The sequence below is a fragment of the Amblyomma maculatum genome, chromosome 1 (assembly GCF_055883805.1).
Source record: "Amblyomma maculatum isolate TAMU_Amacu chromosome 1, ASM5588380v1, whole genome shotgun sequence".
NCBI lineage: Eukaryota > Metazoa > Arthropoda > Arachnida > Ixodida > Ixodidae > Amblyomma > Amblyomma maculatum.
In genome coordinates this window covers 28,827,429-28,971,607 of record NC_139344.1, presented here as the reverse complement: position 1 = coordinate 28,971,607, position 144,179 = coordinate 28,827,429, and the positions used below count along the sequence as shown (strand labels likewise).

At 43.7% G+C, this 144,179-nt stretch overlaps 3 protein-coding genes across 6 annotated transcripts in view; 2 read left to right on the top strand and 1 right to left on the bottom strand.

The window, feature by feature from the left end:
- Nucleotides 1-45,699: 45,699 nt before the first annotated feature.
- Nucleotides 45,700-65,420, top strand: LOC146202009 (stearoyl-CoA desaturase 5-like). Its single transcript, XM_084587906.1, has 5 exons — nucleotides 45,700-46,087; nucleotides 46,856-47,030; nucleotides 49,842-49,972; nucleotides 50,872-51,077; nucleotides 63,411-65,420. Exons 2-5 carry the CDS (start codon nucleotides 46,865-46,867, stop codon nucleotides 63,859-63,861), a joined length of 954 nt encoding a protein of 317 aa, XP_084444032.1. The 5' UTR covers nucleotides 45,700-46,087; nucleotides 46,856-46,864; the 3' UTR covers nucleotides 63,862-65,420.
- A 4,967-nt stretch (nucleotides 65,421-70,387) lies between these two features.
- Nucleotides 70,388-128,509, top strand: LOC146202008 (ras-specific guanine nucleotide-releasing factor RalGPS1-like). Of its 2 annotated transcripts, none has more exons than XM_084587905.1 (13): nucleotides 70,388-70,862; nucleotides 71,623-71,729; nucleotides 78,295-78,345; nucleotides 79,869-79,952; nucleotides 84,493-84,678; nucleotides 85,831-86,007; nucleotides 90,914-91,077; nucleotides 94,949-95,095; nucleotides 99,443-99,475; nucleotides 108,256-108,390; nucleotides 110,589-110,676; nucleotides 125,849-125,941; nucleotides 128,244-128,509. In XM_084587905.1, the coding sequence occupies exons 1-13, from the start codon at nucleotides 70,790-70,792 to the stop codon at nucleotides 128,427-128,429; spliced, it is 1,524 nt and encodes a 507-aa protein (XP_084444031.1). In that variant the 5' UTR covers nucleotides 70,388-70,789; the 3' UTR covers nucleotides 128,430-128,509. The 2 variants fall into 2 exon arrangements, with proteins under 2 accessions (XP_084444031.1, XP_084444030.1); XM_084587904.1 differs by having other exon boundaries at nucleotides 70,391-70,858; nucleotides 71,619-71,729.
- A 14,968-nt stretch (nucleotides 128,510-143,477) lies between these two features.
- The window catches only part of LOC146202007 (retinoic acid receptor RXR-alpha-B-like), a 21,924-nt gene continuing 21,222 nt past the window's right edge, over nucleotides 143,478-144,179 (bottom strand). For all 3 annotated transcript variants that reach the window (XM_084587902.1, XM_084587899.1, XM_084587900.1), the window contains one exon: nucleotides 143,478-144,179. This exon is cut by the window's right edge. The gene's annotated coding sequence lies outside the window, so the exon portion shown is untranslated.

Genomic DNA, 144,179 nt, shown 5'->3' with positions numbered 1-144,179 from the left:
AAGTAATAGTTGTCGGCGCCGCATGTCAGAAATAAGGAGGACTGTATAAAAATCCGTGTCATGGTAATTTGTCTTCCTACTGATTGATAATTGATTGGTGTTTCATAGGCAACGACGAGCTATGAAATCAATGTGATTAATCGAATAAATAAGGGAATAAGCAAAATTGGAAAATGGGTGCTTCAAATCAACGCTCAGAATGAATTCTAATTTGAGGATGCTAACTTAGAAAATGTAGTCTAATTTTCCACTTAATTAGTTGAAATAACTGAAAAATGAAAACGTGTGTGTCCTATTATCTAAATGAAAAGCTAGTTTTAGATAGTGTTGTTTGTGAAAATTTAGAATATTATAATTAAATTGAAGAACAAACCCTAATTAGAAAAATGGGGCCTCAGAGGTGTCAAAATTGTCACAATAAAAAGCCAATTCTTGATCATGTGAATTGAGAAAATTTTGTTTGTTAATGATCAAATAAATTTTTATCAATTGAAAAAGTGAGAAATTGAAAAAAACTTGCTTCTAAGGTGCTCAAATTCTGAGACCAAAAAGGCAGTGCTCAATGATTATAAGAAAGAAAACTTGGAGTCTGTAACTGATCAATTAGGTAATTGCGGTATTTCAAAAATGAATAAGAAAAAGGGAGTTGAAAGGTGTCAAAATGCTCGGAATGAAAGGTCAACGCATGTATATACTAATTAAGAAATTTTAAAGTCTGTAATTGGTTAATTACCTGAAATAATTGAGAAAGTAAAAATAAAAGGGGGTTCAAAGGCGTCAAAATGCCCGGGTGCGAATACTCAATGCTAGACGGTGCTAAATAAGAAAATTTATAGTGTAATTGATCAAATAGTTGAAATCATTGAAAATTATGTGTTATAGAAAATACTGTTCAATGGTGCCAAAATCAGTTTAACATCATTAGATCAACTCTTTCATTTCATGCAATCATTGAAAATTTTAGTTTGTTACAATTTTTTCTGTATCATCATCAAGCATTTATCTTTCATTGTGTTATTTGACCCCTCTTCATTATTTTTCAGTTTTTCCTTTGTTTCGAATAAATAATTGGTCAGTTTCACCGCCTAAATTATCTTGATTATTTATAGTATGCCAAGCATTGACTTTTCGTTCTATGCGATTCCGCACCTTTGAACCCCATTTTTTTCTTTCCTTTTATTTCAATTTTTTGATCAATTACACACTTTAAATTTTCTTTGTTAGATAATTAAGCATTGGCTTTTCATTTGAGCATTTTGAACCCTTTTAAACCTCTTTTTCTAATTTCTAATTTTTCAATTAGTTCATTTAATTGATCAGTTACTTAATCTTAATTTTCTATTAGCATCATCATGCATCAGCTTTTCATTCTGAACATTTCGACAGCGTTGAACCACCATTTATCCAATTTATTCATTTTTATTTTATTTAATTGAACGATTAATTTCGACAATTTTATTACATCACCATCGCCTATCACACACTAATTAAACATCAATCACCAGAACCACAAATTACCATGATACGATTTTTTTACGAAGCCCTCGATTATTTCCGACAAGCTCGCCACAACTGAACGAGGCTATTGGTAAAAACAAATTAAGGCCCTTATAACACTTACTTTGCATGTAACAGTCACTGTAAATTTGTGAAATAATGACAAAGAATTTTTCTCGGCAGTGAGGGGCGCGTTAGTTTTCTGTGGAGCGGAGATTTCAATAGTGCCGTCGCATGTGCGCGCGCTGACCAGCCGACAGCCGACTACAACTAACATGGCGGTGGTGCAACTTCTGGAAAACCGGCGCATGCGCAGATCGGTCGGTGGGATCGGTCTATTACACGTATTGTGAGAATCCGCATCACAAAGGACACGGCACCCACCATTAAACAGAGGGAAGGAGAAAAAGAAATATCTTCATGCAAATAGACCTCTTAGAGAAATCGAAAGACGCCATATTCCCCATCGCCATTTCTATCAGCCATCACAGAGCGTAAAGTTAATTGAATAGCGATTTCTCTTTTTCCTTCGAAAGTGGTCACTTGTGCACGGGAAGGGCGGCTCGGAACCAACTTTCTGCTCACCGGCTCCTCCTAATTTATCTGGAGGAGACCGGCCTCAACTCTATTCTGTAGGCATGCATGGGCCTATAGTGCTTCGTAAGGAAATGGCGGCGGCGTCAGCTACCTTCCCCTAATTACAACTTCCCCATCTGCATTCTCATATTGCTACCTGCGCGTCTTTTCCTCTGCTCATCTGCATACAGCCTTTGTGGGGTAGCAGATGTGTGGTGGCTGACCAGTGCGCAATGAAGCACAATGGGTCATTGAACTGTAGGTGCTCAAAAGAAAGGCTTGGTCAAGTTGGAGTTTCCATGTTAGCGTTTGAGCCCTCAGTGACAGCTTACTGCTTTTTTATAAAGAACTTCACTGTTGTTCACCCGGCATACCTTGGTCCCGCATGCACGTGTGCGAAAAAGAAAGCAAGGGAAAGCAGAGGTTCGGAATGCAGTGAGTTCAGTGCCGTTCTTATGTTTGCTTAGGACCTCTCCTTTCCCAAGTGTTGTTTATATTAATATCCTTTCCCCAGTCTTTGATTGGTGAGAAAAGTTGCCTGACTGCTTATTGGTTGCTGTCCACGCCAAGGGTGGAGACAGATTGCTTAAAAGTAAGCGCTCTGGATTAAACCAGGGCTGATTTCGTCCGACCAGCGGGTCAGTCATGTAAATAGTTTTCTCCTTGCTTGTGTCTTCTTGTTTTTTTCATGTGTAAATAAATAGTTATTTCTGTCGTGCCATTAAGTAACGTGATTGTTGCGAGTCTGAATCTTCAATTTATTAAGAACATCGATATCTTCAAATGTTTCCTCACCTGGCCACCTGAAGGGAAAACTCAACTCCATTCATTCATCTGAACGGCGTCGGCAGAGCTCAGAAATATTCCGCGCTTCTCCATAACTTGAGGCAGCCTTCATATCTCCACAGCCCTCGTTGTCGTCGCTCCCTGAAGGAATGCAGCGCAGTAAGCTGGCCGACCAACCAGCCAGCGCATGCGTGCGCGAGCCTGCACGAGGGCTCACGCCATGCAAGACAGCAGCAAGCAGGTCACCCATGCGCGTGCCTCTGATCGATGCTGGCCGTCATATTTTTTCGCGACATTTTTTTATGCCAAATGCTACGCACATCGGCTATGGCGAGACCACTCTCTCGGGAGTGAAATCCAGCACTGTAAAACCACAGCACACCACGACCGGCGCAGGATACCTGCACACGCGGTGCGCATCAAGAACACACGTAAATACAGTGACAGGTTTTTATTGAAAAGGCCGACCACTCAGAATTCCGCAACAAGGGTCCCACACCTTTACACTTGCATACATTTCCCAGAACTATCGACGGGGATGGTCATCTTCATCCGTGTCGGATTCACCCGGATTTGCGAGCCCTGTTCCGAAGTCTCCGAGTGGCACGTCGTACTCTTCATCATCGGAGTCCGACGTCGCCCATTCATTTGAGGTCTATTCCAGAACACCACCGGGCGTTTCCTCATCAGCACGTGTGATGGCGTTGACGTGGACGCTGGCGGCTGCCGATGTGGTGGCAGCCGTTGGCATTGCCCTATTGGTCGAAGGACTTATCTGGATCTCATGGTCACCGGCTTTTCTTTCCCCTCTATGTCCAACGGCTTCCTCCGCTGCTGCGGCTGAATGCTTGGTAATGTTGCAAGTAGATACTCGGGGGATGTGGGTAGGAACACGACGCCTCCATGGAACCGACCGGCCCTCCATGGCCTGCGCCGAAGGTCCCTGCGGCGACGTCGCCGGAGACATCGCAGGCTCACGCTCTTGAGAGTTGCCTCCTGACAGTCGGCTGGCCTGCATCATAAGCGTTGTCAAACGTGAGCCTCGAAGATTCTGCACTCTGGGGCAAGCCGCTGCGCGAATTCGCTTCTCCAGGGTCCGCGCTATGCGCGTGGCGCTGCGCGTGGTAGGGCGCCCGAGAGCGATAGCGCGTGGGAGATATGAAGCGCCGCCGAAAGCCGGCAAAGAATTCAAGCCACGTGCCTCGGCGTAAAACATACCTACGAGAAACAAGCTTAACGTTCGAGATCTCCGGCTAGGAATTAAGCCTTCTCTATTGAAAAATCTGATCCAGTTTATTTAAACCGGCTCGAAAAATGTACCTGATGCAGCTAGCCTATATGGTTTTGTCTCCGTATCACTCGGCGGCACTTGGTTGTGGCAAAGGAAAACAAAGAAGTCGGGAAGTTCAGAGCTATATAATATCACGGATACAGAAAAATTAGAACGCTTAAGCTTCGCCCGAAGAGCAGCTAGGCGCGAGAGCGCCTCAAGCACCGCCTTTTCATTCCGCCATTTTTCTTCGTTCGTTCGGATTTTGGAGAAATTAAGGCGCAGTATCTGTCTCACTTCTCGGTGGGCACTTATACTTACAATTAACAGCATAGCATTGGAGGTACGTATGCGGTCAATTAGAAATTCCTATTGCAAAGTAGCCTCCAACTCGAGAGGCAGACGTCACCTAAATGGGAAGCGAAATGGAATACCACTCTGAACGCAGCACGAAAATAGGTGGCCTCTCAAGTTTCTTACGAAATCACGTGCGTATTTTTCCGACACTTCTTTTTTAATTTTGGGTTAACGCTGCGGCGACGTCTTTCGACCGAAAGATGTGTGTAGGCTTCGCCTAAAAGTCTGGGCGCACTTAACCTCCGAATTTCATGGTATTAGGCCACAACATTAATGACTCTTATCATTCGGATCCCCTTGTGGGACCTCGTAAGCATGCTTTGGTACTCTAGTAATCACTAATCCTTTAATTGTTGCCTCTAATATCTTATGCATTGAATTAGCATACAGTCGCAAGCTGCCAGATTACATAAAACACCACCCAAGATTGATATTGCCTCTCTTCAATAATCGTCCCGACGCACAACAGGCCTCCATGGCGTGTTTGTGCATGTTGACTTTCATTAAAAAAATTATTGCGGCAGCTGGTCCAATGTATGTTTGTGCTTGCATCTGTAGATCTGCTCTATATTATTTTAATTCATCCTAAAGCCAGCCAAAAGACACAACACTGAGAAGAGAAGAGAACTAGACGGAGGCTGGAATTATTCAAGGGAATACGACAACGAAGGAGATGCTCTCCAACCCTACAAATCACATCGGTTGTCCAAAGGCAATAGTTAGTAAATTAGAAAAATTATCTTAATTACTAATAAGTAATTTGCAAACAAAATATTGCCTATAGTGCGCCAGATGGCTGGCAGCTCTATACAGGTGGTTTCTCCAGCCTTTCTCAAATGTTTCATTTTTAACCTTGGCTAAAGTTAGCATGGAAACCCTGTATATATAGATGCGCGTGCACAATATTCAAAGATGAGTTTTAAGATGAAGCAATACAGACTCGCCGAGTCATTACCATTCATTTTATTGCACCAGATATTTTGTCTAAATCAATTGACAGTGACCTAGTTCCAGAAACCTGCTCGGAAAACAAAGAAAATTAAAACACAATAAGCTAAATGGGACCAGATGCGAAAAGGACCAACAACCGTTTTTCTTCTCTTTGTTGTTTTTTTTTTCTTTCCTTGCAGCATTCTTTCCGTTTTTCGTTAGCATTCAATTTCATGGCTTTTATTTTTAGTTGTTCCAGATTAGGAGTGAGCAACGTGTGAACACTTTTTGGGTTCGATACACGAACTTCACTGAGCGGCCTTGTTATCTGCGAGCAGCAGCAGCATCCTCGATGGCAGCCGACCCCGCGCACCTGACTTTGTTTGATCACGGGTAAACTGTTTTTGTCATACGCGTAAATTGGTTTCCGTTTAGAAATACGGTGCGTGTCCTGGCACTGCCTAGGTCCCTCATTTTGCGTCCGTGCTGAACCATGCAGACCTTTGTACGGCTCGTCTTCATGAAGCAACCTTTGTCGCGGTGTAGCAATCGATCGACACATTGCCAGCGCCGCGCAACCAATGGTACAACTTGGGGAAGGACGCTTACGGCTTCCGGGTGTCTAGCTATCCATGTTGTCCTTCTTTCCCAACTTGGAAAGTTTAGCAGTGCTTAAAAATAAAATGCCACAGGGTGAAAAAATGATTTCTCTCAATCAATATTTTCGCGAAGCTGACACGCTGTAGGCGAAATAAAAAGGCCACGGGTTACGCATTCTGCTCCGATTCGCGAGAAAATATGCAAAAAAAGACGCCACAAGATAACAAAATATGTCTTGGAGCGGCAGTCTTTTAGTGAGCGTAAACAAATCCGTAATTCCTCTCGCGCATAGAAAATTGAGATAGACAGAGAAGGGAAGGGAGAGAGGGAGATAGAAACGTATAGGGAGAGAGAGATACAGAGGCGGAGAGAGAAAAAAGAGAAAGCTAAGGAAACGGTATTTATGCTTTGAATGCACAGAAAACTGCGCCTACGCAGCGGGCTTTCCGTATCAGAGTGACAAAGTTATATCTGGTTGGGACTCTTTCCCTTCGCTTTTTTTTTTTTGGGGGGGGGGGAGGGCTATGTAAACAAGATATCAATAGACCGATCCCACCGGCCAGTATCACGACGCCACCGCTCTCTCGGTGCATGCTGGTACATGTAGTCAACCGGCCGCTCCAGCCGCCCGGTGAGCCTGCGCGCCGAGTTTCGGAACGATTTTTGCTCGTGTGTATGCTGTAGTGCATTGGGAAAATTCACCTGTCTCGTTCTTGGGTACTATAACAGCCCATGGTACATATATTACTCTAGTTTTATGTATTCAGGCAATAGCTTAGACAGCCCGTTCGGCCAAAAAGCCGTCGGCGTTGTTGTAGTAGAGCTTCGGGGATATACGGCGGTTTGGTTGTAGTAGTAGAAGTAATAGTTGTCGGCGCCGCATGTCAGAAATAAGGAGGACTGTATAAAAATCCGTGTCATGGTAATTTGTCTTCCTACTGATTGATAATTGATTGGTGTTTCATAGGCAACGACGAGCTATGAAATCAATGTGATTAATCGAATAAATAAGGGAATAAGCAAAATTGGAAAATGGGTGCTTCAAATCAACGCTCAGAATGAATTCTAATTTGAGGATGCTAACTTAGAAAATGTAGTCTAATTTTCCACTTAATTAGTTGAAATAACTGAAAAATGAAAACGTGTGTGTCCTATTATCTAAATGAAAAGCTAGTTTTAGATTGTGTTGTTTGTGAAAATTTAGAATATTATAATTAAATTGAAGAACAAACCCTAATTAGAAAAATGGGGCCTCAGAGGTGTCAAAATTGTCACAATAAAAAGCCAATTCTTGATCATGTGAATTGAGAAAATTTTGTTTGTTAATGATCAAATAAATTTTTATCAATTGAAAAAGTGAGAAATTGAAAAAAACTTGCTTCTAAGGTGCTCAAATTCTGAGACCAAAAAGGCAGTGCTCAATGATTATAAGAAAGAAAACTTGGAGTCTGTAACTGATCAATTAGGTAATTGCGGTATTTCAAAAATGAATAAGAAAAAGGGAGTTGAAAGGTGTCAAAATGCTCGGAATGAAAGGTCAACGCATGTATATACTAATTAAGAAATTTTAAAGTCTGTAATTGGTTAATTACCTGAAATAATTGAGAAAGTAAAAATAAAAGGGGGTTCAAAGGCGTCAAAATGCCCGGGTGCGAATACTCAATGCTAGACGGTGCTAAATAAGAAAATTTATAGTGTAATTGATCAAATAGTTGAAATCATTGAAAATTATGTGTTATAGAAAATACTGTTCAATGGTGCCAAAATCAGTTTAACATCATTAGATCAACTCTTTCATTTCATGCAATCATTGAAAATTTTAGTTTGTTACAATTTTTTCTGTATCATCATCAAGCATTTATCTTTCATTGTGTTATTTGACCCCTCTTCATTATTTTTCAGTTTTTCCTTTGTTTCGAATAAATAATTGGTCAGTTTCACCGCCTAAATTATCTTGATTATTTATAGTATGCCAAGCATTGACTTTTCGTTCTATGCGATTCCGCACCTTTGAACCCCATTTTTTTCTTTCCTTTTATTTCAATTTTTTGATCAATTACACACTTTAAATTTTCTTTGTTAGATAATTAAGCATTGGCTTTTCATTTGAGCATTTTGAACCCTTTTAAACCTCTTTTTCTAATTTCTAATTTTTCAATTAGTTCATTTATTTGATCAGTTACTTAATCTTAATTTTCTATTAGCATCATCATGCATCAGCTTTTCATTCTGAACATTTCGACAGCGTTGAACCACCATTTATCCAATTTATTCATTTTTATTTTATTTAATTGAACGATTAATTTCGACAATTTTATTACATCACCATCGCCTATCACACACTAATTAAACATCAATCACCAGAACCACAAATTACCATGATACGATTTTTTTACGAAGCCCTCGATTATTTCCGACAAGCTCGCCACAACTGAACGAGGCTATTGGTAAAAACAAATTAAGGCCCTTATAACACTAACTTTGCATGTAACAGTCACTGTAAATTTGTGAAATAATGACAAAGAATTTTTCTCGGCAGTGAGGGGCGCGTTAGTTTTCTGTGGAGCGGAGATTTCAATAGTGCCGTCGCATGTGCGCGCGCTGACCAGCCGACAGCCGACTACAACTAACATGGCGGTGGTGCAACTTCTGGAAAACCGGCGCATGCGCAGATCGGTCGGTGGGATCGGTCTATTACACGTATTGTGAGAATCCGCATCACAAAGGACACGGCACCCACCATTAAACAGAGGGAAGGAGAAAAAGAAATATCTTCATGCAAATAGACCTCTTAGAGAAATCGAAAGACGCCATATTCCCCATCGCCATTTCTATCAGCCATCACAGAGCGTAAAGTTAATTGAATAGCGATTTCTCTTTTTCCTTCGAAAGTGGTCACTTGTGCACGGGAAGGGCGGCTCGGAACCAACTTTCTGCTCACCGGCTCCTCCTAATTTATCTGGAGGAGACCGGCCTCAACTCTATTCTGTAGGCATGCATGGGCCTATAGTGCTTCGTAAGGAAATGGCGGCGGCGTCAGCTACCTTCCCCTAATTACAACTTCCCCATCTGCATTCTCATATTGCTACCTGCGCGTCTTTTCCTCTGCTCATCTGCATACAGCCTTTGTGGGGTAGCAGATGTGTGGTGGCTGACCAGTGCGCAATGAAGCACAATGGGTCATTGAACTGTAGGTGCTCAAAAGAAAGGCTTGGTCAAGTTGGAGTTTCCATGTTAGCGTTTGAGCCCTCAGTGACAGCTTACTGCTTTTTTATAAAGAACTTCACTGTTGTTCACCCGGCATACCTTGGTCCCGCATGCACGTGTGCGAAAAAGAAAGCAAGGGAAAGCAGAGGTTCGGAATGCAGTGAGTTCAGTGCCGTTCTTATGTTTGCTTAGGACCTCTCCTTTCCCAAGTGTTGTTTATATTAATATCCTTTCCCCAGTCTTTGATTGGTGAGAAAAGTTGCCTGACTGCTTATTGGTTGCTGTCCACGCCAAGGGTGGAGACAGATTGCTTAAAAGTAAGCGCTCTGGATTAAACCAGGGCTGATTTCGTCCGACCAGCGGGTCAGTCATGTAAATAGTTTTCTCCTTGCTTGTGTCTTCTTGTTTTTTTCATGTGTAAATAAATAGTTATTTCTGTCGTGCCATTAAGTAACGTGATTGTTGCGAGTCTGAATCTTCAATTTATTAAGAACATCGATATCTTCAAATGTTTCCTCACCTGGCCACCTGAAGGGAAAACTCAACTCCATTCATTCATCTGAACGGCGTCGGCAGAGCTCAGAAATATTCCGCGCTTCTCCATAACTTGAGGCAGCCTTCATATCTCCACAGCCCTCGTTGTCGTCGCTCCCTGAAGGAATGCAGCGCAGTAAGCTGGCCGACCAACCAGCCAGCGCATGCGTGCGCGAGCCTGCACGAGGGCTCACGCCATGCAAGACAGCAGCAAGCAGGTCACCCATGCGCGTGCCTCTGATCGATGCTGGCCGTCATATTTTTTCGCGACATTTTTTTATGCCAAATGCTACGCACATCGGCTATGGCGAGACCACTCTCTCGGGAGTGAAATCCAGCACTGTAAAACCACAGCACACCACGACCGGCGCAGGATACCTGCACACGCGGTGCGCATCAAGAACACACGTAAATACAGTGACAGGTTTTTATTGAAAAGGCCGACCACTCAGAATTCCGCAACAAGGGTCCCACACCTTTACACTTGCATACATTTCCCAGAACTATCGACGGGGATGGTCATCTTCATCCGTGTCGGATTCACCCGGATTTGCGAGCCCTGTTCCGAAGTCTCCGAGTGGCACGTCGTACTCTTCATCATCGGAGTCCGACGTCGCCCATTCATTTGAGGTCTATTCCAGAACACCACCGGGCGTTTCCTCATCAGCACGTGTGATGGCGTTGACGTGGACGCTGGCGGCTGCCGATGTGGTGGCAGCCGTTGGCATTGCCCTATTGGTCGAAGGACTTATCTGGATCTCATGGTCACCGGCTTTTCTTTCCCCTCTATGTCCAACGGCTTCCTCCGCTGCTGCGGCTGAATGCTTGGTAATGTTGCAAGTAGATACTCGGGGGATGTGGGTAGGAACACGACGCCTCCATGGAACCGACCGGCCCTCCATGGCCTGCGCCGAAGGTCCCTGCGGCGACGTCGCCGGAGACATCGCAGGCTCACGCTCTTGAGAGTTGCCTCCTGACAGTCGGCTGGCCTGCATCATAAGCGTTGTCAAACGTGAGCCTCGAAGATTCTGCACTCTGGGGCAAGCCGCTGCGCGAATTCGCTTCTCCAGGGTCCGCGCTATGCGCGTGGCGCTGCGCGTGGTAGGGCGCCCGAGAGCGATAGCGCGTGGGAGATATGAAGCGCCGCCGAAAGCCGGCAAAGAATTCAAGCCACGTGCCTCGGCGTAAAACATACCTACGAGAAACAAGCTTAACGTTCGAGATCTCCGGCTAGGAATTAAGCCTTCTCTATTGAAAAATCTGATCCAGTTTATTTAAACCGGCTCGAAAAATGTACCTGATGCAGCTAGCCTATATGGTTTTGTCTCCGTATCACTCGGCGGCACTTGGTTGTGGCAAAGGAAAACAAAGAAGTCGGGAAGTTCAGAGCTATATAATATCACGGATACAGAAAAATTAGAACGCTTAAGCTTCGCCCGAAGAGCAGCTAGGCGCGAGAGCGCCTCAAGCACCGCCTTTTCATTCCGCCATTTTTCTTCGTTCGTTCGGATTTTGGAGAAATTAAGGCGCAGTATCTGTCTCACTTCTCGGTGGGCACTTATACTTACAATTAACAGCATAGCATTGGAGGTACGTATGCGGTCAATTAGAAATTCCTATTGCAAAGTAGCCTCCAACTCGAGAGGCAGACGTCACCTAAATGGGAAGCGAAATGGAATACCACTCTGAACGCAGCACGAAAATAGGTGGCCTCTCAAGTTTCTTACGAAATCACGTGCGTATTTTTCCGACACTTCTTTTTTAATTTTGGGTTAACGCTGCGGCGACGTCTTTCGACCGAAAGATGTGTGTAGGCTTCGCCTAAAAGTCTGGGCGCACTTAACCTCCGAATTTCATGGTATTAGGCCACAACATTAATGACTCTTATCATTCGGATCCCCTTGTGGGACCTCGTAAGCATGCTTTGGTACTCTAGTAATCACTAATCCTTTAATTGTTGCCTCTAATATCTTATGCATTGAATTAGCATACAGTCGCAAGCTGCCAGATTACATAAAACACCACCCAAGATTGATATTGCCTCTCTTCAATAATCGTCCCGACGCACAACAGGCCTCCATGGCGTGTTTGTGCATGTTGACTTTCATTAAAAAAATTATTGCGGCAGCTGGTCCAATGTATGTTTGTGCTTGCATCTGTAGATCTGCTCTATATTATTTTAATTCATCCTAAAGCCAGCCAAAAGACACAACACTGAGAAGAGAAGAGAACTAGACGGAGGCTGGAATTATTCAAGGGAATACGACAACGAAGGAGATGCTCTCCAACCCTACAAATCACATCGGTTGTCCAAAGGCAATAGTTAGTAAATTAGAAAAATTATCTTAATTACTAATAAGTAATTTGCAAACAAAATATTGCCTATAGTGCGCCAGATGGCTGGCAGCTCTATACAGGTGGTTTCTCCAGCCTTTCTCAAATGTTTCATTTTTAACCTTGGCTAAAGTTAGCATGGAAACCCTGTATATATAGATGCGCGTGCACAATATTCAAAGATGAGTTTTAAGATGAAGCAATACAGACTCGCCGAGTCATTACCATTCATTTTATTGCACCAGATATTTTGTCTAAATCAATTGACAGTGACCTAGTTCCAGAAACCTGCTCGGAAAACAAAGAAAATTAAAACACAATAAGCTAAATGGGACCAGATGCGAAAAGGACCAACAACCGTTTTTCTTCTCTTTGTTGTTTTTTTTTTCTTTCCTTGCAGCATTCTTTCCGTTTTTCGTTAGCATTCAATTTCATGGCTTTTATTTTTAGTTGTTCCAGATTAGGAGTGAGCAACGTGTGAACACTTTTTGGGTTCGATACACGAACTTCACTGAGCGGCCTTGTTATCTGCGAGCAGCAGCAGCATCCTCGATGGCAGCCGACCCCGCGCACCTGACTTTGTTTGATCACGGGTAAACTGTTTTTGTCATACGCGTAAATTGGTTTCCGTTTAGAAATACGGTGCGTGTCCTGGCACTGCCTAGGTCCCTCATTTTGCGTCCGTGCTGAACCATGCAGACCTTTGTACGGCTCGTCTTCATGAAGCAACCTTTGTCGCGGTGTAGCAATCGATCGACACATTGCCAGCGCCGCGCAACCAATGGTACAACTTGGGGAAGGACGCTTACGGCTTCCGGGTGTCTAGCTATCCATGTTGTCCTTCTTTCCCAACTTGGAAAGTTTAGCAGTGCTTAAAAATAAAATGCCACAGGGTGAAAAAATGATTTCTCTCAATCAATATTTTCGCGAAGCTGACACGCTGTAGGCGAAATAAAAAGGCCACGGGTTACGCATTCTGCTCCGATTCGCGAGAAAATATGCAAAAAAAGACGCCACAAGATAACAAAATATGTCTTGGAGCGGCAGTCTTTTAGTGAGCGTAAACAAATCCGTAATTCCTCTCGCGCATAGAAAATTGAGATAGACAGAGAAGGGAAGGGAGAGAGGGAGATAGAAACGTATAGGGAGAGAGAGATACAGAGGCGGAGAGAGAAAAAAGAGAAAGCTAAGGAAACGGTATTTATGCTTTGAATGCACAGAAAACTGCGCCTACGCAGCGGGCTTTCCGTATCAGAGTGACAAAGTTATATCTGGTTGGGACTCTTTCCCTTCGCTTTTTTTTTTTTGGGGGGGGGGGAGGGCTATGTAAACAAGATATCAATAGACCGATCCCACCGGCCAGTATCACGACGCCACCGCTCTCTCGGTGCATGCTGGTACATGTAGTCAACCGGCCGCTCCAGCCGCCCGGTGAGCCTGCGCGCCGAGTTTCGGAACGATTTTTGCTCGTGTGTATGCTGTAGTGCATTGGGAAAATTCACCTGTCTCGTTCTTGGGTACTATAACAGCCCATGGTACATATATTACTCTAGTTTTATGTATTCAGGCAATAGCTTAGACAGCCCGTTCGGCCAAAAAGCCGTCGGCGTTGTTGTAGTAGAGCTTCGGGGATATACGGCGGTTTGGTTGTAGTAGTAGAAGTAATAGTTGTCGGCGCCGCATGTCAGAAATAAGGAGGACTGTATAAAAATCCGTGTCATGGTAATTTGTCTTCCTACTGATTGATAATTGATTGGTGTTTCATAGGCAACGACGAGCTATGAAATCAATGTGATTAATCGAATAAATAAGGGAATAAGCAAAATTGGAAAATGGGTGCTTCAAATCAACGCTCAGAATGAATTCTAATTTGAGGATGCTAACTTAGAAAATGTAGTCTAATTTTCCACTTAATTAGTTGAAATAACTGAAAAATGAAAACGTGTGTGTCCTATTATCTAAATGAAAAGCTAGTTTTAGATTGTGTTGTTTGTGAAAATTTAGAATATTATAATTAAATTGAAGAACAAACCCTAATTAGAAAAATGGGGCCTCAGAGGTGTCAAAATTGTCACAATAAAAAGCCAATTCTTGATCATGTGAATTGAGAAAATTTTGTTTGTTAATGATCAAATAAATTTTTATCAATTGAAAAAGTGAGAAATTGAAAAAAACTTGCTTCTAAGGTGCTCAAATTCTGAGACCAAAAAGGCAGTGCTCAATGATTATAAGAAAGAAAACTTGGAGTCTGTAACTGATCAATTAGGTAATTGCGGTATTTCAAAAATGAATAAGAAAAAGGGAGTTGAAAGGTGTCAAAATGCTCGGAATGAAAGGTCAACGCATGTATATACTAATTAAGAAATTTTAAAGTCTGTAATTGGTTAATTACCTGAAATAATTGAGAAAGTAAAAATAAAAGGGGGTTCAAAGGCGTCAAAATGCCCGGGTGCGAATACTCAATGCTAGACGGTGCTAAATAAGAAAATTTATAGTGTAATTGATCAAATAGTTGAAATCATTGAAAATTATGTGTTATAGAAAATACTGTTCAATGGTGCCAAAATCAGTTTAACATCATTAGATCAACTCTTTCATTTCATGCAATCATTGAAAATTTTAGTTTGTTACAATTTTTTCTGTATCATCATCAAGCATTTATCTTTCATTGTGTTATTTGACCCCTCTTCATTATTTTTCAGTTTTTCCTTTGTTTCGAATAAATAATTGGTCAGTTTCACCGCCTAAATTATCTTGATTATTTATAGTATGCCAAGCATTGACTTTTCGTTCTATGCGATTCCGCACCTTTGAACCCCATTTTTTTCTTTCCTTTTATTTCAATTTTTTGATCAATTACACACTTTAAATTTTCTTTGTTAGATAATTAAGCATTGGCTTTTCATTTGAGCATTTTGAACCCTTTTAAACCTCTTTTTCTAATTTCTAATTTTTCAATTAGTTCATTTATTTGATCAGTTACTTAATCTTAATTTTCTATTAGCATCATCATGCATCAGCTTTTCATTCTGAACATTTCGACAGCGTTGAACCACCATTTATCCAATTTATTCATTTTTATTTTATTTAATTGAACGATTAATTTCGACAATTTTATTACATCACCATCGCCTATCACACACTAATTAAACATCAATCACCAGAACCACAAATTACCATGATACGATTTTTTTACGAAGCCCTCGATTATTTCCGACAAGCTCGCCACAACTGAACGAGGCTATTGGTAAAAACAAATTAAGGCCCTTATAACACTAACTTTGCATGTAACAGTCACTGTAAATTTGTGAAATAATGACAAAGAATTTTTCTCGGCAGTGAGGGGCGCGTTAGTTTTCTGTGGAGCGGAGATTTCAATAGTGCCGTCGCATGTGCGCGCGCTGACCAGCCGACAGCCGACTACAACTAACATGGCGGTGGTGCAACTTCTGGAAAACCGGCGCATGCGCAGATCGGTCGGTGGGATCGGTCTATTACACGTATTGTGAGAATCCGCATCACAAAGGACACGGCACCCACCATTAAACAGAGGGAAGGAGAAAAAGAAATATCTTCATGCAAATAGACCTCTTAGAGAAATCGAAAGACGCCATATTCCCCATCGCCATTTCTATCAGCCATCACAGAGCGTAAAGTTAATTGAATAGCGATTTCTCTTTTTCCTTCGAAAGTGGTCACTTGTGCACGGGAAGGGCGGCTCGGAACCAACTTTCTGCTCACCGGCTCCTCCTAATTTATCTGGAGGAGACCGGCCTCAACTCTATTCTGTAGGCATGCATGGGCCTATAGTGCTTCGTAAGGAAATGGCGGCGGCGTCAGCTACCTTCCCCTAATTACAACTTCCCCATCTGCATTCTCATATTGCTACCTGCGCGTCTTTTCCTCTGCTCATCTGCATACAGCCTTTGTGGGGTAGCAGATGTGTGGTGGCTGACCAGTGCGCAATGAAGCACAATGGGTCATTGAACTGTAGGTGCTCAAAAGAAAGGCTTGGTCAAGTTGGAGTTTCCATGTTAGCGTTTGAGCCCTCAGTGACAGCTTACTGCTTTTTTATAAAGAACTTCACTGTTGTTCACCCGGCATACCTTGGTCCCGCATGCACGTGTGCGAAAAAGAAAGCAAGGGAAAGCAGAGGTTCGGAATGCAGTGAGTTCAGTGCCGTTCTTATGTTTGCTTAGGACCTCTCCTTTCCCAAGTGTTGTTTATATTAATATCCTTTCCCCAGTCTTTGATTGGTGAGAAAAGTTGCCTGACTGCTTATTGGTTGCTGTCCACGCCAAGGGTGGAGACAGATTGCTTAAAAGTAAGCGCTCTGGATTAAACCAGGGCTGATTTCGTCCGACCAGCGGGTCAGTCATGTAAATAGTTTTCTCCTTGCTTGTGTCTTCTTGTTTTTTTCATGTGTAAATAAATAGTTATTTCTGTCGTGCCATTAAGTAACGTGATTGTTGCGAGTCTGAATCTTCAATTTATTAAGAACATCGATATCTTCAAATGTTTCCTCACCTGGCCACCTGAAGGGAAAACTCAACTCCATTCATTCATCTGAACGGCGTCGGCAGAGCTCAGAAATATTCCGCGCTTCTCCATAACTTGAGGCAGCCTTCATATCTCCACAGCCCTCGTTGTCGTCGCTCCCTGAAGGAATGCAGCGCAGTAAGCTGGCCGACCAACCAGCCAGCGCATGCGTGCGCGAGCCTGCACGAGGGCTCACGCCATGCAAGACAGCAGCAAGCAGGTCACCCATGCGCGTGCCTCTGATCGATGCTGGCCGTCATATTTTTTCGCGACATTTTTTTATGCCAAATGCTACGCACATCGGCTATGGCGAGACCACTCTCTCGGGAGTGAAATCCAGCACTGTAAAACCACAGCACACCACGACCGGCGCAGGATACCTGCACACGCGGTGCGCATCAAGAACACACGTAAATACAGTGACAGGTTTTTATTGAAAAGGCCGACCACTCAGAATTCCGCAACAAGGGTCCCACACCTTTACACTTGCATACATTTCCCAGAACTATCGACGGGGATGGTCATCTTCATCCGTGTCGGATTCACCCGGATTTGCGAGCCCTGTTCCGAAGTCTCCGAGTGGCACGTCGTACTCTTCATCATCGGAGTCCGACGTCGCCCATTCATTTGAGGTCTATTCCAGAACACCACCGGGCGTTTCCTCATCAGCACGTGTGATGGCGTTGACGTGGACGCTGGCGGCTGCCGATGTGGTGGCAGCCGTTGGCATTGCCCTATTGGTCGAAGGACTTATCTGGATCTCATGGTCACCGGCTTTTCTTTCCCCTCTATGTCCAACGGCTTCCTCCGCTGCTGCGGCTGAATGCTTGGTAATGTTGCAAGTAGATACTCGGGGGATGTGGGTAGGAACACGACGCCTCCATGGAACCGACCGGCCCTCCATGGCCTGCGCCGAAGGTCCCTGCGGCGACGTCGCCGGAGACATCGCAGGCTCACGCTCTTGAGAGTTGCCTCCTGACAGTCGGCTGGCCTGCATCATAAGAGTTGTCAAACGTGAGCCTCGAAGATTCTGCACTCTGGGGCAAGCCGCTGCGCGAATTCGCTTCTCCAGGGTCCGCGCTATGCGCGTGGCGCTGCGCGTGGTAGGGCGCCCGAGAGCGATAGCGCGTGGGAGATATGAAGCGCCGCCGAAAGCCGGCAAAGAATTCAAGCCACGTGCCTCGGCGTAAAACATACCTACGAGAAACAAGCTTAACGTTCGAGATCTCCGGCTAGGAATTAAGCCTTCTCTATTGAAAAATCTGATCCAGTTTATTTAAACCGGCTCGAAAAATGTACCTGATGCAGCTAGCCTATATGGTTTTGTCTCCGTATCACTCGGCGGCACTTGGTTGTGGCAAAGGAAAACAAAGAAGTCGGGAAGTTCAGAGCTATATAATATCACGGATACAGAAAAATTAGAACGCTTAAGCTTCGCCCGAAGAGCAGCTAGGCGCGAGAGCGCCTCAAGCACCGCCTTTTCATTCCGCCATTTTTCTTCGTTCGTTCGGATTTTGGAGAAATTAAGGCGCAGTATCTGTCTCACTTCTCGGTGGGCACTTATACTTACAATTAACAGCATAGCATTGGAGGTACGTATGCGGTCAATTAGAAATTCCTATTGCAAAGTAGCCTCCAACTCGAGAGGCAGACGTCACCTAAATGGGAAGCGAAATGGAATACCACTCTGAACGCAGCACGAAAATAGGTGGCCTCTCAAGTTTCTTACGAAATCACGTGCGTATTTTTCCGACACTTCTTTTTTAATTTTGGGTTAACGCTGCGGCGACGTCTTTCGACCGAAAGATGTGTGTAGGCTTCGCCTAAAAGTCTGGGCGCACTTAACCTCCGAATTTCATGGTATTAGGCCACAACATTAATGACTCTTATCATTCGGATCCCCTTGTGGGACCTCGTAAGCATGCTTTGGTACTCTAGTAATCACTAATCCTTTAATTGTTGCCTCTAATATCTTATGCATTGAATTAGCATACAGTCGCAAGCTGCCAGATTACATAAAACACCACCCAAGATTGATATTGCCTCTCTTCAATAATCGTCCCGACGCACAACAGGCCTCCATGGCGTGTTTGTGCATGTTGACTTTCATTAAAAAAATTATTGCGGCAGCTGGTCCAATGTATGTTTGTGCTTGCATCTGTAGATCTGCTCTATATTATTTTAATTCATCCTAAAGCCAGCCAAAAGACACAACACTGAGAAGAGAAGAGAACTAGACGGAGGCTGGAATTATTCAAGGGAATACGACAACGAAGGAGATGCTCTCCAACCCTACAAATCACATCGGTTGTCCAAAGGCAATAGTTAGTAAATTAGAAAAATTATCTTAATTACTAATAAGTAATTTGCAAACAAAATATTGCCTATAGTGCGCCAGATGGCTGGCAGCTCTATACAGGTGGTTTCTCCAGCCTTTCTCAAATGTTTCATTTTTAACCTTGGCTAAAGTTAGCATGGAAACCCTGTATATATAGATGCGCGTGCACAATATTCAAAGATGAGTTTTAAGATGAAGCAATACAGACTCGCCGAGTCATTACCATTCATTTTATTGCACCAGATATTTTGTCTAAATCAATTGACAGTGACCTAGTTCCAGAAACCTGCTCGGAAAACAAAGAAAATTAAAACACAATAAGCTAAATGGGACCAGATGCGAAAAGGACCAACAACCGTTTTTCTTCTCTTTGTTGTTTTTTTTTTTCTTTCCTTGCAGCATTCTTTCCGTTTTTCGTTAGCATTCAATTTCATGGCTTTTATTTTTAGTTGTTCCAGATTAGGAGTGAGCAACGTGTGAACACTTTTTGGGTTCGATACACGAACTTCACTGAGCGGCCTTGTTATCTGCGAGCAGCAGCAGCATCCTCGATGGCAGCCGACCCCGCGCACCTGACTTTGTTTGATCACGGGTAAACTGTTTTTGTCATACGCGTAAATTGGTTTCCGTTTAGAAATACGGTGCGTGTCCTGGCACTGCCTAGGTCCCTCATTTTGCGTCCGTGCTGAACCATGCAGACCTTTGTACGGCTCGTCTTCATGAAGCAACCTTTGTCGCGGTGTAGCAATCGATCGACACATTGCCAGCGCCGCGCAACCAATGGTACAACTTGGGGAAGGACGCTTACGGCTTCCGGGTGTCTAGCTATCCATGTTGTCCTTCTTTCCCAACTTGGAAAGTTTAGCAGTGCTTAAAAATAAAATGCCACAGGGTGAAAAAATGATTTCTCTCAATCAATATTTTCGCGAAGCTGACACGCTGTAGGCGAAATAAAAAGGCCACGGGTTACGCATTCTGCTCCGATTCGCGAGAAAATATGCAAAAAAAGACGCCACAAGATAACAAAATATGTCTTGGAGCGGCAGTCTTTTAGTGAGCGTAAACAAATCCGTAATTCCTCTCGCGCATAGAAAATTGAGATAGACAGAGAAGGGAAGGGAGAGAGGGAGATAGAAACGTATAGGGAGAGAGAGATACAGAGGCGGAGAGAGAAAAAAGAGAAAGCTAAGGAAACGGTATTTATGCTTTGAATGCACAGAAAACTGCGCCTACGCAGCGGGCTTTCCGTATCAGAGTGACAAAGTTATATCTGGTTGGGACTCTTTCCCTTCGCTTTTTTTTTTTTTTTTTTTGGGGGGGGAGGGCTATGTAAACAAGATATCAATAGACCGATCCCACCGGCCAGTATCACGACGCCACCGCTCTCTCGGTGCATGCTGGTACATGTAGTCAACCGGCCGCTCCAGCCGCCCGGTGAGCCTGCGCGCCGAGTTTCGGAACGATTTTTGCTCGTGTGTATGCTGTAGTGCATTGGGAAAATTCACCTGTCTCGTTCTTGGGTACTATAACAGCCCATGGTACATATATTACTCTAGTTTTATGTATTCAGGCAATAGCTTAGACAGCCCGTTCGGCCAAAAAGCCGTCGGCGTTGTTGTAGTAGAGCTTCGGGGATATACGGCGGTTTGGTTGTAGTAGTAGAAGTAATAGTTGTCGGCGCCGCATGTCAGAAATAAGGAGGACTGTATAAAAATCCGTGTCATGGTAATTTGTCTTCCTACTGATTGATAATTGATTGGTGTTTCATAGGCAACGACGAGCTATGAAATCAATGTGATTAATCGAATAAATAAGGGAATAAGCAAAATTGGAAAATGGGTGCTTCAAATCAACGCTCAGAATGAATTCTAATTTGAGGATGCTAACTTAGAAAATGTAGTCTAATTTTCCACTTAATTAGTTGAAATAACTGAAAAATGAAAACGTGTGTGTCCTATTATCTAAATGAAAAGCTAGTTTTAGATAGTGTTGTTTGTGAAAATTTAGAATATTATAATTAAATTGAAGAACAAACCCTAATTAGAAAAATGGGGCCTCAGAGGTGTCAAAATTGTCACAATAAAAAGCCAATTCTTGATCATGTGAATTGAGAAAATTTTGTTTGTTAATGATCAAATAAATTTTTATCAATTGAAAAAGTGAGAAATTGAAAAAAACTTGCTTCTAAGGTGCTCAAATTCTGAGACCAAAAAGGCAGTGCTCAATGATTATAAGAAAGAAAACTTGGAGTCTGTAACTGATCAATTAGGTAATTGCGGTATTTCAAAAATGAATAAGAAAAAGGGAGTTGAAAGGTGTCAAAATGCTCGGAATGAAAGGTCAACGCATGTATATACTAATTAAGAAATTTTAAAGTCTGTAATTGGTTAATTACCTGAAATAATTGAGAAAGTAAAAATAAAAGGGGGTTCAAAGGCGTCAAAATGCCCGGGTACGAATACTCAATGCTAGACGGTGCTAAATAAGAAAATTTATAGTGTAATTGATCAAATAGTTGAAATCATTGAAAATTATGTGTTATAGAAAATACTGTTCAATGGTGCCAAAATCAGTTTAACATCATTAGATCAACTCTTTCATTTCATGCAATCATTGAAAATTTTAGTTTGTTACAATTTTTTCTGTATCATCATCAAGCATTTATCTTTCATTGTGTTATTTGACCCCTCTTCATTATTTTTCAGTTTTTCCTTTGTTTCGAATAAATAATTGGTCAGTTTCACCGCCTAAATTATCTTGATTATTTATAGTATGTCAAGCATTGACTTTTCGTTCTATGCGATTCCGCACCTTTGAACCCCATTTTTTTCTTTCCTTTTATTTCAATTTTTTGATCAATTACACACTTTAAATTTTCTTTGTTAGATAATTAAGCATTGGTTTTTCATTTGAGCATTTTGAACCCTTTTAACCTCTTTTTCTAATTTCTAATTTTTCAATTAGTTCATTTAATTGATCAGTTACTTAATCTTAATTTTCTATTAGCATCATCATGCATCAGCTTTTCATTCTGAACATTTCGACAGCGTTGAACCACCATTTATCCAATTTATTCATTTTTATTTTATTTAATTGAACGATTAATTTCAACAATTTTATTACATCACCATCGCCTATCACACACTAATTAAACATCAATCACCAGAACCACAAATTACCATGATACGATTTTTTTACGCAGCCCTCGATTATTTCCGACAAGCTCGCCACAACTGAACGAGGCTATTGGTAAAAACAAATTAAGGCCCTTATAACACTTACTTTGCATGTAACAGTCACTGTAAATTTGTGAAATAATGACAAAGAATTTTTCTCGGCAGTGAGGGGCGCGTTAGTTTTCTGTGGAGCGGAGATTTCAATAGTGCAGTCGCATGTGCGCGCGCTGACCAGCCGACAGCCGACTACAACGAACATGGCGGTGGTGCAACTTCCGGAAAACCGGCGCATGCGCAGATCGGTCGGTGGGATCGGTCTATTACACGTATTGTGAGAATCCGCATCACAAAGGACACGGCACCCACCATTAAACAGAGGGAAGGAGAAAAAGAAATATCTTCATGCAAATAGACCTCTTAGAGAAATCGAAAGACGCCATCTTCCCCATCGCCATTTCTATCAGCCATCACAGAGCGTAAAGTTAATTGAATAGCGTTTTCTCTTTTTTCTTCGAAAGTGGTCACTTGTGCACGGGAAGGGCGGCTCGGAACCAACTTTCTGCTCACCGGCTCCTCCTCATTTATCTGGAGGAGACCGGCCTCAACTCTATTCTGTAGGCATGCATGGGCCTATAGTGCTTCGTAAGGAAATGGCGGCGGCGTCAGCTACCTTCCCCTAATTACAACTTCCCCATCTGCATTCTCATATTGCTACCTGCGCGTCTTTTCCTCTGCTCATCTGCATACAGCCTTTGTGTGGTAGCAGATGTGTGGTGGCTGACCAGTGCGCAATGAAGCACAATGGGTCATTGAACTGTAGGTGCTCAAAAGAAAGGCTTGGTCAAGTTGGAGTTTCCATGTTAGCGTTTGAGCCCTCAGTGACAGCTTACTGCTTTTTTATAAAGAACTTCACTGTTGTTCACCCGGCATACCTTGGTCCCGCATGCACGTGTGCGAAAAAGAAAGCAAGGGAAAGCAGAGGTTCGGAATGCAGTGAGTTCAGTGCCGTTCTTATGTTTGCTTAGGACCTCTCCTTTCCCAAGTGTTGTTTATATTAATATCCTTGCCCCAGTCTTTGATTGGTGAGAAAAGTTGCCTGACTGCTTATTGGTTGCTGTCCACGCCAAGGGTGGAGACAGATTGCTTAAAAGTAAGCGCTCTGGATTAAACCAGGGCTGATTTCGTCCGACCAGCGGGTCAGTCATGTAAATAGTTTTCTCCTTGCTTGTGTCTTCTTGTTTTGTTCATGTGTAAATAAATAGTTATTTCTGTCGTGCCATTAAGTAACGTGATTGTTGCGAGTCTGAAAATTCAATTTATTAAGAACATCGATATCTTCAAATGTTTCCTCACCTGGCCACCTGAAGGGAAAACTCAACTCCATTCATTCATCTGAACGGCGTCGGCAGAGCTCAGAAATATTCCGCGCTTCTCCATAACTTGAGGCAGCCTTCATATCTCCACAGCCCTCGTTGTTGTCGCTCCCTGAAGGAATGCAGCGCAGTAAGCTGGCCGACCAACCAGCCAGCGCATGCATGCGCGAGCCTGCACGAGGGCTCACGCCATGCAAGACGGCAGCAAGCAGGTCACCCATGCGCGTGCCTCTGATCGATGCTGGCCGTCATATTTTTTCGCGACATTTTTTTTATGCCAAATGCTACGCACATCGGCTATGGCGAGACCACTCTCTCGGGAGTGAAATCCAGCGCTGTAAAACCACAGCACACCACGAGCGGTGCAGGATACCTGCACGCGCGGTGCGCATCAAGAACACACATAAATACAGTGACAGGTTTTTATTGAAAAGGCCGACCACTCAGAATTCCGAAACAAGGGCCCCACACCTTTACGCTTGCATACATTTCCCAGAACTATCGACGGGGATGGTCATCTTCATCCGTGTCGGATTCACCCGGATTTGCGAGCCCTGTTCCGAAGTCTCCGAGTGGCACGTCGTAGTCTTCATCATCGGAGTCCGACGCCGCCCATTCATTCGAGGTCTATTCCAGAACACCACCGGGCGTTTCCTCATCAGCACGTGTGATGGCGTTGACGTGGACGCTGGCGGCTGCCGATGTGGTGGCAGCCGTTGGCATTGCCCTACTGGTCGAAGGACTTATCTGGATCTCATGGTCACCGGCTTTTCTTTCCCCTCTATGTCCAACGGCTTCCTCCGCTGCTGCGGCTGAATGCTTGGTAATGTTGCAAGTAGATACTCGGGGGATGTAGGTAGGAACACGACGCCTCCATGGAACCGACCGGCCCTGCATGGCCTGCGCCGAAGGTCCCTGCGGCGACGTCGCCGGAGACATCGCAGGCTCACGCTCTTGAGAGTTGCCTCCTGACAGTCGGCTGGCCTGCATCATAAGCGTTGTCAAACGTGAGCCTCGAAGATTCTGCACTCTGGGGCAAGCCGCTGCGCGAATACGCTTCTCCAGGGTCCGCGCTATGCGCGTGGCGCTGCGCGTGGTAGGGCGCCCGAGAGCGATAGCGCGTGGGAGATATGAAGCGCCGCCGAAAGCCGGCAAAGAATTCAAGCCTCGTGCCTCGGCGTAAAACATACCTACGAGAAACAAGCTTAACGTTCGAGATCTCCGGCTAGGAATTAAGCCTTTTCTATTGAAAAACCTGATCCAGTTTATTTAAACCGGCACGAAAAATGTACCTGATGCAGCTAGCCTATATGGTTTTGTCTCCGTATCACTCGGCGGCACTTGGTTGTGGCAAAGGAAAACAAAGAAGTCGGGAAGTTCAGAGCTATATAATATCACGGATACAGAAAAATTAGAACGCTTAAGCTTCGCCCGAAGAGCAGCTGGGCGCGAGAGCGCCTCAAACACCGCCTTTTCATTCCGCCATTTTTCTTCGTTCGTTCGGATTTTGGAGAAATTAAGGCGCAGTATCTGTCTCATTTCTCGGTGGGCACCTATACTTACAATTAACAGCATAGAATAGGAAGTACGTATACGGTCAATTCGAATGCCCATTGCAAATTAGCCTCTAGCTCGAGAGGCAGGCGTCGCCTAAATGAGAAGCGAAATGGAATACCACTCTGAACGCAGCACGAAAATAGGTGGCCTGTCAAGTTTCTTACGTAATGACGTGCGTATTTTTCCGACACCTTTTTTTTTCTTAATTCTGAGTTAAGGCGGCGGCGACTGTCTTTCGACCGAAAGAACTGTGTAGGCTTCGCCTAAAAGTATGGGTGCACTTAATCTCCAAATTTTATGGTATTAGACGACAGCATTAATGGCTCTTACCTTTCGGTTCCCCTTGTGGGACCTCGTAAGCGTGATTTGGTACTCGAGTAATCAATAATCGTTTATTTATTGCCTCTAATATCTGGTGCATTGAATTAGCATACAGTCGAAAGCTACCGGATAACATAAAACACCATCCAAGATTGATATTGCCTCTCTTCAAAACCGTCCCGACGCAGAACAGGCCTGCATGGTGTGTTTGTTCATGTTGACTTTCATTAAAAAAAAAAAAAAAAAAAAAAACTTATTACGGCAACTGGACCAATGTAATTTTTTTTTTCTAAATATCTCAATATTACCTGCAGTTGGTAACTGTTAAGAGACCGAACGGTTTTGTTAGGCGTACAGCCAACGTTCCAATGGTCTATCCGTCATGCGGCGTCCGTAGCCGCCGCGGCAAGCAGACACAGTGCCATCGTCGAGGCAAATATATATACGCAACGACGGGCGAGCGACCTGTTACAGCGAGGGCTTTGAATTGATACACCACGTGACCACGTCCGAAAGGTGTTGGAACACTTGTATAGATACCATCTGAAGCAGTTGTAGATTTTCTAAGCGGTCAGGGAGTCAATTCACATAAAATCGATTAGAATCATGCAGCATGTACGCGTAAGCGTCATTTTTCGGTACATGATGCTATTCGATGGTGTTATCGCGTATGCAAACATATGACAGAGATTAATACTCAATTCTGAATAACTCTTTGCTCTGTAACAATTTCCTTTCAGGTGACTTATGCCACATGGGAAATTCCCAGTAGCCTTGGACTTTTCTTTCAGGTGAAGGTTTAGAGCTCAGTGGGGTTGCCTTAGCCTTGTCGTCAGAGCCCTGACACCTCTTTTAGATGCATGCTTTCGGTTTATGGTTTATCGGGGATGCCAGACTTCGAACGAGGGGTGCAAGGCTCCCGTCGTATTCGATTTTCTTCTCACGCTTTCGAATGAAAGGGTTGACGACCCGCCAACCAATAACACGTCGGGGGTCTTCTATGAGTGAAAGGGAAACAGCACCGGTATGCCACTGCGCATCCGGCCTATCAGTGCCTATGTATATCACCTGCCAACCTCTACCTGCCAGGTGCATACTCAACCTTTTTCGAGGCTGCCAGGCTTTACATGACCAGAGCACCCAACTGCGACAACGCCGTAGGAAATATTTTTCGACATGAGGATGCAAACGCTTTCGTGACAAAAAGTCGCTTCTTACGCACTTCCCGTACATCAATTACTATCAAGGCCAACTAGCCGGTCAGAAAGCTTCAACAAAATAGCATGCTACGTGGAAAACAGAGACATTTCTTTTTCTCAAAGTGACTAATGAAATATCTTTTTTCTCTGTACATATATCTTACGCGGTAATATGGGACGGCCTTGCCCTCAGTCATATTTGCATGTAATAATCAAATGAGCTCTCCATAGATATGCTAAATTATATCATTGAGATGATTTGGCATATAATTTCTAATATTTAAACTTGCGAGTATTTGAACACATATTTTTTTTTTTTCGTTTGGAACGTGATAAATAATTATGCGAATGTACCATGTACTCGCGCTTTATAACGACCAAAAGCTGATCGGTTTTGTACGCACGGACATACATTTTCGAAGACCCCGTCGTACGAGCCGCTTTCGCACTGACCCCAGGCCTCGAATTAGCGTTAGCGTCATTTGTGCATCTTTTAACTGCTGTACAAAATGCCGTATTTAGCTGTATGGAGGAAAAAAAAAAACGATTTGTTAACTTGAGAACAAAAGTGAAAAAGAGTATAGTTTGCTAGCTTTTTTCTGGCTACCGTCTCCTCTAATCATTCTGTGGTTACACCGGAATGCTGAATCGTATAACCTGATCTGAAGCATAAAGTTTTATCGTACGCCAGTTAACGCGCCCAAGTTTTACCTGCCGGTATAAAAGTGCGAAGAAGGGGTACTTGTTCGTGAATCGCTGGAGCCATCAGCGTTCGGTAAAAAGACCGGTTGCATTTCACTTCGAATGACCTGTTATACGCTTCCTTAGACCGCCAGCACTACATCGCTATCGTAGCAAGGAAGTACAGCTTTGGGCTGCATGGCTTTTCCTCCTTCAAAAATTGCAACATTTCTCTTTATACTTTCTTTATACTTTATACTTTATACTTTATACTTTATACTTTATACTTTATACTTTATACTTTATACTTGGCGCAATCTGGGAGGCATCGAGGAGGCTGTGTAGCGAGCGGTTTCTACCTGCTTATGATCTGTCCTCTTTTTTTTTTTTTTTTTTTTTTTTTTTTCTGTTGGGAAAGTTCATCTTCAGTGCGTGAACTTCTAGCGAAAAAGTCTGCTTCTGCCTATGGCTGAACGTGACCGCCTTGGACGATACAATCAAGCCGCTACCGTGAGCTGAGCTGGTGCTCTCTGGCTATAGGCTTATTTCTTCTGATCAACGTGACTTCCAAACCAGAATTAAATTGTGGCACCTAACAGGTCGCTTCCCAACATCACGGTCGTAGTCCTGTTCGGTGCGACTGAAGCGTTCGTTTTAAACACCTGTTGCGATATCCCTGCCAGGTGCTGCAGAAGTCACCCACTACGAGCATTGGCTTTTTCAGCCATGTTTTTTATGCCCTGTCACTCTTCTACCAACTAAAACGTGCATCATTCCTAATGTTCTACCAGCCGTTTGCGAGCAGTATAGACAAAGAGACGAGAGCCGCCGCACACCGACGGCCCAATACTCTATAGAGTATAACTGTCATACTCTAGAGTCATAAGAGCGATGTGACAAGCTAGTCGGCATATTGCATATCTGTAAACGAGTCGGCGTATTGCATATCTGTAACAGGACACGCGAGGAAAGAGCGCCCGTATGTATGTCTCTTTCCTCGTGTGTCCGGTTAACTGCGCTGCTCGTTTACAGATATCTATAGTCATACTCTATAAGCGTCAAATTTCATCTCTACAGAGTATTGGGTCGTCGGTGCGCGGCGGCTCTCGCCTCTTTAGCGCGAGAAGCTGTTTCGAACCCTCAACCAAACTGCCTTCACGAACGAGTGTCAAATTCCATCTCTACGCTCGAGTATGCTTGCCTTTATTCTTATTTAGAATAATACGGGGAGTCATGACGTATGGCAGTAAATCGACGTACCAGCCTGGTTTATTGAGAGTGGCACCCCAAGGTCGTCGATCACCCAGAATTTCAGTGCGTTATCTCCGCAAAAGATCGACCACAGGCCCATGCTAATTCATCGTAAACGACGAGTCGTCGCCCAAACGGGGCGCGTAATAATGGTTCTGCAAATGAGTGGAAAAATAACTGAAAAAAAAAAAAAAAGCGTCTTTCTTGCCAGGGCCACCCATCGAAAAAAATCTGTAAAAGAAAGTACTGCTGTTAGTTACGAGAATTCAGATTCACTATCCGGCACACAACACTCAAGGGACTACAAACTTAAACGCATAATCACAGAACGGGCGCTGTCTGTAGGAAGCAATGGGCCACACAAATCAACTGCAGGTCTGTGGAAGAGACCTGAGCCTCTCCTGATGAGCCACGACAGGTGATCATTCCAATAAAGTCGTCCTTTCTCTCTGTCCCATTGCACACATACGCCGAAACAGGTGAGCCGAGACATGCCGGGTTGCAATAATTCAATAATAACGCGAGTTGGAGCCAGCTGAAAAAGAAAAAGGGTTTAAAGTTTAGGATGACTGCCTGGCTCAAATCCATTACAGAGCGCCGAGCGTAAAAACAGCCGACTTCTATACATAATCACAGGACGGTCGAGCGCTGACAGAAGTACTCGCCGCCAGCTAGTTCTCCGAAAAGTAAATTTGAAGCACATTACCGATTCGCGGCGCTTATTTGCACAGGTAGAGAAGTTACTGTAATATTTGGCTGCGCGGAAGGTATGAGCACCACCAGTTGGTAATGTCAGCGTATGTCCGTATACATGAGCCGAGCGTGATAAACAACATCCCGTCGAGAGTGAAGAGGCAAAATGAAGTGATCCTCTAAGCCAGTGGGCGTCAGAGGTAAAGTGCTATATCAGAAGATCACTCCAGCGAGCACGCGTCGTTGGCTGATATTTCGAGGCTCATCAAATAAAACGAAGTTATACGTATAATACGACTACTGAAGCGCAAAAATCCACCAGCTGGCCATAAAGCCAGCTAAAATAAACTGAGTTGTAAATGCAGCCAAGGTAAAGCAAAATTAAACGGCACGCCTTTCAGACAGTGGGATATGGCAGAAGGAAAAAGCAGCGAATAAAGAACCGCCATTCTAAAAGAGCATTTTGTTAGCGCATTGCGTCGTATCAGGCCATCTGAGCGTCTGTAAATTTTTGTTTTTTTCTTCTACTTCTGTGGAAACCCCGTTATTCTGCCTTATACTGCACTTATTCTCAACAAACAACCCCAAACCTGCATAAACCAGAATTTGGATAAATTGCGGCCAAACGGGGCGCGCAATAAGAATTCCGAAAATGGGTGAAAAAAAAAAATGCGTCTTTCGTGCCAGGGCCGCCGATCGAAAAAATGTGCTGCTGTTACGAGGATTCATATTCACTATCCGGCTCACAATACTCAAGGGACTACAAACTTAAACGCATAATCACAGAACGGGAGGTTCTGACCGACGCAACGAATACCTTCGAAGGTAAATGTTACATAACGCAGTAGGATAAGCAGGTAAAATAGGCACACTTCTATAGAATTCAAGGTTTCCAGTCACTCTGGACTAAAGCATTTTCAAAGTGGTGAATGAGCAATGTGAATGCGCGATGTTTGTCACCGCTACTCTTATTTTCGCAATGCCTGGCGCGCAGGTAAAAGTGACTAAATCTGCGCTGCAAGATCTCCGGTTTCGTCTTTTAAAAAATCGTATTCACGTCTTGTTCTACGGAAAGTTTAGTTGTGCGCTGTTTCGAAATACGGAACGGTTCTTCTTTCGTTTCAGGTCCAGTTCCATGATGGGGAAAAAATGTGATTCGGTTCGGTTCATTTTACGGGCTCATAACGGTTCCGCTTCGACCCACCCTGCTCTCACTTTCACCGCTTCAGTCAATTCTGATGGTTTTCATTAATCTGAGACAGTATTCTACATAGGAGCGATTTGAAAATGATATCCGTTTTCTGTTTGGTTCCGAGTGGCGTCAACGTAACGGCAGCATCGTACGAAGGCAGTAAGCGACCAACCACGGAAATTACAAGACAGCGAGCTCCCACGCAGAAGATAACCTAAGCCACTCATAGCACACACCATTTAACCAATTGTGTGCCGTATTCAGCCAATGACGAGGTCCGGCCGATTCTCACGGAAGCCTTAAAGCCCCAGTTACGCCACTGAACAACAGTGACCAATGGCAGTGACCTGACCTTTCCATTGTTTTTCAACTTTCTTTTTTTATATGTGCTGTGCGTTTTTTGTAATTAACCTCTTTTGCATCGATGCCTTCAAGAAAATATTGTTCGAACTGCCGAATGAACACACACGTTAGCGCTTCGCGTCTACCTCGGGCCTTGCTGGGCCACCGTCAAACAGCGGAGGACCGCGGTAAGGCCTTTCCCTATAGAGGCTTTGGGTGATGACACCTAGGTATCCACTCCCTCTGCTCTGATGACACCTAGGTATCCACTCATCCACTCCCTCTGCTCCCCCCCCCCCCCCCGCTTAAATTGTCACCAATGGCAGTCAGAGGGCCAAATGGAACCGAATTAAACAGGGGATAATTAACTGATGCTCTTAGAATATGGCTACTAGTTGTCAAGCAAGCATGAATAGACCTCACTGAGGTATACAAGGGTGTGTACTCGATGGCACGCAATGCCAACAGTGTGTGCGGTAGCGCTTAATGTCCACTAGTTTTAGTCTTATTTTTAGTGCGACTTAGTATTTGTCGAACCCTGCCGCGTTGGTGCAATAGTTAGGGGGCTTGACTACTGTGCTCATCGAATCCTGGCCGCGGTGGCTGTTTTTCGATGGAGACGAAAAGCGAGGTGGCCACGCGCTTTGCGATGTCAGTGCACGTAAAAGGACTCCACGTGGTCTAACTTTCCGGAGCCCTCCACTATACATCGTCACTCATAGCCAGAGTTGCTTTGGGTCGTTAAATCTCGCAAAACGAGTCAACCGGCATTTGGCGAGCCGGACGGCCAAGTGCTAATCAATGTCCGGTGAGACAACATACATATATGTTGTAGGCTGTTCAGTGCTTGAGATTTTAGACGATATTACACGGGCCTCATTTCCTACACACAGCTGCCAGACCCGACAGAGCAGACAGGGCCCAGTCAGTTAACTCAAGGTATATCTAGCCCGGAACCGAGAAATATTTTAACACCTCGACCAGCGGAGCCCGTACAGCTCCGCGACAGTAGGGCGGAAGAACCACAGGATGTGGAAAACTTGTGTCCTGTTGTGGGCATATCTTCTGACTATAAAGCATACCTTTGCAATTGTCGAATGGCGATGAATTCGCAGAAGGAAGAAGCAAGCGAACGAAAAAAAAAAAACATGCCTAGTAATGCTCGTATGCGAGCACAGCGGCTAAAACAAACAGCGAGCCTATCAGCTATTTAAGCTTGCAAGGCGAATGATGCGTGATTAACAACAAAGCGTGATTACGCAGTAGCAATACGACATGGAAATCTCGTTAACCTCAACCTCTTGGTGCTTACGTGGAACTATTACGCGTAACCAAACTGTCGAAGAGCAGATGCAAATTACTTGGCACGTTGTACACGTAGCAAGAAGGACGGGACGCGAACGTAAGTAGGCTGATAGGCCTTTCTGAACCTGATAACGCAGCGGGACCACCTTCTGTTTCTGACGCACAGTCGAAGGACCCGGAAAGGAAGGGGTGCGTGCGCGGAGACGTTCTGTGGCGTTTCGCTTTCGTAAGAAGCAATAATTGCGCTGCTGACGGTGGTCGCTTCAAAAAGGGGAAAAAAAAAAAAAAAAAAAAAAAGAAAAAAAGAGAACACCGCAGGATATTTTCAATACGTCAGTTAATTATTTAGAAAAATTGCATTTTTGAGCGTGGGGGTGGCCGTAAATTTTGTTCGAAGTTGTAGCAGTGACCACGTATTCAAGGAAATTGCGCAAGAAAAAATGAGTCTTCTCTAACGCAGCACTGCAGAGGACGCGACATCGAAATTAAAACACAATTTAAAAGTTGGAAAAAGAAACTCGCATAGCATGCTGTATACAGGCAGGTTTATTTTTTTTTTTTGGGGGGGGGGGGGGGGTCATCAATTTGTCAACGTGGCAATCTGAAATTATAACGTAATCATAGAAATAATAATTCGAAAGTAAAAAACAACCACATGCCGCCGGTGGAATCCGAGCCCATGACCTCCGAATTTCGCATCCGGTGCTCTAGACACGGAACTGCGTTGATGACTGTTCAAGGTTCTAATTTCTTGGGTATTTATGCTGCGTGTAACCTATCCTTGAGCGTGTTCGCCAGCGCCACCACCATCCATAGCGGCGGACGTCGGACAAACTGTGTTATGTCGAGTATCACGTGAGACGTGATCCAATGGGGCGGATGGAAGCTGTGTTATAACCCTCTTTTTCTTTTTTATTGAGCATACTGTAAGCCTTGCTAGGCTCTTACAGGAGTGGGCGAACTAATGAGACCGTTATACAAAATGCAAAACATCAGAAACACACAAAAAATGGGAAACATGCGCACTGCAGCACTATAATAGACATTAATTTGTCGCATATGAAGCACAGAAAAGAACCGCGAAGCGACACAATAAAAGAGCACGTTAGACAATAGGTACTCATAAGATAAAATCTTAAACTGAACATTCGCTGTGAATAAAGAAAGACATTTTAGGAACAATTTTTTGTTTACACCATTTGCTTGGCATCAAGGTTGTTATATTCGAGGTCATAGTAAATCCAATCAGCAAACCAATGTAGGCAAAATGATGGGCTTGTTATAGGATACATACAAAGGGAGTCAACGGCCGCTGACACCAAAGAAAACATAGCGGAGTTCTGTTTTTATTTGTTGTTGATCAATTTGAGAATATAGCGCAATATGAAAAAAAAATGGGCAAAAAGTAAAAGAAAACCAACCATATGCCTCCGGTGGGATGCGAACCAGCGCTTTTCGAATTTCGCACGCGATGCGAGCAAACAAGGGCAGGGGATTGAGGGGCTCATTAAGGCGCATATTCAAAGGAAGCCAACAATGATATGAAAAGGAATATCAAACTTCGGTACTAATGTCCTATGACTCGGGTCATTCGGCGATAACTGAAACAGTGGCATGTGCTATCCCGGCTTAGAAGACGAGTTTGAAAACGCCCATAAAAAATACTCCCCCCCCCCCCCCCAAAAAAAAAAAAAAGTACGCAATGGAGTAGGCCGGGTTCTTTGCAGGGAAGAGTGTGAATGATCACTAATGCAGGGATCTTAGCGCTTCTGCATTTTCGAGATGATCTAGCATAACCTGAATGCTCACCTCTATTCAAAACGCGGTCCTTTCAAACTCTGGCGCCTTGTCGTAAACTGCCAAACTAACTCGCCCAGCACAATATGTATTAAGCTCACATTCTGCATTGCCCAATTGTAACACGGCATTACAGCGTGCACATTCAGAATTCCATGCTTTAGAAATAGCAGGGTATTGACGCAAATTACCTTGTCTTGCTGTTCTCTTCACCTTGAGTTGTTATCGCCTGTTCACCTCTTGAGAACCAAGTAGCCCCGCCTGGGTGGGTTAAGATGTCCGACGATTGTGCCCGGGTTCGACCCCGACCGCTGGCTGCTGCGTTTCGATGGAGGCTAAACGGAGTGGCGTCCATGTGCTGTACGATGTCAGTGCACGTTACACAACCCCAGGGGGTCGAGATTTCCGGAGCCCTCCACAACGGCGTCCTACGTAGCCTGAGTCACTTTGGGGCTTTAAACCCTAGAAACCAAACCGACAAATCTTGTGAGACAAGTGGTAGGCATTTAGTGAACACTCGTTTAGTACGCAGCCCCGAGCCCGGCCCAGACCCGTCGGGGCACAAGCCAAAGCCCAGCCCGAGCACGCCATCAAAACCCCAGGTCCGCAAAAAAACTGCTGTACTTGGCCCGAGAGCTTGCTCGGGCCCGTGCTTTCGGGTAAGCACAAGCCCGTGTAGCGCTCCAATGCAGGATGCCTCAATAATCTTCGATTTGCTGATGATATTGCCTTGCTGAGTAGGGACGAATTGCAGAGGGTGGTCAATGACCTAGAGAGGCAAAGCTAAACAGAAGGTAATATATATATATATATATATATATATATATATATATATATATATATATATATATATATATATATATATATATATATATATATATATATATATATATATATGCACAAAACTGAAGTAATGTTCCAAAGCCGCAGAAGGGAATAATTACAAAACATAAAACTGAGCAGGAGACAAGAGACAGGAGAGAAGCAAACGGGGTGAGCTGTTAGTCTGAGCTCGTCCCGTTTGCTTCTCTCCTGTGTCTTGCCCCTGCTCAGTTTTTGTTTTGTAATCATCTCATACCAACTAGTCCCTCATGGTTCACTATTGAAAGGGCAGTTTACGATAGGTAGCCAGACGCTGAAAGTGGTTTGGAAATACGTCTGCTTAATGGCGATTTCTACTGGTCGATTGGAGCTGGGCGCCCGAATCGGAGCAAAGTGACCTAAACGCCTACAGAGCGAATCGGCCAGGAATCCACCTCGATCGACCAGCGAAACATGCAGAACGCACGCTGGAAGGAATGTTAAACCAGTTCCGGAAGTTTAAATCGCATCCCAGCGCCAAAATGTGTTGCATAATAATAATAATAATAATAATAATAATAATAATAATAATAATAATAATAATAATAATAATAATAATAATAATAATAATAATAATAATAATAAAGTTTATTTTACATCACCGCACATGATGGCGAGGGTCTGAAGTAAAAGCTGCCTTTTGGCAGCTTGACAGAGCCTCAGACCGCCACTTTGGCAAGCGCACAAAATACCATGTAGCATAAAAACTACAACATGTGCGCATATATGCGCGCAAAAACAAAAAACAAGCAAAAATGGCGATGCCCAGTGTACCCTGCCGATGTTTCTGAAATCACTAACAGGAACCAAAGAAATCACGCAATCTCCGGAAGTGACGGCATTGCCGACTAGAACCCTAGAATTTTCGGCGGGATCCAGCTCCGGTCGGCGGATCGAGTTAGAGTGCTCCGATTTGCTCCAGGCAACCAGTGGAATACGCGCGACCTACCTTCGTCGACCAGTGGAATTCGAAATCGTCATTCCAGAGCAAGAAAACCTGCCCCGGCGCGACCAGTGGAAGTTGCCAAAAGGCAGTGACCGTAGATCCGGACTACCAGAGTGGAACAAGTGGAAAGATAATATTGACATGGAGTGCATGTGGCAAGAATACTTAGGTTATGAATGGCAGTTTACCAGTATCCCTCAAGAAGAACGTATACAGCCGTATCTTACCGGCACTCGCCTGCTGTAGAGGAAAGTGGCTGCTGAAGAAAAGGGTTCGACTTAAAAAGACAACGCAGAGGCTATGGAAAAAGGTGATGGGTGCAACTAGGAGCATAAACACCAAATTTTGGTGTCATTTATATTCTTAATATTGGTGCGTGAGACGTTGCTGTCCTATGCACCACTCATTTTTCTCTGCTTTGCCTTATGTTTATTTTGGTCGTTGAAGATTCAAACTTCAGACAATGAAATTAATCAATGGTTTACCCTCTCTACATTGTCTTCTCCTACGACCACGAAATAATTTATCATTGAATTTTTTTTTGCTCACCTGTTTCGGTTTTGGTTTCAGCAACCGAACGATTGCTGTGACGTGAAAGTCAAATCTATGTCATGCGAGTGGTGAAAAAACTTCGATATAATTGCTAATTATTCACTTTCTGCCATTCCTGTTATTGAGGAAGGGTGGCTTCAACTTTGTGATGAATTGAAACGAGAAGAACGATTATTTTTTAATCTCTCACGTGACCTGAACTTTACTTTGACGTCATAGCCAATGCTCAGCCAGCTCAACTATTAAAACCGAAACCAAAATAGATGAGCAAAGAAATTCGATTATAAACTGTTTAGCGATCGTAGGCGGGTATCGTGTGATGATCCGTGTACACTGACGTCTTAAGCATGAATTCAGAGAACAAAATACGAACCCCAAAATTAGGTGTCTGTACTTCTTTTTTACGGAAAGTAAATACGCAGAGTGGGCCGGGGGCATACGCGAATTACTGATATGCGAGTCGAAAAAAAAAACAGTTGTCATAGGCATAGCATGTAGTGCGAAGTCAAGATAACCGATGGGCTCTAAGGGTAACGTCCGGAAACCAAGATAAGGCGAACGTAACAGGGGTAGGCAGACAGTTAGATGGGCGGATGAAATTAGGAAGCCTGCGGGGATTATGAGGTACACAGGGCACATAACCGTTTCATTTGCACTTGCAGTGGATGTAGTCAGGCTGCTGCTGATAGTGATTGTGCCACTTACCTCATCTCCATCCGTTAACGCACATGTGCAGCTGGTGCCGACGACCCAGGGGTATGCCGACTGCGGGTGCATCATAGGGCTGCCGCTATGGCCAGCCGCTATGGGCGCATGTTCTGTGCTGCAGTAGCATTGGCGGTGTCCATATACTGAAACTATTATAAGCCCCTCCCGAACTAGCGGGAAACGCACTGCGTGAATGGCGCCGTCGTCCCTCAGTTCTACAGAATGATGCCCACACCACCTACGTTTATCACTGCATTAGTCACGTGACATCCCCAGTGCCCACGTACCATGCTCATGATATGGTGTCTACTCATGCTCCATCGCTTCCCGCGAGCGCGAGGGTACTGCGCAGCCGGCGCCCCTACGTATATACCGAGCGCTGTGGCTTCCCATTGGCTATCTTTCGATGTGGAACAGAAGAAGTCCCTGAAGCAATATAACCTTCTTGTTCTGGACCCATCGTTCTTGTAACGTCAAACCAGCCGTCTACGAGCAAGGAAAAAAAAAAAAAAAACGGTTGTTGCGGGAAGCGGCATGCGGAAAGCGTTGTGCGTTGTGCGTTTTTCCGCTATATACTGTGATCGTTCCTTTGGAGATTCAGCACAACGCATTTCGCTATTTCGCTACCGTGGTTCATTTACGCAGGGACCTATAACTGCACTTGTACATTTGCACTGGCCCTGAGGGCTCTCGGTGGCGTGCATGCACAGATGACGCCCGCAGAAACGGACCTTGGCAGCGGGTCACGAATGCTTTGTACTAAAAATCGGATTGCCAACAACCGCATATACAGTAACAGTAGTGTGCAAGTGGCAAAATGTGGAGGTGTAGGACTTTCTGTGCACGAATGCGTACCTGGCGTCAGTAGTAGATTTAGCTCGATACGAAGGAAAATGCCAGTTCGGAGTGCTCCCTGGACTACTAATGCTTGGAATGTGTCGGCCCATGAAGTTCCCCACGAGTGGTCCTCGAGGTCTCACTTTGAGTTCCCGGATGCCTTGGCGACAACCTGTGTATTCAGTTTTGTGGACATATGGTGCCACTTCTGAACGTGGTCTAAAGGAGCACCGAGTCACTGTGGGGAAATCCCCATGGCACTGTGCTCATGTTTGCCACAGCATTTGTTGAACGAGAATCTTCAACTGCCTCTATTTTCGCCTTGGGAGTAGAGGTGTAACCATTAATCCTACGTCGTAATGACCGCGGAGTAGACTTTAGCGTTTCACATGAACCGCCTACTGACAGGGAGTACCCCTGACCATTGAGTACATTATTTCATCCCAGAGGGTTACATCCGTTAGGAGAGGTACACACTGGACAAGCCTTCCTTAGATGTCCTCCTGGATGATCCTAGTCTTCCGAGGCACTCATGGCGCTCAGACTCGCTTCCGCGGACTGTAATATCTAAGCAATAGAACAGAGAGGAGGAACAGCGCGGAATGAAGACACATGAGGAGTGATGGCACGGACATGCGCTGCACAGCCCAGCATCAGTCCATGTACTTCCTATATTATAGTGTGCGGCCCTGATAGCACTGCTCATCGCGACCCAATCAGTAGATAACGAGCAGAGCAGTCGTGACCACACACTGAATGGTTTGGAGCGCAGTCCCTTGCATTTGCGGAAAACTTGGCATCTGCGGCAAAAACACGGTCCCTGATGCTGGGGCACTTGAAGGGGAGTTGCTATTTCTCACGGTGTCTACACGCATTTCTCTGTATAAATAAGCAGCACTGTGGCTGAGGCTTTGATCCCATCTGTGAAAGTCTCAATCTTCACCGTTCAACTGCGCCGCTCCCTCGGCGGCGTACTAAAATGAGGCCATTGAAGCGACCCTTGAAAAAGTCTTGCCAGGTCGGGGGGGGGGGGGGGGGGGGGGGCCATGTAATGAATATTTCGAACGCTGAATCCTTTCTCTGTATACAGACACGTTGCTTGCTTGCTCTGCACAAGTGGTGTCAGCGTTCATTTGCTAGACCAGCTGTCCACGTTTTAGTAATGGATCACTTTTCACTTTTCAGAAAACATTTCAGGTAATGGGGCTGCAGATAGACTCACCTTTGAGGCACATCACTATCAACTAGGTCAAGAGTGAGAGCGCTTGAGATACTATCGCCACTAAAGACAAGCCGTGAACCAATTTCGCCTCCTATAAGCTCATCCGCAAGAGAAGAGTTGTGCGTGATCAACGGTCACACTATAACGGAAGGCACCCTGCTGCAGTGTCACGTCTTGACCGACGACAGGCAGGAAGCCGTGTACTCACCGCCCGTCGCGCAGTCTCTTTCCGAAGCAAACATCGCCGGCAAGCGGGGTCACCGGAGTCATGGTCGAGAGCTGCTCCGAGGGGGGGGTCAAGGGCCGATGGCCGCAGAACGTTCTTACGTGTCAGTGGCACCAAGGACAAAGGCCATTGGCCAGCGCCGACGGGCCGGAAAACGGGTTGAAGTGGGAGAAGAGGCCCGCGGGCCAGCTTTCGCCCAGCGCTCGAGGCGGCATATCGACCTAGACCCGCCTCCGAAGATCACGCAATCCAGCTGCGTCGTCTACCATCCGCCTCTGCAGGACAGCATAGCGGATAGTCGGATAATAACGCCGTCAGTCCAGACTCAGAGTGTTCTAGGAGAAGTATATCTCAAACAAATAATTATAATTAGCGACTGCACTGGAAAGGTCTCATGTAAGGACACTGGATCAGTATAAGTTTTTCGTAAACTATAGATAGACGTATAAAGCTGTATAAGCTTTCTTTTCTAACCACAATGTTACGCTACTGATTAATATTTTTGTATTTATATGATGACGCCGCGGTCTAATCAAACGTGTGTATTGCGGTATAAAAACGAAGATTTTGCGCTCTAATCTCATTCAGATCACATTGAGCGGTTAACTTAAGAACCAGAAGAACCAGTGAATCATCATCGGACTCTGAAAACCCGGTAAAGTGATGCTCGGCCTCATTACACGCTCTTAATAAATACTAAATGCCACGACGTGCACCGGAATCGCTACCATATGTATAATTGAGGCCTGCAGTTTTCGTCTAAACCCCGATTGCATCCTGTTCTTCTACCTCCAGCAGATTTAATATATGTCGGGCTAAACCCGATTTCTACGTGGAAATGCACAGACAGGGCAGTGGAGTTCGCCGCGTACAGATCTGAAGGCATCGCACGGAAACTAGCGGGTACCTTGCATTTATATCCTACAACGCGTTTTTCGGCTGACTGCATGCTAGTAATTTTAAACTCTTTGAACGCCCCGCTTATGCCATTAGTAGGTCCGAAAAATACGTTTAAGGAGCCTGAAGCTAGAACAAAAGTGATTACACGATGTATCAACTGCATCCCCGTGGTGTGCGATGTCAGTGCATGTTAAAGGTCTCAGGTGGTCGATATTGTTCTGTAGCCCTCAACTGTGGCGCATGTTGCTATCTTTCTTTCACTACAACCTTCCTCCTTTTCTTTACGGCGCGGTTCAGGTGTCAAGGAATGAGGCAGATACTGCACCGTTCCTTTCCTATAAACTCATTTATTATTATTATTATTATTATTATTATTATTATTATTATTATTATTATTATTATTATTATTATTATTATTATTATTATTATTATTATTATTATTATTATTATTATTATTATTATTATTATTATTATTATTATTATTATTATTATTATTATTATTATTATTATTATTATTATTACTACTACTACTACTACTACTACTACTAATACAAAACCAAAAAGTGCTGTTCATCGACTTCTTGCTCTAAGTTGGCTGCGGTAATGCTATTTGCGCTCTATAAGAAGGCAGCCAGGCCTGACACAGATGCCGAAGTGCTACGTGCAAGGATGGCTAATCTACGGTATAAAATAATTTCAATATATTAGAAAAATGTTCATGTGACATGGCTAGCAGTTTCTCTGCGTAAGCTGTCATTTGTCATGTATTTACAAAACGCATTTCACGTTACGTACGAAAGCAAATAATTGACTTGTAGCCCATTTTTTGCGCTATTGGTGCGCTATTCCATCCAGATCCAAGACTCCACTGGCATGATGCGTCGACGTTAAACACGACATCTACTGATTGCCCCCCTTCCCCTCCCCCCCTAGCACACTCACAAGAAAGAAGTAACTATTGAGCAATTTTCAATTCAAACTAAGCATCCCGGATGTGTAATATATTAGGACATTGAACGTTTATGGTAGCCCTACATGCAGCGCAGAACACTCGAGTACAGTTGCGCCAAACCAGCAGGCAGGCAGCTGTACAGACACCTGATATAGTCTTCGCTCCAGCAATACCGCTCAAGAAAGGTGTCTCCATACGAGCCGGGGAAAACCGTCGACTTGAAATGTTTCTCAAATTAATTTTCTGGCCATTTATGCATTCTGGGAGAAATACAGTTGAACAGGTTCGCGTATACCGTTTTACTGAAGATCGTCGTGGTTCTCTCCTAAGAGAAGCAGCTATTTTTTTTTTTTTTTTTACATAAGTAGCCCGCGCATGTTAAAATATACCGAGTGGTCGTCCTATATGTATTTGCTACATATATTAGACAGCTAACGGTTAATTAATGCGCTCACTCCTTTTGTACATTCTATTGTTTAGCGGATCAGGAAAGGTTATGGTAAAAAAATTTAAACGGCTTAATAGTTCTTGAAAAATGTATTTTCCAGCCAGCTTGCAAAGGAGATCTATAGGGTGTCTTTTCAAGTTTACACAGAAAATTACGCAGAAAAATCTTCTACACCTCCTAGAAATAATGTTTTATGACTGTAATTTGGCTGGTGAACTGACAGGTAAGTTGTTAACGGCTCTCTAAAATAGTTAGATGCGAAAGGAATGTCCAGATCACTGTAATAAACAAGTCTATCAGATGACACATTCATAACGTTCAACAGGTGTCATTTTATATTTTGGTCATTTGTATACGCCCAATCAATATTTCTATTTGCTGAGCGTTGCACAAGTGCTGTTACGCGCTCGTTTATATTGACGCATGCAGACAATGATGAGAATACAGTCAAAACGGGCAATAGAGCGTATACTTTGATTTCCACAGTATAGCCCTGTGCCGCTCTACATAAATTTAATCTCGATTGAGAAAATCTGTCATACAGTGCACAGCTTTTGACCTATCCTCAGCGTACATAAAGCAGCACCAGCTTTTTCAGGTAAAGCAACTACTAAAGTTTAATGGTAACCCTTTCTTTTTTTCTTCTTGCGGTAATAAGGTGACCTCCGCGGGCGGACGTCGGAAAAAAGGCGACTCATGCTAACTACTCAGAAGGTTAACTAAAGCCTAATAAATAAGTTTTTAGCTAGCACAGATAGGCACCTGATGCGATTTATAGACTCGTAGCTGAGGATTAGTTAGCCGCAGCGCTGTGGCTCACATAATTTCTGTAATTTCCCTGAGCGTGCACATTGCGTGCCTGCGATGAGTGCAGTGCGACGCTCAGCGCACAAGCCGCGTGTCCGATTCTCTGCCCCGCCTCGGCCGAAGAAGTGGCCAGCTTGGGCGGGACCGAGGTAGTCACGTGACACGTGCGCCATTTGGAAAATGTGGGCATGCATCGCTCTTCGAATTGTGCCCGAAATTGTAGTAATTCGTTAAGCCACGGCGCCGAAAGAAACCACGCTTTCAAAACACTAATAACTAGTAGCTACCCCTCCAGTTGTCTGTAGGTAACCAGCTGAATAGTCTGCATGGTCCACCTATTTTCTGACATCCACCAGAACTGATGCGACTGAAACCGCCAAAAGTCTATTTAAAAACACACACACACACACACACACACACACACACACACACACACACACACACACACACACACACACACACACACACACACACACACACGCACACACGCACACACGCACACACACACACGCACACACACACATAGTAGTGGGACCTCCCAATATGCGGCTATAGAACTGACAGTGCACGATAGACAAATTACGTATTCGCTTTTTGAAAAAGCATAATATAGCGACCGAGCTGTCACGAAAATTTAAGCGCACACCCAGACGAGGACGGCGGAGAAGGACGGGGGACACACGAAAGGTCGCGTGTCTCCAGTCCTTATCCTCCGTCCTCGTCATGGGTGTGGGCTTAAACTTTTATGACATGTCGTACCAACAAGATCAAACTTCCTCGTTACTGTCCGAACTCTTTTTTCAGATCGCGGCTGGCTGCTATACTTACTCATGCACTCAAAGGAAATTTTTCGCTTCAGAAACGTTCGCCACTAATGTAACAGCGCTTTAATTGCCACCGCAAGCTCATCTTCTTTCTTTAATAGTTTCTGTATGAACCTACATAATCTGTACGAAAGCACTCGTAAATGCGACGAAGTTGGGTCAGAGTGGAGCAAACCTGTGTCTAAAGCAAATGCATGCTTTTTAGATATGCGTCCCGAAATCTGCTCCTGTTCTCTGCTCCAGCCTTCTTCAGCGTACATGTATAGTTTTAGGCAGCGCTCAGCATCGCGTGCCTTACCATTTTGCTTTCGTTGTAATAAAGTTTAGTCGCTATAACTCCAGGTTTTTCGAAGCCATCATCGAGTCGCAAGTACCGAAAGAGAATCGCTGCTTTCCTGCCTTTTTTTCTTCTTCTTCTATCCATAAGGCGCTCATACAGAGAGAGAGAGAGAGAGAGAGAGAACTTTTTACTGAAAAGCCACAAAAAGTGAAAAGGGTGAGGAAGGGAGAACTTTTTATTGAAAAACCACAAAATGTGAAAAGGGTGAATTAAGGAGCCTCATTCCAGGACCTTTGGCGGCTTCTTTGACCGGTCTCACCATTTGAAGCTGCAGTGCAAAATGGTTATGCCAGGAAATGAGCCTAACTGTCTCGTATTCATCTAGGCCACCGTGATCAAGGCGCCACCTGAGCATGAGCCATCGTATATGTGTGGTGGTGGTGGCGATGTTGAGGAGCAGATGGAATAGGTCCCAGGTTAATATGTCAGCATTTACCCAACCTGTATTTCACAGCCAGAAAGAAGTATGTTTCATTTTACCACTGGCGCCACCGCCGACTCTACTGAGCGTTGCGTCGCTCACGGAAAGAAAAAAATCGCTTGTTCTGGTTCAAATCTCGCACAATATATTAACTCTAAGTTTCGCACTGTTTCGCATTGGAGGTCAGTATTGTTTTAAGGGAAGTTCGGTTCGGGTACTTGCCAAATCGTTGAGAACTAATCGGGTCTGCATCGTATGCGACGATGCCGGACCAAACCAAACAAGTTTCTCGGCAGCTGCAGCAGCTGCCTCATCTCTCGCTTCCAAAAGACTAGCAAGCGCTTGTCGTTTCGCGTCTCGCACTCGCCTGCATGCTTTCGTCAGTCGTCCGCCGACACAGCTGGCGCTGCCACTAGAGTTGTTTCCAAGCGGTCTTTTTTTGCTCCGACACTGCCGCATACGAAGCGTACATTCGATTAATTCTCACTGATTTAGGTAATTACCAGACCCGGATCTTTCATAAAACAAAACAAAAAAAAAAATAGCCAAATACCACCGCTTTGCGTAATTTTAGCTAGAACAAGCAAGCAGTTTAGTCGGAAGAATTGTTCTTTGAGCAACCAATGCTCAGAATAGTTCTCATCCCGGATGCGTGGTACAAGGCATGCAGGGACGAAGAACACGTGTCGCATGGACAGGCGGTGATGTCGCCCAATCCACACCGTACGTTTCCTTCGCTCCTGCTTGTTGTGTCGTGCAGTCGAAACGAGCATATAGATCGACTAATCCGAACCGAACTTCTGATCAGACGTTCGTACTACCCAGGCCTCTCAGTTTGTGGATATTTAGGTGACACAACGTGAACGATGCTTATCCAGCTGCAGATATCACCTTCTCGTGATGCGCAGCTGCCAGCTGTGCCTCGCACCCATCACGAAAACACGGGCACACTGGGAGAAAGTGCTGGGCATAAAACATTATACTGAGCGCAAGCATCACCGCTCTATATAGAATGCACGAATGGCTTCGAGGATTTCGAGCGCGATATTCTGGCGCAAGCTGCAGCCTCCACTCCTGTACCGACAATTTATGAGACAGCTGTACAAGTGCGCTAGGACGTTAGGATTCTTTTTATTTGTTTCAGCCATTCCATTCACATTTCAACGCGTTTGCCTTCTTGAGAGGAGACGAGGGGAAAGGGTAAGTGCGCACCTTCCCTTTTCAATGCCTCCCATGTGTTTTCCCACAAGTTGAAGTTAAGATGTGGGATATAAATGTAAAAGAGGCGGAAGTGAAGAGACGCGGTGATCATGGTGGTCATCAGTATAGAAAGAAAATCGTTCGTTAAGAATTAGTGCTTCTAAAAAACAAGGGGTCTATGGAAATGATTTATGTTTTGTATTCGTTTTGCATGTTGAACTTTATGTATTGCATAAAGAAACACCACCTGTTTGAACAAGCGGCGTTTAAACGAATGGAAAGTCGTAAAAATATCATTTAAGCCATTCGAGCAAACTGGAAGCCACAGCTCGATGAAAAAGCTCGCGAACATAAAGGACGTCTAAGTTAAGACGCCGCGATTATGTAAACTGCTAGCGTGTGTCAGATCCGTTGCTTTTCCTTTTTCAAAAGACGCGCTCCTTGCCTTCTCCCCCTGATCGCGAAGCGCGGAAGAAGAAAGCGAGCACGGCGCACGGGGAGAGAGCGCGCATCATCTGATCGGCTCACGCCACTGGCATCACGCCACCCTTTGCTGCCAACCGGCATCCAACACAGCAGTCGGGCGAGACTACACGAGAATGGGAGATGGGGGATAGAAGTAATTTCTTCCGAGCGCTAGAAAATTTTCGGAACTTTGAGGAGGCTTACATCGCCGAGACGTTTGTAACGAGAAGTATTTATTGAACTGCAGACATCGAGCACCGGCCGACCGGCCACCCAGCAACGTCGTCTGCAGCGTGCTACGTCGCTTCCGGCGCAGCTCATCCAATCGAAAAGCCGGGAGGCTTTTTCACGTGACACCTGGTTTCCTCTCCGCTGTGTTGCCGGTCGGTCTATGGGCGAGTGATCTTAATCCATTCTTTCAAGATCGCCGGCGCCGGCCTTCGCACGTCTCTCGTGGAACTGCCGCGGCAGCGCCTTGGGAGCTGTCACATTGGATACTGCCCACCGCCCGAAATAACCACAGGCAAGTACTACTTCGTATTTGACGTTTGGCTGGAATGTTCTTGCAAGCCAGCAGTATTCACGGGGCTTAGCACCACAGTAGCAATTAAGCCCAACGGGTTTATGTGGATGCGGTGGTGCCGGCGCAGCCGGAGTTACTGGCCTAACCGGTGATCAGAGTTTTTCGTTTCGATATTTCGGCTAGCATATGATAACGTTCATTTCTGCAACGTTCTCTTAGCTTCAGAAATTGCAGATGCGGCTTGCTAGCATGGTTTCCGGTTGCCGGCATTCGCGTCTTTCAGGCCTTTAGGACGACGGAGATCCATAATTTCGCTAACATGATCGTCGGTGGCGGTTAATGCCGATCTTTTTTCGCAATTACGCCGATATTATACTACTTCAGGAAACCAAAGTGACCGCCAGATACAGCGTTTTTCTAGCTTCTGCAATATCGCACGGCCATTTACCCCGCTGGTACTAACGGGTCACCCGAAGCGTACAGTGTTGCGTGCAATGTTCATACTTGTGAGCTGTCTGTGTGGGCTTTCCCGCAATACGTCTGGGTTCGGCAAGGCAGCGCAAACTTTTCGCGAATAATATTGTGCCCGCGGACGCGGTTTCATCAGCCAGGTGCAGCGCCTGCGATGGGCTTGCGAACTGGGTTGAGCTTATGAGCTCTCCGCAGTCGAAATGCCTTGCGCAAGTACAGTTAGGGATCCCCGTTGCCCGCAGTCCGCCATCGATGATGCGCCTATTTCAGTAACAAGTTCCATTTGAATGTTTGCAGAGGCGAGCCATGTCTACCGTGACGGAGACTGTGACGGAGGAGCGGCCGGCCTCCAAGCCGTACAAGATGGAGATAGTGTGGCGCAATGTGATTCTCATGGGAAGCCTGCACCTTGTCTCCCTCTACGGATTCTACCTGGTGTTTTTCGCTGCGCAATGGAAGACCGTACTCGCCGGTGAGAATGGCGTCCCATGACTGGCGTTGTGCTGCTCATTCATTCGCAGCAGCCGCCGCAAGCTCGCGCGTGCTGCAGCGCATCGCTGGCTGCGCAGCATCACGGGCCTGGAGGCGCTGGCCAGCCCGATCATCTTTTTGTTTTGTTTTGTATCGTTTCTGGTCCGGATATGTCTGCCGGTGCCGCCTTGAAGGTTGCCGTCCGCTTGCAGGTGGTTTTGTTTAAAATGCATGCAAGTTTGCCTGCTAAGCTCTCTTTAATAATATGGTAACGCACATCAAGATATATGCCAAGTACAAAAAAGGAAAAGTAAGCGTCTTAACTGACGAGGTCATTTTGACACTGCTGAACTTTCTTCACGTGAACATGGTGGCAGAAAAACTGGTGGAACAGGACGCGTTCACAAGGAGTACGTAGGACGATGCTCCTGTGTACTTCTTGTGAACACGTCCCTTTCCGCTGCTTTTTCCTGCTGCCATGCACTAACAGGCCCGACGAAAGCTGCGCTTTAATATGCTTCATTGAACGACCGCCTCGTACCTCGTAGCGTGCTGCCGATATTGGTGAGCCGAGAAAACTGCTACCGAAGAAAGCTTTTTTTTTTTTTTTTTTTCATCATCAATAGCTTATAAACTGTGCCCATTAAAAAAAAATTGTCCGATTGGGACATTTCAATCTGAAGCGATTGAATTTTTCATTTGGAAATTGGGATCTAATCCAATTTGACCAAAGCCACTAGATTCCAAATGGAACATTTGAACTGCTTGTCCTGGCTTTTGCCAGCATTCTTTTTGCAAGGGAATTGAAATTATGAGAATGGGGGGTTTTTGTGCAATTCGGTCCAAACAAATATGCATCGCATATATAAGCTCAATATTATATCTGCCTAACACTCTATTGTTCATACTTGTATGCTCTGTTTGCGGTATCCTCCTGCTTGAAGCCAGTGGCTAGCAAAAAGCATGTATCGAGTGAAGTTATTTCGTTTATTCTTGCCTGCAGTGATGCTAGAAATAATCAAAACAGTTCAGCAGATTAGCCTGCGACTACTTATAGTTAAAATAATCCGGAACTTCATTGTTCTGTATTTGTGTAGATAAATTTGAAGATAAATTCAAGGCGATTATTGTCTTTCAATTAAACTTTCCAGCTGGAATATTTGGGACTCCAGATCGAAATACAAATTCTAAATGATAATAACTTAAAGTATGGTGTATTGACCAATTGGATTTGAGGCTTCAATTGGAAATGTACGTAAGGGGGCAAAGCTGTCATATTTGTCTCATTGGGTAAAAGCTGTTGCTACTACTGATATGCTTGTTGGTTGGTTGATTTTTATGTGCCAAAGCAACATTGTGGATTCGCCTTAGTGGAGTGTTCTGAATTAAATGCAACCTGTTCAGGCCTGGTATATATGATATCTCTATATGCAAAAGTTTTACAATCCACATGCTTCTAAATGTGGTTGTTGTGGCTAGGATCACACGAGCACAAATCAAGCCTTCATGATGTGAGCATCAGAATCATGTTCACTGTTTAAAAGGAGGAAGGGGGGTTATGGCTTGTGTAGCTCCTTCCTCCTCTAGTATTCAGCTTAGCAATAGTTTCCTGAATTATTTGAAGTATATAAGTATTTAACTGGAATTCAGTTTCTATGTGCTGTCTGAGGAGATTCAAGGGCAGCTGCAGCTGAGGACACTGCATTGCTGTGCTTAAATTCTGGCACAAGCAGACTGATTGTCAGAATCCAGAAAAAGATCCTGAGTTTATTTTATTTTGAGGGTTTAAAAATGCACTTATGCCTTTTTAGTGATAGTAGCTAATATGCAGAGGCAAAGGCAATCAGATGCCTTTAATTAAGGATAATGACGAGCATGGCGCTCGCCATTTTTATGGCTCACATGAGTGTGGAGAGAGTCGGTGCATTGTGATTTTGCGACTCTGTATTGCTCCATCTCAAAAATGAGAACTGAATGACAGTGTGTGGCTACTTTGTCCCTTCAAATATATATTATATATATATATATATATATATATATATATATATATATATATATATATATATATATTTTTAATTTTTTTTTTTTAATAGGTGAACGTGTATTGTTTTGATTTTGCATGCAGACATTCCTAATTGTGCATAATGGGCATAATGGGTTTATGTCTTAAGACTTGATAATTATCATTGGCTTTTAAGGATCATGAGCTTATGCCTACTGGGAAAGTAGAGTAGTATCTTAAGAGCAGTAGCAATGTGAGGTCAAAAACAATTCACAGAAGATAGGCAAAATGTGTTCACCTGTTCATGTTATGTATGTATACATGTATCTAGTGTATATATGCTGGGGACTGCTTCAACTACTTTCTTCCAGCTCTGTACTATGACTAAGTCTGTTCTGAATGACTATAATACCTGTACTAAACCAATCTATGTATGGGCCATCATGTATTGCCATCGTCTATGTCACTGCATAAAGCAGAAAGTGGGCAAAGCAAAAGGAGGGCATGTGAAAATGGGTCGAAAATTGGCACAAGTTATATTACAGCTGCTAGCAAATGACACCGTGGGGTTGGACGGAAGGTCACTCCTTAAAAATGTTTAGATGACTGCTTATCAGTTACATCACTTGATGTTTATCAATATATCCTTAAATAGAATTTTCTGCAGGTTCCTTCTTTTGTCGGCAGTTTTGGGTAAAGTAAATAGACGGTCTTACTGGATTACTGCACTAGCAGGTATCTACTTCTGACGGGATTGAAAAGGGAAGTGGAGTTTAATGTAATGACATGCCTTTTTTTTTTTCTTTTCAGCGTACGTCTTCTACACAATTTCTGGCATTGGAGTAACAGCTGGCTCTCACCGTCTGTGGTCACACCGGTCATACAAGGCTAAATTGCCTTATCGTATCATGCTGATGATTTTCCAGACCATGGCATTCCAGGTGAGTGAAAAGCTTTTGCAAGCGTCAAAATAAGTAGCAAATAGCCGCCAAGCAAAGATGCATTCTAAAAATTAGAAACAGAACTAATTTATCTGGCATTTGGTGGTGTTTTTAATTCCTTTGCCTTTTAACTGTCAATGTGCAGATTGTTCAGGTGTCACAGGTTCAAGTGTCGCACCGTCAAATTTTGACATACAAAACCCTTGGCATGCAGTTTAAAGACAAGCCCATCATTCGGCTTTCGTTAGCAACAGCAAAATGATTTCCATTTCTGACTTCAACCAAACATATTTTTCTTGCTATAGTGTTAAGCCCTCGTTGTCCAGAAAGCCAGGTTCAGCGTTGGGAGCAAAAAATAATGGGCATGCCTGTGCGAGGGGTAGTTGGTTGGTGACATGGCCAGGTGCTGATTGGTTGGCGGACTGTGTGATGTCACGAGACCACATGACTTGGCAGGCGCTGCCAACTCTGGCTTCTCCTTTAAAACTGGAAGGTTGATGGAATTCGAACCTTTCATTGCTCTTGGGCAAGGAGCATAATTGCATAATTGCTTCAGTGGAAGTGAGCTGCGTAATCAAGGTACAGTCTTCATCAAAAGTTCAAAGCCCGGGGGGTTTGCTTCTGAGCCACACCGTGCACCTCGTAATGCATTCTTTGTGTTCCAAATCTCCTGACTTCTGTGAAGGCTAAAAGTGCCTAATCGGCTACACAGCTTAGAAGCAGACACCCCCAGCTCTAAACAGGTTACACCTAAAACAGCACCTTGCAGTGATGAGAAATGATCAGCTTAAGTGGAGTAAGGAGCAAGGGGCTGCTGAGAATCGATTGGATTGCTATGCTTAAACCATTTGAAAAAAAAAAGCAAACTGCTCTAGGTGATGTTTCACGATTTCTTTCAGAATGACATCTATGACTGGGCCAGAGATCATAGGATGCACCACAAGTTCTCGGAAACAACTGCTGATCCACATGATGCGACACGGGGCTTTTTCTTCTCACACGTGGGCTGGCTTCTCGTGCGCAAGCATCCGGATGTACGCAACAAGGGAAAATCGATCGACCTGAGTGATGTTCTGGCTGACCCAGTTGTCCGCTTCCAAAGAAGGTATGTAGGACATGGGAGGACGGTAGCTTGTGAGGTGTGGCATGGTATTTTCTAAAATCTTCAGCTTCTTTTGAGAAAAAAATATTTTAGACCTGTATTCATGTTGTATTGGTGAAATTGTAGGCATGTCGTCGCATACTATTAGGAATATTATGCTAATGTAAAGATAAAAAATATTAAAATTTGTATCGCAATGCTTTGAGAAAGGTAAAATTGGGCGAAAGTGGTGTACAACATGCAACCAGCGAGAAAACTGCATTTCAACGCCATTAAGCAAAGGCTACCTAGGATCACACGGTCTTTCCAGGTGTGATGTATGGATGCGAGAGTTGGACTGTGAAGAAGGTTGACCGCTGAAGAATTGACGCGTTTGAATTGTGGTGCTGGCAGAGACTCTTGAGAGTTCCTTAGACTGCTAGAAGATCAAATCAGTCGATATTGTCGACCATAAACCCTGACTGCTCATTGGAGGGTCAAATTTTAAAGTTAAAGCTCAGCTACTTTGGTCATCTGATGAGAAGAGAGGAGTCGCTGGAGAAAGATTTGATGTTGGGAAAGGTTGAGGGTCGCCGGAGAAGGGGTAGGCAGCAAACACGTTGGTTAGATGGCATCCTCGAGGCGCTGCAGATGAAGTTATGTGATGTTAGGAAGATAGTGAGAGACAGGAAAGCGTGGCGTGACATGGTCCATAGGGTCACGAAGAGTCTGACATGACTGAACTGAACTGACCTAGGATCACTGAAGTCGTGACAATGCTCCATGTTATTAACATGCATGTGTTGCTGTACTGACTCTGCCGCTGTCGCTATATGGCATTTAGATGCAGTTTTCTGGAGCTCCACCACTGGCTGCCTGCTGTATACCATTTTTGCTCACGACTGTACATTTATGCAGTAACTGTTGCTACCAAACGAATGAAAATTTACCCTAATCTTTAATTGTATAATATTGGCAGAGTTTGAATAATTGCTCATGCCCATTTCTTTCATGAAAAAAAAAAAAAAAAAAAACATACATTAAGTTCATTTTAGCTTTTCAGTGATATAAATATAGAAAAAAAATATATCATGGTTTCTCTAGTGGAGTAGATGCAGTGGACATATGTTCGAGTGTCCTTAAGGTTTTATTTGATTTTTCATAATGGTTGAGAAAATAGTCCTAGTAAGCACCAAACAGTATTTTCTAAGAATTTTATTTCAAATTCTTTTTTTTTTTTTTTCAACACTTTAACGCACCTGAGGCATATTCTTTTCCTCAATATTGCTCACTACCTTGTTGAATGAAACCTTTCCGCTTGCATGCTTGTACTTTCCTTCTTTATTTTGATTAAGCCAAGGAAGATCTCCTTTGGCTACCCTAGGAGTTTCCACCCCTAAGGTTAAGGGCTGCACTGCAGAATACCAGTGGTGCCTAGGGCCTCAAAAACTCTGTTCCTTGCTTTAGTTTCACCATTTTAGTAGCTGACTGCATCATATATGGCAAACTTAACTAGGCGAGCCTCTAACTTGCAAAGCCAGCTCATGCCGGATGTAAATAGACGGCGTTGCGAACATGACATGTAATGCTCGCTAAAATAGCTTGGGAAGCATGTTCCGAAGCACTTGAAGGTGAACTTGCTTGCAAAATTAAGAACTGTGCAAGATAAAAACATTTCAGGAAAAAAAACGGTTTCATCTCTTTTACGTGCCATTAACATACCTGCCAACTTTCAGTTTTTTTCGCATAAACTGTGTGAATTTTGGTCAGTCTTACAATTTTTCAAATCTTGCCTCAAATCATACTGCGAATATAATTTGAGAGAAAAAAAATGAAATCTATTACCGTTTGAACTCGCTGGCCGCACTTTACTTCCGCGGGTTTCACTAAGTGCGCGTAGGGGTTGCCATTTTTCTGTTAAAATTTTCTGACTGAAGCGCAGGCCCGATTATGCATCCTTTTTCTTTTTTTTTTCTTTTTTTTTATGTGGTGACGCGCATATTATGATGAATTGTTGCAAGCGCGGCGAATTCGTCGAATACGTGACTCATTGAAAGTATGGGTGGTATGCGGTGTCTGACCACACGATTAGCACTCGTAGTAAAAGAGGCTACTGGCGGTTAATATCCTTCTTAAGGTGTATTCATACGGCGGACCTAATCGCGAAGCGCACTCGCGATCCGGCGGAATGTGACCGTACGTCAGTGACTTCCATCACTCCGTTTCAGTCCGCGAGCAGCGATTTGCGATATGGCCACGAGACCTTTTCACAGTGCGGATCTTTCACGTACAACACTTAATTTTTGTTTTTGTTTGTCTCGCAGAAAGCTTTCCAGCCATACTTCTGGTGCCCGAGCACACACAACGTAACATTTATATTGCACTAAAATGCTGGAGCAAAGTGAGAAACAGCTTTAAGGGACTGACATGTACATTCATCCGCTTGTATTGTATTGTATTGTATTGTATTGTATTGTATTGTATTGTATTGTATTGTGCTCAGTGATGTCTGTTATTCACATTCACATAATAAGCAGGAGCTCATTATTACCGTGCGAAAGTAGTTTCTATTTTGGAGTCGAACTAGTCCGTAATTTAAAGCCACGTTTTTTCCTTCGTGCAGTCTTTCCGTTCGCTGTACATAGTTTTCACAGGAATTACCGTGGCAGCCTCTTGCAACTGCACGCCACCAAATGCATGAGCTCTGTGGCTGTACAGGGCAGTGGCTTGAATATATTCATCGCTTTCCTCTAGCGTTTTAGCACACATACAGTTAAGCTGCATATAAGCTTTGGCTTTTGGCACATACCGGGAACACAGGGGCAGCAGTCCGAATGGTCTTCTTCTAAGGGTTGAAAGCAGCATGTTTGTGCAGCTCTCGTAGAGTAATCGCGATCGCTTGCACTGCAGAAAACTGCCTGCATACTATATCACATTAATCGAAACAGTCAGCACTGAAATACTGTGCCGTAACTGTGCAGCAGCAGTAGTTGCAGGCCTGCCACAGGCTGCCGGGCATCCATAACATAGGCTACCCTGGACAACAGCGCGCGGCTCTCCTTTTGCACAGTGCTCTGGGCGGACGGGCAGACCATGGATTAGAGGTCATGTGACCAATTTCACTCCGTGATTCGGTCTGTAATGTGAATACACCTTAAGGTCCGGTGCTTGTGACAGTTTGGCTGACTTTCTGTAGCGGCACTCCACACACGAGACCCACCGTTGTTGATGTGGTGTGGCCTTCTTCGGCTGCATTATCGCACGCATTGCTGTCAAAGTCTCGCAAAGTTCAATTATATGTTCATTTTAAAGGGGAGGGTATTTGTCTGATGGTAAACTAATAACAAGGTTACGTGCACCTTGCGACGCAGGAAAGTTACGACACACGTTAAGCCTATTGCCGCTGGCGTCCGAGCTCGGTGGGCAGTGCGTCACCGCAAGAAAACGCACCGCTCGCGTTTCCTTGCATGGTGAGGTTCATCCAACACAATTTCTGGTTTTTGTGGAACATAACGCTTGGTCCTTTGTGGTGGAAATGCCGAGCATGCAAGATGAGTTATCGTCACCGACGGCCCATGTGTTTGGTGTTCGTATGAGTCTGGGGTTCGGTCGTAATGTCTTTTACGTGCCCAGAATTCGGTGCACATGAAAATTTTACATTTTGTATACTGGTCTTGTTGCGCTGAAAAGTTGTCACCATACCCCGATTTGAGAGAGAGCACTCAAAGATAAGTCAAATTTCTGTCAGCGCAAACGTTTGAGTGACGCCACTTTGCAATGTGGCTGCCACCGGAGCTGCAGACCTGATACGTGTTTAGAAGGGGGCTTGTGCGAGTGGAACAAGAACAAGAGAAATACGCAGGATGAGCGCTAACTTGCAACTAAAAAAAAAAAAGCAGAGGCACAGCGACAGTAGGGGTGGAAGTGCTGCTCCATTTGCTCCATTCTTCTCCAAACTGCTTTCCCTGCTCCATCCTGCTACAAAAGGCAATATTGCTCCAAAACTGCTCCAAACTGGCTGCCTCCACGTTCTGTCATCAAATTTAGCAGAACGCGGGAACATTTCACCGCATCGTGGGCAAAGATATCGCTCATCTTGCACTGGGTTTAATAGAAATAAAAGTTTTGTAAGGAAGGGAAGCATAGAGCATAATAAATTTTTAGTTCACAAGTAAATTCAATATGAGCCACAATTGAGTGAAGGGAATTAATTGTGAAAAAAATGCACTGTGCATGCGGCATATAGCACCTCCTCCCAGCCTTTTGAATCGCTGGTGAAGAGAGAAGCAAGAGCAGCAAACGAAGCAGACAGCGTAAACTACTGTGAGCCATTAGGAAACTTGTCCGACTGCAAAAACAGCAAGAGGTAATCTAATGCTTTCAAAGTGAAAACAAGCAAGTACTTCACCATTGAGCCTCTCTCAGTGGCAAGCATGTTAGGCCTGCGGCAGACAAAATCATACTTGAAGCGTAATGGGTTGGTACGTCAAAGGTGTCAATCATTAGGGAGCTACCCAAGAGTGTTGGAAAGCCACACAGGGCCAGTCACCAAGATGTTGGAAATAAGCTATAGCATTGCTCAAGCAAAATAATGAACTATTGGCAGGAGGCACTGAGGTAGAGGCTGAAGGATGAAAAGGCTAACTTTCAATGCCATCTATCTTTCCTGAACGCACCACTGACTATTTCTCAGGAATTTATCATCACAGGCATAGGATGAAAAAGGATATATATTAGATAAGAAAGCAGAAATGTGCCCATTAATCTGAACTCAAATTTGTGAATCTGTTTGAGGGTATCAAATTGGTAGACTAGACAGATTTCTTGACATTTAAATATATCAAGCCAAAATAGGCAAACGGTTTAGGTTAGGCAGCTAGTCTGTTCCAAGTTGTTGCAGGTCAACCTGTGTTATACATCTTCACATGCTTTGTGAAGGTGGAAAAACATCTAACTTGCATAAAAAGGAATCTGGTTAGGAATTGTGTATGTCAGGAAGAGAAACCCGCAATAATCAGAGGCATTTGACCGTAGTAATGTGCTCCAAAACATCATTCAGATGCTCCAAAGCTCTAGTTTCGTTGCTCCAAAGCTGCTCCAAAAAGCCTGAGCCTGCTTCCACCCCTGGACATGCTCGAAGAAACAAATGCGCATGCGCAGCTGTGTTTGTCAAGGTCGAGTCGAAACAGGCGCCAAAAAAAGTAAGACACCTTGTAAAGAGTGTATATGATTGATTAGTGAGTAGTGATCGATGATTAGTAGATGAAATTAGCGTGGTGTAGACAAAACACGCGTCATCTGGTACTAGTGCGGTAACGTCGTCTGACATTGTACCAGATGCTTGTAATAATGTGGGGGCTTTGTTTGAGGATTTGTTGTTGTGATGGTAGTGCCCGACGACCAGGAAGAATTCGTAAGGCGGGTGCCGAGAACAAGAACGCTCAGTATCAATACACGGTTGAAGCGAAGAAGGGATGCCGAGGTGCGAGCATTGGAAACAGATGCGAAGCGCCGTAAATCTGCGGAGGAAGCCGAGCAGGAACCTCAGCAAGCTGTTGTAGATAGCAAACGCAAGGCTAGTCTAGTACATAAAGCGAAAGACGTCGAATTGAAATGTCAGCATCACCAGGAAGATGCCAACGGTCATAAACGCAGGCCTGAAGCTGAGTTGGTTTGTAATGCCAATGATGTCGAGTTGAAACGCCGTTTATTAACTGTCAACGAAGAGGGTGTGATGAGAGTAGCATCAGAATAGCAACAAGTGAGGCAGTGAGTGTGCATTCTATCACGTCTACTCTTTGAAGAACTGTAGACACCAAATTTTGGTGGCATTTTTCTTCTTGTTAATGGTGCGCAAGTCATTTTTGTATATCAGTCTGCACGCAGTTTTAGCCTACGACCACTAAATAATCTATAATTGAATTTTCTTTTCTCACCAGTTTCGGTTTCGACAACTGAGAGATGGCTGTGAGGTCACAATCGTGTCCTGATGCGCGACATTAAAAAAAAAAAGCGATATAATCGTTCATTCTTCACTTGTAGTGATTCCTGTTCTTGAGGTAGGCTGGCTTTATCATTGTAATAAATTCAAATAACACAGCAATGATTATATTGCTGTATTTTCATCTCCCGCGTGACCTAGATTTGACTGTGACATCACAGCCATCGCTCGGCTGTTGAAACCGAAACAGGTGAGAAAAGGAATTCGATTATAAATTATTCTGCAATCATAGGGAAATGTGATGTGGTGATCCGTGTGCAGTAATGTCCTAAGTATTATTACAAATGATAAAACACGAACCCAAAAATTAGGTGTTTATAGTCCTTTAAGGCAAAGCTTAAGCATCATCCAAATTTTTCTCTTCTTTTTTTTTTCTTTTTCATATTACCCGCTGCGCTATAAGAAACGAAGGCTAAACACGTAATGAACAGGAAAAGCGCTTGTCCTGTTCATTAAGTGTTTAGTCTGTCTTTTGTAGCACAGTGCGTTATTTCAACAATGTCTCTGTACCAATTCGCCCAACTTTCTACCTTGCCATACTACCCGGCACCAAGTTGGCGAAGTATAGCTTGTTTCTTTATTTCCCCGTTTGTTTTGTTTTTTGTTTTCTTCAGTTTGCCAGGTGCGCACAAATTAAACCAAACAAACCGTGCTTTGAACCAGGCCTGGTGTTTTGTTGCAAAGACGGTAGATATGATTGGCAGGTCTTTCCAACCACTTCTGGTACTCATTTTAGCCCATGATTCCAGGCATATTTTCTTAAAATGTGTTAGGTATTTCTTATTGCGGAATTTTTAGAGCCAGTTCTTGCAGCATGAAGCTGTATCTCTTATGGTTTTAGGGGACCTCCTAAGACAAACAGTGAAGCCACGAAATGGAGCCATAGCAAAAATAGAAAAAACAATCCTCTCGCCAACTATACCAGTGTAGCAGGAAGGAAGTTTATTTTACCGATTTTGCCTACCGTTCCCCTAAATGTACCTTGTGCTGATTGCGTGGTAACGAAAATTTCGTTTCCACGTGACGTGGCAGTATTTTATGACAGATTCCATAAAATGGCCAAGTAACATGAGGCGCTGCATGCTTGAGAGGTGATTCATGAAAGCACAGGTGCAGGACTTAGCCTGCTTCTGCAAGTGCTTGTCTGAGGATTCAGCTTATAAATTCAGAGGATTAATTCTGCTGAGATATAACTGTGGCCAGGGCACCTACACCAAGTAAGGTACCTTTGTTTGAAAATTGCATTCTGGCACATACACAACAGAGCTGAAAAAATGTACCTTGGGTACAATGAAAAAGTACCGTAGAAAATTTTTAATCTTATACTGATATTTTTGTACCTGCGAAGCCAGCAACCGTCCAAAGAGACCTCCTTGCACCTCTGTACAAGTAGCACCCCCCTTCAAACAGCAATTTTTGTTACAAAAACTTGAGATAAGTCACACCGGTGTATAAGACACACCCGTTCACGTGGTAGGAAACTCATTGAGGATCAAGTAGTGAGAAAGACGAAAGTATGTACTTGCGGCGGCCGCCGCGTATGCCCATATCCCCTGATATACAGTGCCTGTAATAACTGATTCCCTTCGTTTATTCTATAACAAAGCAAGGAACCAATACAACTTTTTTAAGAAGGAGCTAGAGCTCGGAAAGACACATGCTCAGTGATGGGGCTCCCTGTTCATTCTGACCGCATTAGTTTTCCTTCCGGTCAGAGGGGGTCCGCGGTCCACTCGCCTCGGCCTTGGCCCTTCTCCCACGGCTTTCCACTGAGGATTGCCCAGGGAGGAGCTGTCGCCGGCCATAAATAACTGAAAAGCGCCTGTTTAGTGTCAGGCGAAACATTTTTACACACAGGGAGAGTACACGTGTCAAGGGTACAAATAAAGGAGAAAAACGCAAGTTTCAACAGTGCCCACACACAGGTCTGTGTAGCGTCCAAAGTCTGAGCAGTAGTTCTTCAAGAATGTTCCATTTTGGTACATACAGATGGTGTATGCACTTACATACGGCGTTTAGGCAAAACCAACTGAGAGAAAAGAGGGGAGCAGGAAGGGGGCCGAAGCAGCAAGGGAAAATTTGCAATGTCAATTAAGCAGTTGCATGGCCTTCGTGGCAGACTTCATTGTCCGGAGCATACTAGCGGCTTTGCACCAGTCCCGGATAATTTTTCGCTAACCGCATACTACCTTCCTCCAGCCTGGTACCCATACTCTTTGGCAGATTCAACTGCACGTCATACCTTTTTGCCTCGTGGGCAACGCCATGGTTAGCAAGAAATACACGATTCGGCAGGTGTGAAGTATGCATGGTGGTGGTTGGTGGTGAAAACCTTTTATTGGTATGGAGACCAAAAGTAAAAAAAATTGCAGCAATGCTTGCGGGTAGCCTTCTGGGTGTCAGTTGCGGCATCCAGGTTGTGAAGCCGCTAGAGCGATCAGTCTAATAGATGGCGTGGCGGATAGAAATGGCGCGAACGGGAGCGGCTCAAAAATTAAAACTTGTTACTGGCAAGCTTTCATTTTTTTACTGAATAACATATTTTACTGAATAACATATTTTCCTCCCTCAGAATTAAACTGTGTATACAAACGTATGAGCTGCATTTTGTTTTTGCGAGACAGTTTGATCTTAATTTTGAGTTATTTTTAAATGCTGTTACTGTGCACGCATGACGATAGCGCGCAGTTATGGCGAGTAATTTTTCGAGTCGGGCGCCCACCCATATTTTGTCATGTAAAAATTGTAGATTGTTGGGTTTAACGTCTCGAAGTGACATATGGGCTATGAGCAGCGACATAGTTCTGGGCTCCGGAATAATTTCAATGGCCAGGGTCTCTTCACATGTGCTGACATTGCGTAGCGCACACACTTTCGGGCGCGGATCAGGCTTGGTCGTCACGGCCCATATTTCTTCCATACATCAGTCGCACCAGTGGATAAGATGCACTGACGAAATTTTCAGAAAAAAATGCGACATAGACCAGAAAATATAATAGTTTGTTTCAGTTCTGTTAAATTTGCCATTTGGTCACTGCCATTTGGTCACTGCCATTTGGAGTGCGCATCGACCAGTCGTGCCGTTTCAGACACTGCTACCCTGTAGTTTTATTTTGGGATGGCGTCACGGCGTTCTAATGCCTGCACATGTTTATCTGTTGCATGCACCTGCTTCCTTCACTCTTCGAGTACGCTTAACTGCTGCAGTTTGATGATGCTTCTTCACCACATACTCAGCAGACCGCGGGGTGAACCATCCTCAAAACAACACAAGGCCATTTATGGAGAGGTACCAGTGCAGAAAGGGGCGCAGAGACACTTGAGGTTTTGAAGCAGTTCTTCGGCACACTGTAAATTAACCCTTTCGCTGTCACAAACTTATTGGTACGTTTTCGCGCTTTCCCTCCACAGTGGCAAGGGGGAACAGCACAAGCTACACACTGACAAAAAGGGGGGGGGAGGACGAGACATTTTATTTTTGTCCGTGTGTAGCTTGCGCTGGTTCCCCCTTGCGATGAACCAACTAGCCCGCAACGTTTTGTTCATCTCCACAGTGGCACTGACATACCGGTACATTCTCTATCGTGCGTTTAAAGGCGCACTTGGACAGGTTGTGCCATCTATAATATCATTCTACAAGTTCCTATTTTCGCCCCGCATTGCATTGGTGTGTATATACTGAAGATTATGGAGCAACCGCGCCCACCCCCGCCACCTTCTTTGCTTGAGGGGGTGCGGTCGCTCTGCGCGCGCTACTCTATCGCGCTAAGCGATCATGTGGTGCGCACGTTTCGCGGTGCGTGCGTGAGTTCAATGGTTGGTCTGCCATCTGCCGCAGGTTTGCAGGTTTTTATTTTTATTCTGTTGGCATGTCTACGATGCGTCACGTTCAGGGGTTCGCGCCATTGCCTCTCCAATAGGTCAACACGACTCGATAGCTGCTTTCGCTCTCTTGCTGCGCCCTTACTTGCGGCTAACAGCAGCAAAGGAGGTTGTTTTAGCCTCTTTCCACCTTCCTCCGTCATCACAATTTCCCAACGTGTCATTTCTCCACTGTGCGGGCCACCGGATGTGCGCCCTCCGTGCACGCGGTTACTTTCGGATGGCTGTCTGCACGAGACCTTCGATTGTGGACTGGAGCATGGCTCTTTTCAGTATAAATATGAGCAGAGCTCGGAATTTGACTCTCAACAAGTATCTAGAAATTTTTTTCATATATTATATATCCTCATTTATGTAATTTGTAATCAGGCTGATGATGATGATGATGTTAATTAACAATACCTGCAGAACACTGAAATGTGCATATTCCGATGACTGTTATTTGTATAGCAACCATATTCAAAAATAAATCACTATGCTCGTTCCCTGATACACTCGTTCCCTGAACCCAAGCCGACACTGGGGGTGCGTCACGGCCAGAAACGTCAGACAGCAAAAGTGTTAAAGAGAAATTTTATTACTACTATGTATAATGATTTCTCAAACTGTCTTCAGTGCCTCTTTTTCTCAACAACATGCTCTGTCATTTAGCCGCCTTGAAAAAGCTTGAAGAAAAAACAGACCACACTATTCTGAATATAATGTAAGAATGCTTTCCGAAGCACTGTTTGATGTCTTCTGCAGAGTTTCATGGATTATTTGTCCTCAGTCCAGGGAATTTAGTATTTTCTGCTGCAGAAAGTAAAGGACTATAGACACCAAATTTTGTTGGCATTTTATTTTTGTCATTGATGCTAAGACATTCCTGTGTAAGGATCACCACATGGTTTTTGCCTACGACCGCTAAGTAATTTTTAATTGAATTTTCTTTTCTCGCCAGTTTCGGTTTCAGCAGCCGAGAAATGGCTGTGACGTCACAATCAAGTCTAGGTCACGCGCAGCATGAAAAAACAGTGATATGAACGCTGACTCTACCCCTTTTGTAATTCCTGTTCTTGAGGCTTAGTGTTTTGGTGAATTTAAACGACACAGGAACTATTAATCGCTGTATTATTCGCTCTCACTTGACCTAGACTTGACTTTGACATCACAGCCATCTCTCGACCTTGAAAGCGAAACCGAAACTGATGAGAAAAGAAATTTGATTACAAATTATTCAGCGGCCATAGGCAAATATCGCGAGGTGATCTATGTACAGTGATGTCTTACGCATCATTACAGAAAATAAAGCACGAACCCAAAAATGAAATGTCTGTACTCTTTTAAGGGCTTGGTTAAACTATATATCATGTCCTTGGTGTCGCAGTTTGCAGAGGCTGTCTACCGTTGAGGAAGCGAAACTATCTTATAAAAAAAATTAATTTTAAACTGTTTTGCTGTGTTTCTCAGTGTCATTTGGGAAATGAGCTTTAGATTTAGACACAAGAAATAAATTGTCGAAAAAGTCAGTGGGCTATGCCTTTAAATGTCCCTTTAATTTTTATGCCTGCCTTCCTTAAGCACCGCTGAACAATGCTATTCCTTAAAAAAGCATTCCTCTAACTCAAAGCGTATAGTATTTAAAAATTGCTGACAAGACTTGGGTAAGATAACACTCTTATCAAAATCGTGGGCCACAGCCATATGCGCAAAGAACTGCATATAATACAAGAACAAACAAAAAATTGATCGCAAAGTTTGTTCAAGAAACTTTGAGTATGCTGGTTGCAGCTGGGCGGCACGTGGTTTCTCCTGAATATCTGGGGCGTGTGCCAGCATTATTATGATCGAAGAAAAAGGTAAGGGGCTGTGCGCAGCTCCTGGAACCTAGCAGGCGACGGCCACCGTGGCCTGGTCTTGGTGCGCATGTGACAACTCTGCGGGTTTGCCGGTTCGTTCCGTCCTAGGGCGCTGATCAAGTGAACGGTCGACGTTCGAGTGATACCGTTAAAAAATTGGGTGGGTGTGCTTCTATGCAATTCTACTTCAATTTTATTTGCAGATACCATGTGAAGTTTGAAATAAAAAAGATGAGCAATGTTTGCAGATTTTTTTTTTTTTTCCTTTTTTTTTTCTATATTCGTATTCAATTCATATTTGAAAATTTCAGTATTTGCACACCTCTACATTTATACAATATGTGATGCAATTCTTTTGTAAGGAGCTTTAAGACTTTAAGGGCTTGCCAAAATGTGTGCCAAAGGTTCCTCTTGGCTTCAAGGAATGCAGTAAGAGTAGAATTAGTATAATCTTTCTTATCGTAGAATTTAGGTTATAGAGTCTCTAGTTGCCACTTCCGAAATAGGAAGGAAAAGTTTGCTTTTCTGTTTTCGAGGTAGCAGCTTCAAAACCCTATAACTCAACTTCTATATATGCCGGATGATTTAATTTGCTCGCACTGAAAACTCTGCTTTGAACATCCTTTTTTTCCACAGGTACTACCTGCCTCTGATGGTGACCATTTGCTTCATCCTTCCCGCGCTGCTGCCCTGGTGGCTGTGGGGCGAGACTCTGTGGAACTCGTTCTTAGTCTGCTCCCTGACACGCTACTGCTTTACGCTCAACATGACCTGGCTGGTGAACAGCGCGGCACACATCTGGGGCAACCGACCCTACGACCGGCACATTAGCCCTCGGCAGAACCTGGTGACGATTGTTGGGGCACACGGCGAAGGCTTCCACAATTACCACCACACGTTTCCCTATGACTACCGCACCAGCGAGCTTGGCTGCCGCATCAACACGACCACTTGGTTCATCGACTTCTTTGCTTGGCTTGGTCAGGTGTACGACCGCAAGGAGGTGCCCACAAGTGTGGTGGAGCGGCGCATGGAGCGCACCGGCGATGGCTCCCGGGGTCTGACAGCTGGCACACGCAGCTGGTGATGGCAGACACTCTGCTGCCATGGTCACCTGTCTCTTTTTTCCTTTTCTGTTCCTCTTCCTCTTCTAGGTGGACGTGATCTGACAAAAAAAAAAAAAAAACCACCTTCACCCTTTTCTGTCTTGTGGGACTTGTTATTTATAGTTGATGTCACAGTGTAAATTAATGTCAGTTGGCTGATGCAGGCTTGGTAAAAATCAGGACGTGTGTAAAGAGCTCTTGCATTGTCGTGATGCCAAGAAGGGCAGCCCGGCTGTCAGCCTTGTTGCATGGACTGTTGAGCATCTTCAACTGGACGTCGCCTCGTTCAGACCCGGTGAGAGTCATGGCCAACACTGTACCCCTCAATGTCAAAACACCACTGGAATAGGCAGTGAAATAAAAAGACCCTATTAGAGTCCATTGGGAACTAGCTGTTTAATTGTCTTTTTTGTTCTCTCTCCTTATACCGTCAAAATTTGGCTTTGACTGAGGCATGTCAGTTGTGAGTGGTTTGAGAAAAGGTTCCTGCCAAAGCAGACTGGTGCCAAACTTGATGTGCGCCTCACTTGCTGAATGCATTGTACTTCATGCATACTGCTTCATTGTGAACACAAGCATAAACAAAGAGAAGAGCCAAGATTTAATAATGTTGTCTTTGCAGATAGGCTATAGGTGTGTGTTTATGTTGAGGGCAAAAATGCTTGCATGCCTATTTGGCAGAAAAAATCTTCGGAGGTAAATTTCTCTATCGGCGTTTGCTGAAGACTTTTTTTTGTTTTTTTTTCTGGAACACAGTACACACTGGTAGTCAATGGAAAAAGCTATGTTAGGAGTGTCATTAGCTTAACATTCTGAAACTTGCATCGCATACAGCCTGTGATAGCTGTTCATATTGTTTGTGTTTGTGTGCAGTGAGACTAGTGCACCCCTTACTAATCAGCAGCAGGTTGTCAGTTTACTACATGCCATATACTCGAGTGCTTTATCATAAAATGTGATACAGGGTGCATTGGCCCACTAAGTTCCACGCTAGAATTGGAGCCTGCCAAGGCAGAATTACTTATTGGCATGAAACATTTGGTTCTTGTGTGTTTGCTCCCAAAATGATTGTAAGCTGTGTAGCTGGTGTCAAGCTACACATGCTCAATGCAACATTAGTAGCGATGTCACTGAATTTATTGTCGACGCAATGTAGTGGTTATCAGCAGTGGTAGCCAGGCATTTAGCAAACAAAGGCATTTGCAAGCATAGCGAGAGTTCTGTAGGCATTTGTGGTTTGGTGCGACAAGTTTTGTTTAAATGTCTGTGCCATGTATTTATTTTCGGCAGCTTTGCCTTGTTGTTCAGGCACCTTTTATGTTCGAGCCTCGACATCATATGCAAGGACATTTGTGCGGAAGTTCTAAACTAGAATTACTGACACGGTGCAAAATGCATTGTCTAGTGGCTAACTTCTTCCGGTTCAAATATTTAATAGGCCATGAAAAAAATGTGAAATAAAATTTCTTCACAACTTTCATTTCATATTCTGAAGGACATTGGTACCTTTCAAGTTATTAAATTTGACGTTCAAGCACTACATGGTTTCTAAAGCACTCAATTTCTTCAGATGCTTATTGTAAGGACCAGACATTGTATTTGCAAATTTACATGTTACAGCTGTAGTTTAGTAGTTTTATACAGTATTGTGCGTTTTTATTGTGAAGACTTTAAAAAATTCCACAAACTCAACCTCTTGTTCATTTACAGTGAAACTACGCACGGAGCTTCCACATTGCGGTAACTTTTGTCTTGTAAGTTTGACAATGGTAGTTACCTGGTTTGACCGCGCATTATGCCTACATGTAACCTGTGCCGAAGTAAGGGAACCAAAACGTGTGAAAACAGGGTCTCCACCAAAGGGCAGCGAGTACACCATCTACCCTCTGCAGGGGACTCGAAAGCTAAGCATTGCTCACCTCGGCACCTTTCTTGTCCTAGTGCATTTCTTTGCAAACAACAGGTGGCCCCACCGCCGCTCTTTGGTGGCAGCCTGGTATTGGCGACTTTTGGCTGTTCTATTTTGATGCAGACTATAACGCATTTGCATCACTCGTTGCCAGAACAAGTACCATAGTCAAACTTGTGATAAGACAGCAGCTTCCACGATGTGCAAATTTTGCACGCAGTTCTTCACAATGAAAGTGTACAATACTGTGTATGTTGTACATCCATATATAAGCGCAGGTTATTGGTAGCAACAATGTATGTATCTTGAGTTCCGGTGAAAGATTACACCCTCTGTACACCTTTTCATTGGTGACTAAGAAAGGGGGGCACAGAGTGTAAAATTTACAAGTGAAGTCTTCACCTGTGTATGTCCATATCATTATGTGTGTGTAGATCACACTGTCCCGCATTCTGTGCACTGCTAGCTGCAGTTTGGAGAGTCTGGCAAAGTTGATGCCTTTCAGTGCATCTTGTCTCATGGCAATGTGCCTTTCAAGCCCACGAATAATGGCGGCAAATGCATTCACAAACGGCTCAAGTCATTATTTGAAGTAAGTGCACAGTTGAAATTTTTTCTCGGCGATTGTGAACTTTGCAACTCAAAGCAAGAATAGAGAATTCCATCTGCATGATCGGTGTACACTAAATATTGGTCTCGAGAAAATCAGTACACTTGTACAACCAGTGCTATGAAAAGCATTGAGAACCTAAGCCTGTACACGAGGTTACTAGCAAAAAAAAACATTGTAAGCAAACATTTTCAAATTATTGAAATTGGCCTGGCTCTTGAAAAGAGTTTGGTGACAGCGGTGGAGCAGGATGGTACAGTATATTTTATCATTTCCTGCCTGTTGCAGTTGCTACACCGCCAGTTTGATGCCCATGCACTTAGTTTTTCTTCTGCTTTTTGCTAGCGCATGATTTCCGACTGCACTTCATTTAGTGACATTGTTCATGACTGGTGGTCATGAAAAAACATGCAATTTCCTGGTCATTTTGCAATATGTGCTAAAAGGGGAGGCAGCTTTTTCTGTGTTAGCAACAGCAGAAGCCTCTAAAAATTAAGGGGGTTTGAAAGGCATTTTGGATCGCACTTCTTGGAACAGTATGTTGCTGCTGAATCTACACAGACTAACACAAAGTTCACAGCGGGGGTGGAGGTATGACCAACTTTTGGTGAATAGTTTGTTGGTCGAAGTCCTCGGGAGCGAAGGACGAGACAGCTGACACGGATCTAGGCAACAACAGAACAGCCAGCTATGACTTCACATGCCACATCCAGCTGCCTTTATTTTCTTCCAGCGGCCGTGCGTTGGCCGTGCACTTGGTGCAGTCAGAGGAAGGTTATTTCTGGAGTGGACTCTCCAACCACTTGCTGAACACTATAATAATCACCATCTTTAGAGCATAAAGCTTCTTCAGCTTGGTCTTCAGCTGAAGATAAAGACTGACATTCGGTGACCCTCTGGATCGTTGCAGTTGGAAATGCATACCGCTTCTGCAGTACATGTGCGTGGGTATTGTTGTTGATTCTCTCTCTGGGGCCCCAACTTTCTGACGGCATAAGATAGGCAAGTGAGAAGAGAATCCTGGTCTGGTGTTGAACATTAAGGCGAAACGGCTCATGCTGTCCTGGACCAAATGTGTCCCGCTTTTGCGGCGGCTATGATTGGCTGAGGCGGGATGACGTCATAGAGGTCTCAACCAATCGGAGTACCACTGCAGTATGCGCGAATGCGTGCCTTATATGGTCATATGTAAATGAGTAATTAAGTATTAATTGCTAATTAATGACTAATCAAGTCATTCAGTGTTACCTAATTAATTGCTAATAAATGATTATTACCTACCTCAACTCTAATAAATTAACGATTCATTCCTAATTAGTGCCGGTTGCGTAGCAGAATGCGGCACTCGGGCGTTCGCCTTTCACTACTTCAGTCGCTAAAGCCCCTCGCAATTTTTTTTCTTTCTACGCAAGAATTGGAGCATCTGCTAGGTTTTGGTCGCACATGCTAGCAACGAGATTAGGCTTTCGCGTAGTAACACAAGCCAGAGAGTTGTTCATTGCTGATACGTTATCACTCAACATAAAAAAAAAACATATGCTAGGTTTGCATTGCACTGTGACATGCAATTAAAACCTAGCAAACAATACAACGATGACATACTGCGTCTTTTTTCTTCATCTTTCATACACTGTGGGAGTGCTGAAACATCTGGCGTTGGTTCATGTGAAGAGGTCTCGTTATCTCCTGGACTGTGGTTTAATACCTATTTACGCCAAGATTATATAGATTTGGATTTGAACTCATGAGAAACAGTGCAAAGACGCTGAAGACTTCTAAAACCCATGATCGAAATTCATCACCTAGAGGCTCTGGCAAGATGGCCTTTTGAAATATATGGGTACCTCAATCGTGACAACATGGCCAGCGTCACGACGCTTTAACCCGTCGTTTTCCGGCTCCTTAATAAAGTTATACATACATATATGTGACCTGTGAGGCCTGCAGGGTCGTCCATGAATGCTGCCTCCAGGCAGTATGGCCAGCATGCGTTCACAACAGCTAGGGCAGGACAAACTTGTAGTGTCGACAGGGCCATGAAGCGTCAACATGATCAACAACTTTGTCTCCTCCACCATTCACCGAGATTTAACAAAATACAATCTGACTTCAAGAGGGACCCTGCTTACCTAACGTTCATGCATCTTGGGCCTGTACTGGATATCGGGCGGGATCCGGTAAAAACGTCCCCGGAAAAAACGTCCCCGGAGCAAATGTCCCCGGAAAAAATGTCCCTATTGGCGAAGTAGGAAAAAATGTCCCTGCGTTTCCCCGTGGCGAGCTGCAATGATGAATGATGCATGTTAACTTTATTACAGTGGTTTCACCTGTCGGCTTGGAATTGACCAGAAGATCGAACTGATGCGGGCATTACATGACAAACAAAAAATTATGGCAGCGGTAATACCAGTGACAGCGCCTCGTCTTCACTTTGTTTGCGGGGAAAAGAGGCTTTACCGGAGAAGCTTGGAGCTATGCTTTAATATGTCCGCGATGCACGACCGGTTAACCTTCGTCCTGCTTATACCCTTATCACAATTCTACACCAGCATCAGAAGGACGTCGGTTGAACCTCGTCGCCAGAAGGTCTGGAAAGTAATTCTAGTGACGTTTTATTCTGCTTTGGGCGGTTCTCGATCCGCTTGTACCTTTCCAAGTGGACAGTGTTACCAAACTTATTAGTTCTGCCATAATGATTTCTTAACGAGCTGCGAGCTCGGAATTCCCTCGCAATGTATAAAGAGCCAGATGGCTCTTTCACCATTCTTTTACGCAGTTCTTGAAACATTTCGGGCCCCCAGAGGACGCTGGTTCCAAATGATGATTACATGTAACTCAAAGTCAAGAAAAAATGGCATAAAACGTTTTTTTTTTTTTATGTGAGTTTCGGAAGAAATCCTTTTTAGGACCGGTTTTGGCCTTGGGGACGTTTTTTCCTAGTTGCCTCTTCTTCAGGGGACGTTTCTTTCGGGGACTTTTTTTCGGGGGCGTATCTTCTGAGGACCTTTTTTCCGGGGACGTTTTTACCTGGGTCACGTTTTTTAGAGGGTCACGTACATGGCTATATTCTTGGGAATGCCCATCGTAATTCGAGCATGAAATTGACCTCTCCTCCCATGCCCCCAAACCCAGAAACTCGTTATCGAGGCCTCGTTTCTCGAATTGGACCAATTTCATAAAGGGGCGCCCATGGGGGCGCTATAAATTGGGCATACGACATGGACATATAAAATGCCCTCATGTGGCATATGAGCAAGTCGGACGCATCCGCCGCGTTGTTATATAGTTCTGTCAATGTTGTGTGATGTCATTAAGAAGGGGGTCAAAATTGTTTCAGACTTCCCATGCACTGCGGCGCTTCTTCTCTCTCATTTTTCAATTCATCACATATTCATAATTTTTTCTCTCATTGGCGCGGGGGCAATTACTGCTTCTTACCTTTCCTCAAAACCAATTTGACAATCGGGCCGCTTTTCGATGGAGACGAAAAGCAAGGCGTACTGCGCGATCTGAGGGCAGGTTAAAGAACGCGGATAGTCAGAATTTCTGGAGCCCTCCACTATGGCGTCCCTAATCGCCCGAGTGCGTAAGTTCCTACACCGTGGACACCGTGACCGTGGATCAAGAGAATCCACTAACGTAACGGAAATACTGAACCCGTGCTATGTAGGTGAGCACATTTTAATTATAATTGCGTCCGCGGCGTACTTGTTAACTTTGGCAGGTGGTAGGAGCCAATAATCCACAACGAGTTTAGCCTGTGAAACTCTCACCTGAACTTAACATCATTTCAACTAATGTTAAACCTCAACAACCGTAGGCTCGTCAGAGACAAGGGAGATAATCTGAGACCTGAGCCGCATCTGCCGCATATTAGCCTCAGCCTGCCTCAGCTTTGAACCGCAAACACCGCAGCCGCTTGGAGGCCTATGGTCCATGAGCTGTCTTGGGGTACCGGCCATACCAGGGCCGCACCGGCTACCGGCGACGCATCTGTTGCCGTTACAAGGCCCGTTAGAGCCTAGACGAGGCCGATACAATCCGCATTGCGGTCGATACGAGAGTTTGTCGGAATCGGATCATCGGGTTGATGGTCGGGTTCCCTGCCGTAGCCTGCAAATTTAGCCGTACTCGATCACTGTGTGTTGTTATTGACGTGGTGCATGTGGCATGAGCAAGTGCTGTAATGCTGTCATTATGTGCAGTATGCGTTCAACAGTACGTAAAGTAACTACGCGCAATCGGCGTCGTATACGCGCCATGCGTCGACGTATACAAGCTTTTAATCGGCAGCTGTTTGGACATGTGATCGTGGAGCCTGTGATAGTTTGAACGGTGCCTTAAACTTTCATATGGCCATCTTTTAGAAACTTCTGATGTGAGTGTCTGAATGAAGTACGGCGCTATGGTTCCCGCAGATACGCGCGGAGTCCAGACTGACAGTTCACACGCTACTGAGGCGAGTACATTTTTTTTTTTTTTTTTTTTTACGTGAAAAGCATGCGTTAGGTTTTTGCATATTGAAGTGAAAATGAATTTTAATGTATTGGAGACTTCAGAAAGATGACGGCTACGTTTTTCGTGTAGCTGACGAGCGTGTAACAACAGGCCGCGTAAATCCTGCGTATAGAAGGAGTCAGTCCTTGCCGGGGGCGTGTCATCTGATAATTGTGAAGTCATTTCAGGCTGGCGAATTAGTAATCTAAGTGTGTGTCTTCATGTTCAAAGTTTGCAGCCTGAAGCACAAATTTGTGTGCTTGCGAGCCTGTGGAATGTTTTTTGTCGCCGCACTTCCTGCTTCCAAGTGTGCTTGTTGTGCAGCAATTTGGCAGAGATATAACTTTAGCTAACTGGTCAAATGCTGCCAGCACATATTACACATTATCGTGCATGGGGGAGGCACATGAATCGTAATCGTTTGAGCTTATTTTTATTGCAGAAAGATGTTTCCCCAAAAATCTTTATGCTTCTGTTAATACTAGCTAGACTACAATGCTCGTTTGACATCCATTTTGGCTTTTGCTATCCATTATTTTTTTATAATTTTTCAGGGTGTTCATAATTCAAACGTCATGGTAACTTGTATTTGCACCAAATATTTAAAAGCCTGAGGCACAGGAAACTTAAAAGTTGAGCAACTTGCTACATGAGCAGCGTAGTGTAAAATGTCACGGTATTTATAGGAAAGAACTTATCTTCAGTTTTGTGCCTTTGTGCAGGCAGAACGCTGGCCCTGTGATGGCTCAGTGTGGAGTTTGCGCTCGGAGCAACCACTCAACAATTGTGAGGGCACTCTGGATGTGCTTAAGGTGGACACAGAAGAACTGGCTGTGAGTCAACACGGCTCAGCACCGTCATCTTTGACATTGTCAATGAGTGTACAAGCATCGTTTTGCAGAAGGCGGCACATGAAGCAAATGCATTCTTTTGGGTGCTCTCTCTAAATATTATTTATGAATTAGGTGGAAATTATTGACGCATAAGCAATGATTTGGTAAATGTGGTGTTGCTTACTTGCATGACTCATGTGCTCTTGGAAGTGTACCAGATGAAACCGCTGAATTAATTAGGTTGTCTCAGATGCATAGACTTCAATGCCAGAATGCGTTCCAGTGGTACCTGTTTTGCAGCAGATCCTGGCACATCAGAAATGAGCAGAATTCCAATTTCTGGGCCTTCCCATCCTAAGTGCAAAGCATGGTATAAAACCACCTCCGAAAAAACTGTGTTTCGATCTACTGGTATATTAATGAGTGTTTAATACAGATGGAATTAACACTTTCCATGAAATGCTGCTGGCCTCATGCAAAAGGCAGACTTTTGAGCTGCACACCTTGAAGCCTCTCCGCAATAAACCAGCTACATATTATATCCAGCCCAGTTTCGAAAGGAAGCTTGTGGGTATGCTGCTTTTGTAGGGGTTGCTTATCAGCAAAGAATGTAATAGGCAGTATCACTGTGCAATGCTCTCAATTGCACTCATCTAAGTTTAGTATTTGCTGCAAAATGCAAAGTGCTAAGTTTAAAACTATCAGTAACTGCAGTGATATTTGATACCGTTATGTACTTGGGTTATTCTTCCTACAATAACTGATGTGCGTCAAAAGCAGGATGCAAAATAGAATGGTTCTGCTCGTAATTGCCTTACGTGTATCACTGCAATTTGTTATATGTTCTAATGAAGTTGTTTTTTAACCTTGATAAGTAATCGTTTTATAATGGGACAGTGGCAGTCTATTTACTGTGTGCCCCGCAGGGGGCACCTGTTAAAGCAGGTGTTTGCGTGTACTGTGCGACACCACGGACCCCAGCACCCACGCTTAGCCGTGCGTGGCATCGCCGTGTCTGGGGAAAAGGGGATCCTGGTGGTTGAGCCGATGCCGAGTGTTCGAACCGTTAAGGCCCCTCGGCGGAGGCAACACACCACTTTGGCCCACGCTTCCCATAGACGGCACCTCCGGGCTGACCCACCCGGGGGAAATCGGCAGTCGCCTTTTCCTGTCCTCCCCTCCATCTTTCACTTTCCTGTCATCTATCCTACAACTCTCCTGTCCTCTACTCTCTTCTTGGTTTTTTCCTTACTTCCCGGCGGCGAGGGTTAACCTTGTGTGGCTGACTACCCTGAGTTGAGCCATATTAGGTTATAGTTAAGGTATACAGCTGGCGTGGGCAGGGTTTTTTTTTAGGCACCTGTCCCGTCCCCTTGTTGGACTCCATGGTGGGTGGCTGGTACCATAACCGAACAATAAAATAAATTTTATGGCTTCTTCCCTTTCCGCAACGGATTGCCCTCCCGCCAAGAGAGGGCACACCGATGTGACGAACAAGTTTTTCACTAAAAATGTAAACAGCTTTCCCCGCTTTCATGTCATTCACTCTGAACAAGCAGAAAAAACTGCCCGTCAAGTCTCACCGTTCCTTGTGACAAAGACTCTCACAGACACAATAGGTCCAGGCTACAAAGTCAAAAAGCTACCAAATAGTGACCTCCTCTTAGAAGTGCTGTACAACCACCAGTGCGAAAAGCTAGCAGCTGCTACATCATTCGGTGACGTCCCTGTCACAATCTCACCACACCGCTCACTCAATACAGTTCGTGGGGTCATTTCAGATAATGACGTCAAGTTTCTGACCGAAGAAGAATTGCTCGAAGGACTCAAGGACCAAAATGTCATCAACGTTTATCGAATCAAGATCAGGCGAGACAACAAAGAGATCCAAACTAAGCACATCGTCTTGACATTTGCGCTGAGCACCCTTCCAGACTCCGTTGAAGTAGGATACACAAAGCTGCAACTCAGGCTGTACATACCTAACCCACGTCGCTGTTATAACTGCCAGAGATATGGCCACAGCTCCCAGAGCTGCCGAGGCCGACTCACCTGTGCAAAATGTGCCTCAAATGAACATGCCACTGACAACTGCCAAACTGAACCAAACCTTTACGTAAACTGTGAGGGCAACCACCCAGCATACTCAAGATCCTGCCCAACACGGAAGAAAGAAAAAGAAATTGTAACCTTAAAAGTCACTGAGAACATTACATTCGGAGAGGCGAGAAAGCGGCTTTCATTGGTCCAAAGCCCAACTTACTCCGTTGTGACGCAACAGGGCGCAGCGTCACAGCGTGCTTCGGCACCTGCCCAGGTCGCGGGTAGTGACCCTGGTGTGGAGCCATCCGCGCCCATGGTGGCTGCAGCTGGCGCTGCTCCACCACCCCCAAAGCAGGCTTCGCGACCTTCCAGGTCTGCGGGGCCCAAGGCCTCTTCTCACACGGGGAGGCCTACTTCAAGCGTTCCGGTGTGTTGTCCGCGGTCATCCAGCGTGTCTGAGGACGCGATGGACACGACAACACAGGGTAGTCCTGTGCTGTCAAGACGGCGGGACTCCTTAGAGCGTGCAAAAAAGGACAAGCCCCGAATCACGGGGCCAAAAACAACGTAGTCTCTATTTTACTCGTATAGCTTAAGATGGCTTTTGTAATAAACTGGAATTGCAGGGGACTGCTTAATAACTTAAGCGATATAAAAGACATTTTAGCAACATATTCACCTGTGGCCTTATGTCTGCAGGAAACAAACCTGAGTCCTCTACATGTGAATATTCTTAAAAAATACAAAGTCTTCCGCCGTGATCGAGAGCAGGCATGCAGGCTCTCGGGCGGTGTTGCCATCATAGTTAAAAACAATATTGCAGCTCGTGAACATAGGCTCAAAACTCGGCTAGAAGCAGTAGCTGCCACACTTATCACGTATAAAACAATCACAATTTGCAGTATTTATATAGAGCCACACTTAAAAATAACACTCCATGATATCGAAGACCTTTTCAGCCAACTGCCAGATCCATGCGTAGTAGTTGGCGATTTTAACGCCCACTCTTCTTTCTGGGGCAGTGAAAAAACTGACACGAGGGGCCAAATTTTAGAAGACTTTATTCTGTGCAATAATATCTGCTTACTTAACACCGGAAAACCCACTTACTGCTCCCCGAGCTCCGGTAAAATGAGTTTTATTGATTTATCTTTCTGCTCATCATCGGTTTTTAGTGATTTTAAATGGGATGCCTTAGATAATCCGCATGGAAGTGATCACCTACCTACAACAATCAGTCTAACATCATCACCATCTATAATTCAAACCAAACCAAGATGTTGGAAGCTGCATTTAGCAGACTGGAAGCTTTTTAAAGAGAAAGCCGACTTAGGAAAACTATTTGCCGAAGATTTTAATGTCGACGAGTTAAATGAAAGATTTACCTCTTGTATTTTAGCCGCCGCACGCCAAGCCATCCCTCAATCATCTGGAGTTGTGAGACAGAACTGTAAAGTGTGGTGGACAAAAGACTGCAGGGAGGCAAAGAAAAAACAAAATAAGGCGTGGAGTATATTTCGCAGGTACCCCACACAAGAAAATCTCCTAATTTTCAAAAAGGCTAGAGCTAAAGCGCGCTATGTACGTCGTACTACTAAAAAAGCTTTATGGCAGCATTACATCTCTTCTATAAACAGTCATATAACATCCAAGGATATGTGGGCACAAGTAAATAAATTAAATGTCAAGTACTCCCCGTTTACAGTTCCTCTCCTTACAGACCCAAATACCCAGACAAGCATTCAAGAGCAAGCGGACATTTTAGGTGAACATTTTTTCATGGTATCTAGCTCATCACATTATTCAGAATCATTTTTAAAGTATAAAAGCCAAGCAGAAAGACAGAAATTACCTACTACTGGCAGCGTTCACGAATCATACAACAGTCCCCTTACACTACAAGAAATAAACACAGTTCTCTCTTCCGGCAAACGTACAGCACCTGGCCCAGATGAAATACACTATCAAATGCTAGCCCATCTTTCTGAATCCTCAGTTGAAGCACTCTTAAAATTTTTTAACAAGGTATGGATGTCAGGAGAAATACCGCAGGCCTGGAAGAAAGCCATTATTGTTCCGTTACTGAAACATGGAAAGCCACCAACATCCCCAAGCAGTTATAGGCCCATAGCACTAACGAGTTGTATCGCTAAATCGTTTGAAAGTGTTCTAAATATCAGGCTCATGTTTACACTTGAATCTCGCAAACTTCTCGACACCCACCAATGTGGATTTAGAAAAGGATGTTCGACAACTGATCATCTTGTGCGCTTGGAAAATACAGTACGAGAAGCATTTATACGCAGACAACACTGCCTTGCCGTATTTTTTTATTTAGAAAAAGCTTATGACACGACGTGGAGGTATGGAATCCTACGTGACCCGGGGGACCTTGGCATCCGCGGCAGAATGTTAAAATGCTTGAAAGAGTTTTTGTCCGACCGTTCTTTCCAAGTTCGTCTCGGTGCTACTCTGTCAAAACGTTTCACTCAGGAGAATGGTGTCCCTCAGGGGTGCATCTTGAGTACCATGCTGTTTATAGTAAAAATGAACTCCATAGTAAAAATAATCCCAACGACCATCATGCATTCAGTCTATGTCGATGACCTACAAATAGCATGTACATCCTCTAATGTATCAACGTGTGAGAGACAAATTCAATTAACAGTGAATAAACTAGCGACATGGGCAGATAGAAATGGTTTCAGGTTCTTTGCAGAGAAATCAATAGCCGTTTTATTCTCACTTAGACGAGGTTTGCAAGTGGACCCTACAGTTTACCTCAATGACATTGCTCTCCCAGTAAAACACGAACATAATTTTCTAGGCATTACTTTCGACAGCAAGCTTACTTTCCTCCCCCACATAAACACCCTTAAAAAGAAAGCCTCCCAATCTTTAAATATACTTAAAGTGCTGTCACGTAAACGCTGGGGATCCGACACGACATGCCTTCTGCAGATTTATCGTTCAGTTGTACGTTCGAGCTTGGACTACGGTTGCATAGTCTACGGTTCCGCAAGACCCTCATACCTAAAACGACTAGACCCAGTCCACAACCTAGGTCTGCGTCTTTCGACCGGGGCATACAGGACGTCGCCTGTGCGAAGTCTGTATGTAGAAACCAACGAACCATCTCTTGAGGACAGAAGAACCATGCTAACTTGTTCATACATTCTTAAGATCCGTTCGCTACCAACACACCTCTGCTACCCCATAGTAACAAAGTGCCCGTCCAGAACCCTGTTCAACAACAAACCGCAAGCAGTCAGACCCCTCCTCCTCCGCTTTGAACAGATGTGCGAAGAAATAAAAATACTCGATACACTCCCCGACATTGCACAATGCCCTGATCCATTACCCCCTTGGTATAAATTTCCCTGTGTATGCGACCTTACTTTAACACAGTTTGACAAACAACAAACTCCACACGAACACATATTACAAGAATTCCTGACATTAGAGGAAAAATACAAAGACCACAATACATTTTATACCGATGGTTCTAAAACTACCTCATATGTTGGTAGTGGTGTCGTAGAAAACAATCGCCAGAAAACAGTTAGGTTGCCCAATTGTGCATCAGTGTTCACTGCAGAAAGTTATGCCATATCCATAGCTGTGGAAAAAAATAATAAAATGCAATATTGAAAAGAGTATAATCTACACTGACTCCCTCAGCTTAATCACAGCATTACACTCTAAAAATGCAACAGAACCTTTAGTGGGAAAAATAATACATTGTATAACATCAGCCGAAACACGAGGTTACAAAATTAAATTCTGCTGGGTACCTAGCCGTGTCGGAATCGTAGGTAACGAGACAGCTGACGAATGTGCAGCAGCTGCCCGAAAAGCAAAAATAGAAAAAGTAAATGTACCACGCAAAGATGTTTTGAAATTCATACAAAAAAAGCTCAGGGAAAAATGGCAAGCCTCATGGAAAAATGAAATAAACAACAAACTACACGTCGTGAAACCAGTTGTCGAAGAATGGAAGTCATGCAGTCACCAGAAACGCTTCATGGAGGTAATATTATGTCGCCTTCGAATAGGACACACGCATCTTACTCATAGTTTCATTCTCAAAAAAGAAGATGAACCCATATGTGAAGACTGTGGACATGGACTGACTATAAACCACATTTTAATTTCATGTAAAAAACTCGAAAAGCTACGGAAAAAGCATTTCACTCAATTTTACACCAAACAGATACCATTCCATCCATTACTTCTCCTAGGAGAGAATGCAATTGTAGACATTTCATGTGTTTTTAGTTTCTTAGACGAAACATCTTTCCTGAACAAGCTATGATATCTGAACACTTCATTCCTTCTAAAAAAAAACAAAAAAAAAACCATAATATACCTTGTGCTTGGCGCATGATAGCCTGAGTTGCTTATGCGCCATAAAACACAACACAACACAACACATATTTACTGTGTGCTGTGCTGCATCAGGAGAAAAATGTTTTTTCTTGGTGTAGAACTGTTTTGATTGTTACTGATGCCATTATTTCAGAACCAGCTAACACTGCTGGACTTGCAAGCATTTCTGAAAATTCATCCTCAGGTGAGTACAGGTACTTAAAGATGAAGAATAATCTTTGAAAGGTTAAAAGGAGGCTTTCATATAAGACCATGTGCAGTGAGCATTTTCAGTTTTAATGCAGCAAAGCCGTGTATGATTGGATACTGAGAAAATGACATGTATAGTAATTGAAAAAAAGAAAAAAAAAAACATTTTTGAAAAAAAACGTGCCATGCATGAGTGTATTGTTTAGACTTCACAAAATATGAATTGTGTTGTGGTGACCCACCATTTAGTTAAAGCGGCTGTGGCATTTCATTGAGCTTAAGTTAACCGTTTGGTTCTGGGCTGCAATAGGACCAATAGCTCTTGCAAATAGGACCAGAGCAAGTGAGCCAGCTAACCAGCTGACCAATGAGGACCCGTATGATGATCAGATTTTAACATAAAGTCCATGCCAGCCATCACTTGACACTACCATGCATTTTGACCATTATTGTTGTGGCTCCCAGGCATTATTCAGAGGAGTGCATGCTGTTGCTGAATATTGATCATATGCAATGCCAAAAATAATTTTAAACGCACCTATAAAGCATGAAAAAAAGTATACCCGATCCATATTTTGGTACAGTTTATGCTAGAACAACTGCAGAAGATCTATAGTTACACTAACGGATGCAGCAGCGAATGCGCCTCTAGGGCAGCCCCCCAGCCAACGCCAATGGGCAGTTCTCGTGCTGCCGAGGTTAATCCTGTTTCACAGAGGTGCCTGCTAGCTACCGATAATTTGACACTAGGGGATTAGTCATGTCATACACTGCTGGCTGGAGAGCCTCTCTTGAGAGTTGTTTGCTGCTGCATTCTTGAGTTGCATTATATGGCATCTGCTACTAGGTGACTTTTTCTCATGCTATCCACAATTTTGCATGCTTAAAAATGAGCCACACCATATAGTTACATGGCTTTTTTGTTTGTTTGTTTTCATTGTTGTGAAGAAGTGTTGTGAAAATAAACATGGTCTCTTTACACATACCTGGAGCGAGCAAAATAGGCACTTGGGTTCTCAGTAACATTATGCATGTAATTTGTCAACCAAAATATAATTGTCCTTCCTTTCTCTTGGAATGAAGCAAATGTTATGTTGGTCTTCATGCCCCAAAGTAACTGTTAAGAGCAAATATTGTGGCAAAAAGTGCTTGGATTGTTTTTTGAAAACCTGTGGTTCTTCACTGTGCATTCAAATCTTGGTGCACAACTGTATTTACATTCCATCATCACTAAGTTTGGATTTCTTAGCCATATTAGAGCGTTCATCATCGAGTTCATGACAGCATGGTACCTAGAGGGCTGTGAAAGCACAGTAATTATGTTTTGAATTCTGCAGACTTGAAACTTTATATGAATGCATGCCATTTAGAATTGAATCTACTAGCTCCTATAGGGCAATAAGATGACTGATGTTGAAAGCCAAATAATGCTCCTTGTCTTGGTAAGCGAACTCTGAATGGTGAGTGTCAGGAATTTGAAAAGTCCGTAAAAGGCTCTTTGCTTGTTGTTCCCCATAGGAGCTGGCTGGTTGTGGCTGGAACAGGCGAGAGAAGCTTCAGCTAGCCCCTAATGTTGTGGCTCTGACCAACAGATTTAACCATGCAAGTATTGTGTGAAACCTTCATCTTGGGAGGACAGACTGCTTTCTACAAACCATTTGTGGTTGAATTGCCTGTAAAGAAAAAAGTGAAGTATGTGTAAGGAAAGAACTAAACTTTCATAAAAGATCAATGCTTTGTATGCAGTGGCAGATGAAATGTGGTTCTTCCTTTGCAAATGAAACTATTCCTCTGAAAGGTTTAACTGGAGATGATAATACTTGCTCTTAAAGTTCTGCCTTTTACTGGAAGCTTGTTCGTATAAAGACCTTCCTATGTGTGGCACTGCTTTGCTTCATTTCTTATGGGAAGATGAAGGAGTAAGCTATTTTCGTTATGTATGCATGAAATGTAACTGAATGTGCCATAGTTATGTATAATTTTATGCTGATCTCATAACTGCATATTATTTTAAGCTAAGTGGTACATGGCTTGAAAGATTTAGTAATGTAAGGAAGAAGGTGATACAGATAATTACAATTATTACACTCATAAAATCATTCCTGGCACTTTAAATAACTAAGAAGAAAGTGGACAAGTTTTGGATGTCTGCATGTTTGCAAAGGTCTATTGCATGCAATAAAGCAGTTAATTTTTCTTTTAAATTCATAGTAACCTTAAAAATGAAAATTGAAATTTACTATTCATATTTATATGTCAGCCCTCCATACAAAAGTCACTTTCAGAATTACAGGCATGTAGTATAAAGAAATTAGGAGCCTTATTGCATTCTTCAATATTTTACGAGCTACTCTCAACAAACAGAATCAATCTACTGCCATCAGATACTAAATTCCTCTGGGATGGGTTACACCAACTGTACAAAAAAATGAAAGCTGAGGAAATAACCTTGAAGCTTATTCCTGCTTTTGCGACATTTGTAACCTCAAAAACTGGTGATACTATACTCCATTCCATACATCAGGTGCAACGTAGCGAAAGCTACGCAAGTAGTCCGCAAGAAAAAAAAGGGAGGCGTATCACTATGCGCTCGTTTTGTGGCCGATTGGTTTTTGTGGACACGGGCTATATTCCGAGCATACACGTTTGCAATAACTTGCTTAGCGTGCCTAGACATCTTCGCAGTGCGGATCCCATGGAAAAAAATCCGCTTTGAAGAGGCAGGCGAGGTCGCTGCGTTGCGCAGCGCAGAGGGCACAGCTGGCAGGGCTGCGGGGCAGCGAAAATGCGACACGAAAGAAAACTACAAACAAAACATACAAATTCACCGAATCTGATCCTTTCTCCCTAAAAAAAAAAGTGCTTTTTATGATGTTGATAGCAAATGTAAAATATATTAAGCTTGCAGGCAAAGCAACTATTATTTTCTCTCGTCAACAGCAGGCACTATTTTTCATCGCGGATGTGGGGAGGGCAAACAAGAGCTCTAGCTTTGGCAGTGTTGCACTTGATATATGAAGTGGAGTATAGGATGGATCACACTCTGTCGCCAGAAACCTGCAAAATGTATGATGTGCTAGGACCATCATAAGTGCAATTTGCTCACAATTTTCACTGACCATAGATAAAAAAAAAAGTCATTTTAGAAACTTGTACAGCATTTCATGCTGCAATTTTTCATCATGGTACAGGTAAAGGCCTGATGGTTGCAAAAATAAACTATGAAGAAGAAAATTTCGACCAAATTAGCCATATGTGCTTTCTTGAATTATTCCGGCCAACCTCTCTGCTTTTCCTTTCAGTAAATCCATCTATCTATCTTAACTAGCATATACTAGTAGAACAGCAGTAACTAGTCACACATCCACTTCACTGATTAGTAACCTTTTATTTTTCTGTTTTCCTGAGCAATGGTTATGTTGCTGAAGTATGCACATATATTTTATTCTTGAGAGCTGCACTTTCTCTTTGGAACAATAATGATAATAATTGTTTCGCAGGGAAGGAAAGGCACAGTGTTTGTCACACTTTTTTTTGTTTACACCTGAGCTGCATCATAAGGGAAGGGAAGAAGGTGGGAGTGAAAGCGGAAAGAGAGAAATAAGTGCCGTAGTGGAGGGCTACGAAGTAATTTCAACTGCCTAAATTTCTTTAACGTGCACTGACATTGCACAGCACAAGGACGCCTCTTTGTTTTGCCTCCATTGAAACGCAACTGGCGGCGGTTGGGATCGAACTCTCTTTGGAAGCCAATCAGGTATAATCACAGAATGTATTCCTAGGGCTTACAAATCTGCTAAGGTCAGAATCACTGCAAAGATGGGGACACTGGCCAGAAGAACTAAGGCCAGTTGATAAGAAGAGGTGATGGCAGGGAGATGGGATCATAAGATAGTAATTAGTTTTACATAATAGCTGTAGTCCACATCTCGATTGAACAAGTTTTCAGTTTAAAAATAATTTCGCACTAAATTTTATTTCTACGTTTTGCCATGACTCTTTTGTGGTTGTGAACAGAATGTGAAGTAAAGCTGATATCTTTCCTAAATCCTTTCAAAGCTGATTCCTTTCAATAAATCCATCTATCTATCTTAACTAGCATTTACTAGTAGAACAGCAGTAACTAGTCACACATCCACTTCACTGATTAGTAACCTTTTATTTTTCTGTTTTCCTGCGCAATGGTTATGTTGCTGAAGTATGCACATATATTTTATTCTTGAGAGCTGCACTTTCTCTTTGGAACAATAATGATAATAATTGTTTCGCAGGGAAGGAAAGGCACAGTGTTTGTCACACTTGTTTTTGTTTACACCTGAGCTGCATCATAAGGGAAGGGAAGAAGGTGGGAGTGAAAGCGGAAAGAGAGAAATAAGTGCCGTAGTGGAGGGCTACGAAGTAATTTCAACTGCCTAAATTTCTTTAACGTGCACTGACATTGCACAGCACAAGGACGCCTCTTTGTTTTGCCTCCATTGAAACGCAACTGGCGGCGGTTGGGATCGAACTCTCTTTGGAAGCCAATCAGGTATAATCACAGAATGTATTCCTAGGGCTTACAAATCTGCTAAGGTCAGAATCACTGCAGAGATGGGGACACTGGCCAGAAGAACTAAGGCCAGTTGATAAGAAGAGGTGATGGCAGGGAGATGGGATCATAAGACAGTAATTAGTTTTACATAATAGCTGTAGTCCACATCTCGATTGAAGAAGTTTTCAGTTTAAAAATAATTTCGCACTAAATTTTATTTCTACGTTTTGCCATGACTCTTTTGTGGTTGTGAACAGAATGTGGAGTAAAGCTGATACGCCTCTTGGACAGATGCTGTGAAGTAGTTCTAGAAACAAGGCCTACTTTTAGAAGGGTGTTGTTGCGGACTTGTTGGTCTAATATTGCCAAAGAGGGAATAGCACCGCAAACACAAGAAAAAGCAAGGAATGGCCAACACTATGCCTGTGTTGTTCGTTCCTCGCTTTGTCCTGTGTTTACGGCTCTGTTCTCTCTTAAAACTTGAAGAAATGTTCTGCTTGCTGGGCACAGTTGAGTTGCTGGTCTTACTGTGACACACATGCCATGTGCTTGGTGGCTCTTTTAGTGGTAAGATTTTAATGTGAACATTGTTGTGTCGGCCGAGGTGGCCGTGAAGAAGGAGAGACAATAGTCGCATGTCAGGCGTCCATGTTGGAAAGCCCGTTTATTGACGAAGCACCAGATATATATATACAGGTTAGTCTACATCACCAATGACGACACAATCCACAGAATAGAAACTGAAGCAGAGCGAAGCCGAAACTAGAACAAAATAGATACAACAGACAATATAACAAACACAATCATCAGTTTTGGTGTTTGCAGAGCTAAAAAATAATATCTACAAAGCCTCTTATCTTAGCTCATTGGAGCTCAGTTTGGGGACCTTAGATCAAATATAAAAAAATATGAGTCTTTTGAGCTAACATTTGGTTCATTATTTGTAATAATGTTTGAAAATCCCATTTTAACCATCAAATTTATTTGAGTTGCAGGCAGTTTTCAAAGAATGTTTTGTCATAAGTTGGATGCTGTTGCTCATTCAGTTATGAGCGCCGCTGGTACTATTTACCCATTCTTTAAGGGGTTGGCTCTGTCAAGGAGCACTTCCGTTTTGCGTTTTGTGTAATTTCATACCATGCACATTCACTCCTACACAGGCAGCGCTCGCTGCCTGTGTAATAAGATTTTGCTCTGCCTAGATGATAAATGATAGGCTTTATCTGTCGCAAACCCGGTCAACATTGTGCAAGCACTTTTGCATGCAGCCACAGATCTTGCACAGTAGTTTCACGTAACTTGTTTGTTAATGCTGAAGAGAGCCTTTTTTCTCTGGGGGGCAACTGCGCATGTACCCACAATGGTCGCTCAGTGCTTGTGGACCTTGGCTACTGAGCCGGAGGGCCTGTGTGCTGTGCATTGTCAGTGAAAGTTGAAGCACACTCAGGAATATCATTAATCCAAATTCATCATCCACTGTGGCATTCCTTTTATTCCATAAGTCACTTCGAGAAAACCCCACAGTTCGGATTTTTCAGCTGCATATTTTTCCGTAGTTTTTTCGCATTGGTGTCGTGCTCACTAACAAAAGACTGGCATATCTCTTTTCAGGTCAGCCTGTGGGTGGTGCAGTCAGTACTGTGCGAGCAGTCAGTAGGGCGACGTGCGGAGCTGGTGGGCCACTTTGTACGGCTGGCCCAGCAGTTGCAGCAGATGGGAAACCTCCATGGTGCATGTGCCATCGTCTCAGCTCTGCAGAGTGCTCCTCTCTTTCGGCTTACCAAGACATGGGCACAGGTAGTGCACAATCGCAGTTGTTCTTCCCCTTTCACTTTGGTGTGGTGTGAACTGCGTGTATTATCTGCATTGTGCTAATATCTCGATGCGCTGACTTGGTTTGGGAAAGCCAGGTTTTTCTAACATTATGCCTCTGCCATGTGAAAGTGCGATGAACTTTTGCCTTTGCATCTTTGAAGTTTAGCACTTGCGTCTGTGCTAGAGACTCCTTGGCAGGGTCCAGAAGTGAACTTCTTGGGCCGTACGTTTCGGACGATGGCTGCATATTTTAACCTAACAGTGAATGAATAATGGTTACTTTACTCTTCTGTCATGTTTTGGTGAAGCAGTGAGGAAAACGTGCATGCATACTCCTATGTCATGAAGGTTATGTTTGTACATGCTGGCTAGCAGTTGGCTAGCAGTTGGCTAGCAGTTGGCTACTAATTGCTTTAATGGGATGGATTACATTACAAAGCTGTTGAACAGAAGAAGCTAATGGTATTGATTTAAACTAATTTGTTTCTTACCATCAGCAGTGTGAAACCATTGTGGTACACTATTGTTGTGTAGCTTTGATTGGCTGCTCTGTATATGTTAAATAAGGGCGAGTAAGAAAAGTCGGTTGTCACATTTGCCAAATGTATGCATATGTCTGCTGTATATGAATGAGTTATTTATTAAACTTAAAGTGACTGCAATGGGTCTTATGTACTGTAAACTGAAGCAAATTACTGCATAATTTGCTCTGTGCAGCTGTGAGAACAGGTGGAGAAAAAGTTGCAGAAGGTAATGAATAGAAGAAGACATTTGCCTGTTTGCTAAAACGAGTGCAAATTTACTAGTTTTTTTTTGCCTCACGCTATCATCATGGTTGTGTGTTATTTGTTTGTGCATGTAATTTTGCATTTGTAGTTGGCGTACATAAATTCAAAATTTTTGCAGGCTAACACCTTCTTATCAACTGATCACACAGTGACATTTAAAAGTATGTGGGCAGAACAGAGCTTATTGCCCACGTAGCGCATGCCTCATGAGTTCGAATATTGAGAAACCAGGCAGAGTTCCGCAAATACCACAAGGCAAAGATTGCCTTATTATCATACTACTGTTTTGGTTTGCGTGCACTACCACAAATATTCCCTCCTACCTCACACAACCCTTGCATTATAGGTGGCCCGTCGTGAGCGTCAGGTTCTGCAACGCCTGGCTGCCCTCTTCTCGGAAGAAGACAACTTTGGGTCGCAGCGGAGTCGGCTACGGGGTGCTTTGTCTCGTGGCACTCCCTTTGTGCCACATCTAGGACCCTACTTGCGCGACTTGCTTCATATGGAGCTCTGTGCTCCCCAGGTAGCTGCTGGCTTCTGTTTGCAGTCGAAGGCTGCACCTCATGTCTTCAAGAAGGGCTTCTTGCTAGGCACTTTGCATGAAATTGTGTGTTACTTTCTGTTGTACTGCTGTAATGCAGGCCACTTGCTGCAGCATAATTTTGAAACCACAGTCAGATGCCAACTGTCTGGGAATGATGGCAGAGCATATTCATTGTTTTTCAGCAAAAAGTGCACTAGCTAGTCAGTTTCAATCACTAACGTTGTATAGGTCTTCGATATTTTTCACCTACTGAACTGGCTTCAGCTAACTGTCCGCAAGCAACCATGGTGCAAGTAATTTGAACATAGCCTTTTTCCCCTCGGTCGAAATCATAGCATTATGCTGCAAAGTTCTTGTTTATACAGAAAGGAAGCATGGGAAATGTGTGTGGGTAGCTAATGCAAGCCCAGGTGCACTGGGAAAGCAGCCGAGGCGTAAAAATTTCAGGCTTCTTCCCTTTTATTTTTTACTGGTAATGGTACACAGGACTTACTGAATGATAGAACTGTGGGGGGGTATAGTCTAGTGAGTTTTAAATAATTTATGAAAGCACTTATCTCTCACCTCAACTTTCAGTTTTGGTTGTGCAGTTCATGACGTAATTGTAATGCTCCCAGAGCCACCATGTGCACTGACAAAATTGTGATGTGGTCACTGCCTCGTTGTTTGCAGCAAAGAGTATAGGCATAGACGTGGTTTCGGCATTGTCGTCTTTGTCTGCTTAACCCCAGTGTAAATAAGCAGCATTGCAGTTTTCTACGCTGAGTGCTGAGCCTTAAGCACAGCTTAGTGAGAGGAATTAAAAAAAGATCTTTGCAATGCTTTCACAGCACCAGTCCCAAAGCAAGTTTTGAGGTATGAATGTCTGGGCTTTGCCAAAGCCACGCCTAGTGTGTTTGTTTGATGAGGCTGACACAGCCATGTAGGGAACACCATAACGAGGAACACTATCAGTCAGGCACACGTCTCATGGTGTTCAAAATGCAGTCACACTTTTTCCATGACTCAAGTGGTTGTTGGCCTGTATGGCTTCAGAGCTCTGTGATCATACTAGTTGTGAAAGTCGCATGAGGTCAGTGTAACTTATAAGTTAGGAGATTACAACTCTACTTGTTCCTTTCAGGCATACTGCCTCAGGCTGTTCAAAACAATTGTAGAGCGGTCAACAGCTTACTATTGTGCTCCAGGGTCATTTGTTTCAGGGTCATTGGTTCTGATTGGATTGATTTGGGGCTTTGTAACTGGTAGGACCAAAAAATGGTGGCATGGCTGGCGTGACGATGTCATTGTTCCTTGCCTGCCGGTAGCCCAACGTGTAATTAGATTCTAAGATTCACAGCTACCTCCCAGTGCTTTCAATGTCGGTAGGTTTAGTGTGAAGGGTCTGTAGGCTGTTTCAAGCATTAATGTTACTACGTATTTAAAAAAAAGTGCAAAAACTTTAGCCACAACTAATGCATGGTGGAAGTAATGTAAAGGGGACAATATTCTGTATCCTAAGATGACCAAATGTGCAACTGCCACCTGCGCTGAGCAAAGCGGTGCACGCATTGTGATGATGCAGACAGATGGTCTTTTGCAAGCGTGGCAACCTTCGTCATGTGCAAGCTGTTGTGAAGAATGGCACGCACTGAGCTAACATTATCCCACTCCAACGTTTATTCAACGATAATCCGCGGTCAGCGAGCACTGCAGCCTCCCCTGTCGCATCAGTTTGTGGTTCACCATTGAGCGACGGTCGGCCACTTTGTTCTTGGTCGTCCAGGCTTTTTGAACTGGGTTAAAATTATCTGCGCCGTCTGACGATGTTTTTGTAAGACGAGGTATTGGCGGCCCTTCAGATACAAAAAGCAGATCTCGGAGAGCTTCCAATTCCCCAATGGGTGCCACTATCTTTGGTTTGACGCTGTAGGGGTGCGCGCTACTGTACAAAACACAATATTTACGTTCTGCCAAAAGTAGAGATTTATGTTCATTTTGATGTATGTCTTGGTACAAATTTGTGGTGTCGATAATGCAAGCTTTATGAACGCCCCGCACACATACTGCTGCAAATTGATGGTTTTGATAAAATTGCAGCAAGGCTGCATCAAAATGCTATTCCACCATCTGAACCATTGATAGAGAGGCGCAGCCATTCTGGATTGCTAGAAACCTGTACTGAGCTGTGAAACAGTGATGGCATGGTCGCACTGCCAGTGTCATAACTCGTAAAGAAGCAGAACAATCGCTGTGACCTGTAGCCCTTTCACTGACGCTGGCTTTCCCTGACCAATTTCATTCAATTCAATCATACTTGAAAGTGCTAACACAGCAGTGCAGAAGCGCAGTCACGGGCCCATTTTAAAATTTTTGAAGCTTCCAAGTTCTCAAAAAAAAAAAACGGGCTAAAGTGACATTGGCAAAAACAATTGATATGGCTGTTTCTCAACATTCTCTGCAACTTTTGTGCAGAGAAATTGTCTCTAATGTTAGCAATACAAAATTTTGCTCATTTTTTTCATCGAATATAAACGTAACAGTTTAATAGTTTAATGTAATGGCAATAATGGTTTAGGCAAATATGGGCACACTTAAAAAGATGCTAGAGACCTGGCCAAGAAGGCTGCCTACAAAACTATAGCATCATTCAAATGTTTGTACAGTATGACATCATTTTTTAAACTGTGGTGCAAGAAGTTCATTGAAACACTCTCAGTGTTCTTATTTTAACTTTCTCACTGTTGAGTTCCTGCTACAAAACACACAGTAGCGGCCCGAAATGATTTTTTGCATACTACTAAGCCTGCTGCAAAATGCTCGTGGTCATTCCCAGCACTGAATTTGCCCCTACTCCTTAAAAAAATAAATGACAGGACCTTGTAAATCTGTTCAATCTATTAGAAGGTTAGCTCAACAGAAGTACCCAAAATGTTGGGTTTGTAAGAGCATGTAAGTAGCGGTAGTAAATCAGAAATCAAACAAAGAAACAGTTATCAAAGACCGCATAGTACCTTTAGTCAACCATTCAGTTGGCGTGACAGATGGTGGTGGTAGTGGTGGTAATGGTTTATTGAAGTAGTAATCAAAAAGGAAAGAAAAGAGTGTTACCGGCCTCGGCAACTGGTATCTAAAATCTGAAGTGTCTGAGCTGCGGCCAGCAGGAAAGAAAAGGGATACAGAGAGGATAGCAAGGAGAAGTACAGAGGAGAGTAATAGCAAAAAAAGGACGGGGAGCTTTGTACATTATTTACAAAATGCAAAAAAGTGAACGAGCAGACAACTGGCTTTTTACAGTACGCAAAAAAAATGCTAGACCTTGAAAGGGGGGGGGGGGGATTTATTTGGTTCAATATTGTAGTCTAATCACTGGTCACCCATGGTTCGGACTGATGTTAAACGGTTTGTTGGGTCAATGCGCACAAAATTGCTTGTCATATCAAGTTTATCATGTGTGAGGGAGTTGTAATGTCGACCTCTTGTCGTTGAAATCGTAAGGGGGGTGTAACTTCCGGGGGCAGTGGCGATAAATTGATAAATTGTTGTAGAGAAAATGAAAGTCACATGTATTTGTCACACTTCTCAGTGGACACCTGAACCGTGCAGTTAGGAAGGGAGGGGGATGGGAGTCAAAGAAAGAAAAAGGTGCTGTACTGGAGGGGTCCAAAATTTGCATCAAAATAGCGCGGATGTCGATATACTCACGAGGACGTGCAAACAGTGTGCACGTCAGAATAACAAAAAAAATTGAAAATGAAATTAGAAGCATCGGGCTTATGTCCAATTAGATTAGGAATGTTTAATCAAGACTCACTAATGCTTAACATCGCTGAAAGAGATATAATTTGTGCTGTATACCTCTACCATCCTAGAAAAATAGCAACAAATGCCAGGCCTTCAAAAGGGTTAATGTTATTCGAAGCCCCCGTGTAAAGTGAAAACCTCATAATGTATGATAATGGTGCCTGCAAGCAATGCGAAGCTAGTCGCTTCTGCCCGCATATGTTTCCTATAAAGGTACAGTTGCGTAAGCTACTCCAAATGGAAAAGTACCCAACAGCATAAAAATCACGTAGTGACGTCACCATGTTTTCATACATGACAAGGATACTAGTTCAGCAACTCTTCAGTTCATTCTAGGCTAATATGTTTAGACCACGGAAAGTAAAGATGCCAGAAATTGTAGAGCCACGTGTGTGAATTTACAAGTGATGTCGCAATGAGTAATTGGGTGTCATTTTACAGCTTCGCTGCCCGACCGCCTTCACAACATGGATTAGACCCACATTTCCTTTTGTTTCCTGACAATTCTTTTTATGACGCCGAAAGACACATGTCTATTTGTGAAGGTTTGCTCGCAGCCCACATACTGCTGAGGCAACCGTTATTGTGGTAAGGTCGAAAGCTGGGTGAGCTATTGTGTTTAAAGAGCAGCATTTGTCTTATTACATGTTGTGTGAAAAGTTAAAGAGCAGAATTTGCCTTATTACATGTTGTGTGAAAAGTCACCTGAAGGTTATAGTAGCTTCTCTTGGCAGTCTAGAAAAATGTTGGCGCATACAAACGCATTGAACAGTACTCTCTCTCTCTTTTTTATACTGTTAATTTGGTCACTCTGTCGCATTGTCTTTCCAAAAATGCAACCACCGACACAAACCTAGTCAGCCGATGATAGCGCTGTCAGGTGTCAGCTGATGGTTTGTGGCTGGAGTTTGTGTTAACCAGTGTGCGCAATTAATTGGCTGGTGTTAACTAGATTCCTTTTTGCATCCCATCTTAGAGAGCTAAGCAAAGGTCCCCGAGCTGGTTAGTCTTGGAGTTTTGCACAGAGAGAGTTCACCGTAATGTTCAAGCATCCAGCAGTGTAAGTGCCGGGATTGTTGTGGATGCTCACTTCTGCTTTCAGAGTGATCGAGGAGCAGCGAATGTTTCCCTGGTGGGCTGCCTGGGCACCCTACAGAGCTCCTGCCAGCGTCTCATCCTGAACCCTAGTGCTAGCCTCCAAGCACAGCTCGTGCAGCCCTTCTATCTGGAGGAATTGCAAAAGTTTCTTCAGGAGGACGCATACCGGTACTTTCTTTTCTGCATTACTGTCCTGCTATTCAGTGCCGTCTGACCGGGCACTGAAAGCCACGTGTACATGCTAGCTGTGCATGGAGCATCAGCTCTCTTGAATGATTTAGAACAGTAAGAGTGCATGTCATTGCTGAGGGGGGGAAGGGGGGAGGAGGAGGATGAGGGGTTGGTATCTTATTGTCTTCACTGCTGCCTCCTTGAAATGTTTTTCATTAATTCGTTCAAAGTAGCAGTTCTGCCACAGCCAAAAACAAGAGAGTGGCTGTTGTAGTCTTGCAGAGGGAATTTTGACGTTCTGTTAGCAGTTTACCTTTATAGAAGTCCAGCCTGTCTGTCAAAGGCTGCTTTGATTTATTTAAGGCAGTCATCCATCTGTGCAGTCCGATCCCACTGTGAAATAATATGAAGCAACTTTATCCTTTTTCACCATGGCATCTATGATTGTGCATGTGACTTCTCAAACTTTTTCTAAGTGTCTGGAGGTGTTTTATTTATTTTCATTATTTATTTCGTATTTTGTCATGTTCTACGCAGATGGTATTAGAGAGGTTTCTTTTTTTATTATTTAATTTTTATTCCATACAGTCAGTGCCTCTGGCTACATTCGAAATCTCTGGTAGACAGAATGGCTTAAATTGAGACTTCTGAGGAGTAAGGCTACTATTCCTGGAAGATGTGGGAAAGTTTTTGTGCTGCTCATGTTACTTTTGTGAAAAGGGGGTTCTAAATTATGCTGTAAATTTTCAGGTGTTTTTTTTTTTTTTTTTTTTTTTTTTTTTTTTTTTTTTTTAGTAGAATATAATGCATGTCTGAAAGGGTTGTATCTACGTAGATGTGCAGGCTCCTCATTCTTCTAAATCGTTAACACGATAAGCAGTCGCAGGGACTGCTTTCTTTGTGTTGCACAGGTTTCGCTACACAGTAGGAAACATCGCTACGTAACAGTACCGAGATGTACAGTCGGCGTCACCCTTGTGTAGAGCGCTCGAGCGGTGCTCATCCCACAATAAAAACTGAAAATAAAAATCAGCCCACAATCTGCGGAAAAAGTGCTCATGCTCACCTTCTTCACAGGTCTGTGTGGATCTATTTCCGTACAAGCATTGCTTGTAAAAAGTAGAAACTGCGACGAGGTATCGATTTTTATGCAGGGAAGTGTGCCAATCGAGCGCTCTACCCAAGGGCGACGTCGATTGTACAATGTTTGCTTCTGATGCTGTATGTTCGGGTGTGTTAGGCGACGTGCTTTTCAACCATTCATCAGGCCCCTACCCTCTCCTTCCTTTTTTTAACTGTCACAGGTATGATATTGGAGATTGTTCAGTATGTTTTTGCCAAATTCAAGCAGCTGTGAACCGCCTTTCATCACAGGCACCTTTTTTTTTTTTTTCTCTCTTTCTTTTAGAATTTTAGAATTTTCATCATGCATACAGGGGTTCAAACCACCGTGTCTTTCCTTCTCTATGTATTATTTTTCTGCGCATTTCTTTTCTTTTTGTCCAGCTGATAGAAAAGAGCTTAGTCTAGTTGAGCACTGGTGGGCAAAATTAACTGCAAAACAGAATGTCGTCTGTAATGCCAGATGCGTTTGAGTAAAAAATGCTTCACAGTATTTTCGCGTAATGCAAAGAAGAGCTCATGTCACAACACAAAGCCTGTGTCCAATTGTCTCCTTGGCTTGATTACGTGAAGTGCTTAACACCGTGTCACGGTGGCGCAGTTGTTAGGGCACTCGACTACTGTGCCCGAGGATGCGGGCTCGAATCCCGGCCTCAGCGGCCACTTTTTCATGGAGGCGAGAAGCAAGGCACCCGTGTACTGTGCGATGTCAGTGCACGTTAAAGAACCTCGGGTGGTCGAAATTTACGGAGCCCTCCACTATGGCATCTCTCATAGCCGAATGGAATCTCTCATAGCCCGAGTCGCTTTGGGACGTTAAACCCCATGAACGAAACCTAAACCAAACCTTAAGTGCTTAACATTATCAACTAAAGACAAGTGTTAATAAGATGATTTGCTTTCTATTCTCAAGCTAATCTGCAGACAGTTTGGAAAGCTCTACTTCTGAGATGTGAGCTAATTACATGTCTTTACATTATAACGACAGCAACATTCCGAAAGGCGGTGACTGCTAGTTAGAGCATGGTGCACATTTTTTTAATCAGTATTCACTAGGGAACAATATTGCTACTATTCCTTTTGTGAACAACATGACTGCTCATTATATAGAATGTGTTAGTGTCATTGCCAGCGGAGTTTAACCTCTCATTATTTACCTAATGTAATCGATGTCTTTGGGTATAGAGATTTATGAAATGTACTTTTACGGTTTTCATTCAGATTCTATGCCATGTTTTTCAGCAATTATTACCTTTCAGGCAGCAACGAGCTGACTACAAAGTTACTAAAATTTCCTGTACACAAAAAATTGGGTCTAGGCCATGACCTGGTAATGAACTGTAAGCTATCAGAGCATACTTTTGCATCTCATTGACAGCCATGCAAAGTCCAGTACAGTAGAATCGCAATGCTCGACCACAGGTCGTACGAATTGTGGTACGATAAGAACTTAGAAAATTTCCCAGGTGCATTATGTACAGTGTATGAAAAGTCGGATGCTCTGGACACTTTCTCGCGCTACTCCGAATGATGCAAGAGCAAGAGCTGTGCCTGCGTGACTTCTTTTTATGATACGAATTTTAGGTGATGCGAGTATTTTTTGCAATCCCACGATATTGATATTGTAAAGATTCTACTGTAGTTTTTTTTTCTTTCTAATTAACATTGTTTTAGTGAAGGCGTCTCGTGGGAAGCACAGTGACCTGAGTTTGCTAACTGGCCTTTGTTTTAGTACGGACAACTTTCCAGCCAATTGCATCAGACTTGATTTTTGTAATAAATTTGATTATGTAGCAGCATAGTAATAACAGCGGTCATTGAAAGCGCTCTCCTACTTTTGTTACAAGTTCTATAACCTGCCATACGGGGGTCACTAACTCATAGCAGCATACCAGTGTGGATGATATTGAGGGCCCAACAGAAATGCTGCGATGTATCGTTGGCACAGCAAACTCGGTATTTTCTGGGGCCGCTACAAGATTGTCTTACAATTACGAAGGCTGGGTGCAAGCCATTTAGGGCCTCACCCCTTTATTGAAATAACTAAACGAACACCAGGGCAGATTACTCAGAACCTAAATGTAATTAAGCGTGAGACATTTGCATTGGTAGGCCATATATCACTGACCTTTCAGATTGGCTCTTCTTGAACCAGTTCTAGGTCAATTCTAGGCCTGACCAGTTCTAGGTCAGGCAATTCGACCTTGTTGAACTGGACGACGCTCTTTTATTCACCTTTGGCAGTGGTTAAATAATCAACTGGTCAGTGTGAGGCTGTTGTTTGCTTTGAAGATAAACTACTGACCTTGCGCAAGAAACAGATATATGTTGCTTTCCTGTAGGCTTTTGAGGGATTATTGTGTTTGATATGGATGAATAAGAATGAGACAAAAGATGAGTCTTCAGTCTCTTCATCTGTCTTAATCAGGCGCAACATTTTTGACCAAGATTTTTCATGTCACTAAATGTGAAGGCTATGCTTAGTGAAGGGTCTGCTTGCACTTTGTTTAACTGGCAGAAATTTGTTGTGCTGAAGCAGGTTAATGAGGTTTACTGAGGCTAGTGCAAATTCTGAATACAATTTGCACAGAGACCTCATAGGCTGGTGCCGCATGCATATATTCTCGTAGCCAGGCCCATGTACCAAACCAATTATTTGTCACTGTCAGTTATTCATTTGGCATTTGAAATTTTGATGTTTAGAGGGCCTCACCTGGGAGCCTTTCTCTCTTTTTTTTTCACGTAGGGAGTCTCTTCGCTTGGAGCCCCTTGGACGACAGGCAAGCTTGACACTGTTGGCGCCTCCTTCAGAGCCCAGTCCTCCTTCAGGCAGTACCAACAAGCCGCCCCGTTTCACTCCAGGGCACAGAAAAGCTCGCAGCTTAGGCACAAAGTATGTGGCTGTTTATGTATCTACATCACGCTCTTAGCTCCTCGATACCTCCATCTGGGCACATTGCACATGTAAAATATATATCTATTATGCTTATGTATTCTCTAACAGACAGATTCCAACATCTTTATAACATCTTTATCATCACGCATACATGATGCCAGCATAATGTACGCTTGATGTGAATAGTTATTATTATTATTATTATTATTATTATTATTATTATTATTATTATTATTATTATTATTATTATTATTATTATTATTATATTATTAACCATACCCTCAGCTTCTCTTATACCAAACGCGTTGCTCAGTGGGCTATGCGCACACTCAGGTTCATCTGCAGACTTCTGAGAAAGTTCTGTGCCCCACTTCCGTTTTTAAAGCTGTACCTGTCCACATGCTTGCCGCTTTTGGAGTATGCGTCGTTTGTTTGGAATGGCACTTGCAAATCCAACTGTGACTAGGTCGACAGAGTACAGCAAAATTTTTTATGGCTATTTCGATCTCGCTTTACCGGGAATACCCTACTGCATCTTCCTTCTCTTAACTGCTGTTGTGTCAGTGTAGATATAATTTTCCTGTACAAACTCCTTCATGGCCACAATCTGTGCCCTCAGCTCATAGAGTACATCCTGCTGCACATTCTGCGAAACAGCATGAGGGAATTCAGACCATTTCAAGTTTCTCCGCTTCTGCATTTCCACTCCCCTCTGGACAGAATGCAGAGGTTGTAATTCTTTTTGTCCTCACCTTGACATCTTCCAAAACTTGCTCTCTTCATTTATGTTGGATGTTTGTAGCGTTGTATTCTAAACAGTATTTTATCACATATAAATTCCACTTTCTAGCCTAAATATTGTATTTACTTCACTTTTGCTTTTTCTTCTGTTCAATGATGTCTATCGTTAACTGCTTTTTATCCGTTTCTTATTTATGTTTTAACTTGAAAACTTTATATTTATATCTTACTGTCCCGCGTTCAGTTGTACTATTTCTTTATTTTATTTACCTGTATTTTTAGCTTGTGTTTTAGGTTCCTCACATTTGTTGCACCTGGGATGGTTGTTTATTTTATGTATAGTTCTATATTACTGTAGTCAACAACTGTTCTTTGTTCTTTTTCTCTTTTTTTTTGTTATGTACTCTACAAGATATGCTATTCACTGATTTCATTCTCGCCATGACTATTTTTTCTAAATTTTATTTCATGTGTAATTTGTTTCTTCTTTTGTGCTCCGTTCGTGTGTGTAAAACCTGAGTGTGCATTTTTTTTTTCCTATTTGTGCTCCGTTCGTGTGTGTAAAACCTGAGTGTGCATTTTTTTTTTCCTATTTGTGCTGCAGCACAAAGACCATATGGTTGTTCCTGCGCACATTAAGTAAATATTGATTATTATTATTATTATTATTTATACATAGTGCTTGGCACTAAAGCCGTTTGTGAGTTTTATTGGGTGTCCTTTTAATGTGTGAAATATGATGACCAGCAGTGTCACCTAATTCCCATTGTCTGAAGGGTGTGACATCACCACAGCAACCAATAAGAAGACAGCACGGGTATGATTTTGTCATCCACCAGCATCCAATGAGAAGCCAAACAACTAATAATGAGCAAACGCAATGAGCAAACGCAAGTGCAATATCATCACCATATATATATATATATCATATATCATATATCATATATCATCATATATATATATATATATATATATATATATATATATATATATATATATATATATATATATATATATATATATATATATATATATATATATAGATATACACACATTTAGGGCAATCAATTAGATTGATTAGAGAACAATAAGGTATCATATTTCTTTTAGCCTCGGTGGGAATTGGCCATTTTTCATTTGTTGCTATGGGTGATGATATTGCACTTGCGTTTGCTCATTGCGTTTTCTCATTATTAGTTGTTTGGCTTCTCATTGGATGCTGGTGGATGACAAGATCATACCCGTGCTGTCTTCTTATTGGTTGCTGTGGTGGTGTCACACCCCTCAGACAATGGGAATTAGGTGACACTGCTGGTCATCATATTTCACACATTAAAAGGACACCCAATAAAACTCACAAACGGCTTTAATGCCAAGAATCTTTTTTTTTTTTTTTTTTTTTTTTTCTGTCTACATTTTCACATGTAGGCTAAGTGGTATTTTTTGGTAGATGTTTTTCATTTATTTATAGTAGTGGCTTAGCAATTCTGTTCTTTTTTCTTTCAGTGAGTATATAGTCTACTAATTTGTATAACAATAATAGTTTCAGTATGATAAACGCAAGGTAGTTTGCGCAAATGTATTTGTTGCCCTTTATTCTTGCTTACGCAAAGCATATTTTATTGCTTATGGGTTTTGCTTGACAGTTTGCCCAGGTGGTGGTCTGGATGAGTTTACATGGATTACAGTTACAATCAAGCCCACTTATAGCAATATTGAAGTGCGAATGAAATATCATTGTTATAACCAATAATTGTTATAACTGGGCTAGGTTTAAAGGTTTGAAGGTTTATTTTCGCAACTGGTGTTACGAGGACAACCAGGGAAAAAGCTGTATAGACAGCTTGAAAGGTCCTGGCTTCCTCTTACAAATATGATAAAAAAGAAAGGAATTACTACAAACTTCAGAGAATTTAATGACAGGAAAGTAGCTTACAGTGTTGATTGTTTTGCAGGAAAAATCTGTCTGTCAGCTTTGACTATTTTACGGCATATTTATTTCTTATCCCTTTGTGGGCTGTCTAATTCTGCGCATGCTCCAATGGAGAGCATTTAGTAAAAATGAAGTTCCGGAGGGACTCTACCATTTGTAAAGTGTCTTTTGTGCAGCCTCCTGGTCATTATTCCTATGCATCGTCAACGTGCAAGAATTCTTCAAATCTCAACACGCCACCATTGTCATTACATAGTTGGGAGCTTCGCGAACCTTCGTATCACTGACATTCCGAATGAAGCCCGCTTTTCAGAAGAAATGCTTGACATGAAATTCGATGGGCTTGCAGAGCTGAGGAAATAGTGACGGCGTTTTGGAAAGAATTCGCACTATGTGTGTGGTTTAGCTGGTGTTGTTGTAGCGTTTCAGTGTTTTTATCTTTCTTATGGTTGGTTCCTGGTGACCAGATTTAGTTTTTATAACTAGTAATTTGCTAGAAAGCATTGTTATAACCAGTTTAGTTCGCCATAGAAAACATCAAGAAGGTGATGGTGCCGCATTAGTCCATCGTTATATTCAATGCATCGTTATAAGTGAGTTTGACTGTATAACTTCATTGTGTTGCTGCTGCTGCAGTCTTCACCTTTTGCCAAGTTATTGTGACATGTGACATGCTTCTCTCGCACTTCCTTTTCTTCTTATGCGGCGATATCCAAGGCTGGTTATTTCTGGTGGAACACCTTAGTCAGAGACACGTACTCAGTACACGCTTCTGTTCCTTTCCTTCCTTTTTTGCACTGTGTGCCTACTACAGTGGTGTTAGCTTGGACAGAAGCTGCTGCATATATATATATATTTTTTTTTTTCGAGCTTGTGAAGTTGTTTATGCAAGTTTTGTATGTACACATTGCTAACACGTGAATGGAACAGTGAAGCTGAAACTGCCACCAAAAAGAAATATGCTTTCTAGTTCGCTTGCATTTTCTTTCCGTGAACCGTTTTATTTTTCACCTAGACCACTTCTTTGGAATGGATTCAGCATTATGTTTTCATTTTATTTGGCTGTAACTGACAGTGCAGAACTTAAGTTGTAGCTTCTGCTATATTAAAAGGCACTGAAAGGGGGCCCACTTAGGATAAGAAAAGTTGATGATACTGATAGATATTAGATTGCCAGCTTAGGAAAAAGAAGTGAAAATGCTTTTCAGCTTCGCAAAAGTGCGCACCAGTAGCACGGCAGAGGAGGATGTGGCATCATCATGAAAGTTCTGTGGCTTTCTCCATGCTCTGCCATCAAATGTGAGAGCAGTTCTGGCTGCTTCCAATGGCTGTCGGCATAGTGGGCTCGTTCCGCATGTTCAGTCAACTCTTGTTCACCTGCTGTAAGTTGCTCTGACAAGAGTATTTTAGAGGTTTTGCTCTTCACTCATTGCAAGCTGCGTTGAGCATAGATAAGGCTTTGGGTCATTTGTAGCACATCTGTACATTTTCAATAGTTTGTTCTTTTAGATTTTTTTTCTCGTTTTTTTTTTTTTTTTTGCCAAAAATAAAGTGTGCTTGTTATGATCTCGTAGCATTGCTTTGACCCCCTGTGAAACTCTGTAGTCGCTGCTACTAATGTGAGTTATGTATTCTGAAATGTGTAGTGATGGCTTTTTGATGTTTTGCAGTGTACTGCTGAGTGGCCCATCAGCCTCAAGCAAGTAAGTTTGGCCCCATTCTGAACTATGTTACAGCTGAAAGGCATTGCTGCTTTGGTGTAGAAAATTGTACAAAAGCTTTCGTTTTGTTTTTAATGTGATAGCTTTAGGAGTTCTAAGAAGGCGAAGACTATCTGTTATGTGTATAGAGCCTCTACCAGCTGCTTTCCAGCAGGTGGGAAGAGCTGACTGCGGCCTACCACGATTGATACATGGAAGAGCGACCTGCCGTGGTTGATTGGTGGCAAAGGGAAATCTCCCCTTCCCTCGTGTAGGGGTAAGGTGGGAGGCACGAAATATGAAATACCTTTGTACGATGAAAAAACTTGGGTATAATGAAAGAGCTTACCATGTTTTTCATTATTAGAGAAGTGGAGTTGAAAAGGCATATGCTCTTCCATTTACTCCTGCATTAATCAAATTGTTTTGTCCAAAATTTTCTTGCTAGCTATGATTTCTGCTTGAGGTGGTCATGCTTGCTCGCCTCAGCAGAATCTTTTAAGCTCATTTTAACAACTGATGCTCTGGTTTATATCAGATCAACATAGAGCAATTACACCTTCCTGAGGATAGTGTTGAGTGCATTTGCCAAGTTAGAGTGCGCATGATTCATTTAGTCACACTGACAAATTTTATTTTATATGGCCTGGAGTTTAAGATGTTGATCAATAAAGCATTGTGAAAATCAGGCTAATAATCATTTTTTTTTAGCCATCTGTGTTCTAACTTGCTTTTAAAGAACAGTATCTGCTGTTATATTGAAACATTTAATTTGTGCTTAGCCTTTGCTATCATTTGATTTGGTCACACACTTTTTAAATTTATTGGCACTTCAGCAGCATATAGATTGCTAACAATTCAAAAATTATGTACATTTCCATTCTTGATATTGTGTGTGTGTGTGTGTGTGTGTGTGTGTGTGTGTGTGTGTGTGTGTGTGTGTGTGTGTGTGTGTGTGTGTGTGTGTGTGTGTGTGTGTGTGTGTGTGTGTGTGTGTGTGTGTGTGTGTGTGTGTGTGTGTGTGTGTGTGTGTGTGTGTGTGTGTGTGTGTGTGTGTGTGTGTGTGTGTGTGTGTGTGTGTGTGTGTGTGTGTGTGTGTGTGTGTGTGTGTGTGTGTGTGTGTGTGTGTGTGTGTGTGTGTGTGTGTGTGTGTGTGTGTGTGTGTGTGTGTGTGTGTGTGTGTGTGTGTGTGTGTGTGTGTGTGTGTGTGTGTGTGTGTGTGTGTGTGTGTGTGTGTGTGTGTGTGTGTGTGTGTGTGTGTGTGTGTGTGTGTGTGTGTGTGTGTGTGTGTGTGTGTGTGTGTGTGTGTGTGTGTGTGTGTGTGTGTGTGTGTGTGTGTGTGTGTGTGTGTGTGTGTGTGTGTGTGTGTGTGTGTGTGTGTGTGTGTGTGTGTGTGTGTGTGTGTGTGTGTGTGTGTGTGTGTGTGTGTGTGTGTGTGTGTGTGTTTGGAACGGGTGGTAGACATTATGCAGGACCTGCTTTATACACTTTAGAATGGCAGAATTTCGGGCCTGTTGATCATGCACATGAATGCAAAAGGAATGGGAAGAATCAAATTTCTATGCTGGCCTTCACAGTAAAAAAACAAAAAAAATATTTGTGTCTCAAGGTGCAAACAACTTCACTGCCAAAGGAGGGTACCGTAAACGACTTAATACAAGACCCAATTTGCGTGTTTCTTGCGAATCGCACAGAGTCCACAAAAAGCCTAGCCTGCGCAAATTGTTTGCCAAATGACTCTGCTCTCTGTTCTTATCTATTGTTATTAGTGTAAAAGTGCAGTGCTAACTACTCGTGTCTGTTCCAAAAGAGAATGCGCTGTCGATATTAGAAACAGCTCTTTTCACTTCTACATCTGAATCGTTCAGGGAGTGCTGAAATCTGCCATTTTGAGTTTTTGCTTTCTTTCAAGTATTTGTGTTGAGCCTCTCTCTCTGTGGAATTTCAGAAACGTACGAAATGCCGAACACAATAGGCCTGAGAGTACTGTGTAAATGATGTAAGTTTACAACCAGAAGTGATCACCCTGGCTGCAGCTGCTTCATTCAGCAGACACATTCAATTTACATTAAAAAATGTCCTCTATTTAGAATGGCAACCATTAACATTGTAGTAGGTTCGGGTCCTGTCTCCCAATGGCACTCTGCAACATGTTAAAGAAGCTTGCAGACGTGCAGCGCAAGGAGCAAGCGCTCTATATAAAGTCTCTGTCACTTCGCGCAATTTAGTGGTCATGAAATATATTGAAACTGCTACTTTGGCCAAATTCATGAAATATTGTCACGGCGTTGGTGACTGGGGCTCGACTTATAGAGCCGGTACACATGAAAGTCCATGGTCACAGTTTTAGATACGTCCTGCGAAGGCGGAGCCGATTCACTTCGTCTTTCGCTCCGAGCGCGTCCTGGCAATATTGAGCAGCACGCAAAGAAATCAAGTCATTTACAATATGTGGATATCATTCAGTATTGCCCCCCGCAGGGGGCACCTGTTAAAGCAGGTGTTTGTGTGTTTTGTGCGACACCACGGACCCCGAGCACCCACGCTTAGCCGTGCGTGGCATCGTCGTGTCTGGGGAAAAGGGGATCCTGGTGGTTGAGCCGATGCCGAGTGTTTGGACCTTTAAGGCCCCTCGGCGGAGGCAACACACCACTTTGGCCCACGCTTCCCATAGACGGCACCTCCGGGCTGACCCACCCGGGGGAAATAGGCAGTCGCCTTTTCCTGTTCTCCCCTCCATCTTTCACTTTCCTGTCATCTATCCTACAACTCTCCTGTCCTCTACTCTCTTCTTGGTTTTTTCCTTACTTCCCGGCGGCGAGGGTTAACCTTGTGTGGCTGACTACCCTGAGTTGAGCCATATTAGGTTATAGTTAAGGTATACAGCTGGCGTGGGCAGGGCTTTTTTTAGGCACCTGTCCCGTCCCCTTGTTGGACTCCATGGTGGGTGGCTGGTACCATAACCGAACGATAAAATAAATTTTATGGCTTCTTCCCTTTCCGCAACTGATCGCCCTCCCGCAAAGAGAGGGCGCACCGATGTGACGAACAAGTTTTTCACAAAAAATGTAAACAGCTTCCCCCGCTTTCATGTCATTCACTCTGAACAAGCAGAAAAAACTACCCGTCAAGTCTCACCGTTCCTGGTGACAAAGACTCTCACAGACACAATAGGTGCAGGCTACAAAGTCAAAAAGCTACCAAATGGTGACCTCCTGTTAGAAGTGCTGTACAACCACCAGTGCAAAAAGCTAGCAGCTGTTACATCATTCGGTGACGTCCCTGTCACAATCTCACCACACCGCTCACTCAATACAGTTCGTGGGGTCATTTCAGATAATGACCTCAAGTTTCTGACCGAAGAAGAATTGCTCGAAGGACTCAAGGACCAAAATGTCATCAACGTTTATCGAATCAAGATCAGGCGAGACAACAAAGAGATCCAAACTAAGCACATCATCTTGACATTTGCGCTGAGCACCCTTCCAGACTCCGTTGAAGTAGGATACACAAAGCTGCAACTCAGACTGTACATACCTAACCCACGTCGCTGTTATAACTGCCAGAGATATGGCCACAGCTCCCAGAGCTGCCGAGGCCGACTCACCTGCGCAAAATGTGCCTCAAATGAACATGCCACTGACAACTGCCAAACTGAACCAAACCTTTGCGTAAACTGTGAGGGCAACCACCCAGCATACTCAAGATCCTGCCCAACATGGAAGAAAGAAAAAGAAATTGTAACCTTAAAAGTCACTGAGAACATTACATTCGGAGAGGCGAGAAAGCGGCTTTCATTGGTCCAAAGCCCAACTTACTCCGTTGTGACGCAACAGGGCGCAGCGTCACAGCGTGCTTCGGCACCCGCCCAGGTCACGGGCAGTGACCCTGGTGTGGAGCCATCCGCGCCCACGGTGGCTGCAGCTGGCGCTGCTCCACCACCCCCAAAGCAGGCATCGCGACCTTCCAGGTCTGCGGGGCCCAAGGCCTCTTCTCACACGGGGAGGCCTACTTCAAGCGTTCCGGTGTGTTGTCCGCGGTCATCCAGCGTATCTGAGGACGCGATGGACACGACAACACAGGGTAGTCCTGTGCCGTCATGTGAAAGACGGCGGGACTCCTTAGAGCGTGCAAAAAAGGACAAGCCCCGAATCACGGGGCCAAAAACAACGTAGTCTCTATTTCACTCGTATAGCTTAAGATGGCTTTTGTAATAAACTGGAATTGCAGGGGACTGCTTAATAACTTAAGCGACATAAAAGACATTTTAGCAACATATTCACCTGTGGCCTTATGTCTGCAGGAAACAAACCTGAGTCCTCTACATGTGAATATTCTTAAAAAATACAAAGTCTTCCGCCGTGATCGAGAGCAGGCATGCAGGCTCTCGGGCGGTGTTGCCATCATAGTTAAAAACAATATTGCAGCTCGTGAACATAGGCTCAAAACTCGGCTAGAAGCAGTAGCTGCCACACTTATCACGTATAAAACAATCACAATTTGCAGTATTTATATAGAGCCACACTTAAAAATAACACTCCATGATATCGAAGACCTTTTCAGCCAACTGCCAGATCCATGCGTAGTAGTTGGCGATTTTAACGCCCACTCTTCTTTCTGGGGCAGTGAAAAAACTGACACGAGGGGCCAAATTTTAGAAGACTTTATTCTGTGCAATAATATCTGCTTACTTAACACCGGAAAACCCACTTACTGCTCCCCGAGCTCCGGTAAAATGAGTTTTATTGATTTATCTTTCTGCTCATCATCGATTTTTAGCGATTTTAAATGGGATGTCTTAGATAATCCGCATGGAAGTGATCACCTACCTACAACAATCAGTCTAACATCATCACCATCTATAATTCAAACCAAACCAAGATGTTGGAAGCTGCATTTAGCAGACTGGAAGCTTTTTAAAGAGAAAGCCGACTTAGGAAAACTATTTGCCGAAGATTTTAATGTCGACGAGTTAAATGAAAGATTTACCTCTTGTATTTTAGCCGCCGCACGCCAAGCCATCCCTCAATCATCTGGAGTTGTGAGACAGAACTGTAAAGTGTGGTGGACAAAAGACTGCAGGGAGGCAAAGAAAAAACAAAATAAGGCGTGGAGTATATTTCGCAGGTACCCCACACAAGAAAATCTCCTAATTTTCAAAAAGGCTAGAGCTAAAGCGCGCTATGTACGTCGTACTGCTGAAAAAGCTTCATGGCAGCATTACATCTCTTCTATAAACAGTCATATAACATCCAAGGATATGTGGGCACAAGTAAATAAATTAAATGGCAAGTACTCCCCGTTTACAGTTCCTCTCCTTACAGACCCAAATACCCAGACAAGCATTCAAGAGCAAGCGGACATTTTAGGTGAACATTTTTTCATGGTATCTAGCTCATCACATTATTCAGAATCATTTTTAAAGTATAAAAGCCAAGCAGAAAGACAGAAATTACCTACTACTGGCAGCGTTCACGAATCATACAACAGTCCCCTTACACTACAAGAAATAAACACAGTTCTCTCTTCCGGCAAACGTACAGCACCAGGCCCAGATGAAATACACTATCAAATGCTAGCCCATCTTTCTGAATCCTCAGTTGAAGCACTCTTAAAATTTTTTAACAAGGTATGGATGTCAGGAGAAATACCGCAGGCCTGGAAGAAAGCCATTATTGTTCCGTTACTGAAACATGGAAAGCCACCAACATCCCCAAGCAGTTATAGGCCCATAGCACTAACGAGTTGTATTGCTAAATCGTTTGAAAGTGTTCTAAATATCAGGCTCATGTTTACACTTGAATCTCGCAAACTTCTCGACACCCGCCAATGTGGATTTAGAAAAGGATGTTCGACAACTGATCATCTTGTGCGCTTGGAAAATACGGTACGAGAAGCATTTATACGCAGACAACACTGCCTTGCCGTATTTTTTGATTTAGAAAAAGCTTATGACACGACGTGGAGGTATGGAATCCTACGTGACCTGGGAGACCTTGGCATCCGCGGCAGAATGTTAAAATGCTTGAAAGAGTTTTTGTCCGACCGTTCTTTCCAAGTTCGTCTCGGTGCTACTCTGTCAAAACGTTTCACTCAGGAGAATGGTGTCCCTCAGGGGTGCATCTTGAGTACCACGCTGTTTATAGTAAAAATGAACTCCATAGTAAAAATAATCCCAACGACCATCATGCATTCAGTCTATGTCGATGACCTACAAATAGCATGTACATCCTCTAATGTATCAACGTGTGAGAGACAAATTCAATTAACAGTGAATAAACTAGCGACATGGGCAGATAGAAATGGTTTCAGGTTCTCTGCACAGAAATCAATAGCCGTTTTATTCTCACTTAGACGAGGTTTGCAAGTGGACCCTACAGTTTACCTCAATGACATTGCTCTCCCAGTAAAACACGAACATAATTTTCTAGGCATTACTTTCGACAGAAAGCTTACTTTCCTCCCCCACATAAACACCCTTAAAAAGAAAGCCTCCCAGTCTTTAAATATACTTAAAGTGCTGTCACGTAAACGCTGGGGATCCGACAGGACATGCCTTCTGCAGATTTATCGTTCAGTTGTACGTTCGAGCTTGGACTACGGTTGCATAGTCTACGGTTCCGCAAGACCCTCATACCTACAACGACTAGACCCAGTCCAAAACCTAGGCCTGCGTCTTTCGACCGGGGCATACAGGACGTCGCCTGTGCGAAGTCTGTATGTAGAAACCAACGAACTATCTCTTGAGGACAGAAGAACCATGCTAACTTGTTCATACATTCTTAAGATCCGTTCGCTACCAACACACCTCTGCTACCCCATAGTAACAAAGTGCCCGTCCAGAACCCTGTTCAACAACAAACCGCAAGCAGTCAGACCCCTCCTCCTCCGCTTTGAACAGATGTGCGAAGAAATAAAAATACTCGATACACTCCCCGACATTGCACAATGCCCTGATCCATTACCCCCTTGGTATAAATTTCCCTGTGTATGCGACCTTACTTTAACACAGTTTGACAAACAACAAACTCCACACGAACACATATTACAAGAATTCCTGACATTAGAGGAAAAATACAAAGACCACAATACATTTTATACCGATGGTTCTAAAACGACCTCATATGTTGGTAGTGGTGTCGTAGAAAACAATCGCCAGAAAACAGTTAGGTTGCCCAATTGTGCATCAGTGTTCACTGCAGAAAGTTATGCCATATCCATAGCTGTGGAAAAAATAATAAAATGCAATATTGAAAAGAGTATAATCTACACTGACTCCCTCAGCTTAATCACAGCATTACACTCTAAAAATGCAACAGAACCTTTAGTGGGAAAAATAATACATTGTATAACATCAGCCGAAACACGAGGTTACAAAATTAAATTCTGCTGGGTACCTAGCCATGTCGGAATCGTAGGTAACGAGACAGCTGACGAATGTGCAGCAGCTGCCCGAAAAGCAAAAATAGAAAAAGTAAATGTACCACGCAAAGATGTTTTGAAATTCATACAAAAAAAGCTCAGGGAAAAATGGCAAGCCTCATGGAAAAATGAAATAAACAACAAACTACACGTCGTGAAACCAGTTGTCGAAGAATGGAAGTCATGCAGTCACCAGAAACGCTTCATGGAGGTAATATTATGTCGCCTTCGAATAGGACACACGCATCTTACTCATAGTTTCATTCTCAAAAAAGAAGATGAACCCATATGTAAAGACTGTGGACATGGACTGACGATAAACCACATTTTAATTTCATGTAAAAAACTCGAAAAGCTACGGAAAAAGCATTTCACTCAATTTTACACCGAACAGATACCATTCCATCCATCACTTCTCCTAGGAGAGAATGCAATTGTAGACATTTCATGTGTTTTTAGTTTCTTAGAAGAAACATCTTTCCTGAACAAGCTATGATATCTTAACACTTTATTCCTTCTCAAACATAATATACCTTGTGCTTGGCGCATGATAGCCTGAGTTGCTTATGCGCCATAAAACACAACACAACACAACACAACATTCAGTATTGCCATGAAGCCTGCTATTTGTGTGGCTTCTGCATTATCTTATTTCGTTTCTGTGTGGCCTTAGCAGTAATTTGTGTTGAAATGCTGTGTGCCTACATATAGATTGGACTGAAGCATCTATGTTTGATATTTCTGTTGAAGTACTGCTCTGTTCAAACTTTGCATGGGATAATATATTAGAAGGGGACACATATACTACATAGATGGTGCAAACTTGCTTCCGATTTGTACGTGCATGACGTTCATAACAGTGCTTGATTTCAATGCGACTGTGCACTTGTTGTAAAGCTGCCAAGTTTCAGGTGAAGGGACTGCAGTTTGTTGCTAATTTACTAATTTTATCTCTTGGTATTTCTTGCTTTATATTGCTTGAGTTATTGCTTTTTCTTGCTGACTTTATATCTCATCAGAGTTCTTGTGGAATGTTGTTTCTATGCTTAACTCGTTCGAGTATGTGCTTTTTTATTTCTCACCTGCCTCCTCTCATGGCCTTTCTTTCCTTCCTCTGTATTCACATTCCTTTGTGTGGACAGTTTTAACCTTATGTACTCTTTTGAGGGAGAATAGCAGCTTCTGAAGGGCAAGTTTTTGCATTTCGTTTTAGTGGACATCAAGGGGCCAAATGAGAAGCTGGTATGCGAGTACTGAGCTCTTGGGGCTGTAGTTCATTGTTAAAATTGAGCCTGGTTACTAGTTTGTTTTATTCGCATTGGAGGGGTGTGGTATCTGCAAATGTGGGGCCTTTCGTGCAGTGGTTGGGGGGATGCAGCCGCTCCCGAGCAGAAGGGCCGCCTGCTTCTGGATGACAGCGTAGCTGAAGGTGCTGGTGCCGTCCTGTGGCGTCCAGCTGCTCTTGAGCTTTGGGAGCCTCCCGCGCCTCTCTATGGGTTAGTATGGGTGACCGGAGCCATGTGCCACCTGATGCCTTGGTTCCGCCTGATGCTACGGTGTCGCCTGATGACTCGATGCCCATGATGCTATTAGACAGTGCTGCATGAGGCCACAGATGTTCACTCACTGTCGTAAGCTAAAAATGCAACTGTGGCAAAGAAATTTAATGTCATAACATGCAAGCTATATTGCTTGGCCCCCAAGGGACATGGCATATTTTGTTTTTGCATAGTAACAACTGGGCATCTTATGTCTGTTCTGGGCTGCGCTTGAAGACAGTGATGAAATCTGGATTCTTTACCGTTGTGCTCCTTAAGTTTCTTATGATGGGTGCACTAGTCATACTGGCTGGAAATGGCTGAAAAGAAAAGTATCTTCTTTTTTTATACTTTTCAGAAATTGTCGGAGACAATAGGCAATAGCATTGGTCAGCTGCTTCGAGATGAAACCTGAAAAGTGGCCACTGGAAGCAGTCATTTTGAAGCGGAGTTTCGCAATTATTGTAACTGAAGAGCTCTGTCCTCGAGAATTAATAAGAAATACCAAGCTGTCATTTTGGGATGCCAATGACATCAAGGTGTTGCTGATGTAGTTTAATTCTTTTACTCGATTCTTTTGTGCATGCCATTTTTGCTGATTTTCTGCTTAAAAAATTGCGCATTAGAATCGAGTAAATGTGGGACCTCTTGCTTATCAGTACTCGTAGTTTCACAACACTGAGCTCTTTGTGGAATTCTTGGGAAAAAATGCGCAGGTAACCCTTTAAAACAGTTTCAAATGAACATGAAGCGCTACAATACTAAAAGGGCGTATAAACAGTTGAAGCATGGCGATAATTTCAATTTCAATAGTGCAGCTACCATACTAGCCACAATTAATGCACCAAACACATAAATATCTTTCGGGTCAGTAGGTTTATAAATTTTTGTGCTGCATCTGTTTCATTACATTTTTGAGAGGCAATTGTGCATTTATTGATAATCTCGGAAGTTTTTAACTTGGTAAAATGTCTACGTTGGTGACCATAGGCACATCTATAATCCGTAAGTGCTTAAATTTGGCCGATCAGACTGTTGCTTTTCAATACGTGTCTATGGGAAGTTTTGCAACCTTTGGATGAGTACCAGTAGGACTCACAAGCATCTGATGTGTCCCATCAGCAAGGCTCAGACCAGAACTTGAACCAATATGATTATGTCTGTTGGATAGTGTGCCAAGTTCAGTATGACGCGAAGTAACAAAGAAAAAAAAACAGAGAAAAGGCGATCTTGTGTATGGAAGCAAGTGGCAGTTGGGCGGCCGCACGTGTGTGTTGTGCTCCTGAAACTTATGTGTGCGATTGGCACAAACACTGAGACAGAATTTCTTCCAGCGAGTTAGCTCATCAGCGCTTCACCAGGCTGGAGATGGGCCAGTTTCCAAAAATAGTAGAAGAGCTTGCCAACTTCTTGCATCAACAGTAAGCAGACCACAGGCCTATGGCTGTGGGAGTTTTGGGCAAGGCAGAGAGGCCTAACAAGGACAGAGTTCAAAGCCAGCAGGTACTGGCTTATGAACCTTATGAAAAGCACGGATTTTCACTGCAGAGGCTAATGGGCATCTGATAGAAGGCAGATAAAGGCTGACACCGTTTACTTCATTGCGACGTTAGAGCAGTTGCAACAGAGGTTAGTTGTTTCAAGTGAAAAGATCGATTTCATTACTGAGGCATGAGAATCTGGTGCATGTGACAGTCAAAAGCACTGCAACCTGCTTCTTTTTTTTTTTTTTTCTTTTTTTCCACTGGCCATGGAAAACTGGCACACTTTGCAATCAAGGGTGCTTTAGAATTGAGTAAATAGCGTAACTGAAGAAGAATGGACAGTTGGTATCGGTTCATAATGGAAGGTACAGTGGAAAGAGAGAAGCGAGACAAACGGAAAGACCACCTGTGTGGTCTTTCTGTTCATTTAGCATCTCTTTTTGTGCTGTACCTTCCAATGTGAATAGGGTAACTGCTGGATGTGGATATAGGGATACTTCACCTTTTCATACTGTTCAAGGTTTCCTCAAGAAAATCCACGTTCCTGTAGAGCACTGATGCTTGCAAGGACTTGGTATCAGGAAATTGCTGACCGGTGTTCGCTCGCGTGTGCTTTTTCTTTTGAGGCTTGCCTTGCATATTAATTAACCTTTTCACCTTTTATTGGTCCAGGTGGGAAGAAGAGATGACAACTCAGCCAGCTAGCTGCCAGGGCTGTCTGCGTAGGAAAACAGTACTAAAAGAAGGACGTCGACCTGCTGTGAGTGCTGCTTCATTGTCTGTGCTCACATTTTTCTACTGCGCTATGCTTGTTCGCTTTCCACTGCCTTCTGTTGAATGACTGAGTGGTACAGGAACACACAGTGTGTCTGGCAAGCCCTTTGTAGTCCGCATGCAAGTTGGTAGCATTTTCTGCCAGAGGTGAAAAAGGCGTTCGTTATGTGGCTATAATGAGTGCTCAAGGCAGCCAGGAAGGGATTTTTTTTTTTTTTTTTTGCGTATGCAAATAACAGTTCTGTTCTAGACTGAAAACGGGGCAGACTGACCTATCCACTCGCACATATTTTTTGAGTAAATATTTCTTTTCCTGGTGGAGCCAAGGGTTACATAAATGCGATTCCACTTTATGGAGAATTTTAACTTGTCCAAGACTAATTTTGAGTTTAAAGTGCACAAAATTGCATTATATCCCATTGCGACCCAGCATTTAGTATGTTGGACCTAAAATAAAATAGTAGGTGCACGGAAATTAAAAAAAAAGGTTATGTGCAACAACTAGTGAAATAAATATACCGCACTCCTCAGTATGCTACACGCGGATTTCCTGTGAACAGCGTTATAATTTGTCTTCATTATCATTTAACATGTTCTTCAACAGCTTCTTAACTGGAACAAACCACCAGAAATGTTCACTGTACCTTACGAAAAATTCAGGATGGAAAGAGATATTGGTCTTGTCTAGATGGTGTACTACTCTTACATGCCAGAGAAATCAACCTTGTCCTTCTTTCGTGCTTTGAAGTTCACGGGCCCTTTGGATTCTGCTTTTAGCTGACAGCTGGGCTAGTGTCTGACTGTCAGTTAAAAGTTTTAAGGTGCTGTGATTTCAATTTTAACGACATACTAAGGAACTGAAATTTTATTTCAAAAGATAAACATTATCAACGTCGAAGGATGAATAAAGGGACAATTTATAGAAAGATACATAATGGTATTTGCAGCAAGCGCAAGATAATGGCAAGATAAACTGCTCTCTGGAGGCTAATGTCTACATCTTGAGTGGACTGAATATGAAGCCAATCCTACAATGGGTTAATCTACTGTAGGTGCTAGGAATGACAGCCTGCCGTACATGGGCACTTAAGCATACCTGCAGTTTGTGGGTTTAGAGTGCATAATGATAGAATCACAGACCACGTTTTCTACCCTGGCAAGGGAAGTCATTTCATTTTTCATTGCGTTTTAAATGTAAGGGCTCCAAAATTAGTTCCTAGTACATTATAGTTGACAGCTTTTGTATTGTGCTGCATATTATGTCTGGAATGAACTGTGGAAATGCAGTTTGAGAGGCAAAAGTCATAAGGGTTTGTCGGCAGTTGAGAACCATTTGAGTGCCACAGGGCGAGAGATTCAGGCTATGTGCTTAAAGAGTAGGGGCCTGTAAGGTCTGCATTTTATTTTTGAATAAGGTTCTTCTGTGCTGTGCCTCTTCTGAGTCCTTTACAATGTGACACTTGAAGAAATTCCTGCCGGGTGTTAATTTTTTTTTTTCATGTTCTTGGTAACATTTCTGGAATTTTTCCAGCCACAGCGTGGAAAATGACAAGCATTCTTGTTGACAGAGCCATCCAGCCCAGGAAAAAGGCGAGCCAACACTGAGCGAACCCGCCGTCCACCTAGCCTGCAAAGCGTACGTAACCTGCAATTTAGGTGGACGGCAGTTTCGCTCCGTGTTGGCTCGCCTTTTTCCTGGGCTAGATGGCTCTGTCGACAGGAATGCTCGTCATCTTGGCTCATTAGTGCTGCTGCTATAAACAAATATAAAATTCCACCTAAACTATTATGCTGCAAAGCGTCTTGCTTATAGGTGTAATTATGTGTGCATTAGAAAAATGGTCTTCAAGAATAGTGTGTTGTCCGTTTTTCTCATAAAGGAGATATAAAGTATATAATTAAGAACTGGATTGAATAGCACAGCACCTCGCAACAAAAAAATATATACAGGATAGAGAAAAGGTTCAACCGTCAATTGTGTTCTCCCATGAAATTGCAGAAATAGAGAATTGTTTTGTTTTCAATTAAATTTTTATATGTGGTGGGCGAATGTCTCGACACAAAGGAACGAAGCTTAGTTTTGCAAGATACGGCATAGTTTTCTGGGGAACAAAAATTGTGTACCACTAGAGGTGGAAAACGCCGCTTTTGCCATTTCAAAAAGTTGCCAGTTTAGAAACTTGCTGCTTCCGCACTAAGACTGAATAATAGGCTTCATGTGTGAAATACGTATAACTTCAGTTCCACAGTAACGGCTGTCCGGAGGATGATAAACAGGGGAGATGCGATAGTTGACTGGGGAGGTTTGTCCAAGAACTGAGTATGGACCGATGAAACGGTGCTGAAACTTGTCACAAAGGCTAGGAGTGCATAATGGTGTCCAAAGTAGCACCTTATCGCCGGGACGAAACAAAACTTGGCGGTGAGTCGCATCGTAGCGACACTTGCGCTCTTCCTTGTTGGCTTCAGTTTTGAGGCGAGCAAGTCGGCGACATCTGGTCACTTGGGAAATTAACTGGTCAGGAAGAGATGATGAGGAGCTGGCAGATGTAGAAAGGAAAGAGGCATCAAGAAGGGTAGCGGGAGAATGGCCGTAAACGAGGAAAAATGAGTTGTAACCTGTGGTCCGCTGTACAGCCGTGTTGTAGGCTAATGTAACAAAAGGAAGAATTACGTCCCAATTTCAGGGGTGCTGGTCAACATACATAGACAGCATGTCAGAAAGTATGGTGGAACCGCTCAGTCAACCCATTGGTTTGCAGGTGATAGCTGGAGGTCATGTTGTGAAGTATTGTAGACGCCTCAAGAACTTCAGCTACAATCGCCGATAGAAACGTCCGACCGCGGTCACTGAGAAGCACTTGAGGGGCCCCATGGCGCAGTATGAGGGCTTGCAAAAAGAATGTCGTGACCTCAGACGCTGAGCCGTTAGACAGGGCAGCGGTCTTAGTGTAGCGTGTTAGATGGTTGACGGCGGTGACGATCCAGCGATAGCATCATGTGGACAATGGAAGCGGCCCGGCTGTAATAGGCCAGCGGGAGATGAAGTCGACCGCTTGCGGCGTTGGCATGGCAGACAAGAAGAGACGTATTTTGCCACGCTTGAGGAGAGGCCAGGGGCCGAATTACCAGACTTGCTCTAAAGATTTAGAACGTGACGTTAAAATGATGACACCCTGACGCCTTGGCGAGACATTAACGCATGACGAAACACAGAATTAACCAATGATCACCAAGGTGCCACACTGGGGCGCTTATTTTCACGGCAAGAGCTTTATTCGTATGTCAAGGAGCTGTTTGCTAACTTTTTTATAGATTTAGCGTGTGAATAAATTAAATAATGCTTTATTTTTCAAGAAGCCGCATTTGAAGTTCAACATAAAAGAAATCAAGAAGCAGCTACAGTTTTGCAATTGAATGGCCTTCAGGGTAACTTCTGTCACCATGAGGGTGTGCTGGCAGAGGTAAGCAAACCATACAAATGACACCCTTCAGTAAAACAGCTAAGGCTAGTTCCTGCTTTTTATGCATCGTCTGAAGTCAAGGCACTGTGTGGTGGTTCTAAAGGCGCTGAGAAATCTGATCAAAAGCAGTGTAATCGGGGCTCTGTTTAGTTTTCTTTAGGAAACGGAAACAAAAGAAAGATCAACCACGGAGCACGCTCCATTGGGCAAAATGAACTTTTATGGCTGCACGAAAATCACACACAAATGCTTCACACAGCGAGCACAGGAAAAAGTAACACGGTGGAGCGTACACTACGTACCTCGCTTGTTTTAATTAGTTTTGTACTGTATGTCGGCTTTGCTGTTGCATTTTGCTTTGGGTGCACTGTGAAGCGCACCCACCCTTCATTGCGCCAACTTTTGAGTTCAGCCATTAGACGCACACACTTGCTCCCGTCAGTTATGAGACGCCGATGATCGGCAAAGACTTAAAAAAAAATTTAAAAAAAAAAAACAAAGGAAAAGATTGGAGTGTGCATAACACTACTGCCGCACCGACAGAGCTTCGACCGCGAGCTTCATCACAATTCATTGGCGATTTCGTCACACGACCATTCCGCTTTCACATTTTCAAGTTGAAATAGACGTCGGAATAACTCGCCGGACAAGTAGAACGCATTCCCGCACACTGTCCTTCATCGCTGTTTGAGCCGGCGTTGCCGCTTCAAGCACCGCAGCCACCACTCCACCACAGATGCCGCCCCCATTTTTGCTCTCAAACCTTTTAGACCGCCTCATCGCACTCTACAAAAATAGTCTAAAACCATGGGCATAATAAGGTGCGTGTCGTCATCTGTTTTTTCACCTCCACGATGCAATCGCAGTATCCCGTGATGCAAGTTTTCAATATGGCGACGGCTACCAATAGGAGCGGCCATTTTAGAGTGCTCTCAATTATAGAGCGGTACGTAATTTGGCGCCAGGCCAGAAGAAATGGCTTTTCACGCGGTGGTAAGTTTCGTGAGAGCCTAAGGGACCGGCTCTAGCACCATTGTGGAGGGCCTCCAGAATATGGTAGCAAAGTGCTCTCAGGACCATGGGAACTCAACGAATGCCTTCAGAGCAATAAATGTAATGAGAGAGCACTCCGTTATCAAATCTGAACTGTTGAAGTTGCCTGCGCATCCTAGAGATAGGACGGTGAGAAACACCAGTAAGACGGTCGATTAGAGAATGGCGGTATGGATCTGCTTGCTGATGTGATACAATGACCTGGCGATCCGGAGCGGCTGCAAAAGGTGCACTGGTGATGTCTGGAGCCCTTGACGACATTGGGGTGTGGAGGATGCACGCCGGAAGGCGCGAAGAAGCACTACCCAGTAACTCTGGAAGCGGGCATTGGTAAAGAGCATCGGGATCTCGATGTTTACGACCCGATTTGTATGTGACATCGAAGATGTATTCCCTGCAGATGCAGAATCCAATGGCCCAGGCGTCCAGACAAATTTTTGAGGGTAGGTAACCAACACAGAGCGTGGTGATCAGTAACGACCGTGAAATAGCGGCCGTGGAAGTACAGGCTGAATTTCTGAACTGCCCAAACGACGGCAAGGCACTCCTGCTGAGTGATGGTGTAGCTGCGTTTCGCTGGTGTCAGAGTGCGACTGGCAAATGCACCCGACAAGCGGTATCACGCTGCAGAAGTATGGTGCCGATAAAGGCCGCTGGCATTAATGTGGAGAATGAAGGCAGCATTGTCATCGAAGTGAGCAAGGACAGGGTCTGAAGTGAGAGCATTCTTGGGGGTTTGAAAAGCTTCCTCTCATTCTTTGGACCAAATGAAAGCAATATGGTCGGTAAGAAGCTGGTGTAGTGGTGCAGCAATGGTAGCGAAATTGCGGATGAAACAGCGAAAGTATGAGGATAGGCCAAGAGAACTGCGCTGATCCTTATTCCGCTGAGGGCGTGCAAAGTTCAAAAGTGCGGCAAGCTTGTCAGGGTCGGGTTGAATCACATCACGGCTGACGAGGTGGCCTAGAATCTTGATTTCTTTCTTTGCAAAATTGCACTTCGTTGGAGACCAGTGGATGCCAGGCACGTTAATACCTAATCAAGGCGTCATAAATGATCAGAAAAAGTTGTAGAGAAGATAAATATGTCGTCCAGGTAGCGCAAGTATTTTTTCCACGTAAGTCCTTTAAGAACAGTGTCATTCATATGCTCAAATGTTAGCAGGGGCATTACAAAGTCCAAAAGACATAACATTAAATTCGTAAAGCCCATCGGGGAGTAGCGAATGTGGTTTTTTTCTTTGTCTGCTTCGTGCATCGGAATCTGCAGTAACCGGAATGCAGATCCAAGGTGGAGAAATATTCGGCGCCCTGAAGACAGTTCAGGGAGTTGTCAATCCGTGGCATGCGATAAACATCTTTGTGGGTGACTTTGTTAAGTGCATGGTAATCAACACAAAAACGCACTGACCCCTCCTCCTCCTTTTTTACAAAAACGACCGGAGATGGCTAGGGGCTGGCTGAGGGCCAAATAATGTCTCGGAGCATGTCATTCACTGCTGCGAAGGCTGGCACTTGGAGGATGTGGCTCAGATGCGGAGCAGCACGAATCACCTTTAGCTAGAAGCTCTTCGCAAATTAGTCTGCAGATAAGCACACAGAGGTTGGAGTCAGCAATGGAACCGAAGGAAGTCTGATCAGGCTGCAGGCGGATTGACTGAAGTTCATCCAGGCGTTGACAAGTGGAGATGATGGCGTCGATGGTGGTAGGGTTCTGCACAGCCAGGGCATTAAGGGCGAGTGATCCATTACCCTTAAGGACGTGCCGGACCCGCTCAGCCTCCGGCATGGTGCCATTTACGCGCCAACAAAGTGCGAGGATGTCTTTGATGTAAGTACAGGTCTCACTCGATCGCTGAACTTGGGCATCCAGCTTCTTAGTGGATTCCATTCGAATAGTAGGAGTGCAGAAAATCTGGCCTAACTTTTGTTTGAAGGTGGCCCAGTCTGGAATCGTCGATTCGTGGTTCAGGAACCAGTTTTTGGCCACATCCGTCATGTAAAAGGATACATTTATAAGTTTAAGGGAGTCGTCCCACCAGTTGAAAACACTGACCTGGTCGTAGCTGTCGAGCCAGTCATCAGCGTCGTCGCCGTGGAGGCTGGCGAACATCTGAGGGTCGCGCTGATGGCTGTTCACAGTCCAAGTGGCGAGGAGAGCTGGGGTGGAGTGGGAAGAACCTGAAACAGTGGTGTTCCCCTCTTTGGTCAGGACGATGGTGGTAGGGGTCAAACGGCGACCAGAACGGAGCTCCAGGTAGATGCAAATGATGAGGCAGTGGGAAAATCAAGACAAACCTCTACCACGTGTAAGGAAGGGCTTGGCAGACCAGGTTTATTGACCTGAAGCCCGGGTCACACACCGAAGCGAACCACACTCAGCGACGATGATGGGTATCTACAAGAGAGAAGGATGAAGATGAAGTAGCACGTGCAACCACGTGAAAGATGAAGTGCCATACAGCGCTCACGATATTACATACCTTTTTGAGATAAATGGCCTCTTCCATTATTTGATTTCAAAGAGAATGTTTTTATATTTATCCATATTAATCATCTGTTCCGAGGTGCAGTGGTGCTAGGAAAAGAAAGGAGGCAAAAGGAAATGCACCTTTTCTGTCCTAGAGCTGAAAAGATTAGTTATGTAGCTGTTTTCATTGTAGGTTTTGAGGCAGCAGAGGAAGCCAGAGTGAATGTACCAAATTTTAAGCACAAAATAGTGGACAATAATAATTGATGGCAGCAGCTGATGAGGGCAAACTGAGTGCCCTCAACAACCAAAAAGTTAGCAAACACTGGCAGCCCTGTAGAACCCTGTTAGCTGTGTATGCCTGTAGGTCTTGTTATAGACATCCTTGGGTTTATGCTAGCCAAAATACTATATAAAGAATGTAAAATCCCATTACAAGAGACATGGTTACAAGAGATACTCGATTATAAGAGACACTTGAAAATGGTTTGGTTGGTTTTCCTATGTTTTCAACGTTAACAATGTTGCATACAAGAAATGTGGTTGCAAAACCCACTCTGTTACTAAGGGCAACTTTTGCAGGTTTCTAGAGTAATTTCTTTATATTAGAAGAGACACAAATCAGATACACTCATGTAGTGCAGCTGACTCGTCTGAACTCCTAGGGTGCAGTGCTTTAGGTTCTCTTAGTTAAATTCTGTTTGGTATCAGTGTCCTTTTTAGTGGTAATATGTTAGGAACAGAAAAAGAGTGCCTCCTCTTGGCGGGGAAGTCAAAATGTGCTCGTTTCAGCCACTGGCATCGCATTCTTGTTGCTCTAAAAATTGGCGAAGTGATTCCTGCTTGCGAAAGCGTAAATTTTAATGACCTTGGAAATTTTCACACTAATAATTTGCATTCTTTATATTTTGTAGTGTTGAGCTGGAGCTCTTCTAAAAATTTCACTGGTTCAATTTATGCTCAGTGGTGCAACTACTGTACTCACTTTTTAAGTATTTGCTAAAAATTCCCAAGATGGCCACCCAATCAATGCTATGCTTCTTCTCGGAGCTTTCAAAAGAACCCTTTCTGTGTTACAAGAACATGTTCCGTACTTGTGGCTTATCATGCCACATTATTGCATTGCTGGGCAGTAGCTTCTGTTTTTTGTGTGACCAGTGAGTTAGTCAGAATATTCAACTGTCAAGTGACTTCCGCATTTCGTAATGGCAGTGGTAGTCGGTGGTAACTCAGTGGAAGACACATGGAAATCTTTGTTGGTACCATGCACGTGCGGTTGAGACACTGTTTACCAACTCAAGTGGGACGTTATACACCATTTTACAACCCTTGGAGAAACCGGTTTGACCAGGCTGTTAAGGGGAGAAGTCATCAACACTTCCCTGTGCTACGAGAGCAGCCCAGCTCCCCAATATGGCAGCACCCTCCACTCCTTTGTAAAATCGTGTATATCTGGGGCTCAAAAGAAGAGGTTTTTATTTCAAGATCTGCTTAATTAAAAAATGTGTCCTCTCCCAGGTGTTTAAATTTTGGAGGCTCTATAGACGGGCATAATTATCACAATTTTATGGCATGGAATACCCTAACCAAACCTGAGGTTTGGCTAGGTTGATTTAATTTGGTTGACCTAATATAACCTGACCTACCCTGTATAATGTGGCAAAGCCTGCCACCTGCCATTTGAGCTGGCACTGCATATAAGGAGTTGGCGAGGGGAGTGAGGTCAACTGCATTCTGTATATAAAGCAAATGTTAAATGTGCTTGCTAAAAATATTTAGATTGAGTTCAGTGTAGCCAGTACGACTTGTAATATTTGTATTCGCTGTGTTGAGGGTTCACTGTACCGTTTCCAATGCAAAGGGAGGTTACTAGGTTCTGCGATTTACTCGACAGTGGTGTGATGCTGCGGCTGCAAAATATGGAAAATGTATATGTGACTTTCTCAGTGCCAGTAAGTCTTATTGTGCAGTATTCTTTGAAAATGTTGTGGGTATGCAAAGAAGTGCGTGTGATTAATGAAATAAACTCTACTAAGAACTTGAACAATGGTGATTTTAATGAAGTGATGTGTGCGAAAAGTAAAATGCTGGCACTTACAAACATGCGCACTGCTACTTGCTTACGTGTAAACCACATCAGGCAAATTTCTTGCTTTTGGTCACGTGTCACAGTGAGTGTATGCAATAAGTCCTGCACTTAAACGGGCTGTAAGCAAAATATGAAGATAGTTTTCAAGCATGGAGTTAGCACCAAAAGTGGAGAGAAATGGTTGCTTAAGAGCGAAATGATGTTAACTGTAACTCTCAAACATGTGTATGTTAGCTCATCATAAATTGTTACGATCAACAAGTGATGACAATTTGTAAAAAAGAAAGGTGGTTTGATTGGGCGAATAATTTTTTTTGTATGGGATAACAGTACGAAAATAAGGATAAAGCAAGGTATTTGTGGCCTGGAGCAGCCCTTTTCTTTATAAGCTTTCTTTTACTAATAGAATGCAAAGCATCAGAACCTTGAGCATAAGGAAAAAAATCTCCCTGAGGTATTATCAGGGGTGGCCGGTCAAGTCACAAGCTGGATTTAGAAATCGCCATGCTTGGCATCATTGTTGTTGAAAACGAGTTGCACACACAAAAAAAACATGCATAGAAAAACGATCTCAAAAGAGTGCAACGCATTCCTAATAATAGCCATGCACCAAATTGCCCAGCAAGAAGTTCATCTAATTGAATTGACATCACTACTGAGGTAGCATGGTGTGAAATACAAATATGACAGTTAGTTTAATTGAAAGTTTCTGCTATTGAAAAACCAGATTTCAAGCACATGAGGGGATAGCTTTAAGAAGCCCAATAATTTAATTTCACCGGAAAAATAAAAGCCCTGTCGCGATGGTGCAGTGGTTAAGATGCCCAACTACTGTGCCGGAGTACCCGGGTTCGATCCTGACCGCCGCCAGCTGCGTTTCGATGTAGGCGAAACAAAGAGTCGTCCGTGTGCTGTGCGATGTCAGTGCACGTTAAAGATTCCCAGGTGGTCGAAATTACTCCGTAGCCCACGGCTCTTCTTTCTCTCTTTCCACTTTCACTCCTACCTTCCTCCCTTCCCGTAGGGTGCAGCTCAGATGTCCACAGAAACAAGTGTGACAGATCTGTGCCTTTCCTTTTGTGAACCAATTATTATTATTATTATTAAAAATAAAATGCTTCTCATTAAGTTTGTTAAGCTTTCTGAGAACTGAAGAAATTAAACTGGTTATGAAATAATCCCTATGTATTTCAGCAAGCTTGAGTGACGTGCATTGATGTGCAAGCTTGCATTGGCGTGCTTACATGCAAAGTTAGAAGTTACAAAAGGTGGTCTGGCATAATTATGCCATGAAAAGTTCTTTTGTATTCTCAAACCATCCTCAGAAGGACGTGTGTGCAATTCTTTGTAGTCATGTGTATATATTGTAGTGTGGTAATCTTCATCGATATAACCACTGACATGCGTCGCGTGCTGCCGCTCTCAAGGACGAAGAAGTAAGGCAGCGAACAACTTCTTCGTCCCTTCGTCCTTTCGCCCAGTTCCGTGCTCTCGCCCAGCCCAGTGCTTCCGACCAGCCCCGTGCCACCGCAAGTAACGGCACCACTAACGTACGCCCAAGTTGCGGCCAGGCCGCTAATGCCAACCGCACCTGTTTCCTACCAGGCCGCCCCTTCCAACCATCCTTCACCATCGCCTGGGTCGGCGTTCCATGTCCGTATTCCAAGGGTACGCCAACGCCCTACGAACCCTTGGCGCACCGCAGACAACCGGCCAATTTGCTACTCTTGTGGGCTGCCGGGCCATGTAGCCCGTCTTTGCCGCCAACGCCTTCCACCTTCTTGCCCTGACCCCTGGAACTACACGTACGACGCCGACCAGCCCTCGCCGAGAACTCAACCCGGTTCCGAGTTCGTTCCTCGGGACAATCAAACGTATACCTCTCGCCGATCATCTTCCCCTCGTCGCCGTTCACCATCACCGCTTCCCCGACGTTCTACCGGCGCTGTTGAGGGAAACTAACAGTCGCAGTTCCCGGGGCAAGAACTGCGCTTGGTTCGAACTCTTCAAGTCCTCCGTCTTCTCCCGCAAACGTAATACAAGTGTTCGTCGACGGTGTCGCAATACTCGCTCTTGTTGACACGGGCGCTGCCGTATCCGTCATCAGTGAATCTCTTTGCCGTCGTCTTCGCAAGGTGACCACCGCACTACCCGACTTTTCGCTTCGCACCGCTTCATCCCAGCGCATTCATCCCTCAGCAGCGTGCACGGCCCGTGTTCTCATCGAAGACGTCTTATACACCATCGAGTTTATTGTACTGGCTCACTGCTCACACGACATCATCCTGGGCTACGATTTCCTTTCCGCTCATCATGCCGTTATTGACTGCGCCCGCGCGGAAGTTTCCTTTTTACCTCTTTGTGATACCGTCTTGTGTGACGTCCCTACCCGGCCTGCAAAACTCCTCGTCGCCAGTGACACAGACATTCCTCCATTTTCTGCTGCCCTCGTTCCACTCTCCTGTGAAAGCGTTATTAGTTCGACTGTCTTCTTCACACCTTCCGACGCCGCTTCACGCCATCCCTGCCTCCTGCTTCCATTTGCTGTCCTCAAGTTCGAAGATGGCCTTAGTGCAATGTACGTCTCAAATCCATTTTCGTGCCCGTCCGTCCTGCTACGCGGCGAGTGTCTCGGTCGTATTGAAGAACTTGATCCCGAGCTTGTAAATACTCTTCCTGCAACGCCTACTTCATTAGACGTTAATGTGCTCAGCTCTTGCGATACAGTGACCGCTTCGACACCACCCGATGTTCTTCAACAAGCTATTGACGCAGATCTCCCACCCGCACAACGCGATCAACTCGCTGCTCTTCTACAGAACTTCACTTCTGCCTTCGACCTTCCTCACACTGCTCTGGGTCGCACGTCTGTCGTTACGCACGCAATCGACACTGGTACAAACGCACCTTTACGACAGCGTCCTTATCGCGTGTCGGCCTCTGAGCGCCAAGTCATTGCTGACAACGTGGACGACATGCTTCGCCGGGGCGTCATACAGCCATCTAACAGTCCATGGGCTTCTCCGGTTGTTTTGGTCACCAAGAAAGATGGTTCCATCCGGTTTTGCGTCGATTACCGTAGGCTTAACAAAATCACGCGCAAAGATGTCTATCCTTTGCCGCGAATCGACGACGCCTTGGACTGTTTACAGGGAGCCGAGTATTTCTCCTCTTTGGATTTGCGCTCCGGCTACTGGCAAGTACCGATGGCTGATAATGACCGCTCGAAAACTGCCTTTATAACACCGGATGGATTATACGAGTTCAACGTTATGCCCTTTGGCCTCTGCAATGCCCCGGCTACTTTCGAGCGCCTGATGGACACTGTTCTTCGTGGACTCAAGTGGCAGACCTGTCTTTGTTATCTGGACGACATCGTAGTTTTTTCTGCCGACTTTTCTTCTCACCTTCTCCGCCTAAAGGATGTCCTCACGTGTCTCGCCGGCGCTGGGCTTCAGTTGAATTTGAAGAAGTGCCACTTTGCCGCCCGAAAACTCACAATTTTAGGCCACGTAGTTTCTAAGGACGGCATTCTTCCCGACCCCACCAAACTTCGCGCAGTTGCAGAGTTCCCGAAGCCAACCTCCCTGAAGCAGCTTCGGAGCTTTATCGGCCTCTGCTCCTACTTTCGACGTTTCATCTTGAACTTCGCCTCTATCATCGCTCCTCTGACCCAGCTCCTTGCCGGCAGCTCCGACCTTTCCGCCTGGACTCCAGCCTGCGATAAAGCCTTCGACACTTTACGCCGCCTTTTGGTTTCGCCGCCCATTCTACGCCACTTTGATCCGGCTGCGCCTACGGAGATCCACACTGATGCCAGCGGTATTGGGCTTGGTGCCGTCCTTACCCAACGTAAGCCTGGTTACAGCGAGTATGTTGTGGCATACGCCAGCCGAACATTGACAAAGGCAGAGTCTAATTATTCAGTCACAGAAAGGGAATGTTTGGCCATTATTTGGGCTATCGGAAAATTTCGTCCTTATGTGTATGGTCGACCGCTTTACGTTGTGACCGATCACCACGCTTTGTGCTGGCTTGCCTCTCTGAAAGACCCATCCGGTCGCCTTGCTCGCTGGGCTCTTCGTCTCCAGGAGTTTGACATTCATGTCATTTATCGATCAGGCCTGAAGCATACGGACGCGGATGCTCTTTCCCGCTCGCCATTGCCTAGAGATAATTCGTCTGACCACGTCTGTGCCTACGATTTGTCGACTCTTACAACTATCGACATGGCTACCGAGCAGCGGAATGACCCCTGGATCAATGCACTTTTGGATTTTCTCTCAAGTCCTACTCCCGGTCATTCATCCAAAGCGCTCGTCCGCCAAGCCCACCACTTCTCCATTCGTGACGGTCTTCTCTATCGCCGCAATTATTTACTTGATGGACGGAAGTGGCTTCTAGTCATCCCGCGTCATCTCCGTGCCGACATTTGTGCTGCGTACCATGGTGACCCACAATGTGCTCACGGTGGCGTATTGAAAACCTACACGCGCCTACGTCTGCGATTTTACTGGCGTGGAATGTACCGCTTCGTAAGACATTTCGTGCGCGCTTGCGAATCTTGTCAACGCCGAAAAACTCCTCAGAAGTCCTCTGTTTCGTTGCAGCCGTTACCCTGCCCTGCTCGTCCGTTTGACCGCGTTGGCATAGATCTCTATGGCCCTCTTCCGACTACTCCTGCTGGAAACCGGTGGATTATTGTGGCAGTAGACCATCTGACTCGCTACACTGAAACATCACCGTTACCCTCTGCCTCTGCAAGAGACGTTGCTTTGTTCATTCTCAACAACTTGATTCTTCGCCACGGGACTCCGAAGGAACTGCTCAGTGACCGCGGACGCGTTTTCTTGTGCGACGCTCTCGAGGCCCTACTGAAAGAATGTCGCATCATTCATCGCACCGCTACTTCTTACCACCCTCAGACGAATGGCCTGACAGAACGCTTCAACCGTACTCTGAGTGACATGCTGGCCATGTACGTCAACGACGCTCATTCCAACTGGGACCACGTTCTTCCCTTCGTAACCTACGCGTACAACACTGCGATACAGACCACCACCGGATTTTCTCCCTTTTTTCTTCTTTACGGGCGCGAGCCAACCTGCACAATGGACGCGCTTTTTCCCTACCGCCCTGATGTTTCTGAATCGACGCTACTCTCGGACGCCGCCCAGTACGCAGAAGAATGCCGTCAGCTCGCTCGTTCGCTTACAAAGGAAAATCAGTGGCAACAAAAACACCATCGTGACACTGGTGAGGCGCCTTCATATGCGCCCAACTCCCTGGTGTGGCTCTGGGTTCCTGCCACAACCGCCGGCCTGTCAAAGAAGCTTCTTGCCCGGTATCACGGTCCATACCGAGTCCTTCAAAAAACATCTCCTGTGAACTACGTAGTTGAGCCGGTTACGCCATCTGCGGACTTGCGTCGCCGTGGACGCGAAATAGTTCATGTGGACCGAATCAAGCCCTACTACGATCCGTCTGTCCTTTCGGCACCATGAGTCGCCAGGATGGCTCCTTCTCTGCCCGGGGGGAAACTGTAGTGTGGTAATCTTCATCGATATAACCACTGACATGCGTCGCGTGCTGCCGCTCTCAAGGACGAAGAAGTTGTTCGCTGCCTTGCTTTTTCGCCACGCCTGACGCTTCGCTGCGAGTCTCCCCTGAGCAGCTGGAATCACCTGGGTTCACCGAATAAACACACCCCTACAATATATATATATATTTCTTTTTTTTTTTTTGCGAAAGCGCATAGCCTGCAGCATCAGAATTTTACTATACAATTTTAAATAAGCCACTACACTGTGTTACATTCAGCACTGTTTGCCTTCCCTGCACCTGTAATAGTGGCTCAGTGTCCATTGTGTCGGGCCACTGATAATGATTTTCCGGAATTGGATTCCAGCCATGGCAGGCTGCATTTGATGGAAGCAACGCACTTGGTGCATTGCGACGTCAGCACACATTAAACCCAGCGTGGTCATAATCCGGAGCCCTCTGCTGTAAGCATGCTGTGTAGTCTAAGGTTCAGCTTCGGCGCATTAAATTGTTTTTTTTTTTTTTGCCTCTTTTGTTGGCAGATGTCTTCGTGGCAGCGCTACTGGATTGAGCTGCGAGGAAATTCCTTGGTCTTCTACTCCCCCAAGTCCTTACTGGCCAAAGAGCGTTCTGATGTGAGTGTTACCAATATGTCACATACTTGACTTCTACATAACACTCCCAACTTGTTAAAACGTGAAAGTATTTAAATGAAACTTGTAATGTTTTTTTTCTTATACGTTAAGGCATGGAATCGACTGGGATATTTGAAAGCCATGGCGGCGTTTCAATATTACGATGGTTTACCTGAAATGCGTCCATTTAAAATGACAAAGTTTTTGGTTTCTTCGCCATGACTCGCTCCAAAATCAGAGCAGTGCGAAGACCCTAGTTCATTGCGCAGGCTGCTCATGCACCTACATTACTACCAGGTCATTTCCAATTCACTTTCTACTGACGAAAGCTACGATTGTTGACCTTACAGACATAGTATTTGGGGTCATTTCATTGCTTAGCAGGGTTTTTAAAATATATTTTGATTGGTTAATATAGCTGAGTTACTTTTGAAATTGCCCTTCACAAGGCTGATATGAAAAAAAATATTTAAGGTGAAAATTTAAAAAGTTCCCAAAGGTTGGCTGCACACCTTAAAGGGCAACTCCGGAGGTTTTTCGACATTTGAATATTTTGGTAAAAATTTTTACTGTAGGTTGGCCTCTAAGCCCAGACGCATCCTACCAAATTTGGGCGCCATGCGATAATTCATTCACACACAACACTATTTTAAAATGTGCAGTTTTCGTGGCTTCAGTTGAGACGATTTCTGCGGGCAACACTGTGTTTCTAACGTCACAAACAGTACACCCACGTTTCTGGCCACTCCCCACGCGATCATGAAATTTTGAAGCTTGTATTTGGTTATCTCAAACATTTTATGCGCTCTGTCATAATTTCCATACTTTATTTCCACAATCCAACGCACGTAAGAGTGTTTTTCTAATACTGAGTGTGACGTCACCATTTCATCAACTGGGACATTGTTTCTGGCCGTGAAAGCAGTTTTGGTTTCGATTTCTGTTTTTTCTTTTTAAAAATACTTCTAACTGGAATTTCGAAAACGATTTTTTGTGTTGGAGTCGGGACATACCGAGGAATGTAATTCACTTAAAAACACAAAATGAGAAAACCACCGGAGTTGCCCTTTAAACCGAAAAGTCCAGCCCATAATTATAATGTGATGTGTTCTTGTGTTTAGCATTTTTGCTATTTCGAAATAATATACTGCACTTCAGTGAGTTTCTCCACAAGAGCTACTCTTGTAAGTAAATATTTTGTAGTTAACTGTGTACTCTGTGTTTCCAACAATAGCATCATTGTGATGCTGTAATATTCACGGTGCAATCTGAATACTTTGGTTTCAGCCCTTGGTTTCAGTGCATTACAGCCAATCATTAATAGGCTTGTGCCCTTTTTCATGCAGTGAGCAACTAAATATTAAAAGGCTAAAAAACAATGTCACTGCAGTCTGCACAGTCTGTGTGAGTCACTGAAGTTTGTGCACTTCTTAGATGTCGTTTTTTAAAAATTATATGGGCCACTATTTTGCATCGTTAGAGATACTCAAGCTATACTGAAGCAATGCAATAGTTGTGTGAGGTAAATGCATAAACCATGCTGTGGTCTTTAGGTGAAGTCTTTAGCAGTGCTAACAACAGGCTGCAGCCAGTTGAAGATGCTGATAGATTGAGTTGGCCACTGTTGAGAGCAGCGGTGAAGGCCATGTTATATTTGGAAAACAGGTTAATGTAAACATGCAGTACAAAGGGAGAGAAACTCTCATCATGTACACTTTCAACTGAACATTTGGTTTGCTTGGTTTGTTGCATTTCATGTCTCAAAGCAATTCAGCCTGTGAGGGAAACTGTAGTGGAGGGCTCTGGAAATTTCAACCACCTGGAATTTTCTAATGTGCTCCGATATCGCACAATGTACGGGCACTTTGCGTTTTGCCTCCATCAAAACGTGGCCATGGCATCTGGGATTGAACCCGTGTCCTCAGGGGCAGCAGTCAAGTGCCCTAACCAACGAGCCATAACCACAAGGCCAACCAGTTGAAAATTTATTTTTGTCTACATTTTCAGCTATTTTCTAATACGTTGCCAACCAGCCCCACATTTTACGCTTGTGCAATGCATTTTATGGAGAGTCGTATTTCTCTGAATGTTTGATGCGACGATGTTCTTGCTGCCTCCTTTCCATTCATTACTGTACATCTACCTACTTGCACCTAATGGGACACTGCCACCATACCACTTCTCTCCCTCCCTCTCTTCCCTTTCTTGTGCAAGGAGTCATTGTCCTGTCAGAATGCCAAAGACTGAGTGCCAAGTGTTTCTCAGCATTGGCTAATCAGAGGGATCCCTCGCTTCTATTCAGTTCAAACGCCAACCCTGCAAGCAGAGCTGCATAGCGGGCTGGCTGGTGCTAGCCTGCCCGGACTCGGACTCCTTCCAGCTGGTGGATCCCAGTCGAGGCAGTCGTTACAAGTTTCGGCCAGCTGTGGGTAGCTCAGCCCACGACTGGTGTGCCTGCCTGCGTGCCTCGGCCGGCACAACGCTTTAGGCTGCCTCGTGCTTCAGTCTAGCACTGCAAGAAGAAGCCATTGTATGATAATTAAAGTGTCGCATATTATTTTGACCCTACTTTGCTGGCTAGATTTTATTGGAGTGGTAAACAATTTCGGGACCCCCCTATGCACCTTCACCATTTTTGCACTGCCCACAAATTCAAAAGAAACTTGGCCAACTGTATTTATTCAACATGACATTTGAAAAACAAAGTAGTACAAATGGCATACCCATGCGTGCATGAGCTAACTAACCTCCAAAATGACACAAGAAATTAAATCTAATTGAACTAAACTTGCTTGTCTAAAGTCCTGTAAGTCCTGTTGAAGTCCCTACTTCCCACATTCTAACCTAGTAATCTGGGATGTCCCTGCGAGCTCCCTTCTGGGATCCACTTTGTAGATCTTAGTGCGGACAGCATCTAGCTGGAAAGGAACAGCTGCTCTCTCTATTGATTTCCTGTTTAGCACCTGGGCAGCTTACCGAGTATCGTGCTACGTAGTCGTGAAGAATAGCTTTTGGCCAGGTCTCCACTGCAAGTGTACTATGCTTGTTCTTCCCTGATGGAGTTCCATTGTTTCCTACAGCAGCACTTTGAAGACAGCTGGAGTTGCCATTATGCATTTTGAGTTGGGCCTTGGGTGTGATTCAATGGATTCATAGCAAATTTACATTGGCTGAAGTAGCTGGGCAGTACAATATCTAATGTGGATATGCACACACTACAGAAATACCCACACACCAACTTCCAGCGATGTCCCGTTAAGTCCCTACCTTCCACATCCTAGCCGAGTAGTTTGCGGGATTTCCCTGCAAGCTCCCTTCTGGGATATGCTGTAACCTCCAAAAGCGGATCTCCGCTGGATGTCCCCTTTACTTCCCTTTAGGGATCTTAAATACATTTCAGAGCCCGTATTCCGAGTTTGTGTCGTTATTGAAAGTGTTGCTATCTTCCTGACCGCGAGTCATCTGATTGGTGGAAACACTGGAACATGATGTTGCCACCTTTTCCACTTCCGTAGTGGTACCAGCTTTTCGACCAATCAGATGACTCGAGGTCACGTGAGATAGCGACATTTCGATAATGACGCAAACTCGGAATACGGGCCCAGGACAGTTGTCTAGCATCATGCACTATATCGCATGGAGCAAGCGCACGAGTCATACAACTTCGCTGTTAATGCCAAAAACAAGAGGCACTGTTCATTTGAGCTCGAAATAAGCTGTCCCTGCTATGATACTCGATTGCTAAAAAAATTTCGATTGCACTTGCCCAACATGGTTTGAGGGATTGCAACTGATTTTCAGATATTAGCAGCAGATGTAAGCTTAGCAAAAATGTGGAAATAGGCTACACTAGAAGATATATACCTAAAGGGTCACACAATATTCTACATTACATGCAGCCTGCCATGATATGAGGGTTAAGATCCAATATGAATCAAGTTCACAAAAAAAGGCATATGTTGCAAAAGTTAAAAGTGTGACACCCAACTTCTCTGCAGAACACAGCACAGTTCTATAGCTTTTCTTTTTTATTGTTGACGAAGAAATGAGGCTCACTTAACAGGCATGTGACCCTGATCAATTGTGCTATAAAAAAACTCACACGAGAACATTTTTATACCTCTGATTTGCAGTCCAGTATGTGCTCACCCCAGGAGGCCCTTATGGAGTGTACATAGAAGTACTTGAGATATGCATGTGTGCTTATATTAAGATGGTGACTGCTATATGCTTTGCACCTGTGAATGTTCATGTATTTGGAGTGTGTGTGAGTTCCTAATGCATATATTATACATAGTTTGTAATATTACTTTTTTACCTAAAACAAATGAGTCGGGACTGGGCATGTGGATAATGCCGAATTGCAGGTTGCAGCAATGTTGAACGCCTCAAAAATTGCTTCGGCGCAGGGGCGCTCTTTTTATTTGAATCAGCCCATAATTTCAACATGAGTTCAACACAAAAAATAAAGTAATTTTAAGAATGGTGAACTTCAGCACAATGACCGCTTCTGCCCACACCAGTCCTGCTTGGCCCCAACACAAAGATGGCATGTATGCTCAGAATTATTTTTAAGGGAGAACTGGAAACAGCATTTTTGGAGGACATCATAATTGCATGCTTCTCGCAAGGCCCCTGCAAAATGTAGGGCCTAGAATAACAATATGCAAAGGAAACAAACAATGTCCTAATAAGCTCTCAAAACACCCCAAACATGTCCCACAGCACTATTTGGGACGTCCTGGAGAAGTCCCTTGTTTCATTTGGTATGTTTGAGGGATTTCTTTGGGGCTTCTCCGGACTTCTCTAAGACATCCCAATATCTCGTAATCAAAATCCCTGTGATGACACTGGGATGCCTATGTGTTGTCTGTTGAACAACACCAACATGAGTTAGGAATTATTTTTAAGGGAGAACTAGAAACAGCATTTTTGGAGGATATAATTGCATGCTTTTTACAAGGCCCCTGCAAAAGGCAGGGATTAAAATAAAAATATGCCAAAGAAACCTTCCAGACAATGTACCAATAAGGTCCAAAAACACCCCAAACATGTCTCACAGCAGTATTGTTTGGGATGCCCTATAGAAATCTCGTTTCATTTGGTATGTTTTTGGATTTCTTTGGGACTTATCTGGACTACCCTAGGACATAATTAGAATCCCTGGAATGTCCCTGGGACACCAGTGTGTTGTTTTGGTAATCACGAGGAGTTCACTGTTCTGAGCAGGCGGTGTTAACCTTGCAGAGCACATGACAGTTGCTTAAGTCGAGCACTACCTGTAAAAGGAGTGGAAAAGACAGCCTAGAAAGCTTGCATAGACAACAGCCTGTGTCAAAAATACACATCAGACCACCAGCTTTGCCCCTAGCTTATTGCATGTTGGTCACTGCATTGCCAGTGCTCGAAAGTTCTCCAATCCGCATCCTCACCTTCCTAAAATTGAGGAGTTGCCTCAGCGTACAAGAGCCCCACGGCATAGCATGAATAAAAACTGGAAACCAGTATATTTCTGACAAAAGCTGTACCACCTGCTGCAGGCCAAAACATGCTTGTGGCTTGAGTGTGATCGCGTGTGCATGTTGGTAAAGTGAGCTAGAATTGGGTAGTGGGCTCACTCAGCCGGCGCCATACATTGCGATGACGCCGCCCATGTCAGCACAGATTCTAGTTCTGCGCGCCTCCGCAGGGGGCCGCCACCGCCGCCTTCAATGTACTTCAATGTAGCAGCGCGCCGTTTGCCTTTGCCTGCCTTCCCCTTCACTGCTGTATTCTCGCCATTGCGGAGGTTTTGTTTTGCGGTGGACGATGTGACCCAGCGAATTGTGACTTCTGATACGAAGATGCCACCCCGATGACAAAACCATTGTGCTAGGCTGCCGGACACGCTTACGGGAAAGGCGTCACGCGCGAATCGAAAGATATGTGGCTCTTGGAAAATAATGGGAGCAAATATAAATCCTCCCTAATGGATATAAATACACGATGACCTGATCACATAAATTACACGTATACTAGCCTAGTTTTTCAGTTGTATTTTATTCTATGGCCTTGTGGAAACAATAAGCCAGGGGAATTCGTGCAAGCAGGCCGGCCACTAGCCGGATTGTCGACATGCTGCATCAAGGAAGCACAAAGCCAAATACGAATGTGAAAAAAAGGAGGACTAGTAGTTAGGAAATAACTTTATTCAACGCATTACTAAACGTCAAGAATGCACTGGTATGACCACAGCCAGCATATAGCTGAAGTGATCATTAGAGGGTAATATTTCACAGTAGTGGGTATGTTGCTAAATAGAGCTGGTCTAATGAAATTGAATTGCGAATCTTGTAAAGCCTGCTTCCCGCGGCGTCGCCGCAAGCAAACAGCTTACTCGGCACAAAGTTCCGCGACAATGGGGACTCGATATTGTCAGTTCAGCTTTACGTCTTCTTGAGCAAGCTCGAAAATATGATGGCCTGTGGGGCGATCATTCATGACTTGAAAACCACTGTACACGGCGCAAAGACGACAACACAAGAAAGAAAAAAAGGGGGACATGATACATGTTGCGTCCTTTTTTGTGTTAGTAATGCAGTTCCCATCACATGAAAGAAAAACTCCGTGAACACATTTTCGAGAAACACTGTATACGGCGCAAAGAAGACAACACAATTAGAAATAAAAAGACACCATATGTGAGCATGTGCTGTCCTTTTCTTTATTGTCGTCTTCTTAAATTTGCGCCGTATACAGTGGTTCTCGAAAATATATGTTCACGGAGTTTGCTTTTTCTTTTTTTTTTTTCGTGTCGTGAACTGCATTCGGGCAGCAAATTAATTGATGCACTCGGAGTAGTAAAAGACGCGCTCCAGCGAGAAATCGGATGCTTACAACATATCGCCTCTCTCAGTTAAAGGGGTCGTGAAACGAAAATGTAGCTGCCCAGTTACAATTTTCCTTGCTTCGGTAAACATTAGGCATGCCGATTCCAAAATATCTCGTCGAAATATTGCTCCTACATTTAATAATACCATTCTGAAATCGCAGCATTTTTGCGTTCCTGAAGCGACCATGCGACCCTGTAGGCCGGAATTAGAAGTACTCGCCTACGTCATGTTTAGCCGTTTGGAAACGCAGATATTAATCATTATTTCCTATAAGATAATAGGTTTCTGTTAAAGTTAGCAAATAAAAAAATAGTATATCAATTATTCGCTCACGCAAACGCATTTCTTCAACAATCTGTACCCGGGCAGTCTCTCGTTGCTGTCACGTGACTCGCGGTCGGCGGCGGCGGAGGAAGACGGGTGGTGTCTGCTTCTCGCTACGCGCTGGAACAGAGCGAGAGGTGACACTCGAGTTCATTTTCGATAACGACGACTAACCTCGCTCCGCCGGGTACTCCAAATGACCATGGTTCCAATCTTATTTGTTGTTGTTTTATTCTTCTTCTTTTTTTTTTCTTTTTTTTGTGACCATTCATGGATGGAGCACAATCTTGAGCAGTCTCATACAACCGGTACAACTTAGTTGTGCGGCCGCTGTAATTTTTTTCTTTATTCTTGGCGTTATTAAAGATACGATGTAAATACGGTTTAAGGTCGAAGAAATCGACAAGTGTGTTCAATCCGAGTGGTGGGTGGAGCGTTTCAGGAGCGGGCGCCGCGGCGCGTACTCCTCGCCTCCGCGCTGCATCTTTGAGAATAGCGTGTCGAGCTTCGCTTCCTTTATTTCGGCTCGATGACCTGAACTATGGCACTACACAGTAAGCGGGAAACAGGAAAAATGTTGGTACAATGTACTTGGGTGGCCCGTTCACCCAACGCGTTATCGCAGCTTTGCTCCCCCACCTTCCCGACGCCTCTTTCGTAACCTTTCTAAAAAAAAAAAAAAAATACTTTCTACAATTTCTACAGTGCTCAGACTTCGCCTCTTTTTCCTGACAACGTTAGGTTCTGGGTTTAGGCGTGTTGTGCGGGTTTGAGTGCTCGCTATGCCAACCGTGTGCGTCGCGAGATTGCAGCACAACTGATCTGAGTGGAAGGAACGTACGCTTTCACAAGTTTTGGCACACCGATTGGGTTCATGTGTTCGTACTACTTTCTACCGGAATTGCGAAATGAACCTCGGCGTCATTCGAAGCCTGGCATGGAAACGAAGAAAGCTCACCTCAAACGATGCGTCGTACCGACGCAAAACCGCTGGCCCAGTGCATTGGCAAAAAAAAAAAAAAAAAAAAAAGTGTAGGCGGTCTGAGGTAAGTTCGCGTGATAATAGTAAAAGTAGTTGCGATTTGTAGCCTTACAGATATGCCTGTTTGAGAACTACTCGAATCGCAGAACCCGGCAGTTCTATTTGATTGTATCCCGCCAGACTGCCCTCATAGCAGTAATATATGCGCATTTTTTTTTTTTGAACGATACCGCGAGGCCAGCACAACAGGTGCCTCTACCAGCATACCATACCACCCAGAACAGGCCCCTTGGTTCCACTTTGATCACATTCTTTCCACAGCACTCATCTAGTCCCATGGAATCTGATGTCTTAGACTCCAAATTGGAGGATCTTGTTCAGCAGAGCTCAGAATCCTTCATTTAAAAAGACTTAAATTTTGTCAAGGAAGGAGTGGAGCCGCCGTTCATCAAGCCGAGATGCCTACTAAATGCTTATTTTCACACCCCTAGAGCTCCTGTCAGCCTTCCCTATATCGATCAGAACACTCTACACGAATACAGCTAATTCTCAATTGTGCAGTTATCTGAAAATTTTCAGATTCAACTGCTGATAAGGAACGGATGATGCGCAACTGCAGGCTTTTAAGATGTGTTCAGTAATGACTTGTGGCATTGTGGTAATTTTTATACGCCTTTCTTCCATAGCAATCGACAAGGCGCTACAAAAAGGTGCAGCTGCGGCCTATTAGGAATACGGATACAGCTTTGCACGTTAGCCCCATCGGGGTGGTACAGTGCTATAGTGGCCCGACCACTGTGCCGGAATTCCCGGGTTCGAACCCGACCTCGTCGGCTGCACTTCGATGGAGGCGAAACAAGGCGGCGTCCGTGTGCTGCGATGTCAGCGCACGTTAAAGATATCCCCAGGTGGTCGAAATTACTCCGTAGCCCCCCACTACGGCTCCTCTTTCTCTCTTTCCACTTTAACTCCCACCTTCCTCCCTTCCCTTACGGCGCGGTTCAGGTGTCCACAGACACTAGTGTGACAGCTATACTGCGCCTTTCCCTTCCTGTGAACCAATTTAATTTAATTTAAACACGTTACCCGCGCAAACCTACGTGTCTCTGTACTCTTTATCATCGCGGCCGTGAATTACAAACCTCAGAAAATGGGGCTATCGAACGCCGCAGTCATTTTCATACAAGCGCCTTATAATTCACTTTTCGCCAAGAACGCCGGAGAGAAATCGGACACGCCTTTGCAGTTAGAAACCTCTTAGTTCATCGTATAGCACCAATAGTAGCACAACTTGCTCATATATACAACCCCTGCATAGCTGTCACATGCAAATCTAAAAAGTGTGGATGACGACGGTGCATTTTTCTAAACCGAGAAGGCCGCGGTCGCACGAAAGCAAACCCTCAACCAGCAGAACGCTACATTGAAGTCTCCGGTGGCGCCACCTAGTGCACGTAACATACACTGCGTCAGGGAAGGAGCCCCCGTGAGCCCACTACCCCACTCTAGCTCCCTTTAATGTTGGTGAAACAGCTCCATGCGAGTTGGCTGAAGCTCACAAGTGAGCAAAATTTCTATACAGCTGTAACTAGCAAAATTAGAAAGTAGCACTGGTCATTACAGTGCCATACAACAAGTGTAAACTAGGAAAACAGGTTAGTGCAAATACACAGTAGAAATAAAAAGCACACCAGGTCTCAATTTAATCCTAATTGGAAAATATTTTTTGTAGATATTGTCCACATCTTGCGTTTAGTCCCTCTGAGAATGAAGCCAAGGGAGTCCGCAGCTGCCGTCTTTGGGACCAAGCGTAAAGTCCATGAACGTTCCAAGGGCATTGAAATATTATTGCCTTTTATTCCATTGTCTTTGACAAGTATAATCTGATTTTTTTCCAAATGCCATAAAAAAAACTGCACATTTACTCCTAAGGTAATGCAATTTTGAGCACAGTTCTCACTGCTTTCAGCAGCTGCATCTGCCCCACTCATTGTGGTAGAAGTGCTGGCTGCATTGTGCCGTGCTTTTGCATTGCATTTATATACCACCCTCTGGCCACAGGGCCACATCCCTTCGGGTGGCTCTCGTGGCAACCGCTTTCTGTTTACAAATCATTCCAATGTTATGAAGGCCTGTGAGCTGTGCTTCAAAATTACGTTCCAGACAGCACAGATATCCTAGGGATTCCGATTATAGGAGATTGGGATGTCCTACAGAAGACCGGAAAATTGCCATAAAAATCCCCCAAAACATCCCAAATGGAACAAGTGACTTCCTCAGGACGTCCCAAACAATACCGCCGTGGGACTAGTTTGGAGTATTTTGGGAGCTTATTGGGACATTGTTCAGGTTTCCTCAGCATGTGGTTATTCTAGGCCCTGTCTTGCAGAGGCCTGGTAAGAAGCATGCAATTATATGTTGTCTTCCAAAAATGCTTTGTTTCCAGTTCTCAAAATAATTCTGAGCTCATGTAAGTGTTATGAGCAGACTCAAGATGCCACATTTAATTTGTATTGGGACAATTAGGGCACAGCTGGTGTGGGAAGAATATAGAGGCAGAGTTGAATTTCAACAAAAAAAAAGTGGCCACTGTGTTGGAATTGACCATTCTCAACATTTCTAGTTATAATTATTTTGTGTTGAACTCACTGAGTTAAAATATGGGCTGATTCAACACATATAACATTTGGCTAAAGAAAGCAATATTCGAGGATGTTGAACACCGCATGCTGCAGCCTGCACTATATAATTCAGCGTTCATATGCCCACAGCAGAATTTTTTAATTTTTTTTGCGGGTGTTGACAAAAACGCTCCAAACTTACGCACATATTCATATTTTGCAAAGCATACAGGAGTCACCATCTTGACATTAGCACTTTTCTCAAGGGTGTCTTGGTATATACAGGCACCAGACTGCATATGAGCAAAGCTATATAAAATAATCTCTTGAATAGTTGTTTAGTTGTTTGCAGTAGTTAATCATGGTCACATGCAACATTCTGTTAATTGAGACTCTTCATTTCTTTGTCGACAATAAAAATAAAGTGATCAGTTAGAGCTGTTTTGTGTTCGAATAAGTTGGGCGCCACAAGTTGGACGCCGCGGTAGTTGGGTGCCACGTTTAATTGTTGCAATAATTGGTTCACAGGAAAGGAAAGGCGCAGTATCTGTCACACTTGTTCTGTGGACACCCGACTGCGCCGTAAGGGAGGAAGATGGGAGTGAAAGGGGAAAGAGAGAAAGGGGTACCGTAGTGGAGCTCCAGAGTAATTTCGACCACCTGGGGATTTTAATGTGCACTGACATCGCACAGCACACGGACGCCATTTCGTTTCGCCTCCATCGAAACGCAGCCGCCGGCGGTTCGAACTCGGTTACTCCGGCACAGTAGTCGGGCATCTTACCACTGCACCGCGGCGAGGGAGTTGCAATTGACATATGCCCTTTTTGTGTAGTGATTCATATTGAATCTTACCTCATATCATGGTAGGCTGCATGTAATGCAGCATATTTCGTGGCCACTTTTATATTTTTTTGTTATAATGACCGGTATGCCTTTTGTTTTTTACATTTCAAGCGAATTTGCGTGGTTCTCGTTCACTCGCTTTCGTGCGACAGGGTGCATGATCCTTTACAACTGTCCTGGAATGTATTTAGCATGGTCTTATAAAGGACAAGTAAATGGAACGTCCCACAGAGATCCTTCTTTAGAGGTTCGAACATAGCCCAGAAGGGAGCTCGCAGGGACGTCCTGTGGATTACCGTTAGGATGTGGGAGGTAGGCATTTAAACGGGACGTCCCTGGCAGTTGGCGTGTTGTCTGGGGTGTTCTTGCAACCTATCTTGACCTCTGTTAAGCAAATAGCATTTTTCTGTTTTATACAGACATGCTCTTCATTCTGATTTTTCTTTCTCAGGAACAGATAATCTGTAGCACTAACTTCAAAATTTTTCTTCTTCCTATTAAGTAAAGCACTCAGCAACACTTTGCATTGGCTGCTTGTGATAATAGCCGAGGGCTATGTGCATCCCTTATGAAGTCGGGTGTCTTGTGTCCAGCCAAGTGCATTATTTTCAATGTGGACGATGCAAAATGTCCTTTAAATGGACATAGCTGTTGACACTAGTGTAGGCACAGAACTGTGAGGTGGAGTGGAAACATATGTAGCAAAAGTTTGACCGTCAAAAACCTCTTGATAATGTCAGCTGTTCTGGACATGACAGGTTACAATAGGTTATTTCGAAAACTAAGCTTTCACTCCTGTAGCACCAATGTGCGAGATTTCAGCATTTAAGCATGTATAGTCTGTTGACTATATCATGGAAATTATAATAGGGCCAGAAGAGCAGACTAAGCGTTCATAATGGTGTACGATAAAAATTAAATGCACTAGGCTGAAGATATCTGAAGTTTTTTAACATTAAAATCATATACAATAGATGGAATTGCAACTAGCTAATGGTTGCTATGATATTGCTAAATAAACATTGAAAATGATTTCGAGGATTTAAAGCATCACAACAGCACAAGGACACTACACAGGCACTCACTCGCAGCCATGCAGTCACTCCATCTTGATTTCGTATGCTTGCCTATAAAAACGCAAGGACCCAGGTTCAATCCCAGATGCTGGCACCACATTTCAATGAAGTGTAAAAGGTGCCTGTGTGCTATGCAATGTCAGCACACACTGAAGAACCCCGGGCAGACTAAACTAGGAGCCTTCAACTACAGCGTCCCTTACAGTCCATGTGTTGCTTCAGGATGTTAACTCTACCGTATGTGTTTTTTGACAAACGAGGGACACGTGCTGCATATGTCCCATAAGCCGAATTTAAAGGGCTCAAAATATTTAAAACCATGCGGAGAACAAATTGTGGGGAGCCATTTTAATGCACATGGTTTTGATGGGCCCAAAATGTCAAATAAGCCGGAAGTCCTAATTGACCGGGATAGTGAGATTTCATTATGCTCCAAGCATGCTACATGGTTTATCGCAGTCATGCTGTCCATCTGACCACAATGATACAGGGTCCTTGTATGGTAACCCCCTTAAGCACTTGCTTTGCATCCTTGGAAAGTAGCATTTTTTGACACGATATACCAATGCCAAATGCTTTTTTTTTGCACTTCATTAACATTTCTCTCACTCCTTTCTTTTTCTAGAGTGCAGGACAGCCAGTTGGAACCTTCTGATATACCTCCTAGCTTTTTATTCCTTTGTGCTCTTTCTCAAGCTAGTATTTACAAATAACTAAGAACAAGGTCCTTCGCATCTACTGAGAAAAAAAAAAATTCTTTCTGGACTCTTTTCCAGTCTACACGTTCAACAGCACTGCTGCTTTTTTTTTTCTTTTAGAACCAACCAACACTGCAGCCAACTTACCACGAGGGAACAAAATAGCCTCACAAGGCTTGGACCGATGCATAGACTGATGAAACTTAACACATGAAAATGATGGTACAGTTGGCATGTTCCTAACATTTTGGTTCGCTGTTCAAGTAAATCTCGAAGTTGCGTGAAAGGTCCACTTTCTTGTGGCCAAACAAGTAAAAAAGAAGTGTCCTTTCATTTTCATGTAAACTTGTTTAGTTAGAAAAGTTAAAAGCATAATTACTGCCTATAAACACTCTAGCATAGTTTACTACACAGTATCAGAGGAGATGTGCAGGCAGGCTGTCTTACACTGTTGGGCAGTGCCCCCTCCTGCATATACTCTTATTTCTAAAGGCCATCCCCATATTAACTACTATTGCAGAACGTATAGGGATGCTACCACTAGGCCATTGCAAACAAAGCACAACCTTTTTGATATTTAAAACCATTTTAATAACTGCTGTGTATACAAAACGATGCAGAATTTGTCAAAAAACTGCTTGTAAGGGTCACAAGCCAGAAGGGTTACAACAGACACAAAGCGTTTCTTTCCACTTGTATTAAGACACTTCTGCTTTAGTGAAATATTGCAGCTGCAGCTGTGTTGTCACTTTAGCTGGGATTTTGTGCAGCAAATTAGCACACTGATGCTCCTCAGAGCATCACATTCGGTGGACTTCCAACAGGGCAGTGTCAGATGGGAACGTGACCGCATATCTACGACAGACACTAACTCACGAAATTAGTGTTCAGTCCTGACATCACAAAAACAAGTGGAAAGCTCCAAGACAATGCCTCGATGAGCAACCACACAACAAAACAATACACTCAACCATATCTACAAGATGCAAAGGCATGACAACCACGACTTCACGCTGTATAAGCCATGTGATGCAAACTCTCACAAAGTGCACAAGTATGCAAAAACAAAGCACAAATATGCAGTGCTACAAAGAAACAATTCGAGTAACAAACAAAACAAGTGACAGCAGTCACGGCACCGGGATCACTACTTAACAACAATTTCGGAGTACAGGTGCTGGCCAGTTTACAGTGCAGAGTAAAGCCTTGAGCAGCAATTAATGCCAGAAATCAAACAGGTGTTGGATAAGCATCACGTCTGAAGCTGTGCATAGCAGCTTGTCCACTCTACTATGTGCATGACTGTGTTTATCAGTCTAACCTTCAACACGTACACAAAGTTGCTCTACTATGTGCATGACTGTGTTTATCAGTCTAACCTTCAACACGTACACAAAGTTGCTCTTCCAAAGAGCACACGTTTAGCAAACGAGAAGCACAATTTACCATTCAGCAGAGCTTCTTCATTCAAGTGAGCAGCTTTGCTGCTCAGAGCAAGTAAACTGTTTGGCCAGTAGCTATGAATACAAGCCCCACAAGCAAATTTAATTCTGTTTTACAATGAATTTCCAGTTCCTGATGGAGGTGAATACATATTCAGCTCTGCTTAAAATCCAAAAGCATCAATCCAGAATAATTGCATAAAAGCCCCACAGACTCGTCTTTCTGCCACCACTTTGTGAAGAGCGAGTTAAACAAGTGACAAGAGGAGAAAAATTATGAATTTTGCTATAATTCTGAAATTACTAGCACAATCCGTGTGGAATACTTACGATGATCCAGAAACAACTTTTTAATGTTCTATAGGCTGTATGGAACAACTGATAAAAAAATTCTTAAGGATAGCAAATGAAAGCAGAAGACCTGCTGCTATATACAGTTGAGCAATCCTGTCAATCACCTTTTTGTCATTGCAAATAATTAAATTAAACTGTCTCACAATGACTGCAACAGGAGGATATTAAATAGATGTATTTGCACAAAGTGTTTACATAAGAAGCTTGACATAGTGACCAAGCTGAAATGGCCAAGTCTGAAAGGAGCCTGGAGCACTTTTAGAAATTGTTACGATATGCTTTCATTATGAAAAAGCACTGTCAAGAATTTTTTCGTAAATAGCTTTTTCTCGCAATGGCAAGGATCTTGCCTGTTTCAACATTTCTCCCTTTCTGTATCACTGTAGTTCCTTAAAAGTAAGTTGGCCATTGCCTGCTTTAAAGTACTTGCTCTCCTCACATGCTAGATACCGTGACACGCCATCAATACTAATACTTCGTATAATGATGTATCATGTTGGTTAATGCTGTTTGTTTACCATTCTCGTGTGATGCGTGCAACTTTAATGCCCAACTGCTCTGAAGGGACCAACAATTGAACTTTAAAAACACAATAAAGGAAATGCTTTGTCCAGTTAGAGTGAGAGATCAAGCCCCACGCAAACCTGCCAGTTTTACCAAGAACAATGCTTGGCAGAAGCAGAAGCTAAGCATATGCTCTCAGGGTCATTTGAGCTCTTTCTCGACTAACACTTCACAGGGCTTCATGGCAAACAGTATGGCAGAGCTACTTGTTTATACATGTTGTGTAAGAAAGTTCTAGATGGCTGGCAGGAAAGGCAATTTTGATTTTGTCTGTTTTCAGCGACTGGTCATGAGATTCACCATTTTATCTTATTCGCCAAAGAGATGACATAGTAAAAGTAACGTAGCACTTTCTCAGCAACATAGTCATTTCTGTACATGATATAAAATGCAGGTAGTGTAAAGTAGCTTCCCGTATGCACTGATCCCCTTTAAAGTCCCTTTAAGAACCAAAATATTTTTAGTTGCAAGAGAAACCTTAAGTGTCCAAGGTGCCATATTCCACAACGGTTGCATTAAAAATGGCACAGATTTTTTACTAGCTTTTTCAAGCTTTTTGGTGAAAACATGCACGTTTATGTGGGCAGAAAACCTTGTTTAGTAAATGCAACAGCAATTTCAAACTGGCAAAAGCAAGGAACCAAAATTTTACATGGCACCAGACACTAACTGGGCAGTTTTAGTTTAGCAGAGTGTCCATTAGCATTCCTGTATGCAAAATGAATATAGGACTGCATGCAGTGAACAGATCACAGTTCTAGTGTTCAATGGCAATTGCTTCAGCTAAGAGACATGAGACGCTGTGGTGTTATCTAGTAACATCAACTCAAAGCAAGCACATTACCAGCAATGCAATGGCAGTGCTGTTTTTAAACCTATGATTTTCCACCAAAACTATTTCGAGGGGAGCATAAAGTGCAATAAAACATGATGATCACTTAAAAAAAAAAAAAAAAAAAAACAATGCACTCAACAGCATATTATGTCAATCTTTACCAAAATGTGGTTGCATGGTGTGATATCCTCCTGAGACCCGGCTATGGGGATTTGTCCAATATATTGGACACTAAGTAATCAGACAGTACTGCTATGCCAAGGCATTCATCCTCATAAAACCCTGCAGTCCAATATATTGGACACCTGCTAGCACCATCTATGCAACATAGATGAAAACGCATAGTTCAAATTCCCGCCAAAACTTTTCAAAACGGCGTCATTCAGCGGCGCGCGTTTTATGGCACCTGTCGGCGAAGTAAGTACTGTTTCTCGTATTTCTACCTACTTTCAGAGCATATCTTTGATTTTATATTAAAGGTAATACAACAGCGAATGCGCAGAATAAGAAATTTAAACTGTTCAAGAGCTTACTTTTATTCATGCGTCCTTTGATTTCGCGTGTCCACTGTGTTGGACGCTGGGACTCAACCCGGTCATTTTGACCGCGCTTTTGCCCCGGCCTTGTTATGAATAGCAGACGATTATTGTTGGTATTTAGCGGCTTGCGGACGAAATCGCCTCTCTTTGTTGTGTAGCAGACCGGCCTCGCGTGTCTGATGAGACAGCTGACGCAATTTTTCAATTTTATAATTTTAATTAAAAATTAAAATTTATAAATCATAACATCATAAATATAAAATGTTATAATTTTTTAATATAAAGCAATGTTCTTTTGTACCAAATGCCAGCTCTGCTTCTGCATCACAAAGGAGAGAAGATGTTTTGAAATTGCCCACAGAAAGTGAAGAAGCGAGCGAAAGTTTCTTTTTTTTTTTTTGAGCAGAGGAAGGCTCGCTTTTACATTCTTTTTCACCACTTTACCTTTGAAGTTAATAAAAAAAATTGCACACGAGTTTGAGAGCACTACCTGCGGCATGTAAATACATGCGCGCTTGGTGTAAAAAGAACGGGTAGAATCCCAGTGTCCAATATATTGGACATCGTACTGAGCCGATACTATCAGGGCTATTGAAAAAACGTTTAATTCTTTTCACCTTCATAACCATACTGACTTATTCTGAAAGTTAAAGAAAAATCTGTGCACCCAATGCATTCCCGGTCTCAGGAGGATATAGTTGTAACTCCAAAGTTTCATTATAGAACATCGCATCAACTTTAATGTGATTTTCAATGCAAAATTAAAATGATAAATCATCATTTCACTGGTAATGATAATCACTGGTTCACAGGAAAGGAAAGGAGCAGTATCTGTCACACTTGTTCTGTGGACACCTGAACTGCGCCGTAAGGAAGGAAAGAAGGAGGGAGCGAAAGTGGAGCCATGGTGGTGGGCTACGGAGTAATTTCGAACAGCACTGACATCGCACAGCACACAGACGCCTCGTCATTTTGCCTCCATCGAAACACAGCAGCTGCTGGTCGGGATCGAACTCGGGAACTCCGGCATAGTAATCAGGCATCTCAAGCACTGTACCACTGCAGCGGGACTCATTTCACTGGTA

Bases quoted from the DNA above. Each gene is read 5' to 3' on its own strand.
- LOC146202009 (XM_084587906.1), top strand. From the start codon at position 46,865: ATGTCTACCGTGACGGAGACTGTGACGGAGGAGCGGCCGGCCTCCAAG. The intron at 47,031-49,841 runs GTGAGAATGGCG...TTTTCTTTTCAG, and splicing joins ATGGAAGACCGTACTCGCCG to CGTACGTCTTCTACACAATT. The intron at 49,973-50,871 runs GTGAGTGAAAAG...GATTTCTTTCAG, and splicing joins TCCAGACCATGGCATTCCAG to AATGACATCTATGACTGGGC.
- LOC146202008 (XM_084587905.1), top strand. From the start codon at position 70,790: ATGAAGTACGGCGCTATGGTTCCCGCAGATACGCGCGGAGTCCAGACT. The intron at 91,078-94,948 runs GTACTTTCTTTT...TTTTTCACGTAG, and splicing joins CTTCAGGAGGACGCATACCG to GGAGTCTCTTCGCTTGGAGC. The intron at 125,942-128,243 runs GTGAGTGTTACC...GCTTCTATTCAG, and splicing joins TGGCCAAAGAGCGTTCTGAT to TTCAAACGCCAACCCTGCAA.